We start from the raw sequence: 137,697 nt of genomic DNA, 5'->3' as shown, positions 1-137,697 counted from the left end.
GACAAAGCCAGTGCCTGACCCAGAGTTGAGGCAGGCTGGGGGTGAGTGGCAGCGTGAAATAACAAGGTGAGCAAAGCTTAGTAGGAAAACCGACCCCTCTCCCAAGGACGTGAGCGGATCCCCAATGAAAGGGTTTAGGAAGAGACCATACCACTTCTGTGGGGTCTTGCCACCTTCCTCTCCGTAGCAGCTGGTGCTAGCTGCTGCTGGAGATGGGAGATGCAGGAGATGGGAGCCTGGGCTAGATGGGCCTCAGGCTGGGAATTCCTACGTTCCGCTGGCTCTCCTCTGAGGCTTGACCGACAGCTCAAAGTGTGAGAACTGGAGTTTCCATCTTGTAGGAAATTCCCCAGCTTTGAAAATTTCCTTTAGTTCCAAATGGGGATGAAAAAAAGACACCAGGGTTTGAAATGAGTCCAAAAAACCCTGATTTGGGGAGGGGGGGGGCAGGAAAATTTCATTGTCATATTTTTTTTAAAAAATGAAAGGTACAGGAGGAAGCTCAACCGAAATGAGATGTTTTGCGTTGACCGAAACACTTTGACCAAAAACATTCTGGTTTTTTGGAAGTGCCAGCAAACTGGAAAATCGGGTCACACAGCATGAGCCCCCAGGCTTTCCCTGAGCATCACCATCCAACTTCTCCGATACATTTTGTGTGGGTGGGTGGGTGTGGGGGGGTCGTCTTTGGAGGTCTTCACAGCCCCATACCTGTGGCTCCCAGATCCACTAGAGCATGAGCTACTTCCACCCACTGTCTGCCTTGACCCTACCCTGCAGTCTCTGTTGGCTCATTGACTTTCTGCCCTGGCAATGTCGCCAGGAGAAGCCAGTTAGTACCTGTGCTGTGCACCCTGGGGTATGGCCCAAGCACCCCCAAAACGTAGTGCACACTGGCCTCCCCCAGATGGTAACGTTCAGTCTCAAAGCTCAGGGCCCCCGGTCTCATCTGTGTTTGTACAGCGCCTTGCACAGTGGGAGGGTCACTAGGTGCTATTAACCTCGCCCACTCACTGTGGCCCTCTGTCCCCCTCTAGTGGCAGCTGGGCTGCGTACAGTGGTTGAGCCTGCTACAGCCTTGTCTAACGGATCTGGGTTGCTTCCCACAGTCAGAGGCTCGTACCCCTACAACCGAAGATCCAGGGGTCAGTCCTGGCTGCTGGCGTTAATGCGGTGGCCCGGCCCGGCCACCCTGCGTGGGTGAGAGTGATGCAACCGCAATACTAATAACTCCTGCCCAGGACCTCAAAGCAAAAAGGAACAGTTCGCCCGGGCCCCCGCTCTCCCGTTCCTGGGCTCTGTGGCTCACCTGCGTCCGCTCCAGAAGCTGCCACACACCTGTTAACCACATCTAGGGCTGGGGGAAGGCGAGAGAGAGCTGCCTTTCCCCTCCCACCCATCGGAAAGCCTGGCAGGGCTCTTGCGCTGGGACTCCCTCCTCCTTCAGAGAAGCGGCTCTCTTTAGAGGAAATGCCAATTCAAAGCGCTGCGAGGAAATCGCCGGCTGCCCCTGACTGAGTGAGCGCTTCTTTCCAGCCCTCCTGGGGAAGGGCCCCGCCATGAAAGCGGTGTGACTCAAACCCGAAGCCCTGGCGCTTAACCACAGCCCCCGGCCTGCCGTGTCATACGGGATGCTTGGTGAGGAGCATTTATAAGAAATGGATGGCACTGCCGGGACTGGACAAGCCCGTAGAGAGGCAATGAGGGGGAGGGTGGATTCTGAGCTAGGACCCCCTTGTCCATCTGGTCTCAATGCCAGCTGCTTCAGAGGAAGAAAACCTGCAAGAGGGCTAATAGGAGACCATCTCCCCCACAGGGAAAACTGCCTTTTAATCCCCACTAGTGAGAGGCTGGCTTGTGAGGTGAAGTAGGAGGAGAGGCAGTGTGGTCTAGTGGTGCGAATGTGGGACTGGTATGTGGGAGACCTGGGTTCTAATTCTGAGCTCGGCTGCTGCCCTGCTGGGGGAACCTCTCTGTGTCTCAGTTTCCCTATCTGTGACGTGAAGTGCTTTGAGATCTACTGATGGAAAGGGCTATGTAATAGGAATACCTAGCAGTGGTAGCAGGTTTAAAACAGACAAAAGGAAGTATTTTTTTGCACAATCAATCTGTGGAACTCCTTGCCAGAGGATGTTGTGAAGGCCAAGAGTATAACAGGGTTCAAAAAGGAACTTGATAAGTTTCTGGAGGATAGGTCCATCAATGACTATTTGCCAGGATGGGCAGGGCTGGTGTCCCTAGCCTCTGTTTGCCAGAAGCTAGGAATGGGCGGCAGGGGATGGATCACTTCACGATCACCTGGTCTGTTCATTCCCTCTGGGGCACCTGGCATTGGCCACTGTTGGCAGACAGGACACTGGGCTGGAGGGACCTTCGGTCTGACCCACTCTGCCTGCTCTTATGTCTATTGTTCTCTACACCAGTGTCTGAGCCTCTTAGTTTACTTTTAAGTCCGCTCTTGGGTGAAAATACTCAGTGGCAATAAATTCCTGTGTGAAAAAATATTGTCTCTTCAGCGTGCTGCCTTCTCCCCGTAGCTGAATGATCCCCTTTTTCTTGCGCCGCTGACGTACTCGGGTGTAACGGAGAGGGGAATCCGACCCGGCAGTGCTAGCTCTCAGAGGCCCTGCCCACCAACCCTTTTACTTCCCTTCCTCCGCCAGATCACATGCAGCTTCAGAAATCTCTCCCCCAACCCCCACGCCTGCCTCTCTGCATGCTCGCCAGCTGCTTGACCTTTTGCAGATGTTCCTCCCAAAGCGAATGCTCACGGAGGTTATTTTTTTCCTTGCTCCGTCAGTCCCCACCGCCCGCTGTGCCCTGTGGCGAGTTATTCACAGCCCCACACGTGCTGAGTTCGCCTCTCCGGTCCTGATAGCTGTGTGGACACGTCCTTGGCGTGCAATGCCCAGGTGCCAACCTCGTGCCCGATGGGCTCGGCCCAGCACGCGCTCTGTGCATCTTTTCGCTTGAGCGTCTTCTGCAGGGACGGTGCCCATAACGGGCGGGGCGGGGCGGCGTTCAAACAGCTCTCCGTTCAGTAGCAACCTGCGGGAGGGTGTGAGTGCTGGGCTCCTGCAAGGCACCGGTGGAACGGGGGCGGGGGGCTTTCCTCCCCCAGGATGGGGATGATGCAGCCGGGGGCCGCGTCTCTCTGTCTGTGGCATCGCAGCTCTGCTCCGTCACCCTTCCTCTGACTAATGTGAGAAAGTGGAACGTGTTGCTCCTATTAGCACATTCTTGGGGGTGCTAGGTGCTGATGAGCCTCTGGGGACGGGGAGAGGAGGGGTTGGGAGAGGCGCAGCCTGCGATCTCGCCAGGAGACCTCCATCCCTGTCAGGTCAGATCAGCGCTCCCCGGAACGGTGCCCAGCGCTCCTCCCAGTGGTAATGGGCTGTGGGACAGCCGAGGACTTGGCTGCTCTGTGGAGAGAAAGCATTGAGCTGGGGCTGTTGCCCGGATGGAAGTGGGGGGGAAGGTGCTGGTGACTTTGAGTTCTGGCCTCCTCTAAGGAGCCTCGAATGGGGAGGGGGGCGGGTGTCAGCTGGCAGAGCATTGGCCCTGGTGATGAGTACCCATAATCCTCTCCTTCCACAGCGCTCCTCTGGGTCGCCGCTTACTCAGCAGCGTGATGGTCAATGCCGCTTGCAAGGCAGAGGCCCTGTTTTCAGCCATCTGCCTGAAATTCCTAGCCCCCCCCCCCCCGCCCCATCCCAGCCCCCAACATGGAGGAGGAGCTCAAAATCCCAAAGCCACCTCTGGATCTGAATGTCCCACAAGGTGCCCCGTCCCCGCGAAGCCATCCTCCCTTGCGGCGAAGGCGCTGGCCCAGGGCTGGGGAGACCCGGGCTCCAAGCCTGTCTTTTGTTTGGACTCTTCCAGGTCTTCCCAGTTGACTGGTCTCCTGCCCCCTTGTAGTTCTCCATCCCTTTCCAGCTGCTTGACTGAGTCTCCCCACCCTCATTTCCTCTCCAGGTCTCCTTAGCTGGACCTTCTCTTTCCATGTGTGCCTGGGCTGGGCTGCCCACCCCTTGCTTCAGCAAATCCCATTTAGATCTTTACTCTTCTGGGCTGGCTCTTCCCCTCGCCCGCTCTGCCTAGCCAGAGGCAGCTCCCTGGCCTCTCCATCACACTCTCTGGAGAGGGGTCCCCAGCCCATCTGGGGCAGGAGGAGGCCCAGTTGCTCCCGTCGCTGGTCCATGAAATGTTCTTCTGGCTGTCATATGCTAAAGTGGCTTGGCACCGGGTAACACAGCTGTAGGAAAAGGAAAGCCCTGTTCTGGGATCTCATGGCCCCTTCCTGCATGGAAACCTTAATCCACGCAGAGGGGAAGTCCGACCTAGGGCTTTGGATGCTTGCCTGGAACTTGAGCCCTGGGTTCAGGTCCTCGACGCAAGGGCAGCATTTCTCCACCTGGCCAGGTTGGTGACGGCTCGTCAAAAGTCCAAAACGCTCAGTACCCGCCTCACACTCCAGTTATTATTTTTTAAAACTCTTCTGTAGTAAATGTGTCACTGATGCCTGTTTGGAGAAGCCCCCAAGAAACTGAACCTTGGTGGACAAGGGGATGGGGGAGAGTGAAATCTTCTTTGCTTGAGCTTGGAATCAAATTTTCAATGCCTAGGGCCCTGATTGCTTTTGACTCCCTTGCGGGTTGGGATGAACCAGCTCAGAAACCCTAGACTGGGGAAACGGGATCCCCAAGCCGAGGGGTAGGGAGAGAGAGAGAGAATACTTCCCTTGCCTTCTGGCTGAGTATCCTGAAATCTTTGCTGGAGAGACTCTTGCGCTTCTCGAACTCTGGCTTGGTCACGATCTCGTCTTCAATCTCCGGTCCTAAATCTTGTCTCTTGAACTCCTTGAACTCGATGAGACAATTACCCCTCCCTTCCCCCATTGAGAGCGGGCTGAGTGAAGTCAAGGTCTCTTGTTGCAACTAATGACTGTGGGATCTTGTTCCCACCTAGGGAACCCCCCACCCCACTGCCTCCGTACACAGCGGAGGAGAGCTCCAACCCCGGCTTCTACTGGGGTGAGGGGCAGCTGCTGGGCAGGGGGTGTGCGGCCGGTGGATCTGGAACTGTAAGACTCCACAGCCCCTCAAAGCCCCATAGGGGGGTGGGGAGGTGCATTGGACAGGAGGGCTGGTGCAGGTTGGAGTGGTGGGTGCAGAAGCATTTCACTGGTGGGTGGGAGGGTGAGTGAAGAGGGGCAAAGGCAGCCAAAGTTTCCCTTACATTGCCCTGCCCTGACTCCAGGCTGACAGCAGACTTATCTTCTATGGGCCACCCCGGCCCTTGCCCACAGTGCCAAACTGGCACAAGGCAGGAGTTGCGTGAGACCCACCGAACTCGCTTCACTCCTGCTCCTGAGCAGCCCCAGGCTGGCATCCCTATCGACCGGCTGCAATCACACCAGGGACCCAGCCCTGCGTCTATCTCGTTATCTATTCCCTCCCCCGAACCTCCAAGGTGGACACCCACCCTGCACCCGAGCAAACAAGCTGGGACCTGTGCTGCTGGGAATTCATGGCAACCGTCCTGCTAACTTCAGATGCCAGGAGGAAAAATGTGTGTGTGTGTGGGGGGGGAGGGCAGAGGAGCCTGCCCATCCCAGTTCTGTGCTAAGAATAATTTTCTAGAAGGAGTCTCTACAGGGGCCCATCTTTCCACCGACTTCACTGGGCTTTGGATCTGGCCCTACGGCCCCGCCATCTGCAAAGCCCTCCTCTTGTGTCCCTGCGGGCAGCTCAGTGACTTTACAACGCTATTCAAATCGCAGCTGAAAAGAAGCAAGTGGGAGATGAGACTAGAGATAACCATTAAGCCACGCTCCCTTGCAGCGCTCCGATGGGAGGCCCCGACTTCCAGCTCGTTAGCACATGCTGCTGGTCACATGCTGCAGCCCGGCGAGGCGCTAAGCGGGCGCTGTCTGACGCAACCTCTCTCCAGCTGTTGACATTCGAGTGGGAGTTGCCTGAACTTTGAGAGCCAAAAGCAAGGGATCACAGCAGACGTCCCCCCAAAAGTGGCAAGGCTGCCAAAGTCCAGGGGGCGCGGCCCTTCAAATGAACCATGGAGCCAGGCATATGCCCAGCTTGATCAGCCGCTATGGAGCAGGGAGGAAGGACGCCTTGCAGTTTGGGGGAATAGCGGATCCTTCCAAAAACCCGAGCCCCGAGGGAGCCTGATTAGGAGCCTGCAGGGCGAGGGATCTCGCTGTCAGGGGGCAACAGGCCTGAACTCCCAGTGACATGAGCACACATGATTCCCTTCTCTCTCTCTCCTCCACCGCTGCGGTCAACGCCTCGTACACAGCTCCAGCCAGGGGGATAGTTCTCGGCTGTCAGAGCCGATTTGTGTTGGGGGTAACGTTTTCCCGAGCAGTAAGTGGGGTTAAATTCGGGGTCACCCATATCAAACATCAAAGGGTGTTTTATCTCTCAGAAAGCGATTTAATTCCAGCCAGAACCCCCACCACCACCTCCTTCCCGCGGCTCTGCCAGATCAGAGGCGCCTGGCCCGATGGCCTCTGGCTGGCTTGGCCCATGCATCTCCTTCCGTGGCTGCAGCCCCTCGGCGTTGGAAGAGGGGGAGAGCTTACGAAAAACTGGGAATTAACTAAACAAAAAAGGGAGAAGGCAGCCATGTTCGGAAGCTTTTTTGTGGACTGCCCAGCCCTGGCATCTTGTCTCACCTGAGGTGCCAGAGGCTGGTTTTGTGTGATGTTGTGTTTTGCAGAGATTCCCAATTGGGAGGGACCTGGGGTGGCGGGAAGGAATTTGCTGTAGACAAGATTTCTGGTTTCTTTCCCCTCTTGGCTTGATGATTTGTGATGCTGCTGGTGGCTGGATGCACAGCGGCCCCTTGGCTTGGTTTGGGGGGGTTCAGTGAGGTGCTTCAGGGTCTCATGGCTGGGGCATTCCTGGCTCCACATGTAGATAGAACCTGGGGTCTGGCTCCAATGTCTCTTAGGCCTCTCCTAAGGCAGTGGCATCTCTGTCTGCTCCGTTCTCTGAGCTGAAGGGAGAGGAACTCGGACGTGTAAGGGCTGCCGCTTACAAAGCACTTGGTCACCGTTAGATGCACAGCGCAGTGCTTAGAGCACGAGACTGGGGAGTGGTGTGTTGGGGGGGGAAGGAGGGGGCACAGCACTTCCCCGTGCCTCAGTTTCCCCACCTGTGGAATGGGGACAATAATCTTTGTGTGTGGGGAAGGATGGTCTTGTGGGTAAGGCTCCAGTCTGGGACTCCCAGTGCGACCTTGGCAAGCCCCATTGATCTGTCAGTAAATTCTTCCTCTATTTATGTGCATTAACGTGGCACCTAGGAGCCCCGTCAGGGACCAGGACCCCATGGTGCTGGTTGCTATCTAAATGCAGAACAAAAAGACAGTCCTTGAAGGGCTTAAGTACTTGTGTTGTGGTAGCAGCTTGAGGCCTCTGCCAAGATCAGGGGCCCATTGTGGTAGGTACGGGACGTTCGCACAGTGTCAAATGTCAGCAAGGCCAAGGTACAGAGACTCCAGAATCAAACCCAGACTCCCTTGCTCCCAGTCCAATGCTCTAACACCTCAGCCGTTCAGGAGCCAGATTAGCAATCAGCGTTCCCCAAAAGAGCCTCAGTAGCGGGAATTCATGGTTTCATTGTCTATAGTACTAGTCATATTTAAAGAGTATGACAGGAAATTCTTAGGTTGTTGTTTTTTATATAAGAGACACACACACACACAAACACACACACACAGCAAATAAGTTAATAACTTAGTGTGAGTTTCAGAGTAGCAGCCGTGTCAGTCTGTAGTCGCAAAAAGAAAAGGAGGACTTGTGGCACCTTAGAGACTAACCAATTTATTTGAGCATGAGCTTTCGTGAGCTACAGCTCACTTCATCGGATGCATACTGTGGAAAATACAGAAGATGTTCTTATACATACAAACCATGAAAAAATGGGTGTTTACCACTACAAAAGGTTTTCTCTCCCCCCCACCCCACTCTCCTGCTGGTAATAGCTTATCTAAAGTGATCACTCTCCTTACAATGTGTATGATAATCAAGGTGGGCCATTTCCAGCACAAATCCAGGGTTTAACACGAACGTCTGAGGAGGGGGGGAGATAGGTAGGAAAAAACAAGGGGAAATAGGTTATCTTGCATAATGACTTAGCCACTCCCAGTCTCTATTCAAGCCTAAGTTAATTGTATCCAATTTGCAAATCAATTCCAATTCAACAGTCTCTTGCTGGAGTCTGGTTTTGAAGTTTTTCTGTTGTAATATCGCAACTTTCATGTCTGTAATCGCGTGACCAGAGAGATTGAAGTGTTCTCCGACTGGTTTATGAATGTTATAATTCTTGACATCTGATTTGTGTCCATTTATTCTTTTACATAGAGACTGTCCAGTTTGCCCAATGTACACGGCAGAGGGGCATTGCTGGCACATGATGGCATATATCACATTGGTGGATGTGCAGGTGAATGAGCCTCTGATAGTGTGGCTGATGTGATTAGGCCCTGTGATGGTGTCCCCTGAATAGATATGTGGGCACAGTTGGCAACGGGCTTTGTTGCAAGGATAGGTTTCTGGGTTAGTGGTTCTGTTGTGTGGTGTGTGGTTGCTGGTGAGTATTTGCTTCATGTTGGGGGGGCTGTCTGTAGGCAAGGACTGGCCTGTCTCCCAAGATTTGTGAGAGTGTTGGGTCATCCTTCAGGATAGGTTGTAGATTCTTAATAATGCGTTGGAGGGGTTTTAGTTGAGGGCTGAAGGTGACGGCTAGTGGCGTTCTGTTATTTTCTTTGTTAGGCCTGTCCTGTAGTAGGTGACTTCTGGGAACTCTTCTGGCTCTATCAATCTGTTTCTTCACTTCTGCAGGTGGGTACTGTAGTTGTCAGAATGCTTGACAGAGATCTTGTAGGTGTTTGTCTCTGTCTGAGGGGTTGGAGCAAATGCGGTTGTATCGCAGAGCTTGGCTGTAGACAATGGATCATGTGGTGTGGTCTGGGTGAAAGCTGGAGGCATGTAGGTAGGAATAGTGGTCAGTAGGTTTCCGGCATAGGGTGGTGTTTATGTGACCATCGTTTATTAGCACTATAGTATCCAGGAAGTGGATCTCTTGTGTGGACTGGACCAGGCTGAGGTTGATGGTGGGATGGAAATTGTTGAAATCATGGTGGAATTCCTCAAGGGCTTCTTTTCCATGGGTCCAGATGATGAAGATGCCATCAATATAGCGCAAGTAGAGTAGGGGCGTAAGGGGACGAGAGCTGAGGAAGCGTTGTTCTAAGTCAGCCATAAAAATGTTGATAACTTTATTGGTTAATAATGTGGTAAAAGCATCCTGGTTGGTTAATAATTAAATCATACAGAGTTTGAATAAGCTGTAGGAGACACATTCATGAGCCACTTGCTACTCCTGAGTATCGCTGCTCTAGCCACTAGACAGCATTGCCTCTCCATTAAACAGGTTTAGTTCTACAAGTCTCCCTCTTCGGGGTGTTGTGAGAGCACACCCATCAGAGTTCGCGAGTGCCCTGGTGTTCCGGCAATGGGAATCCAGAGAAGTAGCTAGGTAACGAATTAAAATTTCCTCCTGTGCTTTGAGATCCAAGGAGGTGCTAGAGGAAAGTGGTGGTGTCTTGTGCCCGCCTGGTTGCCTGTTGGAGCGGGAGACCTCTCTTCGGACTCCATCTCCATGTGCCGGACACTTCTTGGGGGTTCGTGATCTGTGGATGGCCAGGGTGGCTTTGGGCTTTCACGTCTGCCTATGTGGCCGATGTGCCAGGTGGGTTTCTCACTGGGATGGCAGTTTGTTTACTTCACATGCCCAGCCCACGCGCCTGTGTGTTTTCTGAGCAAAGCCACAGATGGCAACGAGTGGGATTTTGCTGTCATTCCTCTTCCCCCCGCTCCCCTCCCCCGGTCAATTTCCTTCTTTAAGCCTCAAAGAGATGGAATAGTTTTTGCTCACAGGTACCAAGAGCTGAGAATAACCCTTCAGTTAGAATGGAAGGAGGAACAATAACACCGCAGTCTAGGCACTGAAATGTCGAATTGTGGCTTCTCATGCAGAACAAGGCAACTTTTGTTACCCATGGGAGGACAATCCTTTCGTTAGAACGTGATTAATGGCGATGTTTTCCGTTCCGTACGACGCTCCCAAAGCCCCTTCCGAATGGCTGTGCGTTCAATCTTGCCAGCTTACCTGTGACGTAGGGAAAGGATATAAAGGACTCGCTTCCGTGACACACCTGACACAATGGGGTCCATGGTTTGATTGTGAGTAGCTTTTGGTGCTATTCTAATCCGGGCCTTTTGTTTTGTTTGGGTCTTAATATTGTGTTTGGTGCCTTTGGCTTTGCATGGCCAGAATCCCAATTTAAAAATCCTCTTTCTTCATGGAACTTGCTTTTAACAGCCAGCCTCTCCTGTACGAGGATTAATTTATTTAATTGACCTGGTAGCTTTGCATGCAATGAAGTGTCTAGGCCTGGCTGCTTCTCCACGGGAGGCAGACGATTGCTACATCTGTAATTATTGCAAAGGACTAATAGAAATAGTTGTGATGGGTGAACACTAGCAGGGGTCACTGCGGCCATGGCTACGCTGCAATCAGACGTACCCACATGCTGGCTTTAGTCTGGCTAGTGTGGCTAAAACCAGCAGCGAAGCTATGGCATGCTGCAGTCACACCTCTGGCTGCCGTGTAGACGTGCCAGAGAGCCAGGGGGGAGTGCCAGGTAGGAATAATGGTGTTTACTCAAGGCAAAATCTATCCAAGGCACGTGGCTTAATACTCTAAGGCCAGGTCTCCATTCCAGGTGACACCTGTATGGCTTATCTCACTTGTGGGAGGAGCAGGGACTGGAATAAATAATACTGATGCAAAGCACAGTTTTGCTGGCCTAAGCTGTGTCCGCATTAGGGGCACTTTACCAGTATAGTACACGTACATCATGGGCACCAAGCATACATCTGGCTTGACGCTTGGAGGTTGTAAGGTCTAAGGAATAGGCCCCGGGAGTGGGATCTAGAAGACCTGGGTTCTGGGATGTACGTGTGGCCATGCTGCCTTTATCTCTGTTTCTTGGGGACAGTCTTGCCCTAGGTTTGTAGCTCACTCTGCGATCATCCCATGCTCGAAGCATTTTTGTGAAAAATGCCCGTCGCTCGTTTCCCTCTGGCAGGTACTTTGCTGGATCTTCGTTTGCAGCTTCTCTATTCAGCTCTCTTTAAAGTTGGGCCAGAACCACCCAACCCCCCGCCCAGGTCCGATCATCCCTGAGCTTTTGGGAACTTCAGAGCCAGACCCCAACTTGGCGCTTTGGGTCTGTTTCAAAATGTTCTATTCCTGACACCTTCACATCCCTCAACCAATCACCTTGCTCCTGGGTTTCCTGCTATTTCACCTTCCCAGCAACTCCACCGTCGTTGCTGGGGGCCAGTCCCCTGTGCTGCTAACAGTTTCGGGACAGAGAGGTGCCATCAGCCAGCCCCATCACTTGCGGGCCGAATGGGGTGGGGGGCGGACGGAGAAGCTTGTGGGGGGACAGAATTTCTAACCTCCAAAGCAGCGTTGGGAGATGGGTCTGGAAACTGCCGGCAGGATCCCGAGCACTGGCTGAAGCCCGGATTCAGCTCAATAATTATCTTCTTTCAGCCTCCAAAACGCCTGATCGGCTTTATCTAATAGGGGAATTGCTTCTTCTGCTAAGATGCAGCCACTTCTAGGGTGGAGCGTGGCAGTGGTGTGGGGACAGGAAATCAAGAAAAATGAAGTGTTGGGTAGAAACTGAAGAGGGGATGTAGTTACCCAAAGCACAGTGCAGCCAGGACCCTACCCATGGGATCAGTGTTCGTCAGGGGCTTTTATTTGCAGTCTCTAGGAAGACACTGGGACAGATTCTGCTCTCGGGCACTGGTGTAAATCCAGAGCCACTCCACTGGATTTGCACAGCGTTTCGGCCCTGCCGCGTCAGCAGGACAGCACCTCGTCACGCCACGACGATGGAGCCCTGAGTCATTACAGAGTCGGGAGGAAGAGCGCCTCCTCCTGGGATACACAAGGTGTTCTGTGATCAGTTTCCCACCCAAGTGTTAACCTGGCCTGATGCTGCTTAGCTATATAAGATCTGATGATGTCACCCCCAAAAAGAACAGGGCTGGACTGACTCCTTCACAGCATGGCAGCAGCATCCAATCAATGTTGTGGCAAAAGGGCCATTCCTCTACCAGCTTGGGAACCTGAGGAGATGAGCGAGAGACCATCCAGCAGCCTCAGCCATGCAGAATCTCCGTCCCCCCCGCCCCGTCCCCGTCCCCCCCGCAACGGATACAAAGTCTGAGGCTAGTGGCGTAGAACCCAAGGGGCCGGGCAAAACGGAGTCTGGCATCCAAGGCAAGGGTGTGAAACGCATCAAGTGCTGGGCCATTTACTGTCTCTTCCGCTTAGTCACTCGTGACCGCTGCTCAGCCGAGCAGCCAGGACGACGTGTGATGCGCTCAGACACTTGGGCGCGGCCTCAAGGCAGCCGGTCAGAAGGCGGAGAGGAGTCGGATGCTGACCTCTGTACCAGACGCACTCCTCTCCAACCGGAGCAGGGTCTGACCCTGGCTAGTGAAGGTTCTTGTATGGCCCCTGGTATCTTTTTGCATCGGAGTCTCTCACAAGCTCCCTGTGAAGCAGAGCTTCTGTGCCCGTTGAGCAGGCAGGGAGCTGAGGCACGGAGGATAAGTGACATGCCCACGGTCACGCGGGAGTCGGTGGCAGAGCCAGGGTCCGAGCCCAGGCCTCCCAAGTTACAGGCTTGTGCCTTAACCACTGGGCCATCCTTCCTCTCTAAGCAAGGCTGGCCCTCACAGCGCCCCTACCATAAAGCCAGCCTTCAGGGTTTGTGGGGCTACTTCCTGCATCTACTCCCCCCACTTGGATGCAAGTTACACCCCCCTGCACCACCAAGCCAGGCACACCCCAGGCTCTGGCTCGCCACTGCCCTGCTCAGTGCGGCATCATTTACACCAGCGCCAAGCTGGGCTTCTTGGGGCAGGGGGTTGTTTGAAAGCTACCAAAACGGAATGATAGTGCATGACACTCACTCTGCACTGGGATCTAGAACAGTACAAGGCCCAGGGTGTGTGTGTGTGTAGGTATATAGCAAAAGTAAGAGCAGACTTGTAGTTGCTAGCTTGCTTGTGGCCTGGCCCAAAGACTTCGGTGGAACCAATTTGGCAAAATACTTGTTAGCTAGTGACTGGTTCCCAGAGAAGATAACAGCCTACTGTTGCTACCAGCTAATGGCTGCTCCCTCAGCTCCCAGTTTAGGCTCTCTGATTTTGGTTGTGACGTTGTGTACATTACAACCAGGGCTAGAGACCCCAGCCAAGCTCCAGGCCCCACTGGGGTAGGTGCTGTACACAATCTCTGCCCCAATGACCTTACAGACAAAACTTCCTGTCTCCCCCACTGTCATGTTTAATTATTGTTCCCATTTCATGGACGGGGACCTGAGGCAGAGAGATGAAGTAACTTGCCCAAGGTTGTTGGATCACTTGATCTAATGGTCCCCTCTGGCTCAACCTCTCTGAAACCCAGGGAGTCCGTGACTTGAACCCAACACTCCTGAGCTGCCAGCTAGTTCCTCTATACGCTGACAGCAGGGAGCTTGCACTGGGCTCCAGCCTCGCCTTCTGCCATGGGCTGGCCAGCTGGACTGGCTGGCAGCCGCGGGGAGCCCCGTCCCCCACTCGGCCTTTCCTCGGGGTGCTGCAGCTGTGTCTGTCTGTACATAGCCCGTGGCAGCCTGGTCCATCCATAGGAAGCAAGCGGTGTCTCTGTCAGGCTGAACTCCCGGTGACCCTTTCAGACAGGAGCGTCCACCAAACCGGAGCGCCGGAGCCAACGCGTGAATGCCCGGCGAAGTCTGAGAGCTCTCCCCGCAGCCGGGCTTTGGAAAGTCTCCCCGGTACACCCTTGCTGGAGTCTCAGTGCTGGGAAATTCTCCAGCGACAGGACCTGCAAAGCGGCTTTTTCCCATGGGAGACCAAGTGCTCCGTGCTGTTCGCCCTCCCTCCGACTCCGCATCCCGCTGCTCTTTACTTTTAGCTTTACGGGTGCCGGTTCCAGTCAGGCCAGTATTGACCCAAAGCTGTGGTCGGTGCGGGGACGTAGCCTAGCCCCACTGGAGCAGGAGGGGCCCACCCGCCCCCATTGCAACAATCGTGGGCACAAATTGAGGCAGGCTCAGCTGAGGAGGTTAAATGGGTCGTGACCTTGGTCAAGTCACTTAGCCTCTCTGTGCTTCAGTTCTCCAGCTGTATGATGGGGATCCCAGCACTGCCCTGCCTCCCGGGTGTGGTGGGAGGTTAAATACCTTACAGATTGTGGGCTGCCCGGCAAACATGATCACAGGGGCTGTGAAAGTCTCTTTGCTGGAGCACAGGGTGGAGGTGGGGTTGATCCTAGCGCGGACGTTCTCTCAACACAGGCCTGTGCCCGGGACCATAAGTGCTGTGTGATCTCCCCTCATGGCTTAGTTATGCCCCTAGCTGGCGTCCCAAGTTAAAGCCCAGCCTGCGTGTCCTGCAACTGGCTTCGCTTACTGTATTTTCACCCTTTGCCGGTTGTGCTGGCTTTGGGATCTGATGTCACCGCCCGGGCTTGCATTAAGCATTCTGTAGCCGGGGGCAGATTCTTTTAACTAGCTGCCGAAATTAAAACGGCTTTATCTCCTTCCCTCTGACCTATTTTTAACATTTGATTGGATTCTCTTCCCTGAACGCCAGCCCCTCCTGGGGTTGTGGTGTCAGCCCAGCGTCACATCAATTAATGCACGCGAGGCATCATTTGTCACTTTGGATTTCCAAAAGCCCTCTCTCTCTCTCTCTCTCTCTCTCTCTTTCCAAACGAGCGGATCCCTGGCTTGTAGGTTGAGGGTTTTATGTATTTACTTTTAATTTGGGGGACGGTGGTGGATTGATTAACTGTATTTATTTTTTTGGTGTATATTTGTTGAGGGGGGGAGGTTCTGTTCCCCGCCCCCTATTTTTTGTGGCTTTTCCACCAGTGAAGAGTTGACAATTTTGCAGCTCGAGGGCCGGGGGCAGGAAAGCATTAAAAAAGGTTTATTTTGGTTTTGTAAACTTCCCGTGTGAATTTTTAACAGCTGGGGCAGAGAGAACCACATAATCCAAACAGCAAACTATCCCCCCCCCCCCCATTTTATATTGTGTGTGTCTCCCCACAGGCGTCTCCTGCCAATATCCGTGCCTCATCCCAGTGAGACCGACACCTATAGCCGCCATTCCCAAGCACCAGGCTGGCTCTAAGACCTCTGCATACCATGCCTGGCTCCAGCAGCCATTCTGGGGCGGAGAGGGCACAAGGCGGGTGTGCGGCTGGATCTTCACCTGGGCAGTTCTGTGGCACTGCAAAGCCCCACAAGGAGTCACTGAAGAGGGGGACAAGTTAGAGCAGCCCCTGAGAGCTGAGTCCCTGAATAGGGAGGAGGCGAACGCCCTCTCTGCTACCCTGGTGCCAGCACTGGGCAGGTCTGCCTCAGAGGCTTCAGTGTGCCCCTAGCCCCTGCTTCCCTGCCACCCTGCATCAGTTCTAACGCTGGGCGAGGAATGCGAAATGTTCGCTGTGGCGTCGCCAACTCTGGGGAGATTAGATGTGTGCCTTCAAACCCCACCCGCTGGAGTCCTGTGATTACATGTGAATCTTGCTTTTTGTTTTTTTTTTAATGAAAACCAAGTTTCTCGCCTTTGCGGTTGCAGAAGAAAGCTTGAAAACATGATCAGAGTGCCTTTAGGAAAGGCTCAGACACCAGAGGCAAAGAAAATGTGTTTTTGCTTAAATGTAATGAGATTCTGTTAAAAATCACCCTACTTGAAGGGGTCGTCTGACTTATGATTTTTGAATTCTTGGGGCTGGTAACATGGCATTGCTAATACCGCCTCCAAGCCCTGCATGAATTTGTTCAGACCATGTTCAGCTAACATGCTTGCAGCGTGTGCTGTGGCTGGTCTGCATGCAGGATAATGGTCCACTACTGCTACTGGCCAAGGGGGTTGTTCTTTTAGCTCAAGAGGCCTATGCATTGTGTTGATGGTCAAGGTTCAAACCCTACTGATGACACATGTTGGGTGTGAAGGCCGTGTGTGGGCAATGGAGCTCTCCAGACACCAGAGCGCAGATTACCAGGCTGTGCCGCCCACCAGCCCCTTTCTGATGCTAGATCCCCCAGAATCTCAGCTTTATAAATAAAATATCCTTAAGCTGTCATGGCTGCAAACGACACCTTCAAAAACGTGACCGGAGTGTAACCACTGTGGAGCCAGCCTGCGGATGCTGCAGGGAGCCCTGGGCCAGTAGCTGTGAGAGGGGCTGACAGTCCCATTCATCCCAGGGAGAGGTTAACTCTGCTGCCCTGTGATCATAATGTGACTGTCAAGTGGGATAACTATTTCATCCCCCCGTGTAGGAGAGAGAGGTGCCCGGATCGGCACAATGGGTTAGGAGGGGACAGTAGAACTTGGGTGCCCCAAGTGGCTGGTGACTGTGGCTGGGAGAAATCACTACACAGTTTCTCCCCACTCAAGGAGCGGCGTGCATGGTCCCATGCAATCCCTGAACTCTGGGAGCTGCGCGAGTATCATCTCCAGGCTCTAATGTGAGCGGAGTTGCATTTTTACTCCCGTGGGTAAGGCTTGTTTTATGGGTGACTTGTAAGAATAGCAACCCCCCCGCCCACCTGCTTGGCCCAGATGTTTGCCGGATGTCAACCAAATTGCACCCACAAAGAAAAGAGACTAGATAAAAGCCTCCTCTCCAAAAAGTAGTGTGGTGTGCTGGAGAGACCAGAACACCAATGCCACGCGTGGCCATGGGACACTCGGACTTTTGCAGCTGGTTTTGTTAGAGGGAGGCTCAAGAATACTGGATTTAGCTTTAAACCAGGGGAAGAAGTCATTAAATGAGCCAGATTATGTTCTCTGTTACACCGGTGGGAGCTTCAGGGGTAGTCTAGTGGCCAGCTCCTAGGACTAGGGACTCCTGGGTTCTAGTCCCAGCTATGTGGCTAACCTTGAGCAAGTCATTTTATGGCTCTGTACCTCAGTTTCCCCCATTTCTTAAACAGAGTTAATGATCCTGGACAAAAGTGGGGAAGATCTTTGGAGGAAAAGGTCTGATATCTGCTCTCAGTGTTCTTCACCCAAGGCTGAGTGACCTACTATGTGTAAGGGGGCTCCCTGGCTCCTCGGAGCCAGGATACCATTTGGTAAATGGCAGAAAGGATTGCCCAGCAAGGAGTTCTTCAGGGTGCGGGAATAACGGGAGAATTTAAAATGCTGCATCTTTTAAAACATCCTCTTGCTGAGATGAATCCGGCTGAAATAGTTTCTTATTATTACAGTAGCATCTGGAGCTTCAAGGTCGGGTCTCCTGACTTCCAGTCCAGTGCTCTACCCCCAACCCGCGCTGCCTCCGGTAATGGAAAGCAAAGCAGTAGACTGCTTCCGGGGGGGGGAGCCAATAGGGGGCACCCCCAGAATACAGACCTGCTGGTACTTCTGGTAACGGTGTGACCCCACTCCCAGTGGCATCCAAGCTCACGCTGCACAGAGGGCGCTAGTTTGAAGAGCGGGCTGCCGTCCCCCGCCACTCCCACCCACCTGGGTGCAGAGCAGCACACGGTTTCCAGCCAGTAAATGAAATGGGGAACGGCTCCCCGCTCCCCAGGCCGTTCCTTAAGTAGATCTGAAATGCTGATAGCCCTGCCAAGGTGAGGCCAAGCGCCCCGGTTCGTTCTTAATCATCCCTCTTTTTGTTTGTAATGGGCAAGCACTAGGCATTGTGAGGCTGGTGTCACCGCTCGGCGAGGGCAAGTGTGGCGTTCCCCCCGCTTTCATTGAGCAATTTTGTCTCACAGGCTTGATTCACCAACTTTCTCGTGGCTACGTCCCTCTCCCCGCTCCCCTGTCGCTCGAGCGTTCCTTTTGGGATCGCGGTGTGTCAGGTCAGCTGGAAACTCTTCTGCCAAGCACGATCCAAAGCCTGTCTCGGTGCGAGCGCCGACTCTGATGAAGCCAGTTGTATGGAAGAAAAACCCACAGCTCCTTCTAGTTTTGACGGCGCTTCCTTCGGCTCCCAGACACGGGGCTGCGTCACGGTGGGTATTCAGAGTGGCAGGGAGGGGGCAGCTGTCTGGGTTTTCAAATCCTAGAGAAAAGGAGAAAGAGAAGCCGTGACTGCCGGTTTGCGTTCTCTCCCCTGCTGCCCTTTGTGTGTGGAAGAACCATCCCCTAAACCAGCTCTGCCCCCTTGAACTCCATCCTCTGCTGGGATCGCTACAAACCACTTCACAGTGGTCAGGCCGCCGGTGTGCTGATCACAGTTGTCTCCTCTTTTTGTGGTACTGTACCAGCTCAGAACAAAAAGACAGCCCCGGCTGTCATGTTGAAGCCACCTGCTGGCTCTGGTTTCCCGTGTGGGTAAATTCAGGCTGTGATTGAGTTTGTGGGTACCACACACAGCGGCGGAGAGAGAGAACGGATCCAAGCTGCAAAGTGGCCTAGGCAGATGGGGGCGGTAGAGGCTGTCGGGCAGTGATAATAAACATAAATTCCTGCAGAGTCCGGAGGGACCCAGCTGGGTCATTGCTGGATGGAAGCCGTGGGGTCCTTACAGCGGAGAAGGGAGGGGATCACATGAGGATCGGGTCCTTACAGGCCACAGGATGAGATCCACTGCTCTGGCCCATCTTTCCCACCCCCCAGGGAGAGCTTGGCTTCTCCTCCTACACTCCCAGCTTGGGGAGCATATTATCTATCCATCCATCATAGGGACCATCACCCTAGTATCTTTAATGCACTGCAATTATCCTTACACCCCAGGGCTATAATCCCCAAGGGGTGGATGGGGAACTAAGGCATGAAGTGGTTAAGTGACTTACCCAAGGTCATAGCTAGAGTTTGTGGCAGGGCAGGGAATTAAACCCAGCTCTTCCAAGTCCTAGAGGTAGGGCCTTAACCACTGGGCCCACCCTCCTCTTGTTCTGTGCACAGAGGCTGCTTTGATCTAGAAGGACCCTGGGGTGGTGTGGGGCCTCAGGCTGGGGGAAGGAGGAAATCAGGCCATCAGGTTTGTCTCTTTCATCTTTAGATACTGTGGCGGGGGGGGAGGGGGTTCTTTCCCCGCTGGTCTTCCTAGCCAAGCGGGAGCTGGGGGCAGCCTGGGAGCGGCGTGGGTTGCCGAAGGAGGAAGGGTCTCACCCACTGCTGAGCTCTCTTGCGCTCACTCCTCCAACGGTGCCGCTGTCCCGTGGGTACGTGAGAGGGGAGAACTGGGGCAGGCCCGGGAGTGGAAGAGTGGCTGATCGGCAGGCAATTCCCCTTCCAGCAGAGAGGGGCGTTCGCTCTCTCCCCTCTGATGCCTGCAGGGTTAGCTGTCCCCAGCTGTCCGCTGCTGTTGTACAATTAATGCCCTGGCTGGAGCATGTGCTGTGCTGGAGGGGGGCTCCATGGGGGGCAAAGCCTGCTGCTTTCAGGGCTGCTCTCACCTGGCCAGTCCATCACAGGCAGCGGAAGGACCCAGTTCTGGTTTCAGGGCCCAGGCCTGTCTCCTCCCCTCGGCACGGAATGCACCGAAGCCGAGATGCTAAAGACAAGGCCCCATCTTGCCCGCCCTGGTGGGCCTGGGCAGGACCAGTCCCTGCAGTCTCTCCTCTGAGGCTTTATCAACCAGGTAGATCCAGGGGGCGTTCTCTGCCCTTTACTGGGCGGGCCAATTCCTCCGCCCCTCAGATCTCGCTATTGGGAAGATTGCCCTAACTTTCAGCCTGTGTTTTCCCTTCTCCCAAGTTATAACCCCTCAGTGGTTTATCTAGGATGCCTCTTTCTCCTGCCTGCTGTGCCGGAGAGGTAGAGGGGCTCAGTGGATCGGGCCTTGGCTGGCGGCTCAGGAGACCGGTGTTCTAATCCCCGCTCTGCCTGGGCATGTCCCTTTCCCCAGTTGCGTGCTCTCATGGTGTGTCCCTGTAGTGTGATGGGTCTCTGATCTGGCTTGAGTGCTTAGAGGTGTGTAAATGATCCACCCTTTGACACGCCCCATAGCCAAAATACACATTTTTAGTTACTTTTTAACTTATAACTCACCCCCTCCACTCCAGATTTCCCCCCCCCACTCTTTTCTGAGCACCTCCCACTTTGTCAATAAAGCCAAAACGAAGCACAGCTGCATTGAAAATCGTATCCGAGCCATGCAACAGGAGGGGGACCGTCAATTGTTGTGTGTTTGCACAGCACCTAGCGCCCCAGGGCCGGGGGGCGGGGGGGGGTCCCCGACCTGGTTGTGGCCTTTCGGGGCTATTGCAATATAAACGTACAGTAGCAAATGCTGCACGGTTTCCTTGCCTGGGCAGCGATTGAGGAACAGGGGCCTGGGAGCTCTGTCGTGCAGGAGCGCTCGGTGGGAGCCGGGGGGGGGGGGGGGGGGGGGGGTTGTCTTGTGCCTATTGTAGTTACACTGCATGTGGGAGGTCTATGTCTCCATGACTTCCCCCCCCCCACCAGCTCACAATGAGTGACAGGGCAATCCGAGTGAGTCTGGCCACCGATGCATCGGCCAGAAAGTACCCCTGTGATTGTCCCCTCTGACCTCTTGTTCTGAAGGGCGGGACTGGCCAGAAATCGTAACCTGCTAAGCCTCACCTTGGGCCAGGTTTTCAAGAGCGATCGGTGGGCGAGCGCTGCCCAAAACCCAGCCAGTGCTGCGGCAGCTGCTGCCGGGTGTGCGTGGAGCACTTCAGAAAATCGGGCCCGTCCTTAGGCCTCCGGGACAGCCAAGGGTTTCTGAAAGGCCGTCCCTTCGCGTTGACGGCTACGGAGACGGGTGCTCAGGCAAGCTGTGTGAAATCACACAGCTGCTGGCCTAGTAAGAAATCCCCACAGGCTGTCAGCTGAGCCATTGGCCACTCGGTCACCAATGTGAAAATCACAAAGTACTTTGGATCATGGCACAGAAACTGAGGGGGCAGCGTGGTCCAGTGGATAGGATCCTGCTCAAGAGACCTGCGTTCTATTCCTAGCTGTACTGCAGGCTGACTTTGGGCAAGTCATGTCACCACTCTGCCTCAGTTTCCCATCCATTTTACAGTCTGCTCCATTTAAACTCTAGGCTCTTTGCAGCAGGGACGGTCTCTCGCTCTGTGTCTGTGCAGCGCCTGGCACAGTGGGGCCCTGATCTCGGGCTGCTGTTATAATTGTAGACTGGCACACCAGACTGATCCAAATTGTTTAGTTGTAACCACAGTACCTGTCCTTTTCCACCCAAGGATCTCAGAGTGCTTTTGCAAGCAAGACTGAAGCGTCACAAGCCTCCTCTTTGAGATAGGGAAGCAAAAATGTTCCACGGGTAGATGGGGAAACTGAGGCAGAAAGCGGGGCTGGAAAGTGACGTGCCTGAGGGAGTTGGTGGCAGGGCTGGGAACAGAGTTCCAGGATTCCCAGCCTCCCGCTTTAACTCCTCTCCTAAGCCTCCTTCCCCCAGGGCTTTATCCAGCTGGGACTCAGGGAACCTGGAGCTCAGCTCAGCCCTGTGACTGTCCAGGCGGAAGCTGTGCGTGGGGCCTTGGGCCCCGATCCTTCCCGGGACGCTGGGAGGGGAAACGCTGATCGCCCCCAGGGGCGAATATCCGGCCTCAAAGAGGGCATCATACAGACCTTTCCTCCCCACTCTGCCTCCCTCCCTCCCTTCTCCCCTCCCATCCATCCTTTCTCTTTCTCTACCATCCCCTCTCGAGCCTTCTCCAATGAGCCCTCTCACTTGGCCTCTCCCTCCCCTCCGCTCCCCTTCTCCAGTCCTTCCTTTCCCACTTCTCCCTTCCTCCACTTGTTCCTTCTCTCTGCACTTTCGCCCTCCCCTCTCTAGCTGGGCAGGGCACACAGCCAGATGATTGATAGTGTGTGTGTGGGGGGGTCACAGACTCACAGATCGTGCCCACTCTTGGCCCCGTGCAGTCTAGGGGGGGTGCCCCTTTCAGTGAGACAGCCCTTCTCCCGGGGGTCCACTCTCTCTCGGGGTTAAGCCCTTCCACCTCCTGGAGCCGCTCCTCTCTGAGCCTTAGCACACCTATTTCTCGCCGTGGGCCCCCTCAGGGAGTCCACTTGCTCTGGGCCGCCGGGGCCTCCACCCCCCAAAGGGGATGATGCCACCCTGTTCTCTAGACCGGAGTGACTCTCAGCCAGTGTAACACAGGAGGGTTTATTGAGCGTTGAACCCAGCACAGGAAACTCTCAGGACCTCAGGCCTGGCCTCCCCCAGCACAGCACATCCAAGTCTCCCCTGCATCCAGGTGGGCTCTGCCTGCTCCCTCCCTCCAGCCCAGAGCCCCCCTGCTTCCCAGCTGGGCATCTGAGATCACCGGCCCAAGCCCCGCCTCTGTCCATTGTCTTCTCTCCAGGTAAACAGGGTCCCCTGCGCCTCCTCTCCTCTCATTGTCCTCCCACTGGCCAGAACCGGCTGCGGCTCCTGAGCTGGGCTCCGGGTCACCGGGTCACCAGTCGCTGGGGTCTCCATTCTCCAGGCCAGTGGTTGGGGTCCCAAGTTCCCTCGCTGGTCCTGTGTAAGAACAAACTCCCTCTCCCATCACCTCGTTAAACCCGTAGCACCTAGGGAAACTGAGTCCCACCCCTTCTGCATGCAAACCATAGGAAAACCAAGAAAATCCCCCATAGGAAACAAGGAAAAAGAAGAAACTCCCCCACTTTGCCACAGGGGGGTACACCATAAAGGCTCTGGTGATATGCAGCGGGGTTCAGGGCAGGGTGTAGAAATGCTGGCAGAGATCTAGGGGGGGGCACGTGGCCCCCCATGCATCACTTCTGCATACGGCCCCCCTCTTCTTTTTGGCATCTCTCTACCTCCACTGCCATGCCGTTTGGCAGTCTTTTCTCTCCCTGCCTTCCTCCTTCTCTCTTCCCCCCCCCTCCTCCCACTCTCTGTCACTCCATCTTTCTCTCCCTCTTCCGCCCCTCCCACTCTGGTCCCCAGGCCCCTGGTGGATCAGCAGATGACAGGAGCTCTGACCCTTGCTTTTTGTCAGAAGATGTAACACATGTTGTGTTTACCAGCTTGCCTTGGCGGTCAGCACCCATCACTTCCGCGCCTTTTAATCCTTCTGATGAAGGAGGAACCCTCCTGGCCATCCGCCCAGAGACTTGGCTTTCCAGAGTTACGCTAAGCTGGGCAGACAGGGACTGGAGACACCCCAGGAGCACTGGGAAGGGGAAAGCTTGTTTTCAGAGAAAATCTGGTTCCCTCTGAAACAAATTGCGTCGTACAGGAATCAGACAGGAGGTCAGGGAGAGGCGGGTTTGGGGGGGGGGGTGGGTGTGAAACGGACTCTTCGCCTCTCTTCCCGCCTCTCCACTGGCCTTCTGCTCCCTCTCCTGCGTGGCTGCTTCTCGGGGCGTCTTAGAGCATGGACGGTGCTACGCCTAGTGCACGTGTGGTGTGGAAGAGGGCTGGCGCCGGGGCGATGCCAGGGGATTTTAGTGCACCGGTGCAGCTGTATAACCGGGCCTGGGCATATCTGCCCCGACCCAGCCCAGTCTAGCTAAGGCCCTAGGATCAGCCGCTCTGTGCTTCGAGGTGCTGTCTCGGCTCCCGAAGGCGGGCTCTGAAGTAGTAGCCACCCTGGGCAGCAGGCCCTGGAGGCAGGATGCATGGCGGGCCAGCGGGGAGGGGGAGCACAGGCATGGGGACTGGACAGGTTTTCCCAGATGTGTAATAGCTTCTGGAAGCCCAGAATGAAATCTGACTAGTCAGGGAGTGTGGGATAAGGGAAGGAAAGACCCCCCGCCCCCCCCCCGCCTCCTTCCAAGGAAGCTGGTTAACTCAGCAGCCTTCCTCCCCCCCATCCCCAGAGTTGGAACTGAATGGCGAATTGGTCACACATGCTCTTCATGCCATAGCTCAGGGCTGGATCCCTTCCAAGCACGTCACCCCCTCATCCCCTATGCTGAAGAGATGGTGGGGGGGGGGCACAGCTGGATCCGATCTAATTTCCATTCCTCCCCCCCCCCCCCACACACATACAAACACATGCCCACTGCATTCTAACCCAGCCGCAGGCTCTGGCTCATGGAAACACAATGGCTGGGAAACCCTGCGGGGTGGGAAGCATCTTCTGCCACAGAGCATGCAACACCGGTCCCACTGGTTCTCTCTCTCACACGCCCCTCTGCCCAGTTCCTGCCACGTGCCGCCATAGACGGAGAAAACCATTACATTGGTGCACAAAGTGTGCTAGGGACCCAGTCCAATGTTAACTGTCCCATCTGGATTAACTGCACCAGCTGAAGAACCAGTTGTTGACAACCATCATCGGGGCGCATCAATTTCTTAGCGGACCGGGGATCTAAGTCAGAGACCATCTTCTGTTAGGCAGACCTGTTTTGATGATCCCATCTCTGGTTACTTAAGGCAGGTTCCAATTGGTGTCCCTATCTATTTATTACAGTGTCCTCAGCGCTTTGCAGATACGGGATTTATTTATTCCCCGTCCCCCAACCAACCTCTACAAGTCTCCCTGGTGGCCTGTCATAGCTCACTTTCTTGTGCTCGTGATTTTTCACATCTCCGCTTTTGAATTTCATGTCCAGTTTCCCCCCAGTTTAAGTTTTCATGTGGCAAAAAGTGGGGTGTGAACACATGGCTCCCGTTCACACCTGAAAGAACTCGAGACTGGGCATTGCACCCTCACTGGGCGTGAAACATTGTATGTACAACCAAACAAGGCATGAAAACAGGACAAACATCAGCCCATTACGGGTGAAAAAGTGTGGGCCCTCCTGATCAGTGGGGAAGAGATTTCTGATAGTAGATGGTTCTTTACCCTAGCTGCAAAAGGCTTAACGAGGTCAAATGGTTGGAAACTGAAGCTAGACAAATTTTGACTTGAAATAAGGCACAATTTGTTAACAGGGAGGGAAATTAGCCATTGGAACAACTTGCCTACGGACGTGATGAATTCTTCATCGCTTGCGTCAAGCCTGGGAGGCAGAAGTTATGGGCTTGAGGCAGGAGTCTCTGGCTGTATGATGCAGGAAGTCAGAGGAGATGGTCAGAATGGGCCCTTCAGATCTGTGGGTCATGGCTGAACGGACACTGGAGAAACATCTGACGTTGAAGAATGAGAAGCACAAATAGGGGGCAGGAGCGGTCCTACTTTTGGGGGGTGGTCTTTCCAAAAGCATCCCGAAACCTTGAAAGAGACCTGGGCTGGGTTCCTGAAGCTGGCTTGCTGAAGCTCTGTAAGCTGCCTGGAAGTGCACCAGCAAGAGACTCATTCCTCTGCGGGTTTCAGAGCAGCAGCCGGGTTAGTCTGTATTGTGGCACCTTAGAGCCTAACAAATTCATTTGAGCATAAGCTTTCGTGAGCTACAGAATGCATCCGATGAAGTGAGATGTAGCTCACGAAAGCTTATGTTCAAATAAATTTGTTAGTCTCTAAGGTGCCACAAGTCCTCCTTTTCTTTTTGCATTCCTCTGAGGCTGAGCCAAAAGCCCACAGAAGTCAAGGGAAAGACTTTGATTAACGTCACCGAGGGCCTGATTCTCCTCTTGCTGGTGCAAATCGGGAGTAAGCCCCGGGAGGCTGATGGAGTTACATCACTGTGAGTGACCAACTGGCCTAGACTTTAACATGTGGCATGTAGCAGTTGGATTGATCCATGCTTGTCTTCCCCTCCTAGCTTCTGGCAGTCAGAGGCTTAGGGTCACCCTGAGCATGAGGTTGCATTCAAACCATGAGATCATCTTAAAAATCCAGGCGATTTCAAAAATGGTAGGTTATTTTTATTTGCCTTTTGGATTTTCAGCTTTTAGGAGATCTCATTTCCAAGCTTTTCTGCCGAACCATGAAGGCGAGGAACTTCTTTTATTTAAAGAAAAAAGGAAGGGGGATTCTCATACTCACATGACTCCAGGAGCTGGGACTTTAAGAAAACCGTAAGTGATGCGAGAATCATGATAACACAAGAGTTGCTTTTCCCAGTGTCAGGTGGCACTGCCTTGCAGCCACAGAGGAAATAAGGCTCCTAGATTGATTTCCATGGAAGCTACGGCCCTAGATACCTTTGAAGATCTGGGCCTAAATGTCTTGTTTCCGCTTGTTAACAACTCCAACTGCACTGCAAAGAAGCTGCAGGGAGTGGCATTGACTATTCAGTAGGAGGCACTCTTCCATCTGAACCACGTCTGAACCCAATGCCCTTGTCTGGTAACGGAGCTTTTCCATTGTCCTTTTGGAGATGATGCTTTCCAGGTGAGATCTTGGGCCTGGCCATTTGGGGTCATGCGAGATGGCACATTTTGCAAAGATTTCTTCTGCTCCGTGGCCCTGTCCACATTCCAAATGGGAGAGCTGCAAGCTGCCTCCCGAAAATCTTCCCTTGCCGTTCCAAGCAGGGCTGGGATTCTTCTTCACTTCCTGTCCTAAACTGCTGTGGCATATGGCTTGGCACTGTCAAACAGCTGCAGCCCTCGGCGCTTTGATGCTTAAAGTGCCTTAGGAATGCCTAAGCTAGAGGGAGAGCTATAGCCAGTTGGCAAAGCTCTTAGAGATCCTCTGGTATGAAAGGCGCTGTGTGATGACAAGATAATTTAACCTCCCCGTGGCCATCTAGGAACTCATCCTTGTCACTGTGCTGGCAGCTGTGAGGGTAGAATCAGATTCTCCAGCTCCTAGAAGCCAAGATTGTGGCTGCTTCGACTAAAGGAGAATCTCCACTAGCTGCCGGCAGTAGAAGGTCCGACACAGTGAGGTGATTCTGGTTTCATCCAGTAGAGGGCAGCCGTGATGCACAGCCCTTAGCCAGCTCATGGTGCTGGATTCTTTGTAAGATGGGCTCGCTGCAGAACCAGAGAACGGGTCTCGACAAAGGCCGGGGGTGTTCATGCTGGAATCAAGGGGCAGCCTGTGCCCGGCCAAATGCCCGCTGTGAGGGGGGATTGATATAGTTGTGGGGGGGGGGTGCAAATTGAGAAATCCAGGCCCAGGGGCATTTGCGCGTCGGCGGGGGGGGGAGGGGGGGATGCATTACAGAGGAACAGTGAGTGCCCTGACACTGGAGTCGGTGGAGCCGAGCCTGGAAGGGGTTAACCCTCTGGAATGCTGCCCCCCTCACCCCCCCAGGGCTGATCAGTGAGGCTGTTTTTGGATGGCACCAGCTGAAATATGTTAATAGCTTTTCTTCCTGTTCCTCTCCATTTACACTGCAAGCTGTCGCCCTGCCGGGTAACCAGAGCCCGCTTCCTTCCCGAAGATTAAGGAACCCTCTCTGCTCTGCTCATTCCCCTCTGTCTCTGGGACACTGACAGGAGCTAAACCCCTGCCCCTAGGGGTGGCCAGGTTAGAGCCAGGGAGTGATCATCTCAGGGCAGGGTCTTTCCAGGCCCTGTCCTGGCCCAGGGTCCCCTCTGTTGCTGCACCAGTGAGATGGGCCCAGGAAACCCCAGTCTCGCCCGCTTGGGTGAGAGAGCAGGGCCGCTGTGGAATTCACAGGGTTAATTTCAAGGGGTTTAGCCCCGAGTCCCAGGCAGTCCAGTGATTGCAGGGAGCTGAAAGCGTGTGTGTATGTGGGGGAATAGTGCATTGAATATTGGGGAGACGAGGTGGGCAAGGTAATATTTTTTATGGGACCAATTTCTGTTGGGGTGAGAGCCAAGCGTTCTCTTCTTCAGGGCTGGGAAAGGTCCTCTGAGGGTCACAGCTGGGACCGACCCGGCTCCAACTACACTGCCTACAGTAACTGAATATGGGGGTCGCTTTGTTTCTCCGGATACAACTATCCGCGTGCACAAGGCTGCGTCTGGGCAAAACGTGCATGTAATGTAGTTGTCACGCAGAGCAAATGACACACTAGCCAGCGACAACTGAAGAGCAGATCGACCGTCCGCAAATCACACTGATCATAAAATGAGCGCACAGCCTAGAGTCTCATAGAGAGAAACAGGGCATGTTTATTACTCATAACTATTTGTTTAATCTTTCTTTCATCGCCTCCCCACTTATCACAGAGATGTAGGCTGCTGTCCGCACTAAGGAAAGACCGGGTGGACGGCAGGTACAGACTGTATGGTGTTTTGCTTTGCAGTAGACACCGTATTTGCCCTCTTGGTTTGTTTTTCTCCCCGAGAATCAAAACCCTCCATCCGAACGTTGGAGGAGCTGCAATCAATGTTCCCTCTAATTTTTGACAGGCCGTGTGCGCAAAAAATTCCTTCTGTGCACATTTTGGACAGGCCATGTGCGCAAAAAATGGCTTCTGTGCAAATTGTTGTGCTTCTGTGCAAATTATTGTGCGCGGTGTTTCGGAGGTTAGGGGGTTAGGATCTGTGTGTGTGCACACATGCGCCCAGCTTAGTGGGAACAGTGGTTGCAATGTGGAGCTGGGTCTGAATTTCCCAACTCTAGTCTAGCTTTAGAAAGCTAAACGGAACCCATCCGTCCACTGATGTGAACGACCCCCCAAAATCTGGGGGGTGTCTCTCTAAGTCCTGGCTTGGGCTTTGATCCAGGCTAAAGGCGAACTCTCCCTGCATTTGAGTTCCATAGCAGAAGTACAGTGAAAGAGGTTCTTCTGATGCTCCTTCCAGTGCAGACGAAAGCTGCAGACACTCGGGGATCACCCCATGAATTGTGGTCCTCGTGAGATGAGGGTGACCAATCTCAATTCCAAACCAGCCTGGTCTAGTGAATCATCTCTTCTACTGGATGCTGTCACAGGTAGAGCGGCTCAACATTTTCTCATCAAAGCATTTTGGGGGGGGGGGGGCAGAGGGTGAAAAATGGTTTTTTGACTAAACAAGAAAATGTCCAGTGGAGTTTTTTTGCTTTTGTTGAATTTGTTTGTGGGGAGGCGGGGCAGAAAGGGAGTGGTCATGGGAAAAAATAAACACATTTCCCCCCCCCCACTTTTTTGTCCCCTTCCCCTCTCTGCATTTCTCTGTGTTGTCCATGGAAATGAAAAGAGGAGAAAAGCGGGAAAAAAATGAAAATGGAACCTTTTCCATTGCTTGCTTTTTCTGTTTTTTAAAAAAACCCAAACAAATACAGGGTTTTTGAAATGGAATGAAAACGTTTCATTTTTTCTGAGAGACAAGGTGGGTGAAGTCCTCTCTTGTTTTCGACCAACTTCTGTTGGTGAGAGAGACAAGGTTCAAACTTGCTTCCTTTGATGTTTTTTATGGAGAATACTGTGTTTTTTTTTTAATTCACTTTAGTCGGGGGTCCCTTGGGCTGTGAGCCTGTGAGATTTCCCAAGCTATCATGCCACTAGATCCCATGAGATCTCCCAAGGTAGGAAGGGTCAGACTTTGGAGGGGAGAGCTCTAGGGAAAGCCCATATGGAATTGGTCACTTGATAGGTGGCATTTTAACCATGGCACTGGAGGTGCCGTCTTTTGGATGTGAATATCCCAGGATCTTAGCCGATCACGCCACTTAAAGATCTCTTGGCGCTTATTAATGCTGGTTGTCTGGCCAGATTTCCAACATAGAATCCTGCCCCCTTGTGCTGGCATTAACCTCGCTTCAAAAAAAGACGTGAGAACCCGTTTATTATTAACCCAGCTGATCACCAAAGCAGGAGATGAATCTAATAGGACAAGGAGCTGGCCGGGGCCTGTTACATCTCACCCCAATGAGAAGGGAGGGTTGGCAGGTAGAGGCTGCCTGGACTGAGGCCAAAGGTCTGATCAGACAGAGGGTTAACCCTCTGAGCTGCTGGGGCCGGCTCTGACCAGAGACCCAGAAAGCGAATGAAGATTCGTACATTTCAGAGCCTTATATCCACGGCCCTTCGTGATCGAATGTGAAGGCTCCTGTCTGAAGGGATGAGAGAGGCCAGGGCCCAGGGCTCGGTGCTCCCGGGGGGGCCAGGCAGGAGGTGGCATTCACAGACACCCAGAGTGAGTCAACATGTCAGCCCCAGAACTGAATAATTTGCCATTTCCTAACATTATAATTCACTGGCAACTCTTCCCGAGCGGGGTGGAGGGGGAAGTTCTCCGGCAGAACAGCTGCCTGCTTTCAGGATATATCGCGCTGCATTGACAATGCCTCTTCGCAGGCAGAGCTGTGAGTCCACGGGGGACCAGGGCAAGGGAAAATGACTCGAACACACGATACTGGCAGAGCAGAGGCGGGGTGGGATGGGGTGTGTGTGTGGGGGGGCGACAGCTAATGTCTGATGGTCTCCTCTTCATGCCACCACCACCAACCACACACACTCCCCCTTGGCTTTGCTTCTTAACTAACGCTAAGGGGGCTGCTTGCCAGCTCTGCAGCCCTGGGATGCTCTTCAGGAAAAGGGCTTGCACTACCTGAAATAGCCCTTTCCCCCCAGTGAGTTCCATGGCTGGTGCTGGGGGGCTGCAGGCCGCCTCTTTCCCTATACCGCACATGGGGCCCTTTGTACATCCAGCTCTGCCGTGCAGAGAGATCACCCTTCGCTCCCCCCGGTCAGCCTTACGCCCTCCACTCTCAGCAGCCCAGGGAGAGTCAGGCTTGAATGTCTCTGCGTTGAGACCCATAGCACCGGGGCCAGCCGTGACCGTCATTTTATTTTAACGTGGATTGTTCGTATTGCAGTAGCACCGAAAGGCCCCCGTCGAGATCAGGGCCCCATTGTGCTAGGTGCCCAGTAAGAGGCAGTCCCCTGCCGCAAAGAGCTTACGAGCAAAGTAGGCAAGCCTGACAAAGGATGGGAGTGGAAACTGAGGCACAGAGGGGGGAAAGTGACTCACCCAAGGTCCAACAGCAGGTCAGTGGAGGAGAAGGATGGCCCAGTGGTTAGGGCTCTACCTAAGTCTTGGGAGACCTGCCTTCAATTCCGTGCTCCGCCACAGACTTCCTGTGTAACGTTGGGCAAGTCACTTAGCCTCTCTATGCCTCAGTTTCCCTCACCTGTAAAATGGGGGTAATGGTGCTGACTCAACAGCTGTATTAACATCTTTGGGTGGAAGCTGCTATGTACTTGCCCAAGCCCAGTGCGTTCTAGCCTGGTCAGTTGCATTCCTGACAGTTAGCCAGCTTGTTCTTTTGGGCAGGGACTGTCACTAATGAAGGTCAGGCTGGTACCTAGCACAATGGAGATCCCTGGATGGGGCCTGTGGGTGCAATGATCATTCCCTCCAGTAGATGAGCTACTCAGGGTGATGAATCAAAGGCAAGAATGTGCTGGGAGAGGCCCCGCTGGGAAGCTTCAAGAAGGAAGAAGGTCGGAAGGAAAAAGCAGCTTGCAAGAGCCTTATATAACTCAGTGTGATTGCGAGGGGTGACATCCTCGGCTTGGGTCAATCGGCACTTTGGTGGAACCAGGCTGATTTATACCAGCTAGGGACCAGGCTTAGTGACTGCTTGATCTGTGCCCCCCACCCCCCTGCCGCACCCCAAGAGTATGCCAGGGACAACCAAGGCCAGTCCGTGAGTTGTCCCTGGCCTCACTGTTACAATAGCCTTGCAGGATAACTTCCTGTCCGTTCTAGGAGCTCTAAGGTGACCCTGTTGGGCCAGCTGACTTAGCCTCCACGGGTGTGTCTACACTGCAGTTAGACACCTGGGCTGTTTAATTGCGATGTAGATGGTTGGGCTTGGTTTGGAGCCCAGGTTCTAGGACCCTGCCCAGTGGGAGGGCCGCAGACCTCAGTGCCTTAAGGTCTCCATTGCAATTAAACAGACCCTAACTCTCGAGCCTGAGTCAGCTGGCACAAGCCAGCCGCGGGTGTCTAACTGCAATGTAGACACGCCCCGAGTGCTCTGACAGTCGTTCCCCTTGCTGAGAAAGGAACGGTGGTGGGATTTCATTGTCATTGACTACTTTGTGCGTCTGTGTCTCCCAACCAATCAGCCACCGTCACCTGAATTGCCACACAGGTGTGTGTCATTGGGCCTCAGAGCTTCAGATCAGCTCCGTGAAGGCAGAGGAGCTGGAAGCCTGGATTTAACAGGTTTCAGAGTAGAAGCCGTGTTAGTCTGTATCTGCAAAAAGAACAGGACAGTCTGTGCTACCCATTTGTAAGGCCTTCCTACACCTCTAAAAGCGATTGCACACTCATGATGTCGTTTGTTGCTTCATACTTTACACAGCACCTCGAGACAATAGGCAAGGGTTTCTTAGGTGCCGGATCCTTTCTCACTTCCTGTCCTAAACTGTTGTGTATTGTTGCTGTGCGCTGTTAAAACAGCTGCTGCCTTCCATCCCAGAGCTGGCTGCATTTCAGTGACATGAGGAAAGTGATTCAGGTCTGTAAAGCTAACCAGTCCATATCCTCAGCTGGTGTAAACTGGCGTAGCGGCCACTGACTTTCCTGGCGCTGATTGACCCCCAGCTGCGGATCTGGCCCTATAATTGTGAATGTGTTTATGCACAACCACAATCCTGTTGTGTGCAATGCACGCACAGTGGCTGATAGGGCTCTGTGTTTGGGTGTCTCTGGGCATGGCTGGTGTCTGTTTGTGTGTGTAATGACTGGGCAGTTATTTTCAGCTGGCTCTGTTGGTTCTTTCCCCGGGACTTTGCCAGGTGGCAGGGGCCCAACTCTGCCAGGCTGCAGTTTGCTGTCATGCCTCCCTGACCTTCTACGTCAGGGCTGGCTGCATAGCAAAAGTGAGATGCAAATTTTTCCGATGGGGTATTTTTATTCCTGAGACCTAATTTAGACCTTTTTTATTTTATTTTATTTTATTCTTCTTTTAATAATGAAAAAAGGAACAAAGTGATTTATTAAGAAACAGCCCCACTGGTTTATCCTCTACTTGAATCTCCCAGTCCTGCATATTCCTGCCTCAGACCTGAACCGCAGCCAGACTTCAGGCTGCCCTTCATATCAGGATTCCTTTTGTAAATGGATTTGAATGGGGTTATTGTTAATAACAACAGGATCTGCACAGACCCCTCTACTGGTGGAAACCAGCAGTTGTTGGAGTTATGCTGATTTACACCAGTTGCACGTCTGGCCCCAGCTGCCTGCCCATCTAGGCTCGTGCTTGCTCAGTTCTTGAGCTGGTTGAAAAAACACTGATGGGAGACTTTTCCATCGGAGAATGCCATTTTGCTGAAATCAAAAGGTCTTGTAGGAATGTGTCAGTTTCGATGAAATTTTCAACAGGGAAAAGAATCCGTCTGACTTTCTCATTTCAATAACGTCCAGATGTTTAATTTTGACTTTCTCCTTTTGATTTGTGCCATTTTGACTTTTATACTATATTAAAATATTATTTTAATATTAAATTAGGTGCCATATGATATGTTTAATAGGGTACTTTTCATATTTTACAGTAGAATGTTTCAACAGTATTGAACCAATGTTTTTACCTTAATGAACTTAAAGATTCCAATAGTCCTGAATCAGAAATTCTGGAACTTTCATTCTGCAGGAAATTCCTAACTTTTGATTTTTTGTTTCCCAATGTGATATAATTTTTTTTTCAAATTGTTGGAATATCTCACAGAACAGAAATTCCTGTTTCCAGCCAGCTCTGCTCATTTTGCGATGCAAAGAAACTTCTCTCCAGCTGCACTTGACTGGATATACTTACACTCTTCTCTTGACAGCTATACAGGCCTTGATTCTGGTCTCGCTCACGCTGATGTAAATCAGGAGCATCTCCACTGAACCCATAGGCCAGACCCTATGGTGCTAGGCACTGTACAAACACAGAACAAAAATATGGTCTCTGCCCCAAAGAGCTTACGATCTAAGTATAGGCCAAGAGACTGAGACAGACAGAATCATAGAATATCAGGGTTGGAATGGACCTCAGGAGGTCATCTAGTCCAACCCCCTGCTCAAAGCAGGACCAATCCCCAATTTTTGCCCCCATCTCTAAATGGCCCCCTCAAGAATTGAACTCACAACCCTGGGTTTAGCAGGCTAATGCTCAAACCACTGAGCTATCCCTCCCCCCAAGAGGTGGGGGGAGAGCACAAGGAATCATTGAGACGGTATTGGTATATGCCTCAGTTTTCCCCATCTGTCAAATGGGGATAATGTTACAACCCTCCTTTGTCAAGCACTTTGAGCTCTGCTTATGAAAAGCACTACATAAGAGCTGGACATTATTATGCTGATGCTACACAGTGGTCTCATTACACCAGCTGCCTAACCACTGTCAAGTTTTTTGTTGGCAGCACGGCAAAGGAGAGGTTAATAAAGGATTAACAGATGTTCTAAGCATGGACGTGGGTTGTGTGTCTTAGAGAGGGTTATCAGCATAGACGGATTAAAGACGGTTATGCCAAGTGGTAAGAAGCAATCTGCTGGAGTCTCTTAGCAATTGATTAGCCCATTATTGACACATCGATGAATCATTTATTAACCCTTTATAGACTGTTTGCAAATGGGACTTCACTGTAAAGCGCGTGTGGCCTGAAACTAAAATGTTGGCTGTGTGTTCATCTTTATCGCTGGCGCCTCCCCTAACAGGTTTCAGAGTAACAGCCGTGTTAGTCTGTATTCGCAAAAAGAAAAGGAGGACTGTGCATCCGATGAAGTGAGCTGTAGCTCACGAAAGCTTATGCTCAAATAAATTGGTTCGTCTCTAAGGTGCCACAAGTCCTCCTTTTCTTTCCCCTAACAGAGTGTTCATTCCGCCCACGAGCACTAACAGCCAGCTACGCTGCTTTATACAAACTGAGGGTCTGGCATGATATGTATAGGGGACCAGATCCCCAGATCACTGCTCTTGCTAGGAGTTTTGCTTGAATAAAATCTTCAGAAACTGGCATGAATCTCAGCTGGCAGGATTGGGCCCCACGTAGGGTGACCGTACACCCTGTTTTGGCCAGGACAGTCCCCTTTTCTAAGCCCTGTCCTGGCCGTTGCAACATTTTTGGCAAAACTGGGCATTTTCCCCCGTTCGCTCTTGCCAACTGATCGTCTGTTGGCAAGAGCGAACGGGACAAATGCCCGGTTTTGCCAAAAAAGGGGGGTGGGACCCTTAGCGGGGCGCAGAGGAACACGCGGGGGGAGGGTGCGAACGGCAACGCCAGCCCTGTGCGGGAGGGAGGGCTCAGCAGAGTGGCTCAGGCCGAGCTGGCCCCACACAGGTGGGCGGCAGGGGGTCTTGGCCCAGTCCCTGCACGTGGGGGGTAGAGAGGGGCCTCAGGCCAGCCCTGTGTGGGCGAGCGGCAGGGGGGACTCGAGCCAGTCCCATGCTTGCAAGGTAGAAGGGGGCCTCGGGCCAACCCCATGTGGTATCCTGTTTTCCCTTTGGGAAACTATGGTCATCCTCGCCCATGGTTTCTGCACAGGCTCCTCTAGGTCAGGTTCTCAACTGGCGTCAGTCGGCGCAGCTCCGTCAGAGCAGTTAGGCCACCGTAGAGCTACACGGACTGACAGCAGCTGATCCAGAATGAAAGAATACAGTTTCTCAACCAGCCGTTGGATGCATGGAGTGGCTACTAGCTCTTGGCAGGGGGTTGGGAATAGGCTGTCTGCATGAAATTCATCCCTAGGCAAAAGGCTTCTGCACCGTTTAAGTCTCATTTCAGCCTTCAAAATAGGGCAGGGATGAGTCTGACCCCTCCTTTCCCCCAAAGCTAGACATGCCGAGCTGGAAGCCCCATACTGTGGGTACACCAGCACAGCACCTTCACCCGCCAAAGATCTGTACGAATATTAACTTGCTTCTGCGACTGACAAAGGCGGGTAAGAATTGTTATCGCCAATTTTCCAGTGGGGAAACTGAGGCACGGCTGAATTGAAGTGACTTATCCGGGGACAGTGTCAGGTTCCTGGCTGGCTGATTCCCAGCCCCGGGATCACCTCCAGCTGAAAGGCAGCCAAAGCTGAGTTGAAAGGTGAGCTCTGGTTAACAGGACACCACAGTGCTGTGGAAGGCAGGAAGGATACTGTATCCACAGGCCCAGTGTAAACAGTCCAGGTGGAATGTGGATAAGAACCCACTTCAGAAAACTCCCGGAGGTCATCACTGATCAGGAGCTCAGGGCTATAGCGGCTTGCAAGATGGCCGTCCCCAGCCGCTGAGCGCTGACTCAGAACAAACGAAGCTGGAGCGGCACCACTTGTCTAACACCCTTGGACAGCCCCACCCGGCTGGGGTCTCCCTCCGCGCTGAACAAGACAGCATAGCCGCAGGGTTCGGCAGCTCTCCTGGCGGGGAGGGTGAAGCTACTTCACCAATGCGCTTCCTGAGCTGGAAGCGTGACAGGGCAAGAGAGAGAGACAGAAAATGCAAAAGTCCCACGACCACAATCGTATCCTGCCCGGATCCCTTGGCATGAGCCGTTTCCTCCTGCCCGCTGCACCTCAGAGGGTGCCTGTGTGCCACAGAGCACAGGAAACCGGACGCGCTTGGGACGGGGCAGCTGAGATGCAACATGCCTTTGCTGCTCTCTTACCGTTCCCCAGCTTTGCCACTGGTTTGCTGGGTGATCGTGGGCAAGTCCTGGCCCCTCTGTGTGCCTCGGTTTCCCCATCTCTACAATAGTGACAATGATACTGACCTCTCTGGTAAAACACTGAGATCCAGACTTCCACAAAAGGGCTCATTTTTGGCCTGAAGCCATCCTGAGACAGAGAATTTCTTTGCTGCCCTAGAAGATCCTCTTTCAGGGCTCTGAAAAGGGGCTAGTTCAGTTCTCTTCTCCTCGGGACGTTGATTCCCTAAGTCTGCCAGCTCAGAACAGCGCTTTGTTCCCCTCCGACGCCACTCTGAGCCCTCGAATCACTGCGTGCAGCCGTGTCTCACGATGGTCGAAGAAGCTTACGCTCAGCTGTCTGGTTTTAACAACTCTCGGCAATGACCTGAAATTTCCTCTGGGGGCTTTTATGGGCATCATGAGATCGTAAAAGTCATGCAATAAATCTAAAGCAGAACATCCTCTTCACTCCAGCCAGTTTCACCCTTAACGATCTTGGCTGGTTTTTCTTGGTTGGGACACGCTGGATTTCTTTACTGATTTATTTATGTTGCTGGTGTGGTGGTGAAATGGGAGGGACAGGTTCCCCTCCCCATCGAATTCATCTCTAATTCTGCCCTTTCCTATGGGACCAAATCCCATTATATTGCAGGCGGGGCTATAATGTTCATTCTTCAGGTCCTGGAGAAGACTGAATACCTAAGATGTCCATGGAGCTGTCGATCTGGTATGGAACGGGGACATCCATTCCATGACTCTGTCCTTAGCATGCATCTTATCTGTCTTGCCGGTCTAGCTACCCTTATTATTATTTTTTACCAATAACATTCATTTCTGGCCCTTTTCCTTGCAAAGAGCCAACAGAAACCAACGTCCAGGTGTGATTTATTCTTCCCTGCTGGGAATCTGGTCAGAGATGTTAGAGAGGAAAAAGATCCACTGATTCAGACCTGTCCCCTGGTAGGGGGCAGGAGATATGTGGAGCAATACAGGATTGTTCCCTGTGCTGACTGTTTACCAGAGTCTTGTCCAGTCAAGCTTTAGGCAGCCCAAGTGCTGGGGCTTTCCTTACCTTTCATTTATGTTTGTATCAATGAGGTTTGCAGAAAGAAGAATACTGATACAGAGGGGGAGAAATCGCAGAGTTGCAAGCGTAGGTACAGGGTTATGCATATAGCTACAGACTTATACACACATCTGCAGGCTTCTACCTTTAGATCCAGACTTATATATAAATACTGGGCCTTTTACAGACATGCACAGGCTTATACTTGTAGATACAGACAGATCCGGGCGTACGCAGACACCTACAAGCCTATCAGAACCGTGACATTTTGATGTCTCTCTTTAGGGGCACTAAAAAAGAAAAGGAGGACTTGTGGCACCTTAGAAACTAACCAATTTATTTGAGCATGAGCTTTCGTGAGCTACAGCTCACTTCAGCACCACTTATTCCAACGGCCCCCGTTTTGGACCTCTCACCCTTCCCTGGACTCTGATTCCACACAGGGCTTTCCAAGACCGCCTGAGTCAGAATGTGGATGCGAGAGGACTTCAAAAAGGCGGCTTTTCAAACGGTAAGCCCCTCTCAACTTTATCTGGAACGAGCCGAGCACCTGCTCTGCTGTAACAAAGCCCTGCGAGCCTGGACTGTGTGTTTGTGCTGGCTGGGTGGCTTTGAGCGTGGGGCGAAGACATGCCGGAGGACCTGGGATCTGAGCGGATCTTCTGTTCTTTTAGATGATGGGTCTGAATCAAACCCTGCACCGTGGAGAGGAATGGATGGTGTCGTGGTTAGGGAACCATTCTTGGGCTCTGGGGTCAATTCCTGGCTGTGCCGCAGGTTCCCTGGGAGACCCTTAACCTCTCTGGGCCTCCTCTATAAAATGGGGATACTTGATTTCCTTTACCTGACTCGTCCATTGAGATGGTAATCTCTTCGGGACAAGGGCTGTCTTGGGACTCCTGCAGCGCTTCATGCAATTGTGCCACTAGCCGCTTTAAGACAAGGGCTAAGAAGCGGTCCCAGTTTGGATCTGGGTCATCTCTGATTGTGAAAGCCCCACTGAGGTGTAGAGGAGCCCTTAGAGCGTCAGGATCCTCCTGGAATTGCCAAGATTTGTGGTACAGCGAGTGTCTAGAGGCTTCAGCTGAGATCAGGCCTGTCTTGCACTAGGTGCTGAACAAACGTGGTGGGATGCCTTCTACCGCTCTAACTTCCCATGCAGGAGTAGCTAACCTGGTATAAAGCACTTTTTATTCTGGTACAACTGCGTCCACACTAGTGAGGATTGCACCGCTTCAGTTTTAGCCAAAGTGATAAACCGTGTGTGTGTGTAGACAAGGCCCTAAAATAACTTGAACTCCAAAGAATGGAGGAAGGAAACAGAGGGGAAGTGATTTGCCTAAGGTCCTACAGCAGGTCAGAGCTAGGAATAACGCCCAGGTCCCCTGGGCCCCGGTGTAGTACCTTGTCCACTGGCCCCTGCTGCAGGGAAGCTGGTGAGCCTGATAATTGTCTGTCTTCCTCTGCTTCCTGGCCAGGAGGGCTGATCTCACAGCAGGAGGGGGCGTGTGCCTGTGAATTTATCCTCGCTGGGGATGGTAAATCAGGAATGAATTAGCACGTGGTGACGTCAGAGGAACACATGCGGCTGCAATTCTTTCTTGTCTCCTTTTAATGAGTTGGTCGGGTGGTTTTTTCCCCCTTTTCTCTTTTAACAAAAGTTTTCCTGACACAAGAATTGGCTGGAAAGTTTTTGGGAAGAACTTTGATGAGAGATTGATTTATTTCTGGGCCTCCACTGCTTTTGATGTGCAGCATTGCTGTGGGCTGGTAACAAGGCGTCCACCCCAGAGGTGGCCGAAGTGTATAGTTTGTAAAGCAGCTGTGGATCCTCGTGGACACCGTTTTCTCAGGGGGAGTGGGGAGCCACACACGAGGCTTGGATTAGGGTGCATAGGGATGCAATATCTTTGCACCTCAGCGTGTGTTCATGTGAGTCCTCCCTGGGTGTGTCGCCAGGCTGCAGGTGACACTGAGCATAGGACATCTGGATCCAGGATATTGGATTTCCAAAGCCTCCCCAGTCTGGCTGCCCACATTGTAAAATCCTTGAATAAAACAGCTGTTTAAATGTTCCTAATATCAATTCTTTGCTCTTCTAATTCCTGGGGGATTACAGGGCTGGGAGGAGCTGGCAGGGAGCCGGAAGAGGAGCTAGGGCGATTTTGCATATAGATTTAAACAGGGGGAAGGGAAGCCTTTCTAAACAATTAAACTTCTGAAAAGACTGAAATGGCTGCTAAGCTGCATCTGATGGGGCAATACACAACCCTCTATAGAGACGGCAGCCAGGCCCATCAGTCTGGGCTACTCAGTACCATCACGGAGGGTGTCACTCCCATCCACCCAGACACATTCCCCCCCAGCCCCCTGGGGCTCCCTGAGCCTTGCACATCCTTAACTCTCCATTTCCTCTGTCTCAAGAGAGGTTGACTCTTGGGAGCTCCCCTGGGCCTGGTCCACACTGGGGGAAGGGGGCTGTGCAGATCCACTGTCTTGTTCCCAGGGTGGTCTCTCCCTATTCAGCTGATGCAGGGAGATGGTTTGAGTGTCACTTCCCCAACGAATCCAGTGGGTAGCGAAGCGCAGCGCCAGGGGATTTCGGTGCACGGCAGATCTGGGGACATGGCAGGGCGAGGAGATTTTGGGACACAGCAGCTTAGAGAGGGGTGTGTGCATATATTATTTATTTGTATTTCAGTAGTTTCTAGCCCTAGATGCATGTCTACACTGCAATCAAAGACCCGCGGCAGGGCGGCAGCTGGCTCGGGTCCACTGACTGGGACTGGCGGGACTAAACATTGCAGTGTAGACGTACCCTAGGAGTCCTAGTCACGGACCCAGAGCCCATTGTGCTCGGAGTTGTACAAACACAGAACAAATAGCCCCTGATATGAAGAACTGTCTCTCAGTCACGTCCAGCTTCTGTTGAATAGCACCGCACTCCAGTGAAGTTAGGGACACTTGCTTGTGGAGTAGGGGGCAGAGTATGGGATTCAGAATCTGGCCTGATGGAAGCTCAGAGCCTCTGAAAATCAGGCCTCAGATAGCCAGAGATGGGAGCTGCCCCCCGTGGTTATTCCAGTGGATAAACAGGGTTGTTTTTGAGACCACCAGTGATGTGGGCGCACATATTAGGAAGAAAGCCAAGGGGAGCAGCCTCCTCTCCCTTTGAGATTCAGGGTGGAAAGGAGAAGTCAGTGCCCATCAAAGGGTTCCATAATCTCCAATCCTCTGGCCTGGAGGAGTGGAGGGAGAGAAGCACATTGCTCCTTTTGCTCCTTAATCTTCCGCAGTCTGGATGTCGTATGGGTCGCTAAGCTGGGTATGATGGGAAGTCCCAGCGGGAATGGGGGTGAAATCTGGTTACGTCACTATAGACAGCATGATTGGAACTGGGGCCTGCAGCACCGAACATGCCAGGCCCTGCCGTTCCAGCTAGAGATCGTGTGAAAGGGTATTGTAATTGCTGGTGAGGGGACATGACCACACACCGTGGCAGGGGCAGAAGAGGCAGTGGGAGAATGTTTCTTGGAAAGATGGATACCCCAGACCAGAGTCTCTCTCTGATGAGTGCTGGATGAAGCAAACCAGCAATCAGTGCTACTAAACTGGATTCTCTTCTGCCTCCATCATCTCTCACCCTGGTGTTCTCAAGTGTGCATTGCAGGTGCTCTTCCCAGCTTTCTTCAGTTAGTGTTAGATGCAGGCTCTTATTAGCACTAAGCGCTGACAAGAGCTCGGGAAAAAATTCACACACTTTTTTTCTGGTGAAAAATGCAGATTCTGCAACACTGAAACCTTTCTCGAACACGTGTCAATTTCACCAAATTTTTCATTTAGGAAAAAAAAAAACTTTTTAAAAAAAATTCTGAATCCAAAGGGCCGTTTTCAAACTAAAACATTTTCCTTTGTGGGTTTGAAAGGACTTTTCATTTCAAAATGGACTTTCTTTTTTTTTTTTTAATCAGAAACATTTTAAAATCCTCACAAAGCAATCAAAACGAAATCTGTTTCAGCTTTTCAATTCCCTGGAAATTTGGAAATGTTTCAGTCCAACCCAAAATTCATAGATTCATAGATATCAAGGTCAGAAGGGACCATCATGATCATCTAGTCTGACCTCCTGCACAATGCAGGCCACAGAATCTCACCCACCCACTCCTGTGATAAACCTCTCGCCTATGTCTGAGCTATTGAAGTTCTCAAATCATGGTTCAAAGACTTCAAGGGGCAGAGAATCCTCCAGCAAGTGACCCATGCCCCATGCTACAGAGGAAGGCAAAAAAAACCCAGGGCCTCTTCCAATCTGCCCTGGAGGAAAATTCCTTCCCAACCCCAACTATGGCGATCAGTCCAACCCAAAATTCTTTTACCAGAAGCTGGGAATGGGCGACAGGGGATGGATCACTTGATGATCACCTGTCCTGTTCATTCCCTCTAGGGCACCCACCGGGCACTGACCACTGTCGGAAGACAGGACACTGGGCTAGATGGACCCTTGGTATGACCCAGTAGGGCTGTTCTTCCGTTGTTGACAATTTCAGAATTGCCAGTGAACTGGAAAAGCCATTTGTTGCTCAGACCCGGAGCTGAGAACTTCTGAAAATCTGGCAGTGACTGTGGATGCTTCTTACCGAGCTCTGGCAAATGTGCTGCTGGGGTCCTGATCCAAAGCCCAACAGAGAGACAGCCATTGACTTCAAGCCCTAAGCCTGTGGGCTACTAATTTTCTTGTCTAAACTTTTTGGAGTGGCTGTTGCAATATTTCCACCTCTGATGAAGAGAACAGACTTCCAGCCTGGAGGGGGCTCGCAAGAAGGAGAGCAATTGCTGTTTATGTTATAGTTGGGGAAAGGGAAAAAAACATAGGAGTGACGAATATCTGGTGTTCTGTTTCTATTCAGTGTGATCTCCAAGATGAGTTAAATTCAGAGTTCTAATGAGAAGAGAGAATGTGACGGGCTGAGATGTGGAAATAAATAGCTTGGTGAGAACCCTCCTGATCAGTGTATTTTTGGGGCTGTTATCCCACAGTCAGATCAGTGATCCCTGGCCACCGTCCCCTGCATACTCTGTTCCCTCTGGGAATGGAAAATATTGACAGACACTTCTCTGGGATAGCTGCCAAGGAAGAAGAGCTCCGTGTAGCTTGAAAGCTTGTCTCTTTCACCAGCCGATGTTGGTCCACCTTGTCTCGCTAATATTCTGGTTCTCAATATGGCCACAACAATAGTGGTCACTGTAGGGAAAGATACAGGGATTTCCTTTACAGGTGGTACAGGTCTGCCACTGGGAAACATTATACTGAAGGAGGACTTGTGACACCTTAGAGACTAACAAATTTATTTGAGCATAAGCTTTCGTGGGCTACAGCTCACTTCATCGGATGCATCCGATGCTCAAATAAATTTGTTAGGCTCTAAGGTGCCACAAATCCTCCTTTTCTTTTTGTGAATACAGACTAACACGGCTGCTACTCTGAAACCTGTCTTTATATCGAAGGACAGTCTCTTGATTGCCAGCTTATTTGGGGTGGACATGGCCTGGCACGGGGAGGAATGGATAGGGTGGGCATAGCTGGCACTGGGATGAGTGTAGGAGGTGGGCATGGACTGGGGTGAATGATTTGGAGGGCAGAGGGTGGATGCCCCTGAGGCAGCACTGGATTTTTCAGGTTTCTTGAGCATTCTAAAAAAAACCACCCACCACAGCAGAGAAGAAAACCTGAACATATAAAAGTGTTAAAAGCAACATCCTCTCTGCATGGCCTGCAGCTGCACTTAATGGATCCCAGTACGCGTGGCACAGAGCTTGGACGGGCACTCCAGGACCCTCTGCCTGGGAGATAAACAAAAACTAAACATCTTGTTGACCTCAGACATTTCTCCCAGGATGCTCCCTCCCAGCCTCACCCCTCCTTCCATGTCAGCGCAAACTTCCCACCCGGGCACATTCGCTTTAGCCTGAAATGAGTTTGACTTTCTGTCCGGAAGAGGGGCGCTCCTCTGGCTTTCAGCACTTTCTTTGAAGCCCTGTGCCTCTCATTCCCACTGTCATTCAAATGTCCTTCAGTGGAGTCGCTCCTGTGTAAATGAGAACCGAATCAGGCCCACGGATTTGTGGGGAGTTGATTTGTCTGCCCCTGGTGTTAAATCTCACTGTGGTTTTTTTTCAACACTAGCGGAAGTTTGTTTTTTTTCCTTCTACCTTCCAAATGAACATTTTGAAAAGGTGCTGTCAAGGAATTTTAGGCTCGACATTTCAGGCTTGCTGCAGTTACAAACCCTGGATATAAATAGAAAATGCGTCCGGTTCTGATTTTTTATTTTTTGATTCTGAAAATGCTTCGGAGTTTGATTTTTGAAATTTCACTAAGAACGGGGATGCATGTTTTTTGCTGCTTCGCTTGACGCATTTCCCTGCGGTGTCACCGTTATGTTGATATTAATGTTTAGACCTTTCTGCTAGTGGGGGGTAGGTGTCGTGAGGAATAATAATAATGGATTAATAATTAGTGTCGAGCAGTACATAGCATAACGCTTTACAACTGGAAGGTGAAAGTGACAAGAAAATAATTCAAGTGACTAGACGAGGTTCAATATCCAAATTGAGGGAAATGTACAAGTCAAATGGTGGAAAGGAAACTTTATTTGTACAATTATTTCAGTTGCAATATTTCAAAGTACCATGGGGCTAAAATTTGCTTTTTGATTGTACGAGGTTTATGTTCAAAGTGTCCTTTTAATAGCCCTGTTCTATCTATCTATCTATCTATCTATCTATCTATCTATCTATCTATCTATCTATCTATCTATCCTTGTATGGCTTTCATCACAGGAGTGATGAAGTGGGCTGTAGCTCAGGAAAGCTTATGCTCAAATAAATTGGTTAGTCTCTAAGGTGCCACAAATACTCCTTTTCTTTTTGCAGATACAGACTAACACGGCTGGCTTCTACTCTGAAACCTATCACAGGAGTACTGGATGCCCTGAACCCTGACTCAACTGGTTAACCCTTTGTTCCTCAAACCAGCAGTATCAATTAAATCAATGACAGGTTTCAGAGTAACAGCCGTGTTAGTCGGTATTCGCAAAAAGAAATCACAGGGACTGTCCCTGTGATTCCACCAACACAAATCTTCCCACCCAGGTAGACCTAGCTCATACCCTTATTCATACAGGCAGTCCTAGCTCAAGGACTACAGGATCATGGCCCCAAACCACAGATTTATGGGGGGCAAAAGCAGAAACAAAAATAAAAGAACTGAAAATATTGTAAAACAAAAAGAAAAGGAGGACTTGTGGCACATTAGAGACTAACCAATTTATTTGAGCATGAGCTTTCGTGAGCTACAGCTCACTTCATGGGATGCATACCGTATTTCTGTAGCTCACGAAAGCTTAGGCTCAAATAAATGTGTTCATCTTTAAGGTGCCACAAGTCCTCCTGTTCTTTTTGCGGATACAGACTAACTCGGCTGCTGCTCTGAAATTGTAAAACAAGCAACTCTCCCCCTGCCTATGCTTTTTAAAGCAAGTTCTTTTTCTATCCTGGCATTTTTTACCCCCTCCTTGGAAAAATACTATTTAAAGATCGTGCAAAGTAACAAAACTTTTATTGGATGCAAATTACCCTGCAACTCTAGAGCATGGTCCCACAAACGCTACAAATGTGTTGCCAGTAGCTTTATTCATGCCAATAAGCCCACTGAAGTCAGTGAAGTGTGCTGATTTACTTGCATGCATAAAATGGGCCTATTACGCTGACTGATACTGTCTCATTGTACTCCCCCGTGGGTCTGTATCCACCTGTTGTCTCTTGTCTAATACTTCGATTGTAAGTTCGTCGGAGCAGGGACAATCTTTTTGCTTTGTGTTTGTACAGCGCCTGGCATCACACGGCCCAGATCCATAACTGGGGTTCCTTGGCAGTATGACAAAACAAATATATAATACATGTTTTCAGTGTCTTAAGTTTGGATCCCAGGCCTCTAAAATCCCTGGAAAATCCAACACCCTCCCTCACCTCTTTATCATGACCATCATCTTTATTACAGGGGGTATTACTATTTAATGAGATTTATTTTTGCTATTCTCTTGATGCAGGGCTTAGATTGAGCTGTTTCATTTGCAAAGGGTGAAACTGACCACGGGTTCAGTTGAACAAGTTGGGACTCTGAATACTGCTCCATCCACATGGCTGAGTTGTCTCCATTGCCCACATCCCCCATTTCCTCTTTCCCCTGGACTCCCCTCAATGATGGTTCCTCCAGGGAACCTGGATCCTCTGACTCCAGTTCCACTGACCATGATAACAGGGCTAGTATTTGGCCATACAACATCCTGGCACCTCTTTGAAGATACTATCTTCTTCCCCAGCATCTATCTTTCACTTAAAAAAAAAAAGTCTCAAGCTGTCATAGTTGCAAAGGAAACCTCAGCTGTGACCCATGAGTAACCGCTGCCAAGACATCTATGCAAGCCTGCAGAGAGCCAGGGCCAGTAGCTTGGAGAGAGGCTAACTCCCCCATTCATCTCAAGGAGGAGTTAACTGGGGTGATCATTTCAATGTTAGCAGTGTTATCTATTTCGTGGAAAAGGAGAGGGAGGGTCACAGAACAGCCCAATCTGCTGGGTGGGATATTGAGGTCTCAAGCGGTGACGTTTGGGGATACCCCCCACTCAGGAAGGAACCCTTGGGGGGGGGAGAGCTCAGTGGTTTGAGCATTGGCCTGCTAAACCCAGGGTAGTGAGTTCAATCCTTGAGGGGGCCATTTAGGGATGGGGGGCAAAAATTGGGGGTTGGTCATGCTTTGAGCAGGGGGTTGGACTAGGTGAAGCTCCTGAGGTCCCTTCCAACCCTGAGATTCTGTGATTCCATGAACCAAATGCAACAAGCCAAAAGTGCTACCCCATCATATTTCAAACCTCTACAGTGAGCAGTGTCTCATTTTGGTGACTCGTGGGTGCAGTTTATTTTTGGGGAGGAGCTTGGAAGACACCTTTCCCCTCCCCCAGCTCAGCCCCACAGACTGGGGGGTGATTATCCTAGGGGAACAATTGGGTCCTGATCCTGCAATCAGATCCATGCAAATGTGGGGTCTGTGAAGCAACTAGAGCTCGGCACAGGTGCTCAGCACCCTGAAATAAGCAAACAAGGCCCTGATCCGACAAATATTTCTGCAGTTGCTTAACTTTCCACACAGGACTGACATCAACTTGCCGGCATAAAGTAAAGCATGGGCGTAAGTGTTTGCAGGGTTGGAGCCATGGGCTGGGATTTCCAAAATGAGGTGCCCAATTCCAATGAGATTTGGGGGCCTACCTCTGTTAGACTGTCTGCACTACAGACAGCATAGCTATGTTAGGCAAGATATCCCACTGGCCGAGCTTGCAAAGGGCTTCCAATCAACAGGAAGGCATTTCTCCGTCCGTCTGTGACATGTTAACTTTTGAATGCTACAGCCAATCATTTGCAAAATTTCAGAGGATGTTCTAAGCATTAATGGGCAGGACCTTTTGAGGGTGGGGAGATCGGAAAACCAAAAGAGGGAAAATGGGGGGAGCAAACTGATGATTATAAACATGTGCCCATCTCACTCTGAAGCAAGTGAAATAACAACGGCTAAACAGCATAGCCCTGATTATAGAATCAAACCCAAACCTGGTGCAGCTGCAGTGGACTGACCCCTTACTAAGTGACAGTCTGACCCTGCAACCATGAGCGTGATTCCGCTGGCTTCGTGGGGACCAGAGGCTGCTCAAGACAATCTGCTGCCCTGGGCAAAACTCCACCTCCCCCGCAGGCTTAAAGCCGCAGATTGGCCCCAGCCGCCCACTCCTCATGATGGAGGGGTGGACGGGCCAAATTTTAGTGATTGGCCTAGCTGCCCTGCCATGATGGAGGAGGGGGAGAGGCAGCTGGGCCAAATCTGCAGCCTTAGGCAGCTGCCTAGTTGGCGTGCAAGACAAGGTGGGTGAGGCCTCGCTGACATCCTGGGACCATCCCAGCTACAACAACGCTGCCTAGGGAGGTGGTGAACCTCCTTCCAAAGCCCTGGCTGGGATGATTTAAGTTGGGGATTGGTCCTGCTTTGCGGCGGGGGTGTGTGTGTGTGTGTTGGACTAGATCACCTCCTGAGGTCCCTTCCAACACCCTGATCTTCTGTGCTACTTAAAGTGAAGCACATGCATCTGTGCTGGCAGGATCGTGGCCCTAAGTTCGCCTTTTATAGACTATCAGGGTCCCCAATCCCCAACTCCCCAGATGCCCCCCCCTCAAGGATTGAACTCAGAACCCTGGGTTTAGCAGGCCAATGCTCAAACCACTGAGCTATCCCTGCCCCCCCCCCCCCCCCCCGCTGGCCAGTGTCCTTTTCTCCCCCCCCATCTCAACTCCCTCTTCAGAATGGGAGTCGCCTGTAGCTTTAAAGAGGGAAGGGAACGAATCTCTGGCACCCCCTCCCCCTCCAAGGGGGGCGTGGCCAGCAGGCAGCAGGAGGCGGAGCCTCGCCGCCCCAGTGGCTCGGCTGCTTTTTATAAGAGGGAGCTTTGAGCGGCTCTCGGAGGCAGAGGATGGGGCAGGTGGAGTGATAGAGCGGGGCAGACCAGGCAGCTCCCAGGAGTGGGGGGAAATCCCCCCCCTCCCCCTTCGCGTTGCCCTTGGAAAGAGAAGAGGTGTGAGGGGGGGGCCCTCCCCCCGCCCCCTGGAAGCGAGCGGGTCCTGCCTGGGATCTTTAGTTAGGAGGATTTTGTGCAAACCGACCTGGGGGCGGGAGGGGGGTGGGTTTCCTTCTGCCTTTGCTCCTGGCGTGTCCGGCCCGGCGATGGAGCCCCGGGGCTGCGTGTGAAGCCGACTCAGCCGCCGCTGAAGTGGGGCTGGGACCTGTGGGGCGAGCGCTGCAAAGATTTTTTTTTGGGGGGGGGGGGAGGTCTCTCTCTCTTTTTTTTTTTTTTCCTCCCCCTCTTTGCACAACCCTGATGAGTTGCTGAGGGAGGGGAGGGGGCTGATCTCCCCCCCACCCACCCACCCACGCGCACACCTACCTCCCCTGCCCACTCCCACCCCGCCTCGCTTGGCAAGTCGATGGGAGCCCTGGACCCAGCCTCCGGAGCCAGCAGCCCCGCGCTCACCATGCTGAATGGGACCCAGAGCCAAAGTTTTGCCAAGGAGCCGCTGGATCTGCAGGGGCCCAAGGAGCCGGGCGAGCTGAAGATGGGCTTGCAGGAGCGGTTCTACTTCCCCGACGCCCCGGCTCCGGAGGGCTGCCCGCTGAGCCTGCCCTACGGCGCCCCGACGGTCCCCGGGGGCTTCGGGGTGAGCAGCCCGGCCACCGCCCGGGCGGCCACCGGCCGCTTCCTGAGCCCGGCCCTGAACAGCTGCGCCGCCTACGGACCCCAGCCGCCGCCCGCCGCCGCCCAGCCGGGCAGCCACGGCTTCGCGCTGCCTCCCGGCGAGCTCTACCCGGGCGGCGGCGAGCTCTACCCGAGCCCGGCGGCGGGGGAAGGCTGCTACCCGGGCGCGGTGCAGCACGTGTTCCCCCGGGGCCCGCTCTACCCGGTGCCGGGCTACCAGCTCTCCGGCAAGGTCCAGGTGATGCTCAACAACTACCCGCTCTGGGCCAAGTTCCATAAGCACCAGACCGAGATGATCATCACCAAGCAGGGCAGGTAAGGGGGGGGTCTGGGCCCCTCCGGACTGGGTGGGTGGGTGAGGGGGGGGGAGAACTGGGCTTGGTACAGACGGAGGGGGGACGGGTACCCCCCTACAAGGGCGGCGGGGGGGGGAGTCTGATGGAGTAGTGGGGGGGTGGGGAGATTGGGACTCCCCCCAAATCTAGTGGCGGGGGCGGGGAAGACCTGGAGCCCCCGCATCGCCTCCCCCTAATGCGGTCCCATTTCTAGCTCCCCCATCCAAGTCCTAAAACTTCCCTGAAGAGAGCCAGAGCTCCCCGATCCCCGCCGTGCGCCCCTCACCTCCCTGCCCGAGTGGGACACCGGGCGAAGGGGGTGTAGGGCGCGGGTCCCGGGGCGGGGGTCTGGCTCGCTGGGGGTCTGCAAAAGACGGGTGCCGGGAGTTGTCTTCGGCGCTCTCGGCTCTTTGACAGCGGCCGGCGGCCAGGGCGTAACGCGCCCCCGCAGGGACAGCAGCGGGGCCCCAGGGCCGGATCTCAGCCCCTCCGGTGCAAAGCCGGGGTCTTGCGCTGTGTTTGTACAGCGCCGGGCAGGATGGCCTCCTGGGCTCTGAGTCTCATAGTTACTAGAGTAACGCGAGTAATAAGCGAAGTGCCTGGGGGTTGCTCTGTGTTTTCACTGGTGTAACTGAGACCAAACTCTGGCCCTGACAAGGGTGTGTAGAATTACTTTGATCTTCCACACACACTGGCTTTCTCTCCCTAATCGCTTGTCTTTCTGCCAGTGAGGGCTCCAAGCCAACTGCTGTCCGCCTGGCCATCTGAGCAGGTCTCCCGCCTCACATCCTGTATTTCTGCTTGGGTGCCCAGCAGGTCTCAGCCGCTGGTGCCCGCTGGACACTCTCGGGCCAGGGACTCTCAGGGTCTTTGGGGGCCTGGTGCCAAGTCTGCCCAAGAGTGGCTGGGCAGGTTCTGAACCTCTGGACTGTGGCAGGCTCGCTCAGATAGCGTGCCAGCTAGTTCAACAAGCCGAGAGAAACCGTTTGAATCGGTGCCAGGGGGTCCCCAGGCAGTACGGGGTGAGGGTCACAGGAATCCAGGGTCTTAGTGGACAGTAAAATCATATCCTCCTTTCCCAGGCTTATCAGCTCGAAATGGACCTTTAATGATCACGATGATGACAACCTAGGGCCCAGGGCTCTGGTGGCGTAACTCCTCTGACTTCAATGGCCTCAGGCCAGCAGGGAATCGAACCCTGAAGTACCAGGAAGTGGCTTAATGAATGCCCGCCTTTGGCCCAGTCATCTCCAAGCCCTGGACAAACGTCCCACCTCAGCAGCCCCCACCATGTCATAGACTCCCCCACACTGCAGATGGGGACGCTTTGCCCCATCTGCCTGCCCCTGAAGCCCAGGGGCCAGAGAGCCTCTGATTTCATGTAATACAGCCCTGCCATGAGTGCAGGGGACGGGACTAGATGGCCTCTGGAGGTCCCTTCCAGTCCTACTGTTCTGATTCAGCGGGTGTAGGGCCTGTAAGGTGTCAGGCTTGTTTCACCTCGGGCTGTCTGTGCTTACAACGCCATCGCCGATCACAGCCTGCCTGTGTTACTTCTGCAGGGAAGAGGTACTACAAAATCAGGGCCTAGTCCTGGAAGGTGTTCAGCACTCTCAGCTTGGGGCCTGGGAGCGGTGTTGCATTTGTTCTTTAAGCGGCAGTCTGCTTCTTAGGAGACAGTCCTATTTCAGTGTCAGTTTAACAGGCGGACACACACATGCTGGACCAGATTTCCCCCCCTGGCTGGTGTCAATTGGCCGAGCTCCATCGACTACTCTCTGGCCATGCCGATTTGCACCAGCGGGGGATCTGGCCCCTTCTTTTTAACCTAACCTGCCTCCCTTTTAGGTGCTTTCTCGCGTCCTCTGCCGGGGTTAATGCATTTTATAAGATGCTTTTTAATAACTTCTTAAAAGCTGGAGCTGCCCCTGCAAATCAAGGCAAAACAGAGCTTTGGAAATGGCTAAAACGCAGACCTGATTTGGTGGATTTGGCTGCTGCTGTGATGGGGCATCTCCTTTCCACCCAGGAGGTCTCTGCACCTATCAGCTTTTTCTTTTTCTTTGGCCCAGACAGACGGTGTCACTTTGATGCCCAAACCAACCTGCTTAATGTGTTGAAAGTCTAAACGTGTTAAGGCCGGTTCATTTCCCACGCAGGCTTCCAGGCCTACGATCCTGTGGAGCATGCCCTCTGCGAAGCACTCAGGGCGATTCAGTTACATACCATCACTATCAAGGGAAGGGGAAGGAAAAAAGAGAAATACCAACCCGATATATCCAAAAGCACCAGGAGCTAGAAAAACCCTGGCTAGTACTCTCTCAATTCCTTTCTCTGCCTGCAAACCCCAGTGACTCGGCTCCTCTGGAAATTTAAATTCAGATTGGGGGTGGAACATATTTGATAGGTTTTCAGCATCTGAGATTTTTTTTTTCCACTGCTGGGGTCATATAGAAACCTACTAAAATATCACCAGAAGAAATAGCTTCCTCTTTCCCCTGAACCCAGAAGTAAACCCCTTCCAAACAAGTTTTAACTGCACATTGGATGCATTCACGTAGTTAATTCCATCCCTCTGAGCCTTTCACTAAATCGAGTATGATGAGTTAAATTAATCTGTTGCTGTGGGGTGTTTAAACAAACACTGCCCAGAGGTGGCTGCATTCCAGAGGGGCTTAAAATGATTCACATGTAGAGAGGGCCCAGTCCTGCTGCCCTGGCACTAGATTGGAGTCTTGCCATTGACTTCAGTGGGAGCAGAATTGCGGCACCTAGTCTGTGAAGCTGGTTGGTTTTAATAGTGCTTTGAGATCCTTCTTCTGTAACAGTGCTGTGTGAATGTGTAGACCAGGATTTTCGAAAGTAGCTAAAGATTGTGTGCCTCACTTGCAACCCCTGAAAGGGGGCTTCATTCTCTCGGAGCCGGGGTTGGCTCCGTGCTGACTGAAAGTCAGGCCCCTTTCATCTGGATACTGCCAAATTGAGATCCACCCAAAACTGGGCTGATTGCAATCTGAATAGCAAAGAATCAGGTTCCATTGGGGTTTTAGAGTGAAGGGAAGCCCATTACCTCCCCAGCGCTGTGAATTTTGGGGAGGAAGAGAGGGATCTGCTGGGTGTTCCATGACTCACTCAGCTAGGCTTGAATTTGTGGGGTTGCCTGTGGATCCAACCTGAGTGTCCCATGGCTGCTCCTTGAAATCAGCTGTTGCCCAAATACAACCATGAAACAAGTCTGGCTGGGCATGGAGTGTGGCTGTCTTTTAATGCAGACTTCTGCCGAGGCAGGTCATGCCCTTACGAGAAAGAGCTACAGTATTCTGTGCTCATGGTCTGATGTTGACTAAGACCTCTGAGTTTGGGGTAACTTCTGGAGGGAGAGGGGGAGTGTGTGTGTGTGTGTGTGTGTGTGTGTGTGTGTGTGTGTGTGTGTGTGTGTGTGTGTGTATATATATCTGTGCTCACGCTGAATTGGGGTGCTTAACAGTTAGCTCCTTCCCTTTTGGAAGATACTTAAATCCTCTCCGAATGGCCCACAGGAAGTGTGTGTGTGTTGGAAGGTGAAAGCTCTGGAGCAGCTGCTCCCCATTGGCAGCAGGTGCTGTGGGAAATCATTTGGACCCATCTGTCTCTTGCTCACACACACACTACAGTTCGAGGGGCTGATCTGGCATCTGCTGGAGCCATGGTTTCATTGGACATGGATCAGGTCCAGATGTTTAGATGCCTGTTGAAATCAGCGAGAGTTAGGTGCCTAAATACCTTTGAGGGAACCGGGCCTCTGTCCCAAACCCGGCTCCTTGGAGCGTCGCCACTGTGGGTTGACCCATCGCTGCAGTAATTTTCTTTTCAACAGGCGTCTGGGGCAAATCTGGTGCCGGACCCATCCCTCCACAGGGCGTGAGACAGTCCCTGTTACTTCTATAGTGTGCTCTACTCCGTGAGAACACGACTGCAATCTGACAGCCAAAGCTGGAGACCCCTTCCTTAGTTTTATTTGCTGTGGGCTTGTCTAAACTGGGAAAACTTGTGTTGACGTAACTCCCTGGAGGCGGGGCACCAGCGCAGCTCCCCTAATGTGCTGGTGCAAAACGGCGCTCGCACTGGTAAGTTCACCAGGGCGGGTTGCACTGGAGTAAGCACCAACTTGCACGGATGCACGGGCCCGGTGCAAAGTAAATCCAAAGATCGACTGGCCCTGAGGCTAAACTCTCCTTGGAGTCGATGGACCTGATTCACTCCCCGGTGTAAAATGAGGCACAAACGCCACTGAAGTCAGGCGGGCTTGCCCGGTGCAATGTTACTCTGCAAAGAGCTTTTCTTTCCCTTGTTGGTATTAGCGGGGTGGCGGGGGGAGGTGAGCAGCAGCGTCTGATTTTGATGATCCCTCCCTGACTCTTCTGTCTCTTGCACGGCCGTGGTTATTGTGGCTCTGCGCCCTTTCATCAGCTCAGACTCAGCGGCAGGCTTTTCATTGGGAGACAAGTCGACTCAGGAAATCAGCAGCCCACCTGCCGCCCCTCCACGGCGGGGTTTTTTTAACCAAAGGGAGCAAGCGGGGCTGTGTTCTGTGGTGTGCTCAGGAGGTAGAAAAGGGGCTGGGGGGCGGGAGGTTGGGGTTCAGCAAACCAATTAACGATCAAACTTAGCTGTTGTGAAGCTGGTCCATTATGAGAGAAGTCCTCTTAGCACTGCGGTGGGGACAGTAGACTCATCCCCATTTTACAGACCAGGAAGTTCGTGCTGTCCCAACCAGACAGGGACTCAGCAGACCTAGGATTAGAACCCTGGACTATCCCCTTCTAAAGCTCATTCCTTCAGCAGGCAATGTGGCAGGAGGATGCTTTGCAGAGCAGGAAAATCAGAAAGTCAGCTGGTGCAAATTTTACACCCATTGGCTGCTGCCCCCACTGGGAACCTGACACACACACACACACCCCCACAAGGCTCTGTGGCTCTGTGTTTGTAAATAAGGCCTCGCTTGGGAGTCCCACCTCAGCACCAGGCCACTGATTTCCACACGCTTGCACCCGCCCCTCTATCCTAGACCCTTCCACCCAAATCACTAGGACATTCCTGTTAACAGGGCAGATTCAGAGGCAAGGCCTATGTGTGGGTGGCTAAGGTGCTCTTAGATTTCCTTAGACTGACTGATATGCAAGGCAGGCTAGAGGACTCTGACTCCCTCTGGACAGACTTACTCACTTCTGAAGTTGGCCCGAAATATCCTTCCACCAGAGCACCTACATAATCTTCCACTCGCACCCACTTACCTCCATGTTCCCTGTGTCACTGCTTCACGACTCATCACCGCCCCGGATCCTTCCATCTCCTATCCTTAGCAGCGAGCCATGGCCCTCACCCCAGCCCACTCCTCCCACTTCTGTGTCAGAACCACACTCCTGTGGTCTCCACCTTGTGCTTAGCATAGCAGTATGATAGCGTGGTGCAAGGCTAGGGAATGTATGAGCAAGTAACAATGTATTGCAACCTAGACAGAGCCCCTCCCCACCCCCCCCTGCCTTTCAGGAATCGTGTTTATTACAGAAGTAACAGCGATAAGCCACCTCCTTTCCTAAGAAAGCACTTTCAAAGTAAACCCAAACTTCCCAGTACAATTTAGCTTGACCTTTACCAAAAGCTATGCATCAGGTCCTCATCCGTATGTCAGGTCTGGCCTACAAATTAGATCAACTCAGCTAAGCCGCTCAGGGAGCTGGGTCTAGGTTACAATACATTGTTACTTGCTCATACATTCCCTAGCCTTGTACCACGCTGAGACAATCGAAGTGTCCATGTAGACTGCACTAGATCGATGGAAGAATGCTTCAGTTGACCTAGCTACTGCCTCTCGGGGAGGTGGATTACCCACACTGCTGGGAGAATCCCTCCCATCTCCTGTCGGCATAGGTCATGTGCCGCTGTGGCCTTTTAAGTGTAGACAAGCCCTCAGAGTAGACCCATCGCCCCCATGGTGTTGGGCTGTCAATTTTTAAGCAGAATTCCCTACCAAAGTCAAAGCAGGAATGTTCTGCTTAGAGAGACCCCCATCAACTCAAACCAGTCCATTTAAATAAAATAATTTAAGTGATTTCAGAGCCTACCCCTACCCTGGAGTCCCCCTACCGTATTTTACAATCATGTTTTCTTGTGCATAGGTAGAGAGGGAGGGGGAGAGAGAGATTTTCTTTCCCCTGTAGTGTGTAAAGACTCACCAACAATCAGGGGAAATTGACTCTACAGGGGAAAACTATGAAATTGACTATAACAGAGGAAATGGTGAAACTGACAAGACACAGAGGGCTGTCAAATGCACAAAGTAAACAATGTAGAAAAACATATAGAAAAATGTGTTTTGGTTTTTTCCCCCTCTCCACTTCCTCTCATTAACCTCATCAACCTTAGGTGTTGCTTGTAACAATATTAGTTTGTTTTTAAATCTGATGTTAGAGAGACAAGGTGAGGGAGGGTAATATCTTTTATTGGACCAACTTCCACTGGTGGAAGAGACACACTTCTCAGCTCCACAGAGATGCAGCTCTTCTTCAGCTCTACGAATCTTGAAAGCTTGTCCTTCTCACCACCAGAAGTTGGTCTGATCAAAGATACTACCTCACCCACCTTGTCCAAGGATATTAGAGAGCCCACCAGGGCTGCAACAACACTTGAAATCAAATGTGACATTTTAAAATTGATGAGGTGACAGCTTGTCTCAATTGAAATCAACGGCAGAACTCTCATTGACAGTAAGGCCAGGATTTCACCCCTTCTGAAAACCAAGCTCTTTGGGGAAGGGACTGTGTGTGTTTGTATAGTGCCTAGCACCATGGAGCACAGATCTGTTTGACACCCCAAGGGCTGTCTAAATGCAAAAGCAGTGTAGTTAAATTCATACAAGCCCCCTAGTGCGGATGCAGTTATACCAATAGAAAGGTGCTTTATACCAGTATAACAAGTCCCATATGGGATGCGGGGGGGGGGAAAGAGGTCAGGGCATGTACTGGTATAACCTGATCAATTTAAAAAAAACAGCCCCGTAACTCACATAGTGGTATCAGTACAAAATCTGTGTAGTGCAGCCCCAAGGCATTACCTCGATGCTGAGACAATATGGCCCTGGCTTCCAAGAGGTGGCCAGTCCTTGCTGGTTGCTTAAGCCAGGGTTTTTTCTATAGATCAGTCCTCAGGCACATGCTAGAATGTAGGGTCTTAAAGTGTTCCTCTTTCGATGTTCTAAATGATACTTGCCACCAGAGATAAAACGGTCCCCTGCACAGTAACAGATTAAAATTCCAACCACATCAAAGTCCCCACGCGCCCGAAACTTGCTTAAATGTGAAATATATTTATTTATAAATGTTTCGGGGGCCGGTACTGCTGGGCAAGATTCTGAGCTGGCGTAAATCGACGGTGTCCCTGCAGCTGTGCCGCTTACGCTCAGCAGATAACCTGGCCCGTTTATGGGAATGTCTCGGTAGTTGCTTGTCGGACAGCGAGGGACGCGTGATGAGATCAATGCAAGAATGGCAAAACTAACAACCCAGCGAATGCCTACAGTTATGTTGGGTAGGATAAACGTAGTGTAAGTGCTTTAAATTCTTCATATTTAAGGGCTAATTAAACGCTGGCAATAGATATTTTGAATAATCTGCTCAATTTCTTCTCCACTCTTTCCCCATAGCACCCATCACCATATTAGCAGAGCCCTGCCTAAACTATTGTGTGGGTTTCTTGCATCTTCATTGGCCGTTCAGCGGTCAGAGGTGTGTTAGCAGCATACGTAGACACACCTGAGTTAGCTTTAATCCAGCTATCTTTGGGAGCGGAGCAGTGCGGGCTGTACAAACTCCCTCGGGACCCTTGGGTGGCTAGTCTGTGCGGCCGCAGCTTCCCTGCTGTTGCTGCCTGAGATTCAAGTGAACTCGGGTGCGGTCATGTTCTGCGATCACGCCTCTGATCGCTATGTAGACTGGGTCTCTGAGCCCGACGAATAGGATCCCGGGTCTGCTCTGCTCTGGTGATGCCTGTTTCTTCCAGTGCTGATTACGCCCACCTTTGCCGCACTCTGTGTTGTCCTGGTGAGGGCCCTGCATTCAGCAGAGATCTTCAGCTCGGTGCGACTTTAAAGCAGCTGTTCTGCTCAAATAAATTTGTTAGTCTCTAAGGTGCCACAAGTCCTCCTGTTCTTTTTGTGGATACAGACTAACACGGCTGCTGCCCTGAAACTTAACAGTAAGCAGGTGCTCAAGTGCTTTGCTGAATTGAGGCCTCCTGGCGTTGTGTCCCTTCAGTCACAAAAGAACCATTTTTGAGTCCTCTCATTCTTATATTAAAATTTTTTCTTCTCTTCCCACAAAGAAGTCCTCCCACCCTACCCATGAGAACTGGTGGAATAGAACACGAGCTAGGTCCTGCCTTTGTTTCACAGACAGGTTTTTATTTATTGTATTTGTTTTGTGGAGCCCTCCCTCTGGCGCCTGCTGGAGAACTTTTAGGACAGTGACTTTAAAATGAGTATGAGACCATCAATCGTAAGCTGTAGGAGGCAGGGACCATCTTTTGGGTCTGTGTTTGTAGAGCGCCTAGCAGTGGGGGGGTCCTGGTCCGTCACTGGGGCACCTAGTTACTGCTACAAGATGAATAGTGAATAAGAACAGTGATGTCCTGGCAAGCAGGCATTTAAACTATATATGGGGGATGGGATCTGATCTGCCCCAAAGTTTGGGGCTCTTCGGAGAGGAAGGTTTGGGCTCAGACCCAGCTGGAAAACAAACAAAAATGCTCCTTCCGCGGGAGGAAAGAAGCTAAAAGAAAAGGGAAGCCCCAGTGCTGGTAATCTGGATCTCAAAGGCAGTCTCTGATCTGAAGAGGGGATGGGCCCCTGCTCCCAGAAGGCTCAGCCCCCTACCAGGTGTAGCTTGAGAGCCTCAGAGGCCTTGTGTGAACATGGGGGGGTGAGGACATAGCTCTGGCCCAGGACCCATGGGCTGCTCTGACCAAGCAGAAATAGCATGGCTAGCTGGCGTCCCCAGCATGATGGATGATTTTCTTTCTCAGTATCAGACTGGTATGGGGGGAGGGAACCACGTGGCCTGAAGGCCAGCTCCCCAGTGGGTGAGGTGTAAATAAGCCTTGCTCTGAAGTCAGTGGATTTACACCAGCTGAGGATCTGGCCCTTAGCATGTTCGTTCTAACATGGATGAGATCTAAGGAGGAGACTGTGCCTTATCACCTGGCTGAGCCTCCCTCCTGCCCCCAGAATTGCCACTGAAGTTGGGGTGAGATTGGGATCCACAAGGAGAGAAAGGCCATGTTCCAAACTCCCCCTCTCGTGCTCTATGAGCCGGCCTGTCCGTCCTTTTGACGTGTCAGGACATTCCCATGAGCTGGATCCAGGGGGGCTTCTCTCGGAGGTGTCCGCTGCACAACCGTCTCTGCCTCTTCCCCGAGGCGCGTCCACATGGGGTCCCTCCTGCAAACTAACCCGCCCCCGCCTCCCAGCAAGGCGGCAGGTGGGCTGAGCTGTGACTTAGATGCCAGAAGATGCTCAGTTCTCAGGGCCAGTTAATTTTTTTTCCCCCTGACCCCGCTCCGATCCCCTTAGGGAAAAGCAGACGACGCTGAGAACGGGGGGCCGGTCCCCGCATGCTCATAGCTCCTGCTGATGCTAATGCAACATTACAGCGTGGTGGGACTTTTATCTCCAGCGCACACGCTCCTTCCCCAACCCCCTCATTCTCCCCCCACCCAATGCATGATCCAGATCGGCGCCGGGTGTCACATCCCCAAACCCAGCCCCGAAATGCTGCCAAAAATTGAAACCTGGTCCAGTCCCTTTAACCCACTCTGGTTCATTCTGGCTTGGGGAGTCTATTGTCGTCTGGGCCAGATCCCCAGCTGGTGTAAATCGGCCTAGCTCTGTGGAAATCAATGGAGCTGCTTTGATTTACCCCAGCCGAGCATCTGGCTCGTAATGGTTGAAGCGACCAGAGGCCTCAGCAGAGATCAGGGCTGGATGGTGTTTGTAGGACGATAGCCTCCGGGGGGGTGGGAGGTGGCAGAGCCCCCACGGAGGCTCAGAGCCCCATTGTGCCAGGTGCTTCACCAACACAGAACAAAAAGATGGTCCAAGAGACAGCGGCTGGATGCAGATGGGGGGGTCCGAGGGAACAATGGGCCGGGACCGGCACCAGCTGCCTCACCGGTTTTTTGTAGGATCAAGGCAAAGGAGAGAGTTGAGGGAATTGCAGGAGAACAAGATTCCACTTCATCAGCAGAGTGAAGGCCCCTAGGAGGATGGCCAAGGAGGTGGGATTGGGGATGTTTAGAGGGGCCCTGTGGGAGCAAGCACAGAGGGGCTTGTTGAAAATGTAACCAATGGGGCTGGCACCCCCTGCGGGGAGCTGACAAGAATTGAAAGTGAAGGCAAATCGCTCGCATTTGAAGTGCTGGAGAAAGGGAGAGCCAGGGGAGAGATCCAGAGAGAGCGGTGGGGTGCTCAATGATGCTCTTAGCAGCAGCAGTCTGAACGGGGCGGCACAGGGCAAGACTGCATTGGTCGGGGCCATGAGATGATTAGAGTTTTAGCTGCACGGATGGAGAGGCCAGGCCGTGGCTTCTCCTGTCGGCGTTGTCAATTCACCTCCCTGAAGGCCGGGGGAGAAGCCCTCCCGTCAACCCAGCGCTGTCTACATGGGGCATTAGGTCTGTATAACTGCTTCGCTCGGGGTGTGGATTTTTCACACCCCTGATTGATGTGGTTATCTGGTGTAGACCAGGCTGGGTGCACACTACCACTTACTATCACGCTGCTCAGGGGTGCATGAATAAGCCATCCCCTTGTGCAACGTAAGTTGCATGGGTGTGAACAGCGCTGGGCCGGCAGGAGAGCGTCTCCCGACGACAGAGCGGCTGCCTCTCGCGGAGGCTGGTTTTATGATGCCAGCAGGAGAGCTCTGTAGCACTTCCAGTGTAGACTAGCCCTTAGAGAGGTTCTGCCGAAAGAATTGGCAAGATTTAGACCTAGCCTGGATGGGAGGGTCTGGAAAGAGGGCCGTGTTTTGGGGCCTGGCTGGCAGGGAGAAAATGGGGAGATCCTATGAAGCAGGAAAAGTGGAGGGGTAGGACAGGGGGACAGTTTGAGGAGGGAGTCCAAACAGCTGGGAATGAGGGCATGGGAGTCGGCCGGGTTGGAGAGGCAGGGTTGCTTGGTAGGGAGAGGGCAGAACTGAAGGAGGAGAGGATGGCATCGCAGTGGAGGAAGGTCCACACGGTCACAGAGTTTCTGCCAGAGGCACCAGGGCAGGAGTGGAGGAAGCAGGTGTTGGGGTTTGGCCACAGCTGAGGGCTGCCAGGGCTGGGGTGTTGCATGGAGAGAGAGAAGTCAAGGGTGGAGGGACATGGAGCCAGGAGGGAATCAACCCCAACTCTCAGAGTGGCAGTGGACATCGCTGCATTGAAGGGTCAGAGTCTGATCTCAGTGACACCGGCCTAAATCCAGAGTCAGTGGATAAGTGAGGGGGTGAGAAATTTAGTCTTTTAAAGTTGGTGGCGCTGCTCCGGATCTTGGAGGGAGATTGGGACTCTGCATCCATTGAAGACAGGGGGGCCACATCGGATTTCCACTGGGGCAGCGGCAGTCTGGGCGACCCTAAAAATCTCAATCAATATAGCCACGGCTCTCGGGTGTGAAAAATTCACACCCCTGAGGGCTCAGCTGACCTAGCCTCTGGTGTAGATGTGGATGGGCTGAGGGAGGGATGCTTCCATCGACCACGCTACCTCCGTTGCGGGAGGTGGAGTTCCTCCAGCCACATAGGGTGGGACTGTGCTCTGGGGTAATTGCTGCATACATGCAGCGGAGACCAGTCCTGAGCTGGGAATCCATTTCCAGGGGGGTGGGGCCAAGCAGCTACAAAGGAAGGAAGGTTCCTGCTCAGATGAGCTGAGGTGGAGACAGAGCTGATGAAGGAAGAGGTTCAGGAGCAAGGTGAAAGACACGTTTAATGAGGGGTGAATGGCTCCCAGGCCACCTCCCCCTGCCAGTGTGCTCTGGGATCTGGTTTGGCCTTATCTTCCAACACCTCTGGGATTAAAAGCCTCGTGACCAGGGCCTGCCCTTGTGGAGTGAGAAAAGTCTGCGGATTCAGGGAGTTGGATCCTAGCTCCCCAGACTGGGGTGCAGATGGGGAGGGGCAGACGACTATGTTTTGGAAGGAAGAGGCACCCGTGCCAGGGATGGGAGGGGGTGGGTGAAGGTTGGGCAGAAGGTCCAAGAACAGGAGAGGGGTTTCTCCAGAGGAGTCTCTGAGCAGAAAGGTTTCAGGAGCCGGATCAGAATCGCCCCATGGCAGGTGAGGGGAAGAGACCCCTCCCCCAAATGGAGCTAGGCCGGCAGAAAGCGTAATGACAAGGTGTGTGTTTAATGTGAAGCACGTGCTGCATTGAATTGGGGCCTGGCCGTGCCGTGAGATCGGAATTGGGCCACAGAGGCAGTTGGAGCTGGGGCGAGATCCGATCCCCTCCCAGCATCTCTGTGAGAAGTTCTCATCTCTCCAGAGATTTCCTTTAGCTCTTCTTCTTTCTCCAGGCCGGTCCTCACTGATGCAGTCCATCCATTGCCATAGAGACCGGCCGCAAATAAATAGGAACTGCTGTCAACAGGGGCTGTGAGGAGACACTGTTCGGTTGCATCCCTCAAGTGCACCCGCTAGGGGTCAGGCTTCTCCACACCCCTGCGGCCATGCTGCGGGAAAACAAGGGAATTCTCTCTGGGTGGTGCCCTGGTGAGGACACGGGGTATTTTACCCTCCTGCACCCCTGGAAGGTTTTTCAGCAGCTGGGATCAGCCCCCTCGATCGAAAAGCCCGAGTCTCTGTTGTCCGACTTAGGCCACCATGGGGTTCAGCCCTGCTCTATGGGGCAGAGAGCGATGTGCTTGGTTGGGTTACATTCGTATGCAGCAAACAAGGGCCCGGCACCTGTATTCTAGTGTAACAAACAGGAGGTCAGGTAGGATTTCACAGGCAAGGCCGCGCTGTGTCCTATGGCCACGTGGAGCGTCCTGGTAGATCCTCCAGTGTTCTGAGCTGAAGGAGAATCTCCCTTGCTAGAAGAGAGCCTATAACGCAGATGAGACGTTCTCACGCCAGCCAGACGTGTCCACACCCAGGGCGGTCGTGCCTAGAGACGCCAAAGAGGCCTCCTTGTGCTCAGCACTAAAAGAGCATGGAGCATAAATAGACGAGAGGGAAATAAAGCCTCAAAATAATGGTTTGCCCAAGCCTTGTTGCCAGGGAGGGGATTAGAACCCACATCTGCGGAGTCGCCAGGTAGCGCTTTAGCCACTAGATCAGGGGTGGGCAAACTTTTTGGCCGGAGGGCCACATTGGGGTTGCAAAACTGTATGGAGGGCCGGGAAGGGAAGGCTGTACCCCCCCAAACAGGCTGGCCCCCGCCCCCTATACGCCCCCTCCCACTTCCTGCCCCCCTCAGAACTCCTGACCCATCCAACCCCCCTGCTCCTTGTCCCCTGACGGCCCCCTCCCGAGCTCCTCCCCCCGTTCCTAAATGCCCCTCCCGGGACCACCCCCCATCCAACCCCTATCCACACCCCTTCCCCCTCACAGCCCCCCCCCCCCCCCCCGAGCCCCTGACCCATCCAATCCCCCCGGCTCCCTGTTCCCTGACTGCCCCCCATCCCAGAACCTCCGCCCCATTCAACCACCCCTCTTCCCTGACCATCCCCCCGGGACCTCCTGCCCCTTATCTTATTGGAAAGCCTGGGAGGTGGGCAGGCGTAAGCCGAACGCGGCGGCATAGCTGAGGGGAGGGAGGACAGCGGGGGAGGAGCTGGGGGCTAGCCTCCCCAGCCAGGAGCTCAAGGGCTGGGCAGGGGGGTCCCGCGGTCCGGATGTGGCCCGCGGGCCGTAGTTCGCCCACCTCTGCACTAGCTCATTGTGTTACATGCAGGGCAGGGCCACGTGGCTTTCAGTAATGTTTAGATTTAACTTCAGCAATTGCTTCCTGTTGATTTCGGTAGCTCATCACAGCCCGGTCCCCAAGGGCTCGTATTGGAGTTGTGCCCGGAGGCAGGACGGCTGTCACCTAAGAATCCGACTTTGCGCTAGGCAGGCGAAGAACTCAGAGTCTCGCACCATCAGGCAACCGCCGTGTCTCCTGCTGAGTCAATGCATGTGGGGGGGGGTGGCCTGATCCTGCGTGTCCCCTGCTGACACAGTGCACAGGGATGGGGCAGTCCAGCAGTCTAGATGCAGCCACGTGCAGGAGGAGACATTTAAATAGGAAAGGCCTAGGTTAAAATAGCCACCCTGACTCACTACGTCGATACTCCAGATTTACCCTACCTCTATCGATTTCAGTAGGGAGTGTGGGGCAGGTTCCCCCTGGCCCTCCATTTACACCAGCGGAAAGTGGATAGAAAATGCTATCAAACAGGGGCCAAGTTCTCAGTGGGTGTAAATCGCTGTGGCTTCTTTGAAACCAGTGGAGCTGCGTTCGTTTCCACCAAATGAGAGTCTGGACCATTGAGTTTAAAAATCAGAGACCGAGTTTCTGCTTTCAAGCGCACACGTTTGCATAAGGCCTCAGCCAACCCTGTGGAGAGAAAACCTGCCTCTAACATCTCCCACAATGTCACCAGACCAGTGGATTATTTTTAACTAGCGCTTAAAAAAAAAAAGGTCTAAAACCACCTAAAATCTCCCCTCTGCTCTGCTCCAGAATCTAAAAACTGCCCATCTGGCCATAGGAACAAACATTTCTTCAAGCTCTGTGGCACTTCGCTTCCTATCTGAAACCGTTGTGCAGCATTATTGGGTGCTATTATGGCCTGTTGAACTGTTTCCACTGGCTTTGGATCAAACCCTTACACAGCTGCTGAGCTCCCCCCCAGAGGTGGTTGCATTCCAGTGGTGGGTAAGGGGAATCTTTTTCTATCAATATGTAAAGGGCTCAGGGATCCGTGCTGGATGCTGTGGCATCAACTATGGATTGACTCCAGTTTGGGCTGCCCAATTTGAGAACATTCTTGTGTTGCTTTTAGAGACCCCCCCCCGATTTCTCTCCTTTAATCCCAACCAGCCTTGGACACATTTGGATCCTTCCTGGGATTGGATTTTATCACTCATGCCGACAATGCGTTCTTACTTTACTACCAATAAATCCATCAGGGCCAAACCTCCCACTGAAACCAGTGAAGTGTGTGCGTGTGGGGAGGTTACCAGCAATATCAGCAGGCCCCGTAATGTGTAGTAACGAGCAGATACCAGACAGATCCTGCCAGGGCTTCTTAAACTCCAAGGGAGCCAGGAACTCAGCTGGGGTAACTCAGTGGGACTCCAGGGCTGTCGTTGGCGTTCCTTACAATGGGGGAAACAGGTGGTCTGGTCTGAACAGAATCTATGCCCTTGTAAACTCTCTGCCACAGCACTCCAGCTCCTCCCCCCCTCCCTGAGCTGTTACTGACCAAGCCAGGCTGAGAACGGCTGCTCAGACTGTGGCTCGGCCGGGAGACGTGTGCTACATTTGAACCCTCAGCCAGAGGGTGGGTCCTGGCGCCGTACTGGTTTGGCGAGAGCTTTGCAGATGTTCTCTGCCTGGCACAGCTCTGCGTGTGTATCCCCTGCCTCCACCGGTGTTCCATGTGATCCCCTCCGGCTGGACACCCTGCTGAAGTCTCTGTGAAGGGAAGAAGAAATTTTTGTTTGTGGACATGCTCATGTGGTCTAGTGGTGAGAGCCGGGGGGACCCACAAGGTGGAACTCCTGGCTTCTATTCCTTGGGCTGGGGGGCTGGCGGTCACAGACAGGCTGGAGGGCGGATTCTATTTCCGGCTGTGGTCCGCGTGCAGAGGCCTGAGGCAGGACTCCTGGGTTCTATCCCCAGCTCTTTCTCTGTGATCTTGGGGCCAAGACCCTACGCTTCGGTTTCTCCATCTTTAAATGGGGATGGCCCACCTCCTGTGGGGAGATTGTGAGCTTTCATACATTGCTCTTTGCCAAGTGCTTTTAAAATCCTCAAATGAAAGATAAGGGGAAGGGGTGGAAACCTGCTGAAATCAGTGTGTTCAGGAAATTCCACACAGTTGTTTAAAAGAAGACAACCTTTAAGAACGACTTGGTCACACCAATCCGTGTGCCTTTTGATTGGCCAGCCAGCGCTCTGTAGCTGGGGACAATCCCCGATGTTGCTTCACCGACGGTATCTGGGTTAGGAGAAGCACACTGAACGATTGAGTCAAGAGGGCTGGTTCTCTGTTCTGCCGCCGTGATGTGGCGCAGAATCCGGCCCGGCGTCTTGGTTCGCTGTAAATCAGCAAAGCCCCTCTGCCATCAGGAGCGCTAGGTCGATAGACACCAGCTGAGGATCCGGCCGGAAGAGGGTTTTCCTTAGAGGTGGGCGAAAATTTTCAGCTGAAAGTCTCGGGGCCAAAATGCGCGAGTGAGAACCGTTCGCAGGTTGCGTCAGTTTCACCAAATTGTTCGGCAGCGGGCGGGGGGTGGTCCTCAACATTTTGATTTTTCCGGTTTGACGTTGCCTTTATTTTCTTTTCAAATTCAAAAATATTTAAGAATGCTCAAAACCGAAACCTTTGGGGTCAAACAGACCATTTTGTTTGGCCCCAAATAATTTTCTTTGTTTAACCTGTCAAAACTGCCAGTGAACCCAGAGCATCAGTTTCCTTTGGTCTGGCTGTAATTTTAAGGCCCCTCGTTCCCCAGGGTGCCTCCCCTTTCCAGCTGATTGTGTGGGCCTGCGTGTGCATCGTCGGTCGGTGCCAATAGGAGGTGGTAATTTTGTGTGTGTGTGTGGTCTGTTACGCTCCGTTTGCTGCCGCCCCGATGTGCGATTGAAAAAGCAAAAGAGAAGCTCAGTGGAAAAACAACCAAACCTTCAGCCCCAGGAGGAAGTTTGAAATGCTGCAGGGCCCACGGGGAGCAACTCCCTGACGCCGCATTACCGCAGTCGGCGTGGGGTGGAATGAGTGAGGAGGGTTGTACCTGGGTGTGGGGTCATGGGGAGCGATTCCACGTGCCCATGGAAACAGCTTGTAACCGGGACACATTTCTGCTAGCCCCAGTGGGCTAGAGTCAACCATGACCTAAGCAACAGGGGAAGCAACTGTGATCTCACACCAATTCTCACGCTGAGGGGCCTGATGCTCTGTGCACTCCCACTGGTGTTCATCCAGAGTAACGCCAATGAGGTCAGCTGAGTTACACCAGAGTGAACCTGGGGTAAGTGGGAGGAGAATTGAGCCCTGTAACCCACTGACTATAAGAACAGAAGAATGGCCATGCTGGGTCAGACCAATGGTCCATCTAGCCTACTGTCCTGTATTCTGACAGTGGCTGGTGCCAGACGCTTCAGAGGAAACAAACAGAACAGAGCAATGATCGAGTGATCCATCCCTGTCATCCAGTCCCAGCTTCTGGAAGTCAGAGGTTTAGGAACACCCAGAGCATGGGGCTGCGTCCCTGATCATCCTGGCTAATCACCATTAATGGACCTGTCCTCCAGGAACTTATCTAACTCTCTTTTTTTTTTTTTGAACCCAGTTATTGTCTTGCCTTCACCACATCCCCTGGCAATGAGTTCCACAGGTTGACTGTGCATTCTGTGAAAAAATACTTCCCTATGTTTGTGTTAAACCTGCTGTCTATTAATTTCATTGGGTGACCCCTGGTTCTTGTGTTATGTGAAGGGGTAAATAACACTTCCCTATTCCCTTTCTGAAATTTTGCCATCTCATTCCTTACCCCTTTTTCCAGACCACTTATGAATGTGTTGAACAGCACTTGTCCCAGTACAGATCCTTGGCGGACCCTGCTATTTACTTCTCTCCACTGTGAAACCTGTTTGTTCCTGCTCTCTGTTTCCTATCTTTTAACCGGTTACTGATCTATGAGAGGACCTTCCCTCTTATCCCATGACTGCCTACTTTGCTTAAGAGCCTTTGCTGAGGGACCTTGTCAAAAGCTTTCTGAAAGTCCAAGTACACTATATCCACTGGATCACCCGTGTCCAAATGTTTATTGATACCCTCAGAGAATTCTAATAGATTGGTGAGGTATGTTTTCCCTTCCCTAACATATCATGTTTATCTATATGTCTGATCATTCTGTTCTTTACCATAGTTTCCATCAATTTGCCTGGTACTGAAGTCAGGCTTACTAGCCTGTAATTGCCAGGATTACCTCTGGAGCCTTTTTAAAAAATTGACATTACATTTGCTAAACACCAGTCATCTGGTACAGAGGTTGATTTAAGCGATAAGTTACATACCACAGTTAGTAGTTCTGCAGTTTCATATTTGAGTTCCTTCAGAACTCTTGGATGAATGCCATCTAGTCCTGGTGACTTATTACCATTTAATTTATCAATTTGTTCCAAAACCTCCTCTATTGACACCTCATTCTGGAACCATTTCTCAGATTTGTTGAGCAAAAAGAATGTCTCTGGTGTGGGAATTTCCCTCACATCCTCTGCAGTGAAGACCGATGCAAAAAATTCATATAATTTCTCCGGAATGGTCTTGTTTTACTTGAGTGATCCTGTAGCACCTCAATCAACTAGTGGACCCCATTGATTGTTTGGCAGGTGTCCTGCTTTTGTTATACTTTAAAACTAAGAGCAAAATTTTTGTGTGTGTCTTTTGCTAGTTGCTCTTCAAATTCTTTTCTGGCCTGCCTAATTATATTTTTACACTTGACTTGCCAGAGTATGTTCTTTTCTGTTTTCCTCAATAGGATTTGACTTCCAATTTTTAAAACATGTCTTTTTATCTCTAAGCATCTCTTTAACTCTGTTTACCATGGTGGCATATTTTTGGTCCCTTTCCTGATTATTATTGTTGTTGTTATTATTATTTTATTATTTATTTGGGGCATATATAGTTTGAGCATCTCTTATGGTGTTTTTAAAAAAGTTTCCATGCAGTTTGCAGGCATTTCACCCTTGTGACTGTTCCTTGCAATTTCTGTTTAACTGAGCTCCTCATTTTTCTGTAGTTCCCCTTTTTGAAGTTAAATGCTGCTGTGGTGATTTTCTCTGGTACTTCCCCTCTCCCCAAGGATGTTAAATTTAATTACATTACGGTGGCTATTACTGAGCAGTTCAGCTATAGTCACCTCTTGGACCAGTTAGGACTAAATCAAGAATTGTCTCTCCCCTTGTGGGTGCAAGGACTAGCTCTCCAAGGAGCAGCCATTAATGGTGTCTAGAGATTTTTATCTCTGCATCTCTTCCTGAGATGACATGTTCCCAGTCAATAAGCGGATAATTGAAATCCCCCATCATTATTGGGGTTTCCGGTTTTGTAGCCTCTTTAATCTCCCGGAGCATTTCACAGTCACTATCGCCATCCTGGTCAGGTGGTCAGTGGCATATCCCTACTGCTATATTCATATTATTCGAGCATGGAATTTACATCCATAGCGATTCTATGATGCAGTTTGATTCATTTAAGATTTTTGCTATCTTTGACTTGGTTTTCTTTCACATAAAGTGCCACTCTTCTACCAGCATGACCTACTTTGTCATTCCTACACATTTTGTACCCTGGTATTACCCATTGATTATCATCACTCCACCAAGTTTCTGTGGATGCCTATTCTATCAATCTCCTATTTAATACCAGGCACTCAAGTTCACCCATCTTTAGTATTTAAACTTCTTGCATTTGTAGACAAGCACTTATCAAAATTGTCAATATTTAGTTGTCTGCCTTCTCGTGATGTAATTGAATGGGACAGTTTTGCGTGACTGTTTCTCTTCAGCTCCTACCTGTATTTTATTAACTTCTATCATTACAGTATTATGATTTATTTGTATTAAAGTAGCACCTAGAAACTCCAGGCAAGATCAGGACCCCATCGCTAGGCCCTGTACGAATACAAAGTGGAGTTACTCCTTATTTTTACAGATCCAGACGAACACGGCTACCCCTCTGATACTTACTCCTTACTGCATGCATCCGATGAAGTGAGCTGTAGCTCACGAAAGCTTACGCTCAAATAAATTTGTTAGGCTCTAAGGTGCCACAAGTCCTCCTGTTCTTTCTGCGGATACAGACTAACACGGCTGCTACTCTGAAACCTGTCATTGCTCCTTACTGACACCCATGCAACCAAGATCAGGCCCCCTGTGTATAGGGGCTGGGAAACTGGTGTAAGTTTCAAAGCGGTGTAGTTCGCACGGATTGGACATCCGTTGACTGTGCAACATAAGAGCAATGAACCGGTTTGCCTGTAATCTAACGGGTCAGATCGCTGGCTGGTGCAGACCCGTGCCTGTGAGAGTCAGACGTCGAGATGATCACGGAGCCAGGAATGCTGATGTCTCCCGTCAAAGCTCAGCTGGGGTTCGTTGGTGTCGCTCCATTGAAGGAGGATCCGGCCCTTCATTTCTAACTCGCTGGAAGCCTGGGCTCTGCAAACAAGAGGTCTGGCTCCGTTGCCATCGGAGGTGTGATTACGGTACATGCAGACCCACCGGCAGCAGCGTGGATGGCGTCGTGGGCTAGCTGCCTGAGGGGACCCTGGGCATGTAGTCGAGCGGCTCAGCCCATGCCTCCTGCTAAGCCCTAGCTGGTCCAGTCCAAAGAGCTCCCTTGTCTGTCCCCACCCCCTGCTCCGTCCAAGGCTCTTACCCTCGCATGTGAAAGCCAAACAGAGATGATGATCTCCGTCCCAAATGGATTGGGGACGATACAGGGGACCCAGCCCATCCATCAGGGGCTGCCGCTAATGTGATTGGAGAGGCAGTGGAGATGCCCATCAGGGATCATAGCGATCTGGTGGAGGGGGGCAAGAAATTCTCCCCCCTCACCCCCCCAAATGAGGGCAGCATTGGCCTTGCAAAAGCTCCAAGTCTGCTGTAGCCCAGTCGGATTCAACATAGGGATGCCTGGGTTCTACTCCCAGCTTTGCCATAGCCAGGCCTCCTTGCCCCAGTTTCCCCATGGGTAAAATGATACCCATCTCCTGGGGCAGGGCTTTGTGAGGCTTCATTAATGGTTTTCAGGAGCCTTAATGGGAGGGTGCATAATTAAAGGGCTTGATTTCCCCACCACTACCCCACCCTTGGGTGCTCAGATACTATGTGGGGGGAGGTTGTATAAACTTCCAGAGGCACTTAAATGCCCTGGGACTCAAAAGCCTGGGACACAGAGAGAGAGGGCCTAACTCTAAGCACTGGATTAAAACTGGGGGCCTGATTCCCCTCCCCCTGCTGTCAATCAAGAGTGACGGAGCACAAAGATGCTGGCATGAAAATCCACTCCAGGGGGGGCTTTCTCTGAGGCAGGGGTCTCCCCGCTGCTGTGAGCTGTTTGGCCACTGGCATGCTCCACTCCAGAAGTGGCTTCATTTCAGTGCAGAGGTGCTGCTTTTGGCTCCACGTCGGATTCAACTCAGGGCCTACTCCGGCTTCCATTGGACGTGACCAGTTTAATGGCACCAAGACCGGGCCTGAGACGCCCCAGCCCCACCTGCCCCATAAGTATATGGGGCAATACGTTGCTGACGCAGCCATGAAAACGGCACCCTCAGGCTCCTCTGTGCCACCACAAATCAGCAGCATCGGGAGGCAGAAGCCACACACGGTGAGGGCTTGTTCCCTCGGCATGAAGATCACGTCTCTGATACAATTATTCGGGGGAGATCCTGGCGTCCTGGGAGCAGAGACCTTCCTGGAGAGCAGCAAAGCGCTCACGCTCCCCAGGTTCAGGGGAGCCTCGGGGCAAGGGTTTGGGAAATTCATTTGCCTAATCGAGCAAGGAAAGCTGGCAGGAAACCGGCATAGCCTCCCAACGCCTCGCTGAGCTCCTGCGAGTGGATTCCCAGCTGCGGGGAGCTCCATTGAACTCTGCTCAGGATCCAGCCTGCTCGGGTCTGTGAAAGTTGGGGGCACCAAAGATCTTAAGACCCGAGGCAGCAGCTCAGCTGAGTGTATCCCTCCCCGCCTGCACCTACCCCAGCCCCCCACCGCCCTGGTCTGCAGCAAGTCACCATGGCAAGGAGCCGGCACAACGTGGTATAAATATCCCAGTGCAGGAAGGGTGCCACCAACCCAGCCCTCTTCTCACTCTCCGATACCTCAGAGCTGAAATAAAACCTAAGCTCCCGTGGAGAAGGAACCTCCCGCTGCATGGGGCAGACTCAGCTGCAGGAGGAGAATGGATGGGTCGCGGGAGATGCCTGGCTGAAAGCGGGGCAGCGGGTCTGGTTTGGTGCAGTTCTGGATTGGAGCCATTTGCAACCTTCCGGCTCAGATCAGGGATGGGCATTTGAACAGGCCCAGATTTTCAGGGCGCTTTGGATCCAGGGTTTTAGTTTGAGTCCGTGAAGATCTTGGCTGCAGAAGGGTTGGCAGGGGAGAGGGAACATGGTCTGGACCCAGATGAGGAGCATTACAGATGCTCACGTGCTGTGGGCAGGGGGGCTGTACCAACTTCCTCCTCCCCTTTGCAGATGCTCCACCACCCTGACCCCCCGCTATCCCAGCCCTGGGCTCCCCATACCCCCAGCTCTGCTGCTGAGCCTTGGTGCCAACCCACAGCTGGGCTTGGGCACAGGCTGGGGGCATGAGGCAGGCTGGGGGCAGGTTAGACATTGGTCATGGAGCAGGCTGGGGTATGGGGCAAGGGGCGTGGGGCAGGCTGGGGGCATGGGGCAGATTAGACATGGGAGGGCACAAGGCATGGGGCAGGCTGGGTGCTCAGAGGTGCCCCCCACTAGTCAGTAGTACAGAAGAGGAGACCTGGGATGAGGGTCTCCTGGAGGTAACCAAGGGTGAAAGCAGGCAGAAGAAGTGACCTCTGAAAGTTATTTGCTTCCCATGACTCCCTGGGACACCCCAGGGCCACTCTTTGAGCAGCGGGGAGGAGAATTTCCATGCAGAAGGAGGGGAGGGTCCTGGCCCCCCGCCAGGTCCGGCCCGGCCCTAGGAGCCCAGCCTGGGCTGGGCTTTCCAAAGTCGTTTCTGAGAAGCGGGGCCCGGCTCCCGCCAGGTCGCCCCCGGCCCTGAGATCACTCCGCCCCGGGCCCTGCTTTATCAGAAACGCCGGCGCTTCAAGGAAACCCGGAGCTCGACGGCTCAAAGCCCCTCCTGGTTCCGCCCGGCATCCCCCTCCCACGCCGGGGGTGGGGGCCGCGCCGCGATGACTTGGCCTGTCGGCTTTGAGCATCATGTGCTGTGGCAAGCTTGGGGAGGGGAGGAAGGAAGTGAGAGAGACCGAGAGAAGCAGAGGAAAGAGAGAGAGAAAGGAAGAGAAGAGCAGCGGCGGGAGGGGGAGGAAAAGGGGAACGCAGAGAGGGAGCGAGGTCCCTGAAATGATGGGGAGAAAGCCGGGCTCGGCAGGTGGAATGGAGCCTGCGGGGCAGGGGGGAGCTGCCCTGGCCTCCCCATGCAAACGGAGCGGTACCAGCAGGTCTGGTTCTGGCAGGGCTCCCTCCGCCCCCACCTCAGGGCTCCCACTGAATCCACATTGTGCCCCCCCCCATCCCCTGACTCCCTGCCCCCCCAGCTCTCAGCCTGGATTTGGGGAGCCTGGCCCTGGGTCCCAAAGCGCCCCCTGGCCCCGCGTGCGGCCTCCGACAGAGCGCGTCGGGGGTGAATATTTCAAGGGGGCCGTTAATGTTTCAAGAGCGGCGCCCCACGGGGGGCACGCGTCTGCCTCAGTGCGGCTCAGCGGGTGGGTCTTTGTGTGTGGCAGATTACCTGGGACTGTGGCGGTGAGCGGTTGTGTGCGTCCGGGAGTGTGCCCAGGGGACGGCGCGCGTGTGAATCTGTGTGTGTGCACAGCCGGGGCGTTGTGTGAGTGTGTCAGGTGTGCATATGCGTGGACGTGGATATGTGCGTGCCAGATTGTGCGTACACCCTCTGGGGGGGCCCGCGGTGCGTGTCACTATGTCGTGAATGGGTTACCGTTGTGCGTGTTTGATTGTATGGGAGGGGGTCAGAGCGTGTGTGTGTTGTTTGTGTGCATATCACAGGGTGTCTGCAGGGCTGGCCTCAGGATAGTAGCGAGACAAGGTGGGTGAGGGGGTCTCTTTACTGGGCCAGCTTCTCTTGGTGAGAGAGACGAGCTTTCGGGCTCCCCAGCGGTCCTCTAAAAGCTGTTCCCTGCCCCACCTTGTCTCTCTTACACAACAGAGGTGCAGCTGAGTGTGTCACTCTCCTGTGGGGGGACGGGGGGGCCTGTCTGTCCATGCACACCACGGGTGCACCATGTCTGCATGGAGCCCCAAGACCCAGCAGGCTGGGCTGCAGGGAGCTGCCGTGAGGCCCAGCGTCCTTGCCAGCCTGGGCTCCGGTGACGTCTGCCTTGCGAGCCATCAGGTCAGCCAGTTCAGCACGGGCAGGCATTTTGCCCAGGGCTACTGGCTCCCTGCTCTTGGCCTATCTTTTATTCACTAGCTAGAGAAATATTCACACGCTCTCCTCTCTGCTGTCTCCTACGCCGTCCCCTCCACGTTCGGGACTGGATGCATGGGGGGGGGTGTCATATTTGATTGACAGATCATGGGAGCTCTGGTGAGAGAACCTGGGCCAGCCTTGCCCCAGCCAGGCCTTCTCTGGGCAGCCCAGTTCGTCGCCCATTTAAACCAGCGGGGGAGGAGATTTTACACTGGTGTAACTGACAACAGCTTGCGTCCCGTGGTCCTCAGCTCCTGGCTTCACCAGGAATATGAGCAGGACTGGAGGGGGATTAAATTCTGCTCTTAGTCTTATTATGATTAGTTCTAGATTGTGGTAGCACATAGGAACTATGGACCAGGCCCCCATGATGCTAGGTATGAACAGAATAGAATAATGGTCCCTGGCCCCAAGAGCTTACTTCGCTCCCCCTTACAGAAGCGGACTCACTCCTGAGTCCTCCCAGGGGGATTCAGATCAGAATCCCAGGCGTGGCAGCTCGGGCATTTTTGCTCTGGCAATTTGCTCCTGATTTTGGTTGTTCTGAAAGCCCCAGCTCCAGGAGTCTAGTGATGATGTGAGACTCTTGGCTTCCATTTAAAACAAAAGAACAGTAAGTTTCCAGCCATCGTGGTGCAGAGAGAGGCTTGAAGTCATAAAGCCCCCCCACTTCCCTAGGCTCAAAATCGAGAAGGCAAATAGAAAGGGCATCTATTTTTTTTAAAATTTAATTTCAAGATTTTTAAGCGATTGTGGGAGGAGGGGGGCTGCTTGATGACTTTTGAATAGTTGGCATTGATAAGGCTGGGATCGGGTCAGAAGGGCTGCATTGCGGCTCCATATTTACATCAGCATGACTGGGCCTGATTCGGGGCCTGCCTACCCTCGTGCTAATCCGGCGTGAGCCAGTGTGTAAATCCAGGGTAAACCCGAGAGGGGCCTGGCACTAACATGCATCTTTAACTCGCCGCTGTCAAGCTAACTCTGGATGCACACCAGTGTAAATCTGGCATAAATGCAACATTCCAGCTATACACCAGGGTGGGTGACAGCAGGATCTGGGCATGCATCATAAATTACCAATAATTAATCCACCACGGATTTGGACGGCGCTATCCCAGTGTACACCCGCTGAGGATCAGGCCTCTAAAACCCGCTTGGCTCCGTTTTGGGAGCCTGGCCAGTTTCGTTTTCTTCCTCCTGTCAGTGTCTTCCCTCGGCTGCCTCTGCGGTTCCCACCCTGCACTGAACGCGCTGAATGTGCCAAACAAAACCTCTTTTCATTGAAATGTGTTTGAAGCAAGAGTTGGGGGGGGGGGGGGTTAGAAAGCGCAAAGTCACTGGGCAGCATCTCCTAAAGGGGGCTGCAAAACAGTACAACCTTTGCAGAGGGCTTTTGTGTTTCCTCTCTGGTCCTGGCTGCCGTCGCTGGGATAACGAGCCTGAGCCATGTGTCCTCCCTCTGAAGCACCTGGCACCGGCCGCTGTGGGAAGACAGGACCCTGGGCGAGATGGACCTTTGCTCTGACCCAGTCGGGCTGTTCCTACGTCCGCCTGGAGCGAACCTGCAGCCTTGAGAACCAAAGCAGCCCCTGCTGCTTCAGAGGACTTAGGTCTCAGCAGGGAACAGCAGCCTGTTGCAGTCCCTAAAGCTGGCCACTAGAGGGAGCCATGCTCACACTCCCTAAAGGCGTGCCTTACATTGTGGTCATGTCTCCCTCTTGTGGCCAGCCCCGGTGTCTACAACCACCCGCTCCCTAACCCCTGGCTTAAACAGCAGAGGCCGGTATTGTTTGAGGGTCCTGAGTTCGATCCTCGCTGGCGGCTGTTAGGCGTGCGTGGATGTGGTTTGTTGCATTGGTCCCCCCTGATCCTACCAGGCCAGGGCCCTCCGTGCAGTGGGGAGACAGGGTCCCCTTTCTCGGACCCCTCTTCTTGCTCTGACGAAGGGGGAGGCCACTAACCAGAGGGGTTGAAATAGGGATTTGAAATTGACGTGTGAGCCCCACCCGATCCTGCCTCTTTCCTCTGCCCCCTTCCCGGCTGTCCTCTGCCATTGCTCTCCATTCCCCTTTTCGCTCCCTGCCTCCCTCTCTCCTGCTCCTCCGCCCTTGCCTGGCCTGGTGATGGGGCTGAGAATAGAAACGGTCACTTTCTGAACCGGAGAAGTGAGGAGGAGGGGCAGAGGGAAGTGGGGGCCGGGGCATGGGACACAGAACCGAGCTGCCACCTGTCGCAGTCCGCTGACAAGTCGCTGCGTTCTCAACAGGGCCAAGTGGCTAAATCTGCCCTGATAGGGGGCAAGGGACTGGGGGGGGGCCTGGGATCAGAACCAGCTGGCTGGGCTGGCTTCGGAATCAGAATGGGAAGAGCTGGGAAATAATCCAGCTCAGGGCGGGTTGCTTCCACCCCCCACCCCCCCACCCCATTGTCTCCCTTCCCGTCTCCGTTCTCTACTGCTTCTTCCCCCTGCTTTCTATAGCCACCCCCAGCTTCCCCTCTTTCCTCCAGTCCCCCCATTTCCCTCAATCCCTCCCTGTGCCTAGCTCTCCAAGGCAGGGAATGCGTCTTTGTATGTTCACACGTGGGTCCCAATCCTGACCGGTCTCTGCTGCAATACCAGGAATGGTTAACGGCCATCAGCTCCTCTTCTCCCTCAGGCTCTCCTGCAAACTCTGCCCCCAGCCCTCTCCCGATCTCTCCGGTTTGATACCCCCAGGGGCCTCCCCAGTGCTCAGGAATTAATGGGGCATTCCAGCTGCCTGGGCAGGGAAACCAGCTGGGCATTGGCCTTGTCTAGGGGCATGTAGTTACAGGGTAACCTAATGGGGCTGGCCGAGGGGTAACCAAGGCGCCTGCTCCATGCTGAGCTGGGAATTGGGAGGCCTGGATTCTACTCCCAGCTCCGCCGCTGACCTGGGGCTGGTCACATCTCACTGTGCCTCAGTTTCCCCTCCCACCCTGTATGTGTCTTGTCTAATCAGACTGTGACCTCTTTGGGGTGGGGACTGCCTCGCTGTGTCTTTGTACAGCGCCTGGCACAACGGGGCCCTAGTCTCTGTTGGGGCCTCTCAGCGCTACCATAATAAATAATAGCATGAGGACAATCCAGGCCATCACACGCCAATCCCCTGTGTTGCCATCACATTCCTCCAGCCCATATCCCACGGATACATCCTCAGGGCAGCTCCGTCCTGCTCCGGGCTGGGATCCCACCTGGGTCCTTGCTCACCTCCACGAGCCAGCTCCTTCCTCGGGGGACCTTTCCCCGCCGCGTGGCCAGACTCCACGGGATTTCAATGGCAGAAGGATGTTCTGCCCTGGGGAAGTGTGTGTATGTGTGTGGGGGTCTTGCTGTGTGATTTGGGGACCCAGGGGGCGTCCCCTCCAGTGTAACACGCTGGGTTGTGTTTGTGTCCCCTCTCCAGGCGGATGTTCCCGTTTCTTAGCTTCAACCTCTCCGGGCTGGACCCCGTGGCTCACTACAGGGTCTGCGTGGACATCGTCCTGGTGGATCAGCACCACTGGAGGTACCAAGGCGGGAAGTGGGTCCAGTGCGGCAAGGCCGAGGGGAACATGCCAGGTAGGAAGGAGAGATCCAGGCCAGTTATCTTGTTCATGGGGCTGAGGAACCAGGGCGTTGGGTACAGGGGAGTGGTCGGGGCTTGCCACTGTCTCTAGGGTTCTCCTGCACCCTCCCCTGCAGCGCCCCCTACTGGGAGAGCCAGGCACCCACCCCAGCCACTGCTCTTGCACCCTCACCTACAGCGCCTCCTGCTGGGAGAGGCTGGGACTGGGTAGCCAGGAGCTTCTGCACCATTCCCAAGAGTGGCACCTGCTATCGAAGCTGTGTTGGGGGGCAGAAGGGGGGGGGGCTTGCTGTGACCTGACAGCTGGTTCCTGATTCGGGGTGGTTCCTGATTGGGGGGTGGGGGTTAAGATTTCAAGCAGCGATGGCCAGCGTCTCAGGGCTGCCTTTTCCCTCTGGGGGGGGAAGAGCTGGATCCGTGTTTCCCCGAACGGGACTGGGGAGCCAGGGTCTGCAATTCGCCCCAACCCCAAACTCCCCTGGCGCTGCAGGGTCCAGTACCAGCCCACCAGCCGATCTCTGGATCCCGGAGCAGCAGGGAGCCCCTCCCCTTCCTTTCTTGTCCCCACCCTATCCCTCCAGCACCGGCTGCCCCCCTCCCTCCCCTCCGCTCCCCTCCCCAGCGCTCGCGGCATTCCCAGGAGCCAGAGCGCCCTCTTGTGGGCAGCCGGGACGGTGCAGTGGCTCCCTGGCTGGCACAGCACCCCAAATAACCGATGTGTTATTTCGCCTCTCTGCCCCCTGCCTACCCAGCCGGCACTTCCCGGCCTGGGCTGGATGAGGGGGGAGTCGCCCCCCGTAGCTGGGTGGAGAAGCTGGTCCCAAGTGCTGCTCCGAGCCCTGAGCCGGAGGCACCCAGCCGGGAGGGGGCACTGGCTGCCGGGGGGGGCTGGCCCAGAGGCCGTGGGTGCAGGGAGCTGCTGGTGGGCCCGTGGCAGCAGCCCGGCACTCAGCAGGGGGCTGTTCTGGCAGGTAACCGGCTGTACCTCCACCCCGACTCGCCCAACACCGGGGCCCACTGGATGCGCCAGGAGGTCTCGTTTGGAAAACTCAAGCTCACCAATAACAAGGGGGCGTCCAATAACATCACACAGGTAACCACCCCCCCATGGCACGGGCCAGACGCCCGTCCCTGTCGTTGTGGGGCACAGGCCAGACACCTGTCCCCCTCTCCCGGGTAACATTCCCCATCGCGGGGCACAGGCCAGACACCTGTCCCCCTCACCTGGGTAACGTCCCCCATCGCGGGGCACAGGCCAGACGCCCGTCCCCATCACCCATGTACCGACCCCGCCCTCCTACAGCGTACTACACAGAGACCCGCCAGCCTATCTGCATTGTTCCTGGCAGGAGCGCTCCCCTCCAGCTTCTGGACCCTCCAGACACTACCTACTCCCCATCATCCACGTCTCTGCGGCGTGGGGCTCACTCCCAGGACTCCGGTGCTTTCTCTGTTCCGTTCTTTCTGTCGCCTTCCTTCCAGCTGAAGGAGCTGCCTTTTGCCCAATAGTTAGCCTGTGGAACTGCCTGCCACATGATATCGATCTAAAGCTATGAATCCCACGGACGTTCCCTCACTGGCTTATCCCCAGGGCCATGGTACCCTCAGTCAGGATAAGCCTGCCATGGTCTCCCCCATAGATTGACCCGCAGAGCAGTGGGGATCACCCTACCACGGGTTGTCCCAGTGTGCCCCCCCTCCCAGCTGCAGAGCACCCCTTATGGGCGCCGCGCCTCTTCCGTGACACTCCCGTGCCCTGCTCTCTGCAGATGATCGTGCTGCAGTCCTTGCACAAGTACCAACCGCGGCTGCACGTGACGGAGGTGAAGGAGGGGGAAGGGGACGAGGCCTACCCCTCCAGCAACACCCAGACCTTCATCTTCCCGGAGACGCAATTCATCGCCGTCACGGCCTACCAGAACGCCGACGTGAGTACGGGGCCCCCGCGCCGCCCTGGGCCACGGCAACCCCTTGGACACTCAGGGGCAGCCACTAGGGGGTGCTGTGCCAAGGAGAGGGGTAGGTCTGAGGCGCCCACGGTGCGCTTGGGTGGGGACTGGAGCATCACGTCCGCACCCCATGGCCCGGCTCCTGCCTTGTGCTGGGAAGAGCAGAGGACGGGTGTCTGGGAAAAGGTGGATCAGGGCCCGTGGTGGGAGCAATGGGGTGGGGGGTGTCATAGGGTTGGGGGAACAGATGGGGAGCACTAGGAAGATGGGGGGGCTGCCCTGGATCCTGGCTTCTTCCCCCCCCCCCCGACTCTCCCTCCTTCCCCTCTGCCCCCCCCAGCCCCATGCCGTCCCACTCACGCAATGCGACTGCGTACCCAGACTCTCTCCTGTGTTGTCCTAGATCACTCAGCTGAAAATCGACCACAACCCCTTTGCCAAGGGCTTCCGGGACAACTTCGACTCGTGAGTATCCCCCCATCCCGCCCCCCACTGGCTTGCTCCCCATCGCCCCGCCGGGCCAGCCCAGCCAGGGGGCGACGGTGCCTTGATGCACAGTCATCAATGGGTCACTGCCAGGCGTCTCCGAGGCCCCCATTTGTCTGGCACCCCCAGTGCTCAGAGGGCATTGGTTGGGAGGGAAGGAAGGGGGTCACTGAGGGGTAGCAAACATTGGGTGGATGGGGATGGGGAAGCCGCAGGACCCCTTAACGTGCCTCCCCCTAGCAGCAGGAGGGCGGGTTGCTCACCTGTGTTCCCGCTAAGGTGCGCACCTGCATGGCTACACAAGGGCCACGTGCGCAGGTGAGCGGGGAGAATGGAGGGTGGGGGCAGCGGGGTGAGGTGATGGGGGGGCTTGGAGGAGCTTGGGGCATGGGGACGGGAGAGACCCCAGAGCTGCGGAGGGGAGAGAGGGGGGTGTGTGTGACACACACACACACATGGTCTTTCACACTCACCTCCCAACGCATGTGTTTTTGTTGTTCCTTCTTGGGCCTTCCTGCAATGCACATACGTTCTCTGTACTTTTATTCTTTCAAAGTGCAACGTTCGTGTTTTGACGGGTCTGTGCCCTTCATAATTTTTATTCCTCTCTTTCTTTCACTGAACTTTGATTCTTTGAGTAGTGAGTTCTAAAATGCCTAACGTGTCCTGGCCGGAGTAATTATCCCTCCGGGAACTTTTTCAACAGAGAGATTCTGTCTGGGTGTTTTTGTTTCTCGGGGTGGTGCCCATCCCCGCAGGACCACAAAAGTGGTGCACGGAAGGACATTTATTCCGCGCGTGGGTGGAAAAAGTGAGAGGGACCGTTGTCGCTCGCCCTCCGAGGCCGGGTGTCTCTGCTGAGTTTGCCAGCCCGGAGGAAGGGATGGCGACGGGCAGGGATACCCGGCCCGGGGCAGGGCTGAGACCCCCCCCAAACTCAGCTCAGTTACCAGAGCGCCGCTGAAGCCAGCCAGGGCCGGAGTCCAACCTGAGGCACCAGGGGCCCCCCCACCGTGCCAGCCGTCCAGCTTCCTCTCCACCCCCTGCCTGACCCCCCACCTTGTGTTTGTCCCCCCCCCCCCAGGATGTACACGACGGCAGAGGGCGACCGCGTGACCCCGTCCCCGCCCGACCCCACCACTTGCCAGCAGCTCCTGCCCGGCAGCCGCTTCCCGTCCTTCCTGCAGGAGCAGTACCCGCTTCCCCAGAGCCGCTACTTCAATGGGGAGCCCCTGCAGCCCAAGGAGCCCCCCCGCTGGTACTTCGCCTCCCAGCAGCCCCCCGCCGCCCCCCTGGATTATGGCGCCTACGACGGCGCCTACAGCGGGAACAAGTACATGCCCTTCGGCGTGAAGGCCTTCCCCCTGCCGGCCTCGCCCCACGCCCCGCTGCCCTACTACCAGGAGCCCCACCCCTTCGGCTCGCCGCCCGCCGCCTGGCAGCCCCCCGCCAAGCCCAGCCCCGGGGCGCTCGGCTGGTTCCGGCCCGTGCGGGACGTCAGGCCCCCGCCCGGCGGCGAGGAGAAGGGGAAGGACGCGGAGGGCTGGGCCGAGCCGGCCTCGGTCAAGTCGGTGGACTCCTCGGACTCGGGCCTGTTCGAGGCGGAGTGCAAACGGCGCCGGGTGTCGCCCTATGCCTCCAGCGCCGAGAGCTCGCCCCCCGCCCGCAACGGGGACCTGTACGACAAGGAGGGGGGCGCCGACCCCGGCTACTACGGCTTCTACGGCAACTGAGGGGGAGCAGGGAGGGAGCGTTTTCCTGGTGCTGGGGGGCTAGAGGTCCCCCACCCCGCCCCCCCAAATCATATCGGCTGTCCCCAGGGAAAGGGGGCGAGGGGGGCGGTCGCTGCAGACAGGCGCAGCAGAGGAGGTGAAGGTGGGGGGGTGTGTGAAGCTTCTCTTTACCCCCCCACAGTTGCACAGTTGGCGGGGGGGACAGGGGCGGGGGCTTAGCGTGTGCCAGGCTGGGCCCCGGCTGACCCGCGTTCGTGCATCGGCCCGTGCGCAAACGCCCTCGTGCACGCTTTGGTGCTCACACCCATGTGCATTTACACACAGACCCATGCCCCAGTCATGCACACGGGTACCCCCCCGTACCCCTGCAGCCTCCCCCCCCCCCGCCGATACACCGTTAATGGGGTTACCCTGCAGCCAGCCAGGAGACCGGCCGAGGCTGCAGCTCTGGCCTGACCCTGCGTATCCCTGATGAGCAGCCTGTCTTGCCATCCCCAGGCCCTGGTGGGCTGGGCACAGGGGCACATTTCCCCCGCCCCCCTCCGTTGCAGCAGGCACCTTCCGCCCCCCTGCCCCCCCACCCTGCCGAGCGTGTCGAGGGTTCAAGCACCGGAGCGGCCTCGTCCGTGCCCATCGCAGCCAGGAAGGAGCCGAACCACGCGGGTGGCCGAGGCTGCGCTCCCCCCTCTCCCCCGGGCTCTGTGGTGTCTGTTTTGGGGAGGGAGGCTGGGGAGTGAGTCCTGCACCAACCTTACCCCAGTCACTGGCGGTGACCCCGGGCTGTCCCCTGCCCTCAGCTCAGGGGAGCAGCGAAAGCAAAGTGGGGGCCCTGCCTGACGGGCCCTGGAGCCTGGCAGGCTCTGCCCCCTCGTTCCCCCCCCCCCGCCCCCAGATTTGTCAGACTGCCCTTAACGTAAGAGCCCCCTCCCCGACTGCCCTGGGTCTTTGTGTCTTCGCCTCATCTCTGGGGCCGCTGGGTTCCCCCAGCTCAGGGGGCAGAGCAGGCAGGGCCCCACGGACGCCACGACCCAGTTGTGCTGGGGGGGGGGGGCAGGCCTTCAGTGCCACTGGCAACGCAGCCAGCTGGATGAGGCACCCAGGGGCACTCCCAGCTGAGGGGTGCGGGGCATCCCCACCACACACACGCACCCCCACCTGCTGAGACCCCCCTGAGCCCTGCTGGGGGCCACTCACTCCCCCCGCCCCCAGCACCAACCTGGCCTCATGGGCCTGTCCCACTGCTGCCATGCACTGCGGGGAGCGGGGTGTTGCCTTTCACCCCCCCACCCCAATCCCTGTCCCGTCCCTTGGCTGGGGCCAGCCCCTGTGCTCATGGGTTTGGGTTTGTGGCATCCACAAAAGTCCTGGCCTTATGTCTCTGCCCATCAGGCCCGCTGCTGGGGCCCTGACTGCGGTGCTCTTTGGGCGGGGGCCTGCCAGGGGCAGTTCTGGGGACTGTCTGAGTGGCCCCATGGTGGGCGGGGGGGGCGGTAGTTGGTGGGTAAAGGTGCCCCATTCAAATAAAGCGTCATGGCCTCGAGCAGGTTAGCCAGGTCAGAAAGCAGGGCGCCAGCCCAAATTGTGCAGCTCCGAGCGCCGCCGGCTCCCCCACCCCTCTCCACCCACGCTGTGGGGCCTGCAGGGGGCGGATGGGTGCCGCACCCCACCCTACCCCGCGTGGCCAACTACTGCCTTGCTGTGCAAAGCCATGGGGGGCACCAGCCAGAAATATTCATACGTCTTGCAGCAGTTCAGAGCGTGGGGGGGGGGGGGGCAGGGCAGAATGATGCTCCCTCCACACGGCTCATCCCCATGTCCAGCGCACGTCCAGCAATTCCCCCAGCCGCTGGCCTCTGCCAGGCATGAACCAGCCCCCCTTTGCACCCCAGCGCCTGGTGGGGGATTGGGGGGGGGGGAGCTCTGCTCTCCAGCGCGTAACCAGCAGCAATCCTGTCCCACAAAACCCTCCACCATTTGGCTACGCACCTAACAATTCGGGGGGGATTTAGGTACATCTTAAATGTTATTTTTCTTGCTCCCCCCCCCCCACCCCCCCCAGTTGGGGCATGCCCCTGGATGGGCAATATTTGAAGCCTCTAGCCTGGGAACACTGGAGGTGGATTTATTCAGCCAGACAATCAGAGGAAGGTGCCAGCCTGTTAGAAGCGGGCACAGCCTGCCGCTCTGGGCTGCCCCCCATTGCAGGCATGGGTCAGTACCAGCCCTGCCTCGCTTGCCTAACCTGTTTACACTCTGCCAAGCGTGGGTGGTGAAATGTGCAGGTCTGTGCTGGGAGGGAAGTGGGCGGGGGGGGGGGGGGAGGGTGTGTGGTGGGGGGGGGTGGTTTGTTTGTTTTTTAAGAAAAAATCTTTACTTTTGAACATATTTATTGAAACATGTACAGGTTCTCCACGTTCTCCGTGGGGGGTTTTTTTTTTTTTTTTTTTGGCTTAAGAATTTCTTTAAATAAACTGTAAAGCTGTGGCTAACCACACTCTGTGTGTGTGTGAGAGAGAGAGAGCACAGCAGGGACACAGGCAGGAGGGGGCCTGTGTACAGAGGCTGGGGGAGGGAGGGGGGCACCTGGATGGATGGGACCAGGTGCCACACCAGCCGTAAGTCTGCTGAGTACCTGACTGCATACAGAGGCTCTGTGCGTGTGTGTTCACCGGGCAGCTGATGTGCAGGGAGCATGTGAGAGAGTGACACACACACAGCCATCTCTGTGTGTGTGCAAGGGGGGGGGTGCAACTGCCTGGCTGGCTGTCACCATGTGCAACCCCAGCCGAGCTTGAGATGGGCACATGGATGCCTAGGGATGCACTGAGCAGGCTGGGGGATGGGTGGGGGGGGGGGTGTCAATACCTGTGGGTGGGGCTGGCTGTTCAGGGCCTGCCGCTGAGCGGGTGCAAGCGGGCGATGCACAGGTGAGCGAGAGCCGGCGGGCGGTGACTCGAGGGATGTGACGGCGGGACGAGGAGCGGGCCCCGCGCTTTGGGGGGCACCTAGCCAGGCAGGGAGCCTGCACCCCCTCCCAGGACGGATGGGCTCCATTGCGGTCGCAGGCAGCCGCCTTGGGGGGGCGGCCACACCCCACACAGCGCCAAGCTGTTCAGCAGGCCTGGCCCCATACGCGGGGTGGCAGCAGCTCACCTGTCCCCAAGCCCTTGTGCTCATTCACTGACGGGGGCCGTGCAACACGCCATCCCCTGCTGGGTGTGCACCAGCAGCCCTGCCTGGCTCCAGCACCTTCCAGCTGGGGCTTTCCAAGCACGTTACACCAGTGAATTAGCTCTAGCCAGCCTGGTGAGGAAACTGAGGCAGAGACAAGTGACTTGCATCCAGAGGCAAAATGGGGAACAGAACCCAGGAGACCTCACTTTGACAACCACCCCCGCCCACAACTGACCCCTGGCCCCCACTCTCCTCTCACAGCTGGGACCAGAACCCAGGAGTCCTGGCTGTCGGCTCTAACCCCTAGGCCACATGAATGAATGAAGCCTCCTGCCCTAGATAAGGAGTGTCTGAAACCATTGTGTTGCAGGAAGGAAAGAAGCCCATGGGTGGGCTGGAGGGGACCTGGTTTGCAGAGAGGAAGACCCTTCCCGAACAGGTTGGGACGGGGGAGAGAGGAAAGGTGGGGGCGGGGGAGTGATGGTGAAGGAGACACTGCACTCGGGCTCTTCGGGATCCTTTATTAGAGGCGTGGAAGGTTTGATTCAACAAAAGGCCAAACCCAGCACGACCAGGCCTGGAAGGAGGGGGCGGGGTCTGCCCGCCTGCAGGCCAACCCCAAGCCACGCAGGGGATCCCTGCCCCCCATGTTGGCGGGTGAGGGTGTGGGAAGGTGGCGCTCCACGGTGCCCCCTGAGGGTAACTGATCGGAGTGCTCCAGCCCAGGACCGCCTCCCCGCAAGCATTGGTGCCCACGGGGTCCTTTCTGACCCTGCATCCCCTGGCCCCCCAAAAAAGTGAGAGAAAAGGGCTGGCTCAGGCCCTGAACAGATTTGGGGGCCCCCAGGGGAACAACTCCCAGCTCCCCTGCGGCGAACACGCCATCCCCGGCATAGAGGGGGCTCCGAGGGCTCTACAGACAGACAGTCAGTCATTAACGCCCGCATCCCAGCTGGGGACGCCCCTCACCCATCCGTACAGGCCCTGGGCGAGCCAGGAACTGAACCCAGGAGTCCTGGCTCCCAAAGCTCCTCTGCTCTAACCACTAGACTCCACTCCCATCCTGGAGCTGGGAATGGAACCCAGGAGTCCTGAGGCCAACCATTAGGTAACACAGCTGGCTCAGTTCCTCTCCGGGATTCTCCCATCTCCTGTGCAGACCCTCCCATGTGCCGCTGTTCACCCCGCCCCGGGGCTGAGTTGGGATCCCAATTCAGCCCCCTCTGTGTACAGGTTTGTTTAAATTAATACAAAGAATTTGAAAAATAAAAGCTTCCCCCACACCCCCCCCGCCCCCACATCGTGGTGCCCCCCGTGGGGGGGAAGGCAGAACTAAGTGCATGGGGTTAGCACCCCCCACGGTCCATGAGGTGCCGGCGGGGTGCGGGCTGTCCGGCCAGCAGACAGCAGCGACGGGGCTGGGCTGGGAGCTGGGCGGACCCAGGAAGGGCCAGGACACCTTTCACACGTGGCATCTTCACCCTGTCCACTGGGGGGCACTGCCGAGGCACCCGGGCGAACGGCCCAGCGGACCCCAGAGGGGGCAGCCGGGATCCAGTGCCCTGCCCTCCTTGTACTTTGTCCAGCGCGGGGGCGGGGGGCCCAGCCCCTGCCCACTAATCCATCTGTGCTTGGGAGGCAGGGGCACAGAGCGCTGGGCAGGGCGGCCCCCGGGACGCCCACAGCTACCACAGCACGGCGCTGTCCAGGCTGGTGTAGCCGGGCTCCGTCCGCAGCTTCCAGTAGGTGTCGTTGCTGGCCCAGGACTCCTTGCCGCCGGGGTCCGTCTGCCGCCTGCCGAGGAGAGGGGAGGGGGAAGGACGTGGTCAGGCGCAGGGGGTCCTGGCCGCACCGGGGCAGGACTCAGCCCCCCCGGGGGGCGCCCCAGAGAGCCGGGCAGACAACTGCGGACTGGGCCTTGCGACTAACCTGGGCCCAGCATCCAGGCCTGAACCCCAACTCGCTTCCCGCCCCCCCCCCGCAAATATCCCAAAATATCCCAGGGGCTCCCCCCATTTCTGAGTCCCAAGGCCCCTCCCAGACCGGAGCCCCCTCTCCTGCTCCAGTTTCCTGCGACCACAGTGTGGCTTTGGCATGAGCCAGGACCCGGGGGTGGGGGCGTCCCACAACACCCTGGGGACCTGCACGTGGGCCCTGGGGTCCCCTCCTCCGAGCGGGGCAGGGAGGTGGCTCGCAGGCGCGGCCGAGCAGGGAGCCGGTACCTGAAGAAGCGGGCCTGGTGGGAGATGCTGTTCTCCTCCATCACCCTGCGCCTGTCTCTCTGCAGCTGCTCGATCCGGCGCTTCTGGGACTCTGCCGCCTGCACGTTGCCTTCCTCCAGGTACCTGTGTGTGGGCGGGGGAATCACAGCTGCAATGAGCTGTGGGGTCTCAGCTACACCCCCTCTACCACATCCCCCTTCCCTAGGAGATGCGCCAGGACTCAGCCAGCCCGAGCCTGCGAGACCCCACCGGATCAGAAGATGGGGCTGCCTTACGGAGGGGGGGACTCCACCCCCGGCGCACTCACCGCTGGTCGGGGCGCAGCCGCGTGTCCGTGGAGGGCAGGAAGCGTTTGAGCTCCGGCGTCAGCTCGTTCAGCTCCAGGGCGAATTGCGTGAAGCCGTAGTTCTTCTCGTGCTCTTGGGGCATGGGGTCTGCGCGGGGGATGATACAGACCCGGCCTCTGAGCACCCCTCCCGCTCCAACCCCCCACCCTCAGAGAGCACCCTTCCCCCCGCCGAGGACAGGCTGGGGCGTGAGGCTGGGAGCCGGGACGCTTCCCTCACAGCCCAGACTGGGGTTCCTGCCTGGGCCCCCCAAACCTCATGTGCAACGAGGGTAATGGGGTGCAGGGCTATTGCCCACAAGTCCCCTTAGAGGTGCTGTCCCTACAGGGGCCAGCACACCCCCCTTGTCCCGCAAAGGAGGCCAAAGCTATAGGTGTGATGTCCCAATCCCCTAGAGAAGGCCGATCCCTAAGGGGTGGGGGGGGCAACTCTCCCTGCAGGGGGCAATTTCCCAGTCCCCTATGGAGGGCCAGCCCCTATGGAGTGGGGAGGTCTGTCCCTGCAGGGGGTGGTTTCCCAGTCCCCTATGGAGGGCCAGACCCTATGGGATGGGAGGTCTGTCCCTGCAGGGGGTGGTTTCCCAGTCCCCTATGGAGGGCCAGCCCCTATGGAGTGGGGAGGTCTGTCCCTGCAGGGGGTGGTTTCCCAGTCCCCTATGGAGGGCCAGACCCTATGGGATGGGAGGTCTGTCGCTGCAGGGGGTGGTGATCCAGTCCCCTATGGAGGGCCGGACCCTATGGGATGGGAGGTCTGTCGCTGCAGGGGGCGGTGATCCAGTCCCCTATGGAGGGATGGCCCCTATGGGGTGGGAGGTCTGTGGGGGGTGGTTTCCCAGTCCCCTATGGAGGGCCCGACCCTATGGGATGGGAGGTCTGTCCCTGCAGGGGGCGGTGACCCCGTCCCCTATAGAAGGCCGGTCCGTCCAGGAAGAAGCCCCTGGTTCTTACTGGGTTTCCAGAGGCACTGGCCAGCCGGGGGCGCCCCACGGTACAGCCCCTTGTGCCACTTGCCGAAGAGCCGGTGGATCACCTGCCCCCCGCGGCTCAGCACCGCTCCCTGCACCTCGTTGACGCTGGAGCCCCAGTAGCGGGCCTGCCGGAGGAGCGGAGGGGTTAGGGGGGAGAGACACGGCAGGGGGAGAAGGGAGGAGGGGAAGAAATGCCAGGCGGGGGGAAAGGAGTGAATGGGGCGGAGGAGAAGGAAAGGGGGAGGCTGGGAGCAAAGAGAAGATGGGGCAGAAGCTAAAAGGGGGTGAGTGGGAGAGGGAAGGGGGGTCTGACCCACCCCTAAAGGTGTGGGGGGGCCGAGGGAGGCTGTGGGGCCCAGCCCCGCTCTGTGGGGTGGGAGGCTGGAGAGAAGGTGGGGGGCCGAGGGAGGATGTGGGGGCTGGCCCCGCTCTGTGGGGTGGGAGGCTGGCGGGAAGGCAGCGGGCCGAGGGAGACTGTGGGGCCGAGGGAGGATGTGGGGCCTGGCCCCACTCTGTGGGGTGGGAGGCTGGAGGGAAGGCGCGGGGCTGAGGGGGGTTGTGGGGCTCAGCCCCGCTCTATGGGGCAGGAGGCTGGAGGGAAGGTGGGGGGCCGAGGGGGGTTGTGGGGGCCAAGGGAGGATGTGGGGGCCGAGGAGAGGATGTGGGGTGCGGCCCTGCTCTGTGGAGCGGGAGGCTGGAGGCAAGGCAGGGGGCCGAGGGGGACTGTGGAGGCGGAGGGAGGATGTGGGGCCCAGCCCCGCTCTATGGGGCGGGAGGCTGGAGGCAAGGCAGGGGGCCAAGGGGGCAGAGGGGGCTGAAGGAGGATGTGGGGGCCGAGGGAGGATGTGGGGCCCAGCCCCGCTCTGTGGAGCGGGAGGCTGGAGGGAAGGCCGGAGGCCAAGGGAGGATGTGGGGGCCAGCCCCGCTCTGTGGAGCGGGAGGCTGGAGGGAAGGCCGGAGGCCAAGGGAGGATGTGGGGGCAGAGGGAGGACATGGGGCCCGGCCCCGCTCTGTGGAGCAGGAGGCTGGAGGGAAGGCCGGAGGCCAAGGGAGGATGTGGGGGCAGAGGGAGGACATGGGGCCAGGCCCCGCTCTGTGGAGCAGGAGGCTGGAGGGAAGGCCGGGGGCCGAGGGGCCCGGCCCCGCTCTAGGGGGTGGGAGGCTGGAGGCAAGGCAGGGGGCCGAGAGGGGCTGTGGGGGCCGAGGGAGGCTGTGGGGCCGGCCCCCCCACCTTGCCGAAGGTGATCTTGCAGTGGCAGGTGCTGTCCCTGGTGTTGCGGATCAGGACCTCGCCGTAATGCTCAATCCAGCGCTGGCCGCTCAGGATGTTGTGGATACAGGACGTCACCTTGTTCCATTCGAAGTGGTCCCCGAACCTTGGCCAGCGAGAGAGATAGTTACCGGGCGCTGGGGGGCAGGGACCCGGCACCTTGGGGGTGGGCAGGTGCCCAGGGCAGGGGCTCGCCAGCCCCGGGAGTCACTCACCTGGGCAGCTTGACGTTGACGGTCCCCACAGGGATGATCTCCAGGGACTTGCCCCAGAATTTATTTTTCCACTTCATGTCTGGAGGGAGCAGAGAGAGACGGGCGCACACTCAGGGCGGTGCTGACCCAAACCCGCGCTCCTGAGTACAGAGAAGCACTCCTCCCACCTGGCTCTGACCCACGCCCAGCCCCTGGTCCCGCGTCCCTGAGCACAGAGGGCAGGGAATCCCGCTACCGGGGTGGTTCTGATCCAGCCCTTGGTCCCGACCCAGCCCCTGGTCCCGCGTCCCTGAGCACAGAGGGCAGAGAATCTCGCTACCGGGGCGGTTCTGACCCAGCCCCTGGTCCCAATCCAGCCCCTGGTCCTGCGTCCCTGAGCACAGAGGGCAGGGAATCCCGCTACCGGGGTGGTTCTGACCCAGCCCTTGGTCCCAATCCAGCCCCTGGTCCCGCATCTCTGAGCACAGAGGGCAGGGAATCCCGCTGTCCGGGCAGTTCTGACCCAGCCCCTGGTCCTGAGTCCCTGAGCACAGAGGGCAGGGAATCCCGCTGCCGGGGCGGTTCTGACCCAGCCCCTGGTCCCAATCCAGCCCCTGGTCCTGCGTCCCTGAGCACAGAGGGCAGGGAATCCCGCTGTCCAGGCGGTTCTGACCCAGCCCCTGGTCCCAATCCAGCCCCTGGTCCTGCGTCCCTGAGCACAGAGGGCAGGGAATCCCGCTGCCGGGGCGGTTCTGACCCAGCCCCTGGTCCCAATCCAGCCCCTGGTCCCGCGTCCATGAGCACAGAGGGCAGGGAATCCCGCTGCCGGGGCGGTTCTGACCCAGCCCCTGGTCCTGAGCCCCTGAGCACAGAGGGCAGGGAATCCCGCTGCCGGGGCGGTTCTGACCTAGCCCCTGGTCCCAATCCAGCCCCTGGTCCTGCGTCCCTGAGCACAGAGGGCAGGGAATCCCGCTGTCCAGGCGGTTCTGACCCAGCCCCTGGTCCCAATCCAGCCCCTGGTCCCGCGTCCATGAGCACAGAGGGCAGGGAATCCCGCTGCCGGGGCGGTTCTGACCCAGCCCCTGGTCCCAATCCAGCCCCTGGTCCCGCGTCCATGAGCACAGAGGGCAGGGAATCCCGCTACCGGGGTGGTTCTGATCCAGCCCTTGGTCCCAATCCAGCCCCTGGTCCCGCGTCCATGAGCACAGAGGGCAGGGAATCCCGCTGCCGGGGCGGTTCTGACCCAGCCCCTGGTCCTGAGTCCCTGAGCACAGAGGGCAGGGAATCCCGCTGCCGGGGCGGTTCTGACCCAGCCCCTGGTCCTGAGTCCCTGAGCACAGAGGGCAGGGAATCCCGCTGCCGGGGCGGTTCTGACCCAGCCCCTGGTCCTGAGTCCCTGAGCACAGAGGGCAGGGAATCCCGCTGTCCAGGCGGTTCTGACCCAGCCCCTGGTCCCAATCCAGTCCCTGGTCCTGAGTCCCTGAGCACAGAGGGCAGGGAATCCTGCTGCCGGGGCGGTTCTGACCCAGCCCTGATCCCCTGGTTCTCACCTTGCCAGAAGATGAAGTTGTCTGACTCTGCGTGGCAGGCGGAGATGGGCGGGTGGTGGCAAACCTGCAGGCAGTGGGGAGAGAAAGGAAGAGCCATGCCTCACCCAGGCCAGCGTCACGCATCTGTGCCCTCTGTCTGGAGAGCTGGGGCTGGGGGAAGGTGCAATTCCCCCCACCTGCGGCATGAGAGCTTTCTCTCCTCTGCAGCCCCCACCCCACCTCCCATCTCCGTTCTCAGCTACGGACACCTCTCCTCTGTGCCCCGGGTGTTCTTCTTGGGGGAGAGAGGCAAACTAACGCCTGGCGAATCCCCACCAGCTGCGAGCAGTACGGTGCTCATGACACATGCAGCAGGCAGTTTGGATTCCGCCTAGGAGGGGGCAGGGGGGTCACATCCACTGTCAGTTTGTTACAGTGGCTGACTCCTGTCCTTGTGTCCCGCCCGCCCCAGCCTGGCCAGCCGGCTTAGTACCTGCTCGCTGATGAAGCGGAAGCCTTTGTCCGGCCGAACGCACTCATACGTCTCACCCAGGACGGGGTTAAAGGGTTTGCTGCCCGCACGGTAATAGGTGGAGGCGTAGGCAGAGACAGCAAAGGCAGCGACGCAGACCTGGGGGGGGGGGAAGAGAGTCACTGGGGCCTGGTCCATATCTGGCCGTAACACCCATGCTCCACAGCAGGTGGTGCTGTGGAGGGGCAGCTACAGGGAGAGACGTGTTCCACTCATGTAGTGGAGGTGGGACCATGCGGAAAGGGCTATGAATGGGTGGAACTCCCTGCTGCAGGGCGAATGGATTAGACATTTCTAGGAATGAGGACAAATGGCTGCGGAAGGAGCTGCCCGGGCTTTCGACCCTCATGCTTCAGGGCCTGAGCCGAAGGGGTCAGGAAGGAACGTGGCCAGCCCAGGAACCCCCCGCAGCGACGGGCTAGGCCGAAGAAGGGCCCCCCCGAGAACTGGTCTGTTCCGGTGAGAGCGGGGCAGAGGGCTTGGGGGGAGGATCAGAGGCGGGGGGGGGGGGGGGCCGTACCAGGCGCTCGCAGGGGTCGGCGCAGCGGCTGGCGGCGTCCAGCAGGCCGCTGTACTCCAGCTCCTCGCAGAGCCGCTGCAGGGTGTTGAGCGGCTCGTTGAGCTGCACCGGCATAGACACCTTGGACAGGTCCTTGCCCACGTTGTTGCGCAGGATGTTCCACACACTGATGTCGCTGGCGGGGACGCTGGGGGCCGGCAGGCAGCTCCGGCGTGGGAGCCACGCGGGCACCAGAGCGGGCAGGGGCGGGGGAGCCGGCAGCGCCCCCCCGCCCGTCTCGGAGGCGCAGGGCACCGGCCCGCCTTCCGCCCCGCCTCGGCCTGCTAGGGGCGGGCAGGGGCAGTCAACTGGGTCCTCCCCCCAGCCATCGGTCCCCCTCCCCACAGCCAGTCCCCTTCCCCTCCCCCCGGTCACCACCCCCAGCTTCTCCCCCTAGCCGTCGGCCCCCCTAGCCCGGCGCCCTCCTCGCAGCCATGCCCCCCCCAGCCCAACCCCCTCCCTCAGCTATCGCCCCCCAGCTTCTCCCCCTTCCCCCAGCCAACACCCCCCAACCTTCCCCCAGCCATCAGCCCCCCCCAGCTTGTCCCCCTCCCCACAGCCATCACTCCCTAACCTCCCCCCAGCCATCAGCCCCCAAGCCTCTCCCGCTCCCCCCAGCCATCACCCCCTAACCTCCCCCCAGCCATCAGCCCCCAACCTCTCCCCCTCCCCACAGCCATCACCCATTAACCTTCCCCCAGCCATCAGCCCCCCCCAGCTTGTCCCCCTCCCCACAGCCATCACTCCCGAACCTCCCCCCAGCCATCAGCCCCCAAGCCTCTCCCGCTCCCCCCAGCCATCAGCCCCTCAGCCATCGGCCCCCAACCTCTCCCCCTTCCCCCAGCCAACACCCCCCAACCTTCCCCCAGCCATCAGCCCCCCCCAGCTTGTCCCCCTCCCCACAGCCATCACTCCCTAACCTCCTCCCAGCCATTAGCCCCCAAGCCTCTCCCGCTCCCCCCAGCCATCACCCCCTAACCTCCCCCAAGCCATCAGCCCCCCAGCCATCGGCCCCCAACCTCTCCCCCTCCCCACAGCCATCACCCATTAACCTTCCCCCAGCCATCAGCCCCCCCCAGCTTGTCCCCCTCCCCACAGCCATCACTCCCTAACCTCCCCCCAGCCATCAGCCCCCAAGCCTCTCCCGCTCCCCCCAGCCATCACCCCCTAACCTCCCCCCAGCCATCAGCCCCTCAGCCATTGGCCCCCAACCTCTCCCCCTCCCCACAGCCATCACCCATTAACCTCCCCCAAGCCACCAGCCCCCCCAGCATCTCCCCCTCCTCAATGCCCCCCACATCATCCAGCACCTCTCCCAACCCCTGGTGATCCGCCCCCCCCATACCTCTCTGGAGGCGCCCGTCCCCCCCAGCCTCGTCGGAGAGGCTGTTGGTGGCCTCGCTGAGGCAGGACTCGTCGTCCGAGGCCTGGAGGGGCAGAAAGGTCAGAGGCCGGGTTGGCAACGACGGGACTGGAACTGGTGCAGGGCGCCGGGAACTGGGGAGCCGGGGGGGGGGGGGTGTGGGGAGGCCGAGGGCTGCGTGGATGGGAGGGAGGGTTAAAGCACAAACACCCCCGCTCCCCCTAGAGCCGGTGGGGCAAAATCCCCCACCCTCGGAGCCGGCTGGGGAGCAGCCCCCAGGCTACGGAGAATTGGGGGGCGGGGGGCGTGTACTGGCCCCCGGGTGCATTTGGCTGCTACCCCACTCCAAATTTGGGAGCCTGGTTCAACCTAAGCCCCTGGGAGCCAGAATCCCCCTGCCCCAAAGCACAGACAGGGCAGGAGGGAGCTGTCTAGGCTCCGGGCCCTGCGCCCCCCCACTAGACGCAGGCAGGGAGGTGGCTAGAATCTAGGAAGGGGGGTCATCTGGGAGCTGGGGGTTCAGTCGCAGAAGACCCAGGATCGGGGTGGGGGTTTCAAGGGGGAGAAGTGGGGGGTGGGGGAGAGGCAGAGAGCGGGAGCTGGTTTCTAGGGATAATGGTTCTAATGCACCAAGGTCACGTCTACACGAGACACAAATAACAGCTCACGAGGATGATTTGGGGGGCTGGGGGGGAAGGGGCTTCTCGGCCAGCGCCTGGGCCAGGGCGGAGAGGAGGACGGAAGAGAAAGAACAGAGAGAGGCCAAATGCGTGCGACAAAACCCAAACCCAGCCAAGGAAAGGAAAGCAGCAAACAAAGGCTTTTGCATGGGGTGGCTTCCTCTAGCCCCACCCACTTTCCTTAGCCCCTCCCCCTTCTCTTAGCCCCGCCCCCAGGGTCCTTGGGGATGTCTAAACTTTGTGGCCCTGGCGGCCACGCCGGCACCTTGTGTCCTTGTGTGGCTGTTGTGAGGAGACACCGATGCACATGTGGGGACAGCTGCGTGTGCCCGCGTACACGATGGCTGTTGTGTGGTCCGTGCGTGTGCGGAGGTGGCCACGGCTGTGCGCACACGTGCCCTGGTTGTGCAGGTCTGTGCCCACAGGTACATGCGTGAGCGTTTGCGTGGACAGAGGGGCGGGTCTCACTGCTCAGACCCGTGCCACGTATAACTGATCCAGGACCACCGCTGTCAGCCGGCCCCCACGTCAGCGTTGGTGAGTCAACCCCGCTGAAACCCCTGGAGCTAGCCCGAGGGAACCAATAAGACACCTGACGCAACCGATGCAGCAGGGCCTGGGATCAGGTGCAGGACAGCCCTGCAGCGGGGATCCCCCCCAGCCCGGCCCCTCACCTCGTTCTCGGAGGAGCTGGCGGACAGGAAGACCTCGCAGGCGTCGAAGAACTCGGTGTGCGAGTCGGAGAGCGAGACGATGCTGCGGTTGGACAGCTGCTGCTCCCGCCCCTTGGCCAGGTGGGCCTCAGGCTGCGAGGGGGCAGAAGGAGACCGTCACCGTAACCCTTCGCTGACAGCGCACGGGCTATGCCAGGTGGCACCTGGGGGGTCTCGGCCCCCCATGGCAGGGGCAGGTTTGACCCCCCCCTTGTTCACTCCCCTCCCTCCCCGTCCCAGAGGGCGCCTGACCTCGTCTGGGTGGAGCGAGGTGAACGAGTCCAGCGTGGCGTCGGAGGAGATGGAGAGGGCGTGGAAACGCTGCAGATACTCCACATGGTCCGGGTTCTGCGAGGGAGCCTGGGCCAGGAGGAGACAAGGGAACGCTGAGGGGGGGGCCGCTCCCGGGAGCATGTCCCTTCCTTCCTCCCTCCCACCCCCCTATTCGCGATGGCCTGGCCCAGCACCCCCTCCGGGGCGCCTCCTGCACGCCCTGGGGCGCGGGGCCGCCTGGCACCTGCCGGGCTCTGCTGATCACGGGTGGCAGAGTGTAGCCTTCCCCTCCAGGGCCGCCCTGCCGACACTCCATAACCAGAGAGCCACCCAACGGTCCATACTTCCAGTCGCTACAGCCCCGTGCAGGATTCGAACCCACGACCCAGAGCTTCTCCATCTCGTTAGCTAGCGGGATCTCCATGCTGGCGGGTGCCTGGAGGAGGTGGAGCGGGAGCGCAGGATCTCCCCCCCCGGGGACCCCCGCTCCAGTCTGGAGCCCGGCAAACTGCAGCCGAACTGGGACGATGACCGCCAGCGCCAGGGTCTTTGTCTCCCTCTAGTGGCTGCAGCGGGCAAGGCGAGGCTGCTGCTTCCCCGGGCCTCGTCCGTCAGCTCAAGCAGAGCGGCCGGGTTCAGTTCCCCGCTCATGACCCATCCAGGGGACCGGGATGCCGGCAGTCGGCGGGCAAAGCTGGGATCAGCCCGCGGCTCCCTGGCCACGCGCACCTGGGGCCTTACCCCAGCCACGGCTGCGTTCCTGGCGCTGCCCGCCTGGCGTTGCAAATCCAGCGCCCGCCCCATCTCCTGGAGGCGATTCCTCTCCACGGTCAGCACGGCCACCACGTTGCTGAGGGACCCGTGCACTAGAGACAGGGGCAGGGGGGACAAGGTCAGGCTGTCCCCCACATTCACCTGGTGCTGAGCTTTCATAGAACCATAGAATCTCAGGGTTGGAAGGGACCTCAGGAGGCCATCTAGTCCAACCCCCTGCTCAAAGCAGGACCAATCCCCAATTTTTGCCCCAGATCCCTAAATGGCCTCCTCAAGGATTGAACTCACAACCCTGGGTTTAGCAGGCCAGTGCTCAAACCGCTGAGCAATCCTCGTGGAGGGAGCTTTGTCTTCCCCCAGTGGCTGGACCAGGTAAAGCGCTTTGTGCGTTTCCCTGGACGGCGGCAATCCGACGGGGGGGGTGGGGGGGGTGTCCTTTCGCTCAAAGCAAAGCAGCTTTTGCCCTCAGAGCAGCAGGCCCCATGTCCTGTCCCCACGGCTGACCCTGCCCCCCACTCCCAACCCATCCCACCTTTCTGGGCCAGGATCCAGAAGTTCCGCGGCAGCTGGCTGTACTCCGGGGGGAGGCTGAAGGCTGGCTGGCTCTGGCTCGACTCCAGGTAGCGCGAGAGGTTGGGGACGGAGCCGTGCAGGCGGCCCACCTGTGGGGGCGCGGAGCGGGGGAGGGAAGGGTTAGATCCCCATGGAGCACCCCCTTTCATACGTCAGCCTGATTTCTGACCCCCCGCAAGGGGCTTCGTGCCGTTCTCAGAGACACCCCCCCCAACACTCCAGCCACTAGGCCGCGCTTCTGCGGGGAATCTGGCTTGTGTGGGGATCTCCCTGGAAGCCCTGACTCTGCTCTGCATGGGATCTGGGCTGTCGAGGCCACTTGGGGGTCTCATGCTGTGGCCTCCTCCAGCCCCCTCATTTGCCAGGGGCCTCCCTCTCCTATGGTCAGCTCCAGCCGCCCTCTACCCTTCGAACCCAGCACGGCATGGGTCTGGGGAAAGTCGAATCAGCAAGGTCCTCCCCCCACAAAGCAGAGCCCCGCTCACCCTGCCGATGGTGTCGTCTTTGGCAAAGCTCTGGGTGCACCAGATCCTGGTGGTTCGCTTCCCCTTTTTGGGTCTCTCTGCAGCTGCTGAGGTCTGTAACCAAGAGAGAGCGTGAGACCCACCTGGCAAGAGGGGAAGGAACCATGGAAAGGGGGGCCGAGGGGCAGACTCAGGTGACAGGGTGTGATGCCATAGCCAGTGGTGCACTGAGATCGCTCGCTGAGCGTGAAATGCAGCCACCTCTGGGGTGAAGCACGGGGCCCAGTTAACAGCCAATGGCACGCAGGGATCGCTCGCTGAGTGTGAAATGCAGCCACCTCTGGGGTGAAGCACGGGGCCCAGTTAACAGCCAGTGGCACGCAGGGATCGCTCGCTGAGGGTGAAATGCAGCCACCTCTGGGGTGAAGCACAGGGCCCAATTAACAACCACGCTGCACCTGGCTAGTGAATCGGCATCCCCACTGCCCTGCCCCACCCGCTGCCAACAGCCCATGGGAAGCTCAGACTCATGCCACCCATGTGGATGGCTTTGCACCTAGGACCCTGCGTAGAGCCCATCACCATGGATTTAGGGCACAATCCCTCTCCTGGGCTCCCCTTTGTGATCTGGGGTCTTCTCCGCTCTCAGCAGTACGGACACTGATCTCAGCACTGCCCCCCGGCTGCCCTGCAGGGTATCCCTGGAGAGCCAGCACCGCCCTACAGGAAGGATCCATCCCCCATGTTCCAGCCCTCACACCGCCCCCAGTCACCTGGCTGTTGGAGATGAGGGGCACGGACGGGATGCGGTGCAGGATCTCCAGGCTCTGGAGCATCTTGTTCAGCTCCTGCAGCTTCCCCTGGCACTCGGAGAGCTCTGAGATGGGCGGGCAGACGGGGGCCAGGTACAGAGAGAAACAGGGAAGCAGCCGCAGTGAACGAGAGCAAGTGGGTGCCACACTCCCCACCCCCATCACTCGGGGAGGGGGACGGGGCACCTAAAGGGGCCTTCAGGTCGGGTGCCACAGCCCCCGAATTCCACACCCCTGCCCCAGCCTTCCCACCCCTCTCACCTGCCGAGCACTGATCCAGCCCCTCGCTGTCCTTCAGCCAGGCGTTCACCTTGTCCCGGGGGCTGCTCAGCGCGGACAGGCCTGGGGCGCCATCCAACGGCAGGACGTGGTTCCAGGAGCCGTAGCCCTGGGGGAGACAGGGGTAGAGGTTAGGGGAGCCCCCAGGGGAAGACTCTGTCCATAGGGGGAGGGGGAGCCTCGGACGCCTGGGTTCCATCTCGCAAAGGGGCAGAGTCTCCCATGGCCACCCCACCCTCACACGCACCCCACAGATGGGAGCCCCCAGTCCCATCCCATGTTCCCAAAGCAGATGGGCAACGCTCACCTGGGTGGGGGGCAGGACTTGCCTGGCCGGGGCCCCCGTGGGCACAGGGCACTTAGGCTTCTCCACCCGGCGGTGGGAACACAGCTTGTCCACCCAGCTGTTAAAGAGCTCTTGGGATTTGATCTGCAGGAGGGGGAGATCCCAGAGAGTTGGGGGGTGGGGGCAGATGAGACGGTGTGACCCACCCCCCATAGACATCCCCACTCCACAGCCCCGGCCTCTCCCCACCCACCACCCACTCCCGCTCTCCCCATCCTGTCTCCTCCCTCCACCACCCACTCTCCCCGTGCCCAGGCCGAGCTCCGGGACCTTGAGGTGGTAAATGTTCTCCTCCGTGTCCAGGTCCACGCGCTGCGCTTTCCTGTTGATGGACATGACGGACAGACAGACGTCGATGGAGCCGTGCAGCTTGCCCTTGAGGACCTGGAAGGGGCAGGGTTGCAGGCCCAGGTCAGCTGGGGCGCGAGCGGGCACCGGGCAGTGCCCGGGCACATGGGATTCCACCCCTGCGTCTCAGTGTACCGTGCCGCCCCGCCCACCTCACCCCACCTGGATCGGGGGAAGAAAGGTCCCCAGTGAGAGACCCCTTCCTAACCAGTCCCACTTGGGGCAGGGGGATGGTGGTGAAATGGGGGTGCGATCCATAGGGTCCTTGCAAGCCAGCTCCAGCACGCCTCCCCCAGGCAGACTGATCCTGGCCCCCGGCCAGCCCCGTGATTGCCCAGAGGCCAGGACAGGCACCCAGCCCTGTGCCATACTCACATCCTGGCGCGTGGTGGCGTATTTCAGGATCCCCTCCTCCAGCACGAAGTATCTCTGCAGGAGGAAGAGGAGAAGGAAACAAGGCTGAAGGAGGGAGAAGAGGGCGGGAACGTCGGGGGCAGAGGGCAGCGTGATCTGCCCCTAGAAGCCCTGCTCACGCGCTGGATTCAAGGCACCTAGAGGATGCCAGAACACCTTCCAAATGACATCCAGGAATCGCTTCCACCAGCACTGAAATGCAGCCGCCTCTGGGGTGGAGTGCAGGACCCAATTAACAGCCACACTGCCCACGGATGGCTCACAGAGCCGCGAAATGCAGCCAGGCCTGAGCTGGAAGCTATTTAACAACGCGTGGCAGTTTAGGACAGGAAGTGAAGGAGGACCGTGAAGCTGCAGAGGGAAATCCCCTGGAGGCAGAACGTAACCACCCAAGCTGGGAGCTGACCAAAGAAACCAGGGTCAACGAACGCCCCAGCGTTAGCCAGATACCCCCCATCCCTGGGCTCTGTAATGATGCAGGCAGGGCCTTGCTGGGGCATTCGATCAGTGCCGGCGTGGGGAAGAGCGCCTCCTGCTGGGGCAATGCCCCGAGTTTCCCTTCACAGTCCCCCAGCTGCACTGCAAGGAGACAGTGATGTGACAGCAGGGTGCCGGGTTGTGGAAGGGGAGTGGTTTTCTATCCCCCCTCTTCGCCTTCTCACCTTGTGCCAGCCCTTCAGGGGCCACTTCCTCTTCTTCAGCAGGTAGCCCTCGTGCCGCTCCAGCTCCTGGCCGGGCCCGATCCTGCCCCGGGGCTCGTCCACCACCTCCCAGCACTCGGAGCCCTGCAGCACACGGGTGGGGGGGTCTGACTGGGAACGGACAGGCCGCAACGCTGCCCACCCCCGGGCGCCGAGGGAGGTAACAAGTCTTATAGCAACCCCTGCGCTGCTCCCTTAGTGCCCCGGGACGCGCCTTCCTTGGCGTGATGGACCATGATCTCTCTCTGTCTCGCACACACCGCCCAGGGCTGTGGGGGCACCAGCGCCATTCGGCACTAGGGAACGGCCGTGCCGTACTGCGGGTGGGGACAGCAGGGAGCTGGGTTCCCCGTCGGACCTCTTCCCAGCCCCTGCCTTTGCTCCAGCTCAATGCAACACGGGCCCAGGAGAACATCCCTGGCTCCCAAGTCACTGATGGGTGGCGTCAGACCCCTGGTGCAAACAGGCCTCCTCTCTGGCTGGCCCTGCTTTTTGGGGGCCGGGCAGCCGGTTCTGGGGCGAGGTCTCCAGGCCTCCTCTTGCCCATCCCCCCTGCCAGGGATCTCTGGAGAGGAGGCTCCCCGGCCTAGCTCTGGTCCCGGGGGCAGGGGAGGGTCTGGTGGGAGCATTGGCGAGAGGGAGGGGAGATGCCAGACCTGGTGGGCGCTGCTGTGCTTGGAAGACACGATGCTGTTGGACCTGGACGGCGCCGGTGCCCTCCGGGGGGAGGCCGGCTCCTTCTCGTGGCTGCCCATGGCCGGGGGCTCCCTCTCATCAACAGGACGGCCCTCGGGGTCAGGCCAACCCCTTCATCTCCAGCTCGGAGCCCTCCTGCGGGGAGAGAAACCAAACCCCGGCTTGTTACGGCCTGGGAGTGGTGGCACCGTGGCGACATTGTGACCCGCTTCCTGGAGCTGCCGCTGCCATGAGAATGACAGGCAGGTTCCGAGGTGGGGGGCAGACATCTCGATCCCGACCTGCAGCCCCCCTGCTGTTCCAGCCCTCGAACCCGGCCCAGCTCTACCGATGCGCCTCGCTCCCAGCCCGCAGCCCCCTTCTGTTCCGGTCCAGTTCTGGAATTTGGCCTGGACGCTGGTGCGAACACCCTGGCACTTACAAGAAGGGCCACGGGATCTCTAACACCTCCACGGACAAGGGGCTATTTGCAAATTTCTCATCCCGCTCGCATAGGGCTCCGCAGAGTGGACGCTAAACCAGATGCAGGATCTCGCCTTCAGAGTTTAGCCAGTCAGGGGCAGATCCCGGCACCTTCCCTTCTGCCTCAGTCTCATCTTGCTAAGAAGTGGGAACTCTGGACCTCTGGCCAGGGAAGCACGTACCCCACTGTACACAGACCTTTACCTTGCACGTCCCGCACGAACAACGATCGCCCCTACAGCCCCCCCAGGACTTTTATTTTGCAAGCAGGAGCCTTACCAAGGCTGGCTTTGGGCTAAAAGCCAGCTTATTCCCATGGAGACCACCAGATCCAGACAGTACTGTGTGGCCAAGCCAGCTCTGATCCGATCAGCTCAGGGGTACGTGCAGTGTCACCTGACTGCATTTGTGGGGCCAGATCCCCAGCTGGGGTAAATCAAAACCGTGCCACAGAGGCAGATTTACAGCCGCTGAGGATCCGGCCCTTTGGCTTTTCTTTTTTGCTCAGAAATGCAAGCGAGAGCTCCGGGGGGCTTCGCTCTCTGTTGGAACATCGGATCACAGGAGCTGGACACAGAAGAGACCCTTTCGGTCCCAGCAGGCTTGTTCCTGAAAACACATTTTCCTGCGCCTCTGTCCTGTCTAGCTTTAAGGGTCCCTGGGGACAAAGCTTCCCCCACTTCCCTTGGCAGACTATTCCACAGCCCTAAGAGATCTCACCGCGATACAGAAGGCTCTTGGGAAGCTGCATCTGCTTGGCACACTGTCTGTAAGCTGCAGCATAGCAAAGGAGCACCAGGGCTAGGGGTAGCTGCCTCAGGGAGATGCCGCTAGCTTATGGAAGTGTCTCCATGGTAGGAGGCATGGAGCGGAAGGCTCTTCTAACTAGCGGAGACCACTGTGGAGAATACCCGGCAGGCTCCAGGGTGCACAAAGCTCTGCAAATATCCTGGTGCAAAGGAAAGAGAGCCAGAATAGTGAGAGGCCAGTAGGGATCCATCCGGAACTCTTTAATGACCTGAAAATCAAAAAGGGAATCCCACAAAGAGTAGGATCAGCGTCTATCCTCTCCTCTTTAGTAGGATCTACAGCCTAGTGGGATGTGGACACATTGCTAAGGATGAATATAAACGAATGGCCCAGGTGCAAAGGCACAAGGTGAGTTACACTTAGCTAGAAGCATAAAAGAGGTTCTATAAATACATTAGGAGCAAGAGAAAGACAAAGGAAAGGGAAGGTCCTCTCCTTAGCAGGGAAGGGAAGCTAATAATGGATGTTGACATCAAGAAGGCAGAGGTGTTTAATACCTATTTTGCTTCAGTCTTCACTACAAAGATTAATTCTGACCAGATGCTTAACACAATTAACATTAACAAGGGGGAAGGAACTGAAGCCAGAAGAAGGAAAGAACGGGTTAAAGAACATTTAGGTAAGTTAGATGTATTCAAGTCAGCAGGGCCTGATGAAATTCACACCACGCTACTTAAGGAACTAGCTGAATCAAGCTTGGAAATGTGAGAAAATATCTTTGCAAACTCGAGGAGGACAGGTCAGGTCCCAGAGGATTAGCGAGGGCAAACACAGGACCTATCCTTAAAAGGGGTAATAAAGAGGACCTGGGGAATTATTGACCCATCAGTCCAACTTGATACCAGAGCAAACAAGTCAGTTTGTAAGCATCTTGAGGATAACAGGGTAATAAGGGCTAGCCAGCATGGATTTGACAAGAACAAATCATGCCAAACCAATCTAATTTCCTTCTTTGACAAGGTTACTGGCCTAGGCATGGGCGAAACAGTAGAAGTGATCTCGCCTGGTTTTAATAGGGCTTTTGACAGTCTCATAGCACATTCTCATAAGCAAACTAGGTGCCCTCACCCACTGCTGGGGGTGCTAGGCAGGCAAACTCCAATCCCAGGCCCTAGGGATTGGCCAGACTGGGGAGAGACGTGGATTCTATCATCCCCCGTCCCGACCTGCCCGTGGCAGGAGGGACTCTGCACCGCTTGCAAAGCATCCACTCGTCCCAGCTCATCCACAGCCCGTCAGGAGTCGTCAGCTGGTAGAGGGACCAAGGATCACGTAACAATATATGGCCACCTTGGAGAGCCAGGATTTGAACCCTGGACGTCCCCTTGCAATAGCCCGCCATAGGGAGAGCAGTCGCAGGTTCCTTCCCCTCCCCAGCCGTGGGCCCGGCCACTAGAGGGCGAACTCTCTCCCACACACACACTTCAGGGCTGAACAGGAGAGGGGCTTGTGCAGACGATGGGCGAGCCCAGGGAGCAAGCAGAAGATGAGAGGGGTTTGTGGGCCAGCGGGAGAGGACGCCCCAGTGAGGGTCCGATCTGGGCATTGTCTCTCTCCCCTCCCACCCCCCTTTTCAGGCCAGGAGCTTTCGTCTCCTCTGCGTCTCCCCTCCCCACGAGGCAGGACACAAGTGTCTAGAGCAGCGATACTCAGACCTCAGGGGTTCAGGAGCCAAATTAACATTACCCAAAAGAGCCACGGCCGTGGGAATTCGTGGCTTCATTTCCTACTTCGATACCTAATTCTCACAGCAAGATAGACTGACCAGGTGGTCTACAGTGGGTTAACAACAGAGGAAAAGCATCTGGATTGGTTAAGAGTCTGCCTCTGAAGGAGGATCAGAGGTGGCCGGTGACCCTGTCTTCGCTGCCCAGCTGGCGTGTCCCACTGACTTGCTCAGGGTCAGACTGGTTGCCAGATTTGGGGTTTGTACAGGATTTCCCACCCCCCCAGCCCAAGCAGATTGGCAGGGACCTCATGGGGTGGATTCTCCTTCCTCCGCAGCACGGGGCACCAGGCTCCTGCTGGGATCACCTGGACATATCACACCTGATCAACTCCCTGCCACGGCAGGGGCCTTGGGCACAGCCGGCACGAACCCTGCGACCAACCCTGCAGAGGTCCCGCAGTCTCTGCCGAGGCAGGTTAGTCTCCTAAGGATTGAAATGCTTTCGTCGAGCTGAAGTCTTTGGATTTAACACAGGAGGAACATTAATGGCCTGTGGCTATATGGAGGGCCAGACTAGACGATGGAATAGCCCCTTCTGGCCGTATGAAATGACAAGGTGCAATGCCGCGCACGAGCGGACAGGTCTGTAGGAACGGCCACGCCGGGTCACACCAACGGGCCATCGAGCCCACTTCCGACAGTGGCCAATGCCAGGTGCTTCAGAGGGAGCACACAGAACAGGGCGATTATCGAGTGATCCACCCCCTGTCGTCCAGTCCCAGCTTCTGGCAGTCAGAGGCTATAGGACACCCAGAGCATGGGGTTGCGTCCCCTACCCATCTTGGCTAATGGCCACTGATGGACCTGTCCTCCATGAACAGATCTCATTCTTTTTTGAGCCCCGTTCTAGTTTTGGCCTTCACAACATCCCCTGGCAGCGAGTTCCACAGGTTGACTGTCCATCCATCACTGACATCCCCCGTTCCCCATGTCTCTGCCTCCTCACGCCTCATCCTCAGAAGAGGACGGCTGGTGTCTCCACTCACCGGAGAGCTAGGAATCTCCCATCTGCTACTCCCCATCACCCTCCTGCTCCCCAGGAAGCCATGACCCAGGGCCCCTGGCAGCTGGCAGGATCCCTGCTAACAACCCTGGGGAGGCCAAGCGGGGACGTGGGGAGGAAGCAGGTGTGGTGACATTGAGGGAACATGGTGGGGGAGGGGAATCTTAGCACCTGGCCCTCCCTGTCCTTCTCCTTTGCACCCTCCCTTGGCAAACAAAACTTTGTATTTCTGCAGAGGGGGGTTGCCTGGATGGGAGTTTAACAGAGTTCTACACCTTGCCTGTCCCTGATGCTATGACAACAGGGTCATTCACAAGCCTCAGGAAGGTTTAACTCTTTCGGCACTGGGCCTTTCCCAGCTTCCCGATCAGCTCATAGGCCTCTGTGTTTATACCGTTTGCACGCAGAGATCTGGGGAATATACTATAGATGGGGGGGGAGGGGGAAGGGGAACTGAGGCACAGAGCGGGGAAGCGACCTGCCCAAGATCACCCAGCAAGTGGGCGGTGGGGGAGTTAGAAACAGAATCCAGGGTCCTAATTCTTGTCCCCCAGCATGAGCCACTACACACAGTACGTCCTTCCCAGAGCTGAAACAGAACCCAGGTGTCCTGACTCCCAGTTCTACAGCTGCCCCTCCCAAAGTCGGGAAAGGAACCCAGGAGTCCTAACTCAAAGTCCCCTGCTGCGACCCCTGCAGCGCACGCTGCCCCCCGAGGAAAGCTGAAGACAGTGTTCCAAATCCCCCCCAGAATAAGCCCAGAATGGGGAGTAGGAAGGAAACAAAGGCAGCAAATGTGTGCCCTGGACCACACTGTGGGTGCCACAAATGCCCCCTTGGGAAGGATGGGGACGGGGACTTGCTGGATGGACTGAACAGGTCCCTCCAACACTTCTGAGGACCTAGGGCCAAACTCTCCACCCACCCTGGGATCCTGCCTCCTCCAGCAGCTCCAAGCCCAGGCCAGGGCCTCTCAGCCATCTCTCCAGGACACTGCGTTCTGCCTCCTCTGATTATCCCTGACACCCACATCGGCCGACCCCCTCCACCTCCCAGCCCCGGGAAGCACCAGCTGGAATGCCAGGCACAGCACAGCCCCCCACGATTGCCTGCTGCCCCCTCCACCCCACACAGAGAGCTGCCATGGCCCCAGACCTCCACCCCTCCTCGCCATCTCTCCTGGCCCACCACTCTTCACTCCTCCACCCCGCTCCCTTCGCACAACCTCTTCTCGCCACTTTCAGTTCAATACTGGGAAGCAGCCTGAGACGTGGGTCAGGGTCTGTTTGCATGATAGCAGCACCTGCACATAATAAGAGGCAGTCCCTGCCCCACAGAGCTCACTGACTGAATAGACAAGGGTGGGAGGGGAAACTGAGGCACAGAGCAGGGCTGTGACTTCCCCAGGGTCCCACAGCAAGTCAGTGGCAGAGCTGGGAACAGAGCCCAGCAGTCCCTGACTCCCACTGAAGTTAACAACTGAGTCTCCTAACTAGAGGGTATGGGCATCAGGGGGCCAACACCTACCTTCCCCCCACCACACCCCAAAATATCTCCTGACAACATTCACATTTTCTCCAGCTTTTATACCAGCTGAAATCTCAGTCACCCAGACCCAGCACACGCTGATCACAAACCCAGATGTAACTCAAACTGGAGGGAAACTGATATTTTCCGAGCAAATTTCTGTTCACTAAATTACTTTTTTAATGTGATCTACCATGTGAAACATAAAAAGGAGAGTAAATACATATATAGCACAGCGACTGGCTCAGCAGGGTCCTGGTCCCTGACTAGGGCTCTTTGGTGCTTTGATAATGCAAATAATAATTATATATTCCCACCCCTCGTCTAAATTCAGATGACAAGTTAAAAAGTACAGAAGTTTCAGGCAGTGAGTCTAATGGTTAGAGCAGAAGACTGGGACCCAAGACTCCTGGGTGCCAGTCCTGGCTCTGGGAAGCAGTGGGGTCTAGTGTTAGAGCAGAGGGCCCAAGGAACTCCTGGGTTCTAATCCCAACTCTAGAAGGAGAGTGTGTTTAGTGATTAGAGCAGGGGTGTCTTGGAACCAGGACTATTAGGTGCTACTCCCAGCTTTGCCATGAACCCACTGTCTCACCCCAGGCAAGTCCCTCCCATCCCCCCGTGCCTCAGTTTCCCCCATCTGAAATGGGGATAACGATACTGACCCACCTCAGATGGGATTTTGAGTCTTAACTCCCCAACACACACGAAGCACTTTGAGATCCCCAAGTAGAAAATGCTGGAGAAGGGCCCAGCGTCACTCTTACTCCGGGTGGAGAAAAACCCGCTAAGAGTTATTTTGGCTTCTCTTCCAACGGACAAGTGCAACTTCCCCTCGACAGCTAATTACCTGGGAGCTGCCAGGCAGCTGGGTTCAGAGTGCAAACTCCATCCTCCCAACTACCCTGCCCCATTCTGCTTCCTCAGCATTTCCTGCATGTGGCCAGCGGTGACTCAGTACCTCTGCAGGCAGCTCATGAGGGCAGATCCCCTTCTTTACCCTCCTACCTTGGGTGACCTGCTGATAATCTGTGAATGGAGCCCTAGAGACTGGCACAGCTACGGTGTGTGAAGCTAGCGTCCCAGAGATAGCCTTAAGGCCTGTGCCCTCCACGGTGCCACCTGATCTGACAGCCACCCCCAAACTCCAGCCTGAACCCAACTGCCCTCCCCCATTGAAGATGTGCCGCGTTGATTTTACTGCCTCTCGGTTTATGGGGGAGCGGTTACCACAGGCCACAAAGCCCAGAGTGCCTGGCTCCATACAGGCAGAGGGAAGGGGTGTTGGAGTCAGGAAACAGGTGCTGGGTTGGGGGTGTGCAAAGATGAGGGGAGGAGCTGGAAAGGGTTTAAGGGCAGCGGGGGGCATGGAAAGGTCCCTTTGGAGTTGCAAAAGGAGGTTGAACCTGAAAACGCGAGACTAGACCTAGGGCTTTGGTTCCGGGACTAGGCACAGACCAGGTTTGCTCAGTGGGTGCTGAAGGCCGGGATTGCGAGTACCGAGCGCTGGCCCTGAGCTGCTCTGAAAATCTGCCCCCCCCGCCCTCCCCCACTGCCTTGTCGTTCCAATCTATCAGCCCCTCAGGGCCAGGACCGTCTCTTAGCCTGGGTTTGGCGCTGCTGTCGCACAAACGGCCACCAGGCACGTGTGAATGAACCGGACGAGGCGTGCTCCACGGGGAGGCCCCATCTCCCTCCGCTCACTGTAAATTTCCGCCATGCCTGCCGCCTCAATCTGCCTACCCACTCGGGTGTCACTCACCGCCGCTGCTAAAAATACCCGAGATGCCTACGGTGCTTTTCACCCCAGAGGGCTTTGCCAATGCGCCCAAAGGAAGCGTCTGAGCATCGCGTCACCCAGGCCCTCTGAAATGCAGCAGCTTCTGGGGTGGCACGCAGGGGCTGCTCTACAGCCACGCGGAGCCCCAGGTTTAGGACAGGAAGGGAAGGAGACGGCTGTACCCGAGTGACACTGGGGGAGGAATCTAAGGAGGCAGAATGCAATCACAGTTACACTTGGGCTAGACAGCAGGGCAACAGCCCGGCCCAATCAAACGGCTAAGAATTGGCCCTTTGCATTTTCAAAACACTGTCTAATCCTCCTTTAGGGCACTTCAGCCAGTGTCCCTACCCCAGTTTACAGATGGGGGAAACTGAGGCAGGAGGGGGGGAAAGTGACTTTCCCGCGGCCATTCAGCAAGTCAGTGGCAGAACCAGGAACAGAACCCGAGGCGTCCTGGCTGCCGGTCCCCCGCGCTAACCCCGAAGCCGGCCCTGCCTCCCCGGAGCTGAGAATAGAACCCAGGCGTCCTGGCTGCCGGTCCCCCGCGCTAACCCCGAAGCCGGCCCTGCCTCCCCGGAGCTGAGAATAGAACCCAGGCGTCCTGGCTGCCGGTCCCCGGCTGCCCTCACCGGGGACAGCGCCCAGCATATCGGGGTCCCTGCTCCGGGACGGGGGCGGCCAGGCGCTCCCACCCCCGCAACTAGCCTATTGCACCCCCAGAGCCGGGAGCAGACCCCCCAGAGCCCCCCCCGGAGCGGCCAGGAGGTGGGACGGACGGACGGACGGACGGACAGAGACAGACCCCCCGTGCCCAGCCCCCGAGCCTGGGCAGCTGCTGAGCCCCAGCCGGGGGGGGGGGCAGATCCCAGCCCTCCCCCGCCCAGGTCTGGAGCCAGGGGGGCGCGGCCGGCCCCTTACCTAGACGTGCGGGGCCATCCCCAGCCCCGCAGCGGCCCCGCCGCCGGCGCCCGGCCGCATCCCTGCCCCGCACCGCCGCGGCTGGCTGCAGGAAGCCGGAACACGGAAGAAAGCGGCCGCGGGTCCCTCGCCCCTAATCCCCGATGGCTCCTGCCGCGGCTCGGCTCGGCTCTGCCCCCCTGCTCCGTGGAGGACTCGGGAGAGAGGCGTTGGACCGGAACGGGCTCGGTCCAGACCCCGCCCGGTCCAGCCTACCCGGGCAGGGTCCTGTTCTCCGAGCGGGCGCTGCCCGGGCCGGGCGGGGAGGTCTCTCGGGCTGAGCGCCCCTGCCGGAGCGGGGACGGCCGCAGAGGCTCCGCCAGAACCGGCCCAAAGAGGCGTCCTTGTGGCACCTTAGAGACAAACACATTTATTTGAGCATCTGGTGAAGTGGGTTTTAGCCCAGGATAGCTTATGCCCAATTAAATGCGTTAGTCTCTAAGGAGCCACAAGGGATGAACAAAAGGACTTGTCGGTTGCTCCATATTAATTGGCAGGACAAGATCAGCAAAGAGGATCATTGTGGCTGACCCCACCAACCACCTCCATCAACGCTGGTTCAGTTTGAGCGACTGTCTTCATAGAGACGTGTTATTAGCATGCAAGAACAAAGGGCATTTGCCCAGGAAGGCCACTGCAGGGCCCGTGACCACATGGGCACCACAAACTTCAGTGGCTTAAGATCACCAGCAAGAGACATAGCCACAGAAGAGTTGGCCAGATCATGTGAAGGACCTTGCTAGAGGTGAGCTGGGCTGGCAATCTATCTGCACAGAGGCTGCGTCCCTTTTGGGCTTGTCATGCTGGTCACCCTCATCATGGTTTCAGATTGTCCCATGATTAACATAGCCTCCTAACACCCCTGTGGGGTAGGAATTGGGAAGGATAACACACACACACACACACTCAAACCTCTGCCAATTTTACACAGTGGGAATTGAGGCTCAGATGTCAAGTGACTTCCCCAAGGCCACAGAAAACCATGGCAGAGACAGGAATGGACTTCCACTTTAGTGCTTTAACCACATAGTCCTCCACCCTCTTTCTTCTTCCACTGACACAATAGCTCCAGAGTCAAAGTCTTGCACGCTGACAATGCTCAGCTGTTTAAATCTTGGGACTCCTGGCTGGGGAGCCCCCGGCTGACCTCAAAGACGGCCAATAATTTCAAGTGTTGGGCCAAAAATCAAACTGACAGAGGTTGGCCAAAACCCAAAATGTTTCTGTTTTGAAATGGTGCTGCAGTGCCTCATGGGAATTGTAGTTTGGGTGCCTCGTATTCCCATTCACCTCTATAGACTGGGTCTCCCATGATGCATCATTATCTCCCCTGTTGGGAGTGCATCATGGGAGGTGCAATCCAGCCAGGAAGCTCAACTGACAGAGAATGGGAGTGTGAGGCACTTAAACTACAACTCCCATGAGGCATGACAGCAGCTTTTCGTAATTTAAATATTTTGGATTTTGCCCAAAATATTTCGGATTTCAATCTTGTGCCAAAAACCAAACTTTTCCATGGGAAGAAAAAAACACTTTTTATGTAGCTGAAACCCCAATTTTCTGCCAAAAAGCTCGGAAAATGTTCACCCTTATCTCGACTGCTACAGCAGCACAAAGTAAAGTGGAGAGAAGATTGGTCCCTCCAGGGAGACAGGACCCAAGCCCCTTGCATTTCGAAGATCAGAGTTAATATCGTCAGCTATCTCTGGAAGGGAGTAGGAAAGCACAGAAGCCACGGGAAGGAACTAAATTGCAGGGGCATCAAGGAGGATGGAGAATGAGGAATGTTGCTGATCCAATGGCTAAAACCAACCCCTGCTTCCAGCAGCTCTCTCTGGTCACCTGTTTTCATCAAAATAAACATAAAATGACTTTTTTTTTTTTTACAAAACCCCCTTTTAAAAACAAAACCTTCCCCTCCCCTTCCCCCCCCCCCACCTACCTCAGTGCAGATTTCAGAGCTGTTATCACTCAGGTATTGTGAAGGGAGAAATCCAGTCAATTTGCAATGGGAGCACCAGCAGAAAACGCCACGCGCCAAGCCCAATGGCGGAAGAATTTCCACTTCGGTGCCTTGTGACAAGTATTTTCTCTCTCTCCCCCACACACAGTTGTAGCAGTGGGGCACCCACTGAACAATCTGAAAATGCAGTACCACTGTTGATGTTTACAGATCACGTGCCATCCAGCAGGGTCTTTCACGGCTGTATCAGATCGGCGGGAGAGGGGGTGGGAAATGGTCTACAGTCAACCAAAAGGGTCATTAGCAGCACACACTGTTCTTTCCTGGCTGCCAAGCAGAGCAAAGGCATGAAGTAGACATTCGCCCACCTTGAGAAGGGGACCGGGCTGCCTCGTTAGTTCACTGTGCTTGGGACAGAGCTGTCACGGCCAGCCCCCTTTGATCTCCTGTCCCTAGCAGCCAAGGTCGCCAGGCGCAATCAGGCTCCCTATTGCTAATCAGGAGAGCACCACACTTGCTTGGACTTGGGTCCTCCATTCGGGAACAAGAGCCGTGAGTAGCGAAGGGATCGGCCCTCCCAGACTCCTATAGCAATGCTGAGGCTCAGGGATATCAAGTGATTTATGCTACAAGCAATAACAAAGGGAGCGAGCCTGAAGCAGCCTGGAAGATGCAGAGGTCTACAGGCCCCAGGGAGCATATCCAGGTACCCCTGTGAGAAGATGCAGCAGCTCCCTCTCAGGCAAAAGGATGGCCGTGCGGTTGTCAGGCAGGAAGTGGAGGCAGAGAGCTGGGTTCTGTTTCAGGCTCTGCCACATCCTGTTACCCTGAGCTAAGTATAACTCTGACATCAGTGTTGGTGGGAAGCAGAAAGACACAACACTCCACACACACAGGCCACTGCTGAGTAGAAATCCCCCGTGTCTAGGAGCAGGCCACGTCCCAGCTGTGCCTCTGTTTCCCCAGCAGACAACAATCTCCTGCCATCTTTCATACTGTTAAAGGGACTTGAGATCCTTGGATGGAAGGTGCTGGAGAAGTCCAAAGACTACTACCCTCCTTCACTCACTAAAGCAAAGACTGAACCCATTTACTGTACAGATTGCAAGAGGCACTGGTGCATGTAATCGCCGAGATCACCTCCTGACATCCAGAGAGTTTAGTGCATCTCGGAGTGCAGGAGAAGCTCAGGTTAACACCAGACTTTGCTCTTTAATCTCCCAGGAGACCAGTGAGATGCTCTGCCACCCAGGCTTCATCTGCTAGGAGAAGGATTCCCTGTGCCTGGAGACTCAGCAGAGGCTGAGTTAGTAAAGAAACTGGACCTCCTCCTCCCTCCCTGCCTGCGCTGGGCTGGGCTGAGGATCAGGGAGGCCTCTGTGCTCTGCCTAAAGAAGGCTTCAGGCCAGCACCCTGTGGCACCAACACCAAGTGGGTCATACTGCAGCTGGAAGGGAAGCCAGCAAAGGAGTCAAAGGAAGGGGAACAGCTTTGTAAAAATCCTAAGAGCAAAGCCTCAAAGACTCCCGCAGCCCAGACATTCTAGAAAACAGTGTTTATTAACGAGTCCTCCCATTTCACTCCCACAGCCAGGCTGGGGCCAGGCCTCGATGCTTTGCAAAGCTTAGTTCAAAGCACAGATGAAGGAGCTGTCCACAGGCGCCGGTTAACACTCAAGCCGGAACCCGCTTTCAGAGAGTTTTTCCATCTTTGGAGGCGGCAGGCTTGTCATTGCTACTGCCTGGCTCCAGTCCATGCAACTTTGTGGCCAAGGCTATCGGGGGAAAAAAAAAAACGGGGGCCTACACCAATAACAATTTAACTGGCGGCATTGACAATGTTAGGACAAAGCCTTTTCCAGAGCAGGCCTGTAGATTTATGCCATCCGCAGCCCTGCTTCAGTGAGGCACAAGTCCACTCACGTCAAGTGGTGTTAGTCCCATTTACATCAGGGCTAAAATCTGCCTCCACATCTTCAATTCCCCATTGCTACCCAGACCCTGCCAACAGCAGCGAAGAGGATAGATTGGCTGCCACTTGACTACACTATGAACGCTATTTTGCTAACGTCCCGCTGGCATGTGGGGCAGGGTGCCTGCCATTGCTCTTAGGAAGGCACTGGGCTGTAGCATTTCTGTGCCGGACTGAAGCACAGATGAGAGAGAAGCAGGAGGTTCACCCCGGGGGAGGACAGGCAGGGGCGGCCCATCTGAGAAAAATAACCAGGATAGTCAAGCTCTCTACCGTTGGGCCCCATCTGAAAGAACAGAGCTGTTAGCTAAAGCCGAGCTGTCCACAGGCGCCGGTTAACACCTTTCTTTTCCCTTTTTTTCCTCCTCGGTAAAATGTTTCCAACACAAATAAGATTGGTCTTAAAATATTTGCAGGATTTAATTGAAGACTCCAAAATCTTTCACAGTTTAACAAGAACAGATGCTCCCTTCCTCCCCCGAGAAATTCTGTTTTACAAAAAAAATAAATAAAAGCCATTATCCGTCCACAAAAATGTCTCCATAGAAAACGTCCATCCTGCTCTAGGGTTAACCACGAAGGGGACGTCGACACAGCAGCTGGGAGATATAATACCCTGCTGGGGCAGACATACGTGCACTAGCTCTGCTCAAGCTAGCACCTAAAAATAGCAGCGTGGCCACAGCCGCATGGACTAGTCACTCGAGTACAACCAAGGGGGTTGTGAGACTATACACAGGCGGTTAGCTCAAGCCACGGCGGACCCAGTGCTATATTTAGGGGGGAGCTTAAGCAGAGCTAACGTGTGTACATCTGCCCGCACTGGGAATTACACTTTCCAGCTGCCGTGAAGGCATATCCCTCCGTTCTGTGTCCCGAGCATAGCCTGCTGTTTCAGTATCTTCTTCACTTCCGGTCTTAAAACAGTAGAGGAGTGTTACTGTGTGTTGTTAAACAGTTGGTGCCTTCCACCCTAGAGGTGGCTGCCTTTCTGTTCCCCTAATTGAGAGAGGGACTCTGAATTTCCCCATGTGCGTTCTGACCCCCAGAGCAAGTGATTCTCACAGCTGAATTGGTGGTGGTTGGAAAGCATACGCTACTACAAACAGTGTCCGCTCCACTCCCCACATCACAGAACAATCCTTCCCACTGAGGAAGACTCGGGATGATCCATCAGTGGCATTACCAGCTGACGAGAGGGGGCGTTACAGAAAGTGGAGGGAGGAATAGCTTCGCATGTCCAGGCTGAGAAACGGGGGGACTGGACCCACCTTGCAGACTCCACCCCCAAACAGTAGCACATTGCATTAGCACCAGTCTGACAGGTTAGTCCTCTAGGATCTTTTTCCTGCTATTTCTGTTGTTGGCTTAGACAGGCAATTGGCCTCTCCCACTAATCCCCACCCACCTGAGATGAAACTGGCAGGAACACGCTCCCTGCTATAAGCCTCTATGTACAGGATGTGGTTAATACACAGGGTGCCAGGGACCCGGCATCAAAGGCCCACAGAACTCTTGGCAGGCCCCAACTCAGCCTGGCCTTCCCCTGCCTTCCCATCAGTCTCCCCAGCTCCGCCACTTTGCTCTTTGATGTACTGGTCCAGCAAAGCCGTGAGGTGCACAGGGCTGTGATGCAGGAGAGCACATGTCTGGGATGCCAGGAGAGAGAGAGTGCCCACCACTTGCCCCTGGATGATTTCCATAGCAGGCAAATTGGAGTAGTTTACGACCCCCTGGTTGCTTAGGATGGTGTTGTCAATACAGGCACCTGAAAGACAAGAGAGGAGCAGAGACGGCTGAGTGCAAGATACTAGCTACAATGCAAAAGCTGGAAAGAGAGCCAGGGATCTCTTATTTTCCATGGGTGTGTTATGAAGGTGCTTGGTTATGGGAGTTTAATGCTGGTGACAGCTGCTGGATTTACAACCCTGGAGACCGTGTTGCCTTCTTTGCAGAGGGGGAAGGGAAAAGGTGATATGATTTGCTCGAGGTCTGGCAGCAAATCAGTGACAAAGTCAGGAAAAGAACCAGGGAGTTCCTGGCTCCTAGCCCTGCGCTCAGTTCAGTAGACAGGACCTAGAAAGCAGGTAGCAGCAGTGCGAGCTTCCCTGCCAAAGTGACTCAGACCTGACTTGAAGGTGGTCACTTTAAGGGGAGCGTGATCCTGGTCTCCAACTCTGCCAGCAAAGGCGGGAGGGGACATGCTAATGTGATGTGAGCACCTACACTCAAACCAATTCATCCCCCTAGCAGTCATGAGGTGGTCAGGGCTTTGGATTGCTCCCATCCTGGACTGAATTTCAACCAGTGACCTAAAGAGCTCCAGCCTCTTCAGCTGTCCGGTAAACCGCCCCACATGCCCAACTAAACATATTTCAGTGTCGTTGTTTGCAAGCCTGGTTCAAAGTTGTTCTCTTCTGCAGAGACCTCTTTGTACAGTCACGGGTCCATGAGACCCAAGGAGCAATTCCCTCCAGCCTTCTGCCATCAGGGAGCTGCACCAGCCGGGCTGCCACTGGACTGTGTTAACACAAACCCCTCTTGAACCTGCTGGGGACAGAGGGCAAAGCAGCTGTGCCAAAGATACCCAGGCCAACCACCTAGAGACAGAAACTTTCCCCTCGCAGATGCATCGAGAGGTTATGTGGGCCACTGGACAGGGCACTGAACTACCAGGCGGGACACAGGTTCTATTGCCAGCCCTGGCAGTAGTAGTTTACTCAGAGCGATGCCATGGTTTTCCCTCGGTCTGTTTACTCCACCCACCCTTTCTCTTTTGATCATAAACTCTTTGAGGCAGGGGCTGCCTCTCACTAAGTGTATGTACAGCACCTGCCGCAAAAGGGCCCTAACATCAGTTAGCACCTTGAGACACCCCTGTAATATAAATAACAGTATCTGATGCTCTCCAAGGAGGTTGATCCAACAGATTGGCCTGATTGAGGGAGACTCCTTACCTAGGAGGTTTATCTGTGGCACGTTCTTCAGGATTCGCAACATTTCCTTCGCCTTGATTTCTGGGCTCACTAACATGAGACTGCAGCCCACAAAGAGAGGAAGGAGGTTCTTGTATTTGGATACTGAAAGGTAGGGTCTCACGATCTGAAAAAGGGAGGCAAACAGTATGTGAGGTAATAAGGAGAGAGAGATCTCAGTTAATTTATCACACAAAGGCTGAAGCCATCTTCAAAGCACCACAGGGACATTCGTTTCAGGAGCTCCATATTCAAATTAAGCCCTTTATCTGCCCAGATGAGAACAGACCTGGGCCCTCTTCGAAATCTGAGACCAGCAAATTCCAGACACCCATTAACCAGAATTTTCAGCACAAAACCACCTTGAAATTGGATTCATTTAGATCAAGTGGCCAGCACCATCAGTTCCCCAGTAGCCAGATGTTTTTCTGACATTCCCTCTGCAGTGCTCATAGTCACATGGCATGGCAATGTGTTTAACATGCCTGGTGTTCCAGGAAGAGGCAGAGGAGGGAAAGCTTACATCCTCCAGTAAATGAATGAAGAGATCGTGTGCTGACAGCTGCTTAGAAGCCTCACCGAGTGCTGAAATGCAGAAGACTATTTAGTGGGGAAGGCCAGAATGAGCATGTTATACTTGTGTGCAGTGTACTGCACTTGAAAACAACTGCATTCAGGAGCAGGTGGGAACCAGGCCGAAGCCCTCCATGGTTTGGGACCCAGCTGCCTCAGATCTCCCCATTCCCTAGGAAACATCAAGAGAGCCAAGCTAGATGTTGAGCTGTGGGCAAGGCATTCTGGTGCAAGATCCCGGTGGAACACGCTCCTTCTCGTGGTGTGCCAGAGCACACCGATCGTCAGGACAATGCAAGGTTCATCTTTTTTTGGCCAACCATTCGTTTGCCCTAGAAGCCAACCTCCACTATCTTAGCCCATCTGGTGCTTTGATGTAGACGGCACTTAACTCCAGATGAGGGTCTTTTTTTAAATACACGTAACAAATCCAGAAAACACAACAAAGGGCGCACAATAATCTCCACTCCCCCCTTTTTTTGGCAGTCTAGGGGCACAATCACGCACTGGGGCTTTGCCACAACCCCTTAAGAACTAAACCTTGCTCCAATAGGAGCAGCCTGCTGCGTTGGATTTAGCTGCTAGGCAGCTCCGACTGTACCTCATTAGGGAAGAACTTGACATGGATGTTGTGCTTCCTGAGGCGGTGTTTCATGAGCAGCATTTCCTCGCTGGGTATAAAGTTGTGCTGACACACGGCGATCATTTTACTGTCCCGGAATGTCTCCGTCACTTGCCGGCGTAACAGCTTTGCATAGCCATTCTCCTGGGAGAGGGAGAGCCGTATTTTTTACACACAACTGTCAAAGCCTAGATCTGGGGGAAACCTGGGGGCCACCCCGAAGCCTGCGCAGAGAGAGCAATTAAGCAAAAGAACTCTGCCTTTAGAGAGCTCCAGTCATCCAAGAACCTCAAAATGCTTCGCAGATGTGGGCACCATCCCCAGTTTACAAATGGGAGAACTGAGAGACAGAGATTTAGTGACTGGCCCATGGTCACACACAGAGTGAGTGGCAGGGCCAGGAATAGAACCAAGGAATCCTGACTCCCTGTTCCCCATTTTAGCTACTAGCCCATAGTACCATGTGAACTAGGGGTCTGATCCTGCACCCACTGACATCAACAGGCCATTAACTTAGCGAGGAGCTGGACTGGGTCCTTCACAAACAAAGAGCCAAGACGGGAAAGAGCAGAATGCAAAGGTTGAAGAGGCCAGCTCCAGAGAGACAGCATGGGCATAAGGCCTGATCTGAGAGATGCCAAACATCTCCAGCTCATACATGCTTCAGCAGGCGTGATCGGGATACCCAGCACCACTGATGAATCAGGCATGCAGCGAGCAGAAGGGCCGATCAGACCTTAAAGCCGAAGGGATGTAGAAATGCTGAGAAATATGGGAGATAGAGGCTTTGAGGGAGACCTATCACTCAAGAGGCTGGTAGAAAAAACAACAACAGAGCAACAAAAGGAAAGTCCAGACCCAACAGCAGCAAGGACAAGAAAGGGAAATCCAACTATAACCTGAGAAGGTTTCCTAGAGCCACGAATCCCCAGCGCCTGTAAGCGAGCCTCCCAGCCCGGGGCCAGAGGTTTGGGCTAGCAGGGCTCAAGGTAGGATGCTAAAAGGCTATGTAGGCTGGGGCTTGGGGTCTCAAGCCTGGGGGCACTGGGGGCTTGAGATGCAACGTCAAAGCATCTTCTACGCAGCTACTTTTAGCATGCCCAGGTGGGCCCTAATGACCAAGCGTTTCAACCCGGGCCGAGAGACTTGCTCCCAGGTGCAGGGTAGACACAGGCTAAATCTACAAGGTTTCTGTGCAAGACCAGAGCTGCTCGCAGTACAAGTGCTTCAGCCCCATGCTCAGCGCTTACCTCCTTGATTGCTCTGATGTAGGGAGTGACGCACTTCTCTGGGATGGCCGGTTTGGGGGCGATGTATTCAGTCACCGCCATCAGTTTCTGCCGCTCAAAGTGCATCGCTTTCCAGTGACGAGTGACTGACTTGGCATAGCGGACGATCTGCAGGGTGGGCAGCCAGCCTGGTGCAGGAAAGAAAAAAGAACGATGTAGTTCATAGAATCATAGAATATCAGGGTTGGAAGGGACCTCAGGAGGTCATCTAGTCCAACCCCCTGCTCAAAGCAGGACCAATCCCCAACTAAATCATCCCAGCCAGGGCTTTGTCAAGCCTGACCTTAAAAATATCTAAGGAAGGAGATTCCACCACCTCCCTAGGCAACGCATTCCAGTGTTTCACCGCCCTCCTAATGAAAAAGTTTTTCCTAATATCCAACCTAAACCTCCCCCACTGCAACTTGAGACCATAACTCCTTGTTCTGTCATCAGCTACCACCGAGAACAGTCTAGATCCATCCTCTTTGGAACCTCCCTTCAGGTAGTTGAAAGCAGCTATCAAATCCCCCCTCATTCTTATCTTCCGCAGACTAAACAATCCCAGTTCCTTCAGCCTCTCCTCATAAGTCATGCGTTCCAGTCCCCTAATCATTTTTGTTGCCCTCCTCTGGACTCTTTCCAATTTTTCCACATCCTTCTTGTAGTGTGGGGCCCAAAACTGGACACAGTACTCCAGATGAGGCCTCACCAATGTCGAAAAGAGGGGAACGATCACGTCCCTCGATCTGCTGGCAATGCCCCTACTTATACATCCCAAAATGCCATTGGCCTTCTTGGCAACAAGGGCACACTGTTGACTCATATCCAGCGTCTCATCCACTGTAACCCCTAGGTCCTTTTCTGCCGAAATTCTGCCGTAGTTAAATGCGCCTCAGCTCCTGGGCCTTTGATCCCAAGTTGGACTGTGACCTGGGATGTTTAACAGGACCCCCATAAGGGATAAGTTCAGCCTGGCCCTGCCACTACAGACTGCAGAGGCGTTTCAGTAACTGAACAGCCCAAGATGCAAAGTTCTGACCCAGATCTGAAATTTGGGGGCAGGGGAGTGCGCAGGGGTCATATGAGGTTCGGAAGATCAGGACCCACTGCAGCAATAAGTGTGAAATGCCAAGTTTGGATTTACAGGGGGGAGGAAAGGAGGAGGGCAAAGAGATCAGCTCAGACTCATCTCTATCCCAGACCCAGCAACTCATCAGGTGCAGGCTCTCCCCAGATCTACAAGGCTGTAACTGCATGGGGGCTACTGGGATACAGGGAGTCCCCCATGGGTGGGGACAGTCACTGGAGCTTGTGGGGAGGGAGTTGTCAGAGGAGTGAGGAGAGTTACTGGGGCAATGCTAGGGATGGGGGTTCAGAAAGACAGAGGTGATGCTGGGGGTCTCTGGCGGTGTCAGAAGGGTGAGGAGCAATGCTGGGGGGGGGGGAATCCAGAGAGAAGGGGGAATCTCTCGGGGGGGGGAGGGGCTGTTCAGCAGGGTGTGGGGGGGCAATACTAGGGATAGGGCTTCAGAGAGGTGGGGTGATGCTGGGGGTCTCTGTGGGTGTCAAGGGGTGGGGATCTCTGGGGGGGTTCAGAGGGGAAGGGAGCCCTACTGTGGGGTCTCTGGGGGTGTCAGGGGTGGGGGATCTCTGGGAGGAGGTTCGGGGGGGCCCTCCTAGGGGTCTCTGGGGGTGTCAGTGGGGGATCTCTGGGGGGGTTCAGAGGGGAAGGGAACCCTACTGTGGGGTCTCTGGGGGTGTCAGGGGTGGGGGATCTCTGGGAGGAGGTTCGGGGGGGCCCTCCTAGGGGTCTCTGGGGGTGTCAGTGGGGGATCTCTGGGGGGGTTCAGAGGGGAAGGGAACCCTACTGTGGGGTCTCTGGGGGTGTCAGGGGTGGGGGATCTCTGGGAGGAGGTTCGGGGGGGCCCTCCTAGGGGTCTCTGGGGGTGTCAGTGGGGGATCTCTGGGGGGGTTCAGAGGGGAAGGGAACCCTACTGTGGGGTCTCTGGAGGTGTCAGGGGTGGGGGATCTCTGGGGGGAGGTTCAGAGGGCGAGGGGGGCCCTGCTGGGGGTCTCCGGGGGTGGGGGAATCTCTGGGGGGTTCAAAGGGGGGAGGGGGGTCTCTGGGGGAGGGTTCAGAAGGGGGGGACCCTCCTGGGACAGGGCTGTCAGAGGGGCGGGCAGGTCTCTGTGGCCGGGGGCAGTTGCTGGGGTCGGCGGGCCCGGGGGGGAAGGTCCTTACCCGTCCTGCAGAGCCCCCGGCAGCACAAAGCCGCTGCCGCCATCTTAGCCGGGAAGAAGCCGAGGGGGGTTGTGGGAAGCTGGAGGACCGCCCCCCGCGCGGGGCTGGGCGGGGGGAGTTCAAGGGGCCGGGCGCACGAGGCTGCCAGCGCCCCCCAGGCCGGCAGGGGGAGCCCCCCCGCCCCTGGGAGCCCCCGGAAGCGCCTGTCTCCTAGCAACGGGCACGCGCTACGCGTATCCTCCGCCGCCTGCCCGGCCTTTCCCGGGGAGCCCCCAACTCTGCCCCCCCCGGCCCCTTCCCGGGGATCCCCCCCCGGCCCAGGCTCTGCCCCCCCCGCCCCTTCCCGGGGATCCCCCCAGCCCCCCCCGGGGATCCCCCCCGGCCCAGGCTCTGCCCCCCCGCCCCTTCCTGGGATCCCCCCCCAGCCCAGGCTCTGCCCCCCCCCGCCCCTTCCCGGGGATCCCCCCCCGGCCCAGGCTCTGCCCCCCCTGCCCCTTCCCGGGATCCCCCCGGCCCAGGCTCTGCCCCCCCCGCCCCTTCCCGGGATCCCCCCGGCCCAGGCTCTGCCCCCCCCGGCCCCTTCCCGGGTATCCCCCCCCGGCCCAGGCTCTGCCCCCCCGCCCCTTCCCGGGGATCCCCCCAGCCCCCCCCGGGGATCCCCCCCGGCCCAGGCTCTGCCCCCCCCGCCCCTTCCTGGGATCCCCCCCCAGCCCAGGCTCTGCCCCCCCCGCCCCTTCCCGGGGATCCCCCCCCGGCCCAGGCTCTGCCCCCCCTGCCCCTTCCCGGGATCCCCCCGGCCCAGGCTCTGCCCCCCCCGCCCCTTCCCGGGGATCCCCCCCCAGCCCAGGCTCTGCCCCCCGCCCCTTCCCGGGGATCCCCCCCCGGCCCAGGCTCTGCCCCCCCCGCCCCTTCCCGGGGATCCCCCCCTGGCCCAGGCTCTGCCCCCCGCCCCTTCCCGGGATCCTCCCCAGGCCAGCCTCTACTCCCCAGCCCCTTCCCGGGATCCCCCCCCCAGCCCAGGCTCTGCCCCCCGCCCCTTCCCGGGGATCCCCCCCCGGCCCAGGCTCTGCCCCCCCCCGCCCCTTCCCGGGGATCCCCCCCTGGCCCAGGCTCTGCCCCCCGCCCCTTCCCGGGATCCTCCCCAGGCCAGGCTCTACTCCCCAGCCCCTTCCTGGTGGCTCCTGTCTCGGGCCCTGTCCCCACAGCCCTGCTGTCACACAGAGCGGCAGAGTGACCCTGAGCAGCGCCTCCCCTCCCCATCCCCATTTCTATGACTGTGGCCTGCTGAGGTGGGGACTGGGGTACAGGGGCCACGTGTCCCCTCCCTCTTCAGGCTGGCGAACCCACCAGAGGCCAGGCCCAGGGGTGAGTGGCCCGTGCAATGGGATCTCCCACTGCAGCAGAGCACCGTTGCCCTGGAGGGGCTGTGGGTGAGAGAAGGTTGCATGCAGGGGTGCAGATGGGGGGGTGTCAGGGTGGACCCGCCCCCCGCCATATATAGCACGGTCAGGAGTTTTTCACCGTGTTTAACCAAGGGCTGCTCCCAATGCAGTCCAAGGCCAAACTCCAATTGACATTGCTGAGAGCAGGATCAGGGACCCCAAGGGAATGTGGATCCCTGTGTTTGCTTCCAGACCTTCAGCAGAGCCCGGCAGGGGAAGGGAGGAGCATCACCAACTCTCTCATCGCCCGGAGGAACCTGTCCTGCCCCGCAGAAAAAGAGACCCCAGAGAGCATGTGAGTGTCTGATCGCTGCTGAAATGGGATGTGAGGGATCAAAGAAGGGAAGTCCCTTGGAATGGGGGATGGGTGGGCACCCTAGAACCTAGCAGATGGGAAGGGAGATGGAATGATACTCCCTAGCTTTTACATAGCACTTTTCATCAGTAGGTTGCAAAGGATTTTTCAAAGGATGTCAGCATTATTATCCCCATTTTACAGATGGGGAAACAGAGGCACGGAGGTAGTGACTTGAGACACACACAGTAATGGGAGATCACCCTAATTACTAAGCGCATCCGGTTGCTATGCTCCTGCCACGACCCAGCAGGTTAAAATAAAGTTGTAGCTTTATTACAGGGAACTGAACATTGCTCTCCCAGCAGTCTGCGATCCTTCATTGTGAAGGAGCTCTCAGAAGGATCGCCTTTGCTCTTGGAGTCCAGCAACACCCGCAATTTGGCTATACAGAATTGTTCTGAACGCCTTTCTCCATAGATCCAAGGCCTTGGCGTCTCTGCTCACCATCCGCTTGGACAGGGAGAACATTTGCGCTATCAGCAACCTGCAGGGTCTGAGAGAGGTCCGCAGTCTCTACCTGCAACAGGTAAAGCACTTAGCATGCTCTTTAACCTGATCTGTCTCTCAGGCTGGGAGAAAGCACCCCCTGGAGATCAGCTCTGGTTTTTCACAGCAGCCAAACTCTCTTTGCACATCACAGTAAATTCCACTGTAAGCAAGAACATAGTTTGGCTTTGAAATAAGATCAGACTCTTTCCTTTGGCAAGCAATTGCTCGAGAATGCTGTGTGTTGGGGAGGGACACCCCGAGGGTGAGAACAGAGACAATGGCAAGTGTGTTAGGCCCAGACTTTATTTTTTTAAATATGTACTATTAATAGAAAAGTTTATGAAATATTTAAAAAAAATCACTGAACACGGTTTTGTGTTTTGATTTAAACATTTCCCTATAGCAACGGCCACCTAACCATCACAGCCTTGTGTCAGGGCTTGAAAGCCAGAAGTGAATACATCCAGACAGACACAATTAACAAAAGTCACAATGACTAGGGGCCTTCCACTCTGAGAGACAAGTGATCACAAAAAATAAACAAATGACTTAAAACCAACGAAAAGCAAATCTGATCTTTAATTCTTTTGCTCTTGATGATCTAAACTACGGAAGAAGAATCAGGAATTTAACCATCTAAGTTACACTGATAATAAGAACATTTCAGCTTTTAAAAATCTTACAGTCTTTGACCTTTAAAAGAGCTCCCTTTGGATTAATAAATAACAGAGTGGTGCTCTGCCTTCAGCCATCTGGCAAATCTGGCTAAGGTCATGTACATGTACAGGCCCCATACCTGCAATGGGATCCCTGCATGCTGCCCCGTTACAGAGCCCATTGATTTTGGGGTCCATTTGTGCAGCTCTGATTGCAGGATTGGGGTCTTGGGGCTGGTTTGCACTGGTAACTTACATCGCTATAGCTTCGTCTCTCAGAGCTGCGAGAAATCAACCCCTTGTGAGATGTAGCTATGCCAACCTAATCCCTGGTGTAGACAGTGCTAGGTCGACGGAAGAATTCTTCTATCAACCTAGCTTCCTCTCGGGGAGGTGGAGCGTGGGAGTATCTACACTGAAACACTACAACGATCAGCTGCTGTGCTGCTGTGGCTGTTTAGGTGTAGACATACCCTTAGACTCTGATCCTGCAAATCTGCACCTGAAACTCTTCCACGTGTCTTATGGAACTCAGCTGAGCTACCTCCCTGAGGAAAGCCGCACATGTTCGTAAAGGCTTGCAGGAGCTGAGTGATCCCTATGTAAAGGTTCCTTGTTTGGGAAGCTGGGCAAATCTAACCTGATTAACACTCGGCCACCCCACATGTGTGTTTCACACCTTATCGTCCTGACTGGAGAGTCTGCTCCCATGGTCTGATTTTTTGGCAAGTTATTCTTTCCTTTCTATTCCCCCCACCCCTGACCCTTATAAATCTGAGATCCTTTTGGAACTGTTCCCTGTGGAACAGCCAGCGCAGGACTAAGACTTGGGGAGTTCTGCGTTATAATCTCAGCCTTGCCCCTTATTTGTTTTGTGACCTTGGACAAGTCTCTCGCTACCTCAGTTTCCCTCATCTGTAAAATAATACTTGCCCAGCTAACTGCCCGGGAAGCCCCGAGGGCTAGTTAATATTTGTTCAGCACTGTGAACATATGAAGTGCCATTGTTCGTCTTCATTTAATCAAGAAATCCTTTCATTTTTCAGAACCAAATTGAGACCATTGAGAATCTCAGCTGCCTTCCCAACCTCCGGTAAGTAGGGCTCTTAATGACATGATTAGCTGTACAGAGAGCGTGTATAAACAGCAGCTGTTGCACTGCAGTTTTAGTGGGGGGTGAATTTCCCAAACGCAGGCACGGCAATCAGAGGAAAACACCGGCTTTTCCTCAGGGAGGAGTGAGGATTGGGTGTAGTTAGTGACATCAGCAGCCTCATGGCAGTTTAACCCTAAGAACTTGGCCCCGGTTCTGTGGCACACAGGACTTTGACCTTTGGTTTTAACTTTTCAGGCACGCATCCCAACTAAATGCTTCTGCTTTAGAGACACGACTGTATCTGCCCTTTGACCTCCTTTCATTCCCACCGAAGGCAATGGCAGTTTTGCCATTGACTTCAGCGGGAATTGGAGCAGGTCCTTTGAGATCAGCACAAGCTCCATCTCGCTTCGCACAAGAGCACAATGCAGGTTTGATCAGATATAGTCCCCGCTGCGGAAGTCCCCAGCCTCTGTGGTTCCCCTTTGCATTCACTGACACAGCTTCTTCCACCCCCACTCCTCCCGCCCTGCAGGTTCCTCTCGCTGGCTGGAAACCGCATCCGTGCAGTGGAGAACCTCCAGGACCTCCAGGACCTGCAGTTCCTGGACCTGTCGCAGAACCGGATCGAGACACTGGACCCTGGTAGGAGCGGTGCAGGCAGCAGCCTCCGTTGGACAGGCTCAGACACACGCAGTTGGCTGCTCTTCCGTGCCTCCTCCTGCTTATTCCTCATTGCTCTTAACACGCTTCGAGGGTGGACCCCTCGTGGAATGTTGCCGTTATTGATAACTGGGCACGTCCCTAGCCTTGTCCAGCCAAGGATGCCAAAGCAGGAATAAACTACGACCACACATGGCAACACCACGAGCGGAGATACCGCACCGACATGGGAATAGCACATGCCGCACGTGTGTCTCCTGCCAAAAGAGCAGCTTCTTTAAAAAGCAAGAAGTGTGTGTTCGAGGGAAGGAATTCTTTATGCTGTTGTGAATCCAGCTTACATGCCACATCACGTTCCAACAGTCCTATGACGTCGACTAACCTTGGCCGGGTTTCTAAGCTACAGCCCAATAGGCCGTCACATTTTCCCATGAACTCCAGGGCCTCGTTTACATTTTGTGTCCTGTTAAAGCTCTGACTCAGCAGAGCACCAACGCATGTGTTTTTCAGTCCCATTGACTTCAACGAACCTGAGCACGTACTTTGCTGAATCAGAGCGAGCTTAAAGTTTCTTTTCAGTTTCATTTGGGCAGGAAGCGGATAAGAGACGGCCATGGCCGGTAGTGTGGCTGTCTAACTCTTAGGCACAGTAGCCATTTCCCATGCGCTCCGCTTTTCAAAAACAAAGCTACACGCAGATTAATGACAAATCCATCGGGGTGTTCCCAGGGTAAAGTGTGGAATGAAACACTCTCTGGGCAGAAATGCTCTCCTACAATGTATCTCTTCTGTCCTAAGCAGGCCTCTAGTAATATGCACCGATGTGGGAAAAGCACGTGCAGATTGGCCTCTAGTTTGTGGCAGGGAGAACTGAGCAAGGGAACCTGGGTTTTTAAAGCTTAACAATGTAGTAGCAGGATACTGGGAATCAGGACTCCTGGGTTCTATCACACAATGGCTGTGTGATTTTTGAGAAAGTCACCGCTGTGCCCCAGTTTCCCCCGTGGTGAAAGGGGATTGATATTCCCCTACCTCCAAGGGGTATTGTGAGGCTTCAGAGAGCTCCAGAGCAGAGAGGGGTGGAGGGTTTCATTGGACCTGCAACCTAACAGCTCATCCGCTTACTTAGCAGCTAGAGCTCAGATTTGCTACCTCACCTTCTTTCTTCCCTTTGGTCTGTGCAGATGAGCTGCCCTGGAGCCTCCGCATCCTGAACTTTTCAGGAAACAGATGCACCAGCCAAAATGGCTACAGGTGAGAGCGAGTGTGCGAAATCTCCCCTCCTTTGAGTCTCATGGGTGAGAACTAAAGCCCAGCTCCTCAAAGATAACCCCAGTGGGAGTTAGGCATCTAAATACCTTTGAGGATCTGGACCCAAGCACCTAATCCTGCTTCTCTTATATAACGGTCTCCAGTGCAAGCTGGGGATTGCTAAACAGGGTCAGGCTAGCTGTATACCTTCAACGGGAGACCCTCTAAGGATACACTTAAGCATCACAAGGAGTGGGGTTATTTAGATAGGCCCAGATCCACTAAGCTATTTAGGCTCCAAACTGCCACTGAAATCAGTGGAAGTCTGGAGCCTAAATACCTTGGAGCATGTGGGCCACTGTGCCCCGAGTTGAGGGCAAGACTGTGCCCCCAAAGGGCTCCCCCTATACCGAGATGTAGGGGCAAGGGAGATAGTGAACAAGCCCAGGGATTGAGTGGTGACAGTTGGCGAGCTTCCATGAGTTGTTTTCTGTTGGCTTATTGTTGTGTGATTTTTGTGTTTCTATCAAAATGCAAATAGTCTCTTCCTGCCCTGGGCTCTGAGGTCGTTTGACCCTGGCCTCACCCTGCCCGGCATTTATATTTACAGCCCCGGGTTATGCTTGTCTGAGTTAACCCTCCTCTCTTTTGTTTGGTTTGCACCACCTGCACTCGTCTGCTGCTCTGCCTTCCAGCAAGTTGAGATCTTTAAAGGCTCCCCCGCACCCAGTGGTGGCACATTATTTCCCCTGTGAGTTCTGACCCAGTGCCTCATGGTGGTGCGGGGGTGGGGCTATATCTCCATCTTACCCTCTCCAGGTCACTAAAGACCCCACGGCCTATTTTGCAGGAGCCCAGGATGTTAAACGGGTGTCCTCCCTAAATGCCAACTTGAGTCATTCCCTTTGGCCTCCCTCAATTCTTCCCCCATCTGCAATTTCAACTGGATAGCAGAATGGTCACTTTCTGCCCAAACCTGTTATATGGAGTTATCCCTGTTCGCTGCTGTGTTCCACCCCAGAGGTAGCTGCATTGCAGCAACGCTTCGCATGAGCCAGTGTGTGGGTGTGGTCAAAGCACTGTGGGATCCTCGGGGATGGAAGGCACAATATTGTTTTGGCCTTTCCAGAGAGTTGTTGCTCGGGGCCTTGCCCCATCTCATGAAGTTGGACACCCAGCTTATCCCCAGCTGGAGGGACCCTGACCCAACGGAGGAGGAGGAAGAGGAGGGAGCTTCTGATGACAGTGACTCTGAGGAAGATGATGATGTCCCTGAGCTGACTGGTCCTTTCTGTGCAGACAAAGGTGATCAAGCTGCTGCTGTCAGCCATGACCGGATTCTGCTCTTGGTACACATGGGTAAATCCAGATGAAGTCACCTGCCCCTGGATTTGCACAGACATGACAACAGGGTTGGGCTGTGTGCGTGAATATCGGTGCTGGTGAAAGGGGCTGATCTGACAGTCCTCACCTTCCAAAGATGGGGAAAACCCCTCCGCTCTGCAGCACTTTGCAGGATCCTAGCTGAGGGCTAGACACACCATGGTCCCCTGTCACCACCAGGGGCATGCTGTGCCGTAACAGACAGGAGCCAGTTTAATGAGCCTGCCCCACATGCTGGTCTCCTGGCTGCAGAGGGGGATTTGCTCTAACTTTTCCCCCTCTCCCCTGCGCAGAGTTCTTTATGGGTCTCCACCAGGAGCTGGCTGGCCGCTCACAGAGGAGGAGACAGGAGGCGCTGAGTGAACACCAGGCCCGGCTGGAGGAGCTCACAGAGCGCCAGAGACTGATGCAGCCACCAGGACATCTGTGCCCAGGAAGCCGGGAGGGCCGCCTGGCACCTAGCCCAGTGGAGGAGGGAGCTGCAGGAGGGAGATCGCCAGCCCCTGGGCTGCTTGAGCCGCACCCCAAACCCAAGTCAGGAGGCTCTACGAGGTCTGGCACCCCACGCACTGGCGGGCAGAGCAAGCACGGGAGCAGGGCCCGCCTCAAGCCCCTGAAAGGGGAAGCTTCCACCACGGTTAAAACTGCAGCCAGAGCAACAAAGAAATGACTGATGCCCAGCCAGCCCCCGCTGCAAAGGCGCACGGGGGACTGACCGCGCCGGCCCCGACAAAACAGCACAGTGGCGTTTGCGATTGAAATGTAAAACCTCTTTATTCCACCTCAGTCTGTCTGCCTGGGGGCTTCTGTCCTGCGCTCCCTGGCGGGGGTGGGGTTAGCCCTGCACAGCATCCCAGCTCTGTACAGGCCAGATAGGTGGGGATCATCCCCCTGCTACGGAAGGGGAAAGTGACCCGAACGAGGTCCCTAGGTGAGTCTGAGAGAACCCAGCTGTCCTATGCTCTAACCATTAGGCAGTGTTTCCTCTTAGGAAGAAGCAAGGTGGGCCCTGGTAACCCAGCCACCACATTCAGCTCCATCTAGCTAGCTGAGGCTCTCCCCTTCCCAGTCCCACGGAGTCTGGCTCAGGACAGCTGGCCTGTTCAAGCTACTGAAGCTCCGGACTCTTCATGGGAGTGACAACTCATGCAAGTTGAAAGGAGTGGCAGGCGCCCATTCCAGGGGAGGGCTGTCCACAGCTACAGGCTGGGAAATGCCAGGCGGAGGGTCCAGAAAGGGCACCATGCCAGAGCAATAATCCCGGTGGTGCAAAGCCACTTCCAGTCCAGTTAACGCAGCCGGAGAGAATGGCAGCGATCGGATGTGAGGTTAAGAATCAGGATTGGAGCAGATGGGGCAGCAGCAGCAGGAATTAAGGTTCTCCTGTTCCTTTGAAATGCTCCATGCTGAAAGGAAAGCAGGGGAGAGAAGCAAGCAACCTCCAGACAGGGTAGGCCAGGCAAGGCTCTGAAACAAACCAAGAGGAAGGGTGTCCTTTCATCAGCGGCTGGGGGTGGCCGCAAGGTGACCATGGCTCAGCCACACCTATTCTCCTTTTTATGAGCATAAGAAGACCCCAAGTCCCAGAATGCAATGCTCTGCCTTGCTTTGAGCAACCCAGTCCTGTTGCATGGTGGACCCTGTAGTCTCTACTGGCCATATATCTCTGTTAAGGATGAAGGAGCTTCAGGTTCCCAAGAGGAGACCATCGAGATCCCAGTGACTGATCAATGTAACCCCTCTGTGACGTGCTTCCCCGATCCCATAAATAAATGGAGCTGTTCCAGGCTGACACTCTCCCAGCCCATGGCACACAGACCCTGCCCTTAGGGACAGGTATTAGACCACAACGTTGTGCCTTTCACGTGGATACTGGGCCATGGGGCAATGCCACACTGTTTCCCATGAGCCTTTGCTCCATTTCATTCCAGGCCACAGCCCAGAGCGGCTCTGTCTAGGACAGGGATGTTAATGAGCACAGAGGCAAGGGGGGAGCCAGTGCAGACAATACCCCAAAATGGACCTGCAGTCAGGGAGCACCAGGCAAAATAGAGGGGTCCCCCGAATAGAGCCCAGAGGGGTGCAGCCCACAATCTATGAACTCTGCAGCATCTTTCTCCTTCCCCTACCCACCCACCCTGAAACCCACCTGCCTCGGGCTTATTTGTAGAACTTGATTTCTGTGTCCACACAGTCAAACAAGAGGTCAGCCAGCTCCTCTGGGTCAAGAGTGATACCGCCGGCCAGGATTTCCTTCATGGCCTCCAGGCCCTGCCTCTCCAGATCCTGCATGGTTTGCTGGAGCTTCTGGCCTTGCTCCTGTTGGACAGGGTCAGTGGAGAAGAGAGAGATGTAAGAGACACATACAGCCTAAGCCACTGCTCATGGGGATGGTGTAGATCCTGAGTGAGTCCAAAGTCTAATTCCATCCACTCCACCTCCCAGAAACACCCTGCTGATCTCAGACAACCCAACCCCAGTCCTCCCACTGTACTGCTGGGAGCTCTGCAGCCCAACTGGCTCCCAAGAGAGAACCCTCCCAGGGCTGGGGTGATGGGCAGTTAGCACCAGGCGAGGCCATCAGGAGCCTCGCTCAGCATTTGAGAGGGAAGCAGAACCCCAGGGTACGAGCCCAGGGCACTCAGTTACCTGGCTAGTCTCCACGAGACCCAGTGCTGCCTGATGTGCCTGGTAGAGCTCATGTCTCCGATCAACTCTGCTCTGGAATCGAGGGACCTTCTGGACGGGGTCCTTGTCACCAAAGCTCGGAGACATTGCCTTTAGGACTGGAGTCACGTTGGCGACGAAGATGAAGGGCTTGAATACGGACCTGCCCGGGCAGGAGACGGGAGCAGAGACTGTTAGGGGTGTCTCTGCAGCCCCACAACATCCTTGCTGAGACGTTCCCCGGCAAAGTGGGTTTCGGGCAGAGGTTGCCAGGGATCTGCCTCCTGAGCAGCTCATGCCCACAGGGGAAGTGAACAGCAGGACAGTAGCACTGCCAGGGTTGAGCCAAAAGTCTGCTCTGCAGCTGAGCTGGGGGCGCCCCGGGGCAATGGGGCCGGATGCTAGTAGGGTAGCGTAGATGACTCGGCTGGGACGCTGTCGGGTTCCCCATTTAAGTCTCTATCCCTGAGCTCCCAGTGACTTCCCATGCACTGAGCACTCTTAGGGTGGAGCCCTGGCTTCTCATTGAAACAATCCCAGGTCAGTCTCCGCCCGGGATCCCCCTCGGACATCTGCAACGGGCACTCAGCAGACGGTTTCGTTGCTGCCGGGCAAAGGGCTAAACAGGATGGAAAGGGCTCCTGGTTCAAAGGCTCTCATGACGTTAATGTGCAAACAGAGGGCCCGATCCTGCCACGGGCCAAGCATCCTCGGGGAAGTTGCTGATGGTTGAGAACCCTCAGCACCTTAGACACAACGGGTCTGTTTAATTTTCACACACTGTCTTCTCCCAGCCTCCTCCGACAGCCCGGAGCCAGGGGCTTTCCAAGCACAGCGGGCCCCTTGGGCAGCACTGGTACTAACCTGGAGGGGTCGGGCGTGGCTGTGAAGAAATGCACGCAGGGCAAGGCGGGGTCCTGGGGGAGGATGGACACCATGCTCCCCGTGGTGCAGAAGCCCTCCGAGTCCACGCAGATCCCACTGGCCTTGTCCCGCAGGATGTCCATGATGGTCTCCACCGTGATGCGGCCTAGCAACACCAGGGGGGAAGAGATGGAAGATCAATGGGCAAGTAACCACTGGGTGGTTCATGCTTCCCATCAACCAGCAGCAGGTCAGGTCACCATATTTGTGGCCAATGAGATGACACCAAGTGGTTGCTGGATGACCCAGAGTCTGGATGACCCAGGACCCTGCCTCTCCTGATTGCTAGGTGCTTCCGCTGCCAACCAGCTGCTCCCATCCCATTGGGCAGGGAGACACTGAGCACCAGGAGACCGGCTTCGATCCTTCCCGTGGATGGTACCGGGTTGAGGCACCACGTTGGCACAGCCCCACCCCCCGCACCCACCTGCATGCTGCTGCAGCAGCTTCTTGCCAGCGCAGAACCGGGCCTTGGCCGCCTCCATCCGCACGGGCTGGTGGGTCAGAGAGAAGACCTTGCTGAAGCTGAACTCCCCGTCCCCGCTCCACCAGCCCTGGCTCTGGGCATGGCGCCTCAGCCCCGCATGCTCGGCGGTGATATCCGTGCCGATGCTCAGCTGGTTGGAGATATTCCGGGTCCCTTCTGCAACAAGACGTGGCTTTGGTGAAGAGGGAGCTATACTGGTGGGACAGTAGCCATGAGGGCTCCCAGCCCAGGGCCCTTCCCAAGACCTGACACCTCTATCCACCCATCAGAACAGGCAGGAGTAGGGCAACCATCCAGGAAACCCCCCGACCCAGAGAGACACCTCTCGAGGCGTGAGAATAAAACAAGAGTCACGTCGCCGCCACGGCCCGCTCAATCCTTGGCCTTTTTGCTGGCATCACAAACAAGTGGGCTGGAGGTGGCTGTGAGGCGAACTGGGTTGAGACCCACCAAACTCATCACACAGGCCGCCAAAGCAGCTGCAGATAGGAACAAAGTTTGGTAACCAGCAGCCTCAGCTGGACTAGGACTGATCGGCAAGAGGTGAAAGGCCCCACATTTATCTGAGCTGTCCAGGCCCCTATACCCCAGATCGTCTCCCAGTAGAACTTTTCTTCCATCCATCCCTGTGCAAACACTATCCCTGCTGAGGCTGGACTAACAGCTCCCCCACAGCACCTCCTGCTGGGACAAGCTGGGACTGCAGGAACAGAGCTCCCTGACGCCCCACTTCCAGTATATCCAGGACTTCTGCCTCCCCGGGTATTCACATTGCTCACCTCGGATCCTCTGGGCTGCCCAGTACCGGCCGGCTGTCTCCAGCACCCAGGCTTCGCTCCGGTCCGCCAGCAGGAAGGTGTTGTGATAAATGAAAGGGGTCGGCTCCTCCTTGCAGCTGCCGCCCTGGCCGTAGCACTCCAGCAAAGCCGTGATGGCCTGCAGGGCTTCGTGAGCTGAGCTGCCCCGCTCCAAACCCAGCCTGCGGCAAACAGAGCAGCTTTGAAGAGGGGGTTTGGGGGGGGAGCCATGGATCTGCGCTCTGCCCCTCTCCAGGCACAAGCCCAGAGGATCCCCCCAGCACATCCAGAGAATTGCGGGGGTGTGAGAGGGAGGCAAACAAGCGTGGGCAGCAGGCAGCTGCCCCAGGACTGAGCCGGGCAGCTCAAAATATCAGATCACAGCCCAACAGAGGGGGTTGGACTCAACACGTCCAGCTGATCAGGGGGGCGGCGACACGACATAGCACCCGTCTCCCACGCCCGCCCGGCAACTCTCACCTGACCAAGTCCATGCCCAGCAGGGCCTCCTCCTCCCCAACAGGCTCCTTGGTCCACACCCCTTCATTCCCAATGCAGACGCCGTGCTCATTGGCTCCCATCTCAGCGCCCCACAGCCAGGCGGGGCGGCTCAGGATCACCGCATGGGTCCTCTCTGCCTGCTCGACCTCTATGTACGTACACTAGAAGCAGGGCAGGGGGAAGAAAGCACAGACGACTGGGTTGTGGACCTTCAAGAAAGGAGACTCCCTCTCCTTAATACAGGGGCTCAGATCCCCGTCTTTTCCACCCAAAACTGGGTCCCAAACTCTGCCCCCAACTCTGGCACATGGTCCTCTCACCTTGAGCTTTGCCCCCCTGGCATAGGTTGCAGCAGGGAGATAGACGACTTCCTGGACCTCATCTCTAGGCCGGTCTGAATTTTTGCCAAAGATCACGGCCCGGGAGGCGGGTGGCGGGAGGGAGGGCGACGAAGCAGTCGCAGGAGGAGGGCGCAGGGCGGTCCTGCTCGGCCATCCTAGCTAGGAAGAGGAAGAGACAAGGTGAGTCGGGGTCACCCCGTCTCAGCCATTTCTCAAGTGGGTCTCCCTGCCCCGCGCTGGAGCAGGCCAGCAGCTAGGAGCCATCAGCACCTGTCACAGAGGAGTCCCAGGGCATCCCCCTACCCTGTTCACCCACCCAGCCGCCTCGCACTGATTCCAAAGCCACCCGCTGCGGCCAACAATTAAGCCGTGATGCGCGGGCCCAGGGCGGGTGAGCGCCCGTGAACAGGCCAGCCGCGCTCAGGGCGGCTGGGGACTTCTCCTGCCCCGGATGACGTCATGTCCCCATGAGCTGGGTCACCCCCCTCCAGCCCCACGGGTGCCACAACATCCGACTGTAGACACCCCCAGCTGCGGAACTCACTCGCAACTGGACACCGAGTCCGGCCAACACCCCCCTCCGGGACCTAGGGCCCGGGGCTCCTGTGGTCAGAGGAGCTGAACCCAGCGGAGAGGCCTGGGCAGCTTATTCCTCCACAGCGCTGGAAAGGAAACACGGGCTGAGGATTAGAAGGAAGGTTCGGGGTCCCTGCTGCAGACGTGAGGGAGGCACAAAACATCCCAGCTCCCAGTGACGGGGGGCCCAGGAGCTCGGCCCAGGAGCTGAGCCCAACAGGCCTGCGGACGAGCGAGCTTGTCCCCCGCTCAGCTGCGAAAGGGGATTTGATCCCCTGCGTGGAGCTACCCCCATCACAGCCCTGCTGCCCCCCGGCCGCCCTTTGCCAACAGGGGCTGGAGGGGAGAGGCCCTCAGGCAGACTGGCTGAATCCAGGCCAGCCGGGACCAAAAAACAAAGGCTATTTTGACTGGGATTAAAAACATTTGAGATTAAACTGTCAGAGCAGAGATGCACCCCCCTCCACCCAGACCCAAGCCCAGGGACAGCAGGGCCCACTGGCCACAGCATGCCCACGGCTCAGCCGTATCTCCCTCTCCGCAGCCCTCCCCCCGCTTCTTTTCTCTCTTACTCCAGACCCCCAGCCCCGAATTGCACGGGCCTAGGGGTCGCCCCGCACCTCCCACAACATTGCACGGTGACAGGCCTAGAGGTCTCCCCCATGCCCACATTGCATGGGCCTGGGGGGGGTTCTCCCCGCACCCCCTCCCCCACATTACACGGGCCTGGGGGGGGTCTCCCCGCACCCCCTCCCCCACATTGCACGGGCCTGGGGGGGGGTCTCCCCGCACCCCCTCCCCCACGCCCGCATTGCACGGGCCTGTGGGGGTCTCCCCGCACCCCCTCCCCCACGCCCGCATTGCACGGGCCTGTGGGGGTCTCCCCGCACCCCCTCCCCCATGCCCGCATTGCACGGGCCTGGTGGGGGTCTCCCCGCACCCCCTCCCCTACATTGCACGGGCCTGGGACGGGGGTCTCCGCACCTGTCCAGCCTGCCTCCGCTCCGGGGTCTGCGCCCCCCGCCGCCGGGACCTTCCGCGGCTCGGAGCTGGCAGCGGCGGCGCCCTGTGGCCGGAGGCTGCTAAGGCAGGAGCGGGGCGGAGCTGGGCTGAGCACCGGCCCGGGGAGCTGGGGGGAGCAGCGCCGTTTCCTGCTCTCCGCGTGCGCGACTTGACCCAGGGACACACCAGGCGTCACCCCGGGCTGGGCCGGCCCGGAGCTGGAGCTAACCGCACCGCTAGGAGGCGCCCTTGCACCCGAGCCAGCCCTGCTCCTCCTGGCCCGGATCAGGCGCTCCCGCGGCTCCGGAGGAACCCAGGCTACGGACTGGCTGGGATTCCCCTAACACCCCCCCATGGACTGAATACGGGGGGACCCCTACCTAACACTCCCCATGGACTGAATGGGGGTCCCCGAACTAACACCCCCTTTGGGAAATGAATGGGGTCCCCTAGCTAACACCCTCATGGACTGAATGGGGGTCCCCGAACTAACACCCCCTTTGGGAAATGAATGGGGTCCCCTAGCTAACACCCTCATGGACTGAATGGGGGTCCCCGAACTAACACCCCCTTTGGGAAATGAATGGGGTCCCCTAGCTAACACCCTCATGGACTGAATGGGGGTCCCCCAGCTAATACCCCCGTTTAGGACTGAATGGGGTCCCGTAGCTAACACCCTCATGGACTGAATGGGGGTCCCCAGCTAACAGGGCAGGGATGGTCCCTCTTAGCTTAAATCTGTTTTCCAATCAACTCCTCCTTTTGCCTTTGCGAGGTCAGGGCAGTTGCACCTGCCAGAGAGACCTGTTTTCTCTTACTCCCTTGTGTCATTCGCTTTTCCTGTCTCACCCCTTTCGCTCCCCCGCACACCTCTCCGGGGTCGGTCGCACGCGTCATGCACGCCCCAGATCAGTGCGTGCAAGTTACACTCGCTTGTCACGCCCGCCTCCTAGCCGGCTGACACCTGCTTCGTAACACACACTCTGTGTGAAATCCCTCCCAGGTCCGCTTGGAGACCGGATGGGAACGGCGCCCTCCTACTGCAGGCCTGACCGGGGCCCAGGGAAGGCAGGAAAGTGGCCAGAGGATGACAAACAAGAGGGCGAGGAGGAGAGAGGGTGGAGAAAGTGAGAGACACTCCCCGGAGAGTTGGAGTCACTCGCTCCTTGGCCGACTCCCTGCACGTGCTCCTGTTGCTTCATCCCAGGGTCCCCTGCTTGCGGACCAGTTCTGCCAGGCTCGGGTTCCCTCCGGCATCAGCTCCGCGTCCTAGGCCGGAAACGCCTGCCAGGGCTGCAGCGGGAGACAAGGCTGCTCCCTGATTGCTGGCCCCCTTTGAGGTCAATGCAGCAGGCCTAGCCCCACGCAGGGCCCAATTGTGGGATCCCCGAGTGGTTCTGCCTTGGGGAAGGGGTGTGTGGGGGAGAGATGGTGCAATCTCTGCTCAGGTCTCCTCCAGACCCATCTTGTGGGTAATGAGGGGAAGGGGGGCTGCAATCTACAGTTCAGGGACAGGGCCCCAGGTTCCCACCTCCGCACTCTCTGGGGGTCACAACACATTGGTCAGTCCTGATTCATCCAAAGCATCTTTAATGTTGCAATGGGCTGATAGAGAGATGTAGGAGTCAGCCAGATCTGCCCTGGGGGTCCATGACCTGCCAGGTCAAAGGGCATCTGGGGGTGGGTGACCTGCTTCCTTCTACCCCTCTCCCCAATCTTATGGGGACTAGGGGCACTCTGGGAGTCACCCAGGCTTTGGCTGGGCTGCAGCTGCTGGGGTTGGCGAGGCCAGCTGTCCTGGCCAGAGCCCCCATCTGAAGAGTCGAGGGGAAGAAGACTCAGCAGTAGAAAGAGTGGGATCTAGCAAGGAAATTCCTGAGCCATGCCCAGGCAGGCCGTTCCAGGCGCAGACGCCCCCTTCCTCCTCCCCGTTCACATTTGGAAATCTTCGGCTAGGAGAGGGAAAAAATGTTTCCAAAATTACATTGTATAATAGCTTCTGTCTCTGGCTGCGCATGGAACTGTCTCTCTTGGAGCAGACGTAAAGCAAAGGACTTCACTAATCGTTGTCATTTTTATAGGAGGTGGGGCATTGTAACCCCATTGTTCTTGCCAAATTACACCCAGGGTAATTACATTCTACCTCTTTAAATTCTCCCCTGCTATTTCAATTGGTTATTGCAGTATGGTGTTGCTGTGCGCTGTTAAACCAGCTGCAGCATTCCACCCCAGAAGTGGCTGCATTTCAGTGGCAGGTAAAGCGAGCCCTCTGTCTAAAGCACATTGAGATCCTTCAGGATGAAAATCAAGATGGTTACTAGGGCTCAGCAAGAATAATATTTATTCCAGGCTGGCAAAACCATCACCAAAATTTGCCAGCCCATGCACAAAATTGTCTCGGTCCGAGGGTGCCAAAAGCGGGACTGGTCACTAAAGGGACTTTGTGTGGCTGTCAGACAGGACTTGCCCAAGGTAAACTGAACTTTGCGAGGCTGACATTCTTCTAGAGACACGATGATTATCATTGATAGGAGGCCCCAATCCAGA

The 137,697-nt window shown here is 55.8% G+C and overlaps 5 protein-coding genes across 13 annotated transcripts; 2 read left to right on the top strand and 3 right to left on the bottom strand.

The window, feature by feature from the left end:
• Positions 1–48,599: 48,599 nt before the first annotated feature.
• TBX21 (T-box transcription factor 21) lies at positions 48,600–82,810 on the top strand. The gene is made up of 6 exons (XM_073325689.2): positions 48,600–49,183; positions 77,073–77,227; positions 78,206–78,327; positions 79,004–79,162; positions 79,587–79,648; positions 80,754–82,810. The coding sequence occupies exons 1-6, from the start codon at positions 48,600–48,602 to the stop codon at positions 81,400–81,402; spliced, it is 1,731 nt and encodes a 576-aa protein (XP_073181790.1). The 3' UTR covers positions 81,403–82,810.
• Positions 82,811–83,823: 1,013 nt separating this feature from the next.
• Positions 83,824–109,143, bottom strand: OSBPL7 (oxysterol binding protein like 7). Of its 3 annotated transcripts, none has more exons than XM_073325789.2 (23): positions 108,862–109,141; positions 100,593–100,767; positions 99,898–100,020; positions 99,197–99,250; positions 98,744–98,857; positions 98,435–98,557; positions 98,110–98,236; positions 97,810–97,913; positions 97,058–97,150; positions 96,532–96,661; positions 95,967–96,091; positions 95,205–95,312; positions 94,914–95,045; positions 93,542–93,623; positions 92,158–92,480; positions 91,599–91,736; positions 91,127–91,190; positions 89,598–89,676; positions 89,344–89,488; positions 88,093–88,237; positions 87,106–87,232; positions 86,799–86,921; positions 83,824–86,370 (listed from the first exon to the last, which is right to left on the bottom strand). In XM_073325789.2, the coding sequence occupies exons 2-23, from the start codon at positions 100,689–100,691 to the stop codon at positions 86,262–86,264; spliced, it is 2,667 nt and encodes an 888-aa protein (XP_073181890.2). In that variant the 5' UTR covers positions 100,692–100,767; positions 108,862–109,141; the 3' UTR covers positions 83,824–86,261. The 3 variants fall into 3 exon arrangements, 2 of the variants coding, with proteins under 2 accessions (XP_073181890.2, XP_073181891.2); XM_073325790.2 differs by having other exon boundaries at positions 92,158–92,477; XR_012156371.2 differs by lacking the exons at positions 83,824–86,370; positions 88,093–88,237 and having other exon boundaries at positions 86,832–86,921; positions 108,862–109,143.
• A 4,086-nt stretch (positions 109,144–113,229) lies between these two features.
• On the bottom strand, positions 113,230–120,585 carry MRPL10 (mitochondrial ribosomal protein L10). The gene is made up of 5 exons (XM_073325852.2): positions 120,518–120,585; positions 118,255–118,421; positions 116,984–117,148; positions 115,792–115,936; positions 113,230–114,602 (listed from the first exon to the last, which is right to left on the bottom strand). The coding sequence occupies exons 1-5, from the start codon at positions 120,558–120,560 to the stop codon at positions 114,331–114,333; spliced, it is 792 nt and encodes a 263-aa protein (XP_073181953.1). The 5' UTR covers positions 120,561–120,585; the 3' UTR covers positions 113,230–114,330.
• Positions 120,586–121,870: 1,285 nt separating this feature from the next.
• On the top strand, positions 121,871–128,641 carry LRRC46 (leucine rich repeat containing 46). Of its 2 annotated transcripts, XM_073325707.2 has the most exons (8): positions 121,871–121,947; positions 122,152–122,254; positions 122,735–122,843; positions 124,509–124,555; positions 125,094–125,203; positions 126,406–126,475; positions 127,602–127,777; positions 128,149–128,641. In XM_073325707.2, exons 1-8 carry the CDS (start codon positions 121,899–121,901, stop codon positions 128,523–128,525), a joined length of 1,041 nt encoding a protein of 346 aa, XP_073181808.2. In that variant the 5' UTR covers positions 121,871–121,898; the 3' UTR covers positions 128,526–128,641. The 2 variants fall into 2 exon arrangements, with proteins under 2 accessions (XP_073181808.2, XP_073181809.1); XM_073325708.1 differs by lacking the exon at positions 127,602–127,777 and having other exon boundaries at positions 128,149–128,313.
• Positions 128,611–136,105, bottom strand: SCRN2 (secernin 2). 6 transcript variants are annotated; one of them, XM_073325703.2, is made up of 9 exons: positions 136,000–136,105; positions 133,552–133,731; positions 133,211–133,392; positions 132,713–132,912; positions 131,874–132,089; positions 131,387–131,552; positions 130,505–130,685; positions 130,005–130,174; positions 128,611–129,322 (listed from the first exon to the last, which is right to left on the bottom strand). In XM_073325703.2, exons 1-8 carry the CDS (start codon positions 136,045–136,047, stop codon positions 130,016–130,018), a joined length of 1,332 nt encoding a protein of 443 aa, XP_073181804.2. In that variant the 5' UTR covers positions 136,048–136,105; the 3' UTR covers positions 128,611–129,322; positions 130,005–130,015. The 6 variants fall into 6 exon arrangements, with proteins under 6 accessions (XP_073181804.2, XP_078706826.1, XP_078706825.1 ...); XM_078850700.1 differs by having other exon boundaries at positions 128,611–129,261; XM_078850699.1 differs by having other exon boundaries at positions 130,009–130,174.
• Positions 136,106–137,697: the final 1,592 nt, after the last annotated feature.

This window comes from Lepidochelys kempii, chromosome 27 (genome assembly GCF_965140285.1).
Source record: "Lepidochelys kempii isolate rLepKem1 chromosome 27, rLepKem1.hap1, whole genome shotgun sequence".
NCBI classification, from domain to species: Eukaryota; Metazoa; Chordata; order Testudines; family Cheloniidae; genus Lepidochelys; species Lepidochelys kempii.
This window is presented reverse-complemented; position numbering and strand designations above follow the sequence as displayed.

Coding starts and splice junctions, on each gene's coding strand:
- LRRC46 (XM_073325707.2), top strand. CDS start 121,899: ATGGGATCTCCCACTGCAGCAGAGCACCGTTGCCCTGGAGGGGCTGTG. Junction 121,948..122,151: donor TTGCCCTGGAGGGGCTGTGG/GTGAGAGAAGGT, acceptor GTTTGCTTCCAG/ACCTTCAGCAGAGCCCGGCA. Junction 126,476..127,601: donor ACCAGCCAAAATGGCTACAG/GTGAGAGCGAGT, acceptor TGGCCTTTCCAG/AGAGTTGTTGCTCGGGGCCT.
- MRPL10 (XM_073325852.2), bottom strand. CDS start 120,560: ATGGCGGCAGCGGCTTTGTGCTGCCGGGGGCTCTGCAGGACGG. Junction 117,149..118,254: donor ACATCAGAGCAATCAAGGAG/GTAAGCGCTGAG, acceptor TCCCTCTCCCAG/GAGAATGGCTATGCAAAGCT. Junction 114,603..115,791: donor GCCACAGATAAACCTCCTAG/GTAAGGAGTCTC, acceptor CTTGTCTTTCAG/GTGCCTGTATTGACAACACC.
- OSBPL7 (XM_073325789.2), bottom strand. CDS start 100,691: ATGGGCAGCCACGAGAAGGAGCCGGCCTCCCCCCGGAGGGCACCGGCG. Junction 97,151..97,809: donor CCCTCATCTCCAACAGCCAG/GTGACTGGGGGC, acceptor TCTTGGTTACAG/ACCTCAGCAGCTGCAGAGAG. Junction 93,624..94,913: donor CCAGCTCCTCCGAGAACGAG/GTGAGGGGCCGG, acceptor CTGCCCCTCCAG/GCCTCGGACGACGAGTCCTG.
- TBX21 (XM_073325689.2), top strand. CDS start 48,600: ATGGGAGCCCTGGACCCAGCCTCCGGAGCCAGCAGCCCCGCGCTCACC. Junction 49,184..77,072: donor ATCATCACCAAGCAGGGCAG/GTAAGGGGGGGG, acceptor TCCCCTCTCCAG/GCGGATGTTCCCGTTTCTTA. Junction 77,228..78,205: donor GGCCGAGGGGAACATGCCAG/GTAGGAAGGAGA, acceptor CTGTTCTGGCAG/GTAACCGGCTGTACCTCCAC.
- SCRN2 (XM_073325703.2), bottom strand. CDS start 136,047: ATGACGCGTGCGACCGACCCCGGAGAGGTGTGCGGGGGAGCGAAAGGG. Junction 133,732..135,999: donor TGTGCGGGGGAGCGAAAGGG/GTGAGACAGGAA, acceptor TCCTCTTCCTAG/CTAGGATGGCCGAGCAGGAC. Junction 133,393..133,551: donor CCAGGGGGGCAAAGCTCAAG/GTGAGAGGACCA, acceptor CCCTGCTTCTAG/TGTACGTACATAGAGGTCGA.